Source organism: Delphinus delphis, chromosome 1 (assembly GCF_949987515.2).
Source record: "Delphinus delphis chromosome 1, mDelDel1.2, whole genome shotgun sequence".
Classification (NCBI taxonomy): domain Eukaryota; kingdom Metazoa; phylum Chordata; class Mammalia; order Artiodactyla; family Delphinidae; genus Delphinus; species Delphinus delphis.
The window spans coordinates 106,805,928-106,945,269 of NC_082683.1; the positions used below are offsets into that span (position 1 = coordinate 106,805,928).

Below are 139,342 nucleotides of genomic sequence, written 5' to 3' on the forward strand. Positions count from 1 at the left end.
AGGATACCCATCTCCCTTTGCAGGCTGACTGGGGATAAAGAGGGGAAATCTGTCAACATAACCATGGCCTCAGTCCTTGCCCCAGAAACAAGTGTGCTGCATAAATGTTGATCAAACTATAGCCTATATGAATTGTACTAAGGGCCACCATGGATCCTCCTGCCACAAAATAACTCACCAGCTTGGCACAGAATGGCTGTCCCAGCCTAATAGGCCAGGTAACTATAACAATAGTTACCATTTATTAAGTACTTACTATATGTTCACTTTACTTGAATCATCTCATTTAGTCCTCACAACCCTAATAAGTTTAAAGTCAAGAAAGTCAAGACATTGAGAAGTTAAATCTGTTCAAGGTCAAGCAGGATTTAAGTGGTAGAGCTTAGATTTAAACCCAAGTCTGTCTTCATTCTTAACCACTGCTCTACACAGCTTTTTATCTGAGCCTCAGGGTAGTTATGACTTGCCCAAAGCCACTTAGCTCATAAATGGCAGGCCTGGGATTTCAGTATAGGCCTATGTGTTCACCAAACCTACACATTTTACACTCTACGCTCATTGAAGTAGGTGAGGATTGCAGGAGGCTAGAGCACATCTCCAGTGGGAGAGTCACAGAAAACATTTCAATACTTCATAACCTTGCCTTCCAGGGACTCAATTGTATAAGGTCTCAAGGTAAACTGAGACTCCACCTCTCACCCTTTGTGAGCACTCTATATCCCAGGGAACTCAAAGAGAGCCAGAAGTCATTTGACACTGAACTTTATTTGTTCTGACCATCTGATACACTGTCTACCCTGCTAGGAAACAGAGACAATGCTGTCTGCAAAAGGCCAGAGACATGCCAAAATAAACACTGTGACCAGATCTCAAGAACAGCCCTGGAGGACAGAGTCTGGGGCGGCTAGTCAACTGCCCAATCGGGTCCCCTCTCTTCTCAGCTCTGAATGGGTGCTGATTCTTCAAATGGCTGTCAGAGCTGCCCTCTGGAGACCAGTAACTAACTTTGGTGTCCAAAGTCTTGATTACAGAGAACTGTATGTTACCCAGTTGTCAATGAGAATCCACTTCTCTTTACTGGCCATGACCAAAAAATGGGAGTCAGGTGGTGGGGTGGTCCAGAGATAGAAACTAACTTGAGAATTTCCAGTAAACGTCAAGCAAGGGCTGTCCAACTGATTGTACCAGAGAAGCCCTACAAGGTATGACTGGAGATGCCCCAGAAACATTTCCTAGGAGATATTTGTGCTATATAAACAGTGCCAAGTAAGTAAGGGCTTGCTTCCCAGAGACCTCTTGCAACCTACTTCAGCTTCTTCCTTAATTCAGACCCCATGGGGCTGCTGCTTCCCAAATCTAGTAAGGTGAAAGCGTTTCCCACCATCAACTCCCTTCTCTCTAGTTTCTATAAGGAGGCTCCAAGGAGGGCTCATGAGTGTGCGAGGCCTGAGAGAGGAGAAGACTGCCTAGGGTATCCAGTCTTCTCTGTTATTCCAGCTCTAGCCACGTGGGGGCCCCTGGCTCCAGAGAATCGGGCACCCAGCTCTGGCTTTGCTCCCAGGGAAGGCTGGAGAGTTGGGAAACCCTTGCCCAGAAGGCCTGGGGCAGCTCCCTTTCACCAGCACCTGAGGGCGGGCGAGTGCACCACGAAAGTCTCAGGTTTCAGGGGGATGGCAGTTGCCTGTCTAAAGGCTTCTCTGTTCCTTGGAATTGTACAGAATGTCTCTTGTGGCTTTTTCTCCTCCCTCCTTTTTTCCTGTTGACTCTCCCCATCCGGCCCTCTGAATCACCAGACTCCACAGGAAAGCAGCAGATGTTGACTTTACTTCGTTCAAGCCAACGTCAGCTCTCTCCTGTGGAGTGGGGAGAAGGCAGGAAGGTGAGAGGTGGGAAATGGAGGAAGATAACCCTCGTCCTTTCCAAATTGTGAGGGAGGATGTAGAGGGAAACTGAAAGAAGTCAGGGACCTAGGCAAAAAATTCTTAATTCCTGGGGATGGGGAAAAAAGAACCCTACACTAAGGTCCCAGTGTTGGCTCTGGAACCAGGATGGTAAGGAGGGAAGCGCAGGGTGGGAGTGTTTAGTGCCAGCCCTTCTCGTCTGAGGTAAGGCCTCATCCCTTGCCAGCAGCATCCTCATGACTCAAAGGTCAAGTCAGGCTGCAGGTCTGGGGAGATAGTCCAGAGGCTTCTTCCTGTCCCATCTGAGCCCCCAAACCTCTGCTGTTATGCAAGTCTTTTGGAGAAGCTGCCAGGGAGGACTTTCTAGGGCTTTATTCTACATTCATTGCTCCAATTTCTCTTCTCTTTTTTCTTCCTCAGGGATTTTCTTACGGGCAAAGAAGCCAAGCTGTAGGGAAAGAGATAAGAGTCTTCACCAAATGCCCTGCCTGGGGACCCGGCCAAGAGCCCTCAGATGTATCTGAAGTCTTCAATTTTGTTCTGCTTCCAAAACTGAGATTCAAATTTATTTTATTTGGCTTAGTTTAGTTCAACCAACATTTGTGGAGGACAGTGAAGGAGATCTGGGCATGACACCCACAGCCTGCTTAGCTGCCCAGCACAAATCCGGTTCTCCCGGCTCTAATCAAGGATTCCTTAATTCACGAGCACCATGCCCCGTACTCCCCACGACAGCAGTGCTTACCTTCCAAAGGCAGAAGACAAGGAGAGCCAGCAGAAGCAGCCCTCCCAGGACACTGCCAATGAGGATCCACAGGGAGATGAGGACAGGGCGGGACTGAATTACCTCCAGGAGGCTCTGCATAGGAAGGAGAGTTGTTTTTTGTTTGCACCGTTTTGCCCAGCTAGCCTCACCCAACATTGTAGCAAAGCCAGCCGCAAAATAGAAGACTAAAAGGAAAGAGACTGAGGTAGGAATGGAGGCAGTGGGACCCCACCATTCTGATTTATCACTTCTGACTCCCTGACTGCTGCCTAATGAAGACACCTCTGTTCTGAAAAATCTCACAGGTGCCCTTAGGCCACTGCCACCCTTACTAGTTCCACAGTTCTCAGACTCAGTCTCCAGCCCCACCTCACTCCAACGGGAGGCTTCAGTCAGCTGTAGGACACTGCCCTCCTCAGTTCCCAGCTCGAAGGTGCTGACCACTGTCAGAGACTTGAATTTGGCCTGCGAATGGAAAGACATTTAAAGTGAGCCATCATCTGAACTGGGAGATTGGGATTGATTAATATATGTATAAAAAGGATAACTAATAAGAATCTGCAGTATAAAAAAATAAATAAAATTCAAAAAAAATAAAAAAAAAAATAAAGTGAGCCATCATCAGGTGATAAGGCTCTCAGAACCCTAATGGCAAAGATGAGGCTGAGGGGCACAACTTCCAGGATGTTCAAAACCAGAGGAAAAGGTTGGAGACTGATGGGGAAAGAAAAGAAGGGTAACAGATGGAAAGCCTATGGCCCTTCATATACTCTGTTTGCTCTACCTGAAATGCATTCAACTCCTCTTTCTTTGGCTAACTCCTACCCTTCCTTTAGATGTCATCCCCTCTGGGAAGTAGGAAAGTGTTCCCTCCTAACCCCCATTACCCTGGATCAGGTTATAATATTCTGTTTACTTCTCTGTCTTTCACCTCTGAACTATAAGATCCTTGAGGTCAAGGGTTGTGTGTTAGTAATTTATGTGTCCTTAGTTTCTCAATAAATCTTTGTTAAAAGAATAAATAAATGAATGAAAAAAGGATACCAAAGAGAGATAAAGAGAGAACCAGACTTAGGGAAGGATGGCCTGTCAGACTTAACTTCCCTGAAAGATGCCTACATCCCAGGGATCTTGTGTAATTCAAAGTATACAGAACACGGGAAAGCACAATATAAACCCCTAGTACTAAACAGCTGTTATAATTAAGAGGTCATTTCCCTGCTCAGGAACTCACATGACTCCTGACTGCCTATCATATTAGGTTCTATTTCATCTTCCTGGCTTTAAAGATCTTTGATAATCTAGATCTCTTTCACTATACAATATCACTTCCCACTACCCTCCATGCTTAACCCTGCATGTAATATCAACTATTTACTCATTCATTTAATAAAAATGTATTAAATCACTACAATGAGTTAGGCATGGTGCTAAATGTTGGGGATATTCTCCTCAGTGTCTACCTAATAGAGGGCTTTTTATATAGCAGGCATTTGATGGGTTGATTGAATTTAGGTATCCTATAAATGTTGGTTGGGGCTTCCCTGGTGGCGCAGTGGTTGAGAGTCCACCTGCCGATGCAGGGGACACGGGTTCGTGCCCCAGTCCGGGAAGATCCCACATGCCGCGGAGCGGCTGGGCCCGTGAGCCATGGCCGCTGAGCCTGCGCGTCCGGAGCCTGCGCGTCCGGAGCCTGTGCTCCGCAACGGGAGAGGCCACGACAGTGAGAGGCCCGCATAATGTCGGTTGATTATTGATATAACAATAAGATATGATAAAATGGAGGAAAATACAAGAATAGTAACTAGCTTCTAGTGAGTTCATCTCATTTTTCACTTAGTCTTTACAACAACCCTATGAAGTAGGTCTTTTCGTCCTCATTTTAGAGATGAGGAGAAAGAAACTTAGAAAAATTAAATAACTTTGTGAGTAGGAGGCAAAGCTCGAACTTGAACACGAGTCTGTCTACCGGAAAAGGCTATGCTAAAGTCCCAGATAGGAGCAGCAGGGGAAAGCAGTGGAAAAGGAAAAGTTTACCCTTCGGAAAAATTCATTGTGAACCAGCCTCAGTAGTCCAACAGAGACCTCAGTCCCCTTTGCCAGTCGCCCAAGGTGGCACCTCATGACCTGACACCGGGAATTGTTCCCATTCTACCAGAAGAGAGAGACACATCAGGACACTGGGGTGGAAATATCCCTCACTCCCCACTCTACTCTCCAGCCCAAGGCTCCAAACTCTACTGCTCCCCCCTGCATTCCCACTCCGTACACCTCCTTTGCCCTCTTGTGACTCATACCAGCCAGCTTGTGTGCTGGAGCTCCTCTGGATGCACAGGGGGCTCTGGGGGCTCAGTCAGGTTCTGCACTGTGCAGCTTGCCTAGAGGAAGATCCAACTTGAGGGACCCTCTTGATGGTGAGAGGCCGGCCACTCCAGGCTGAGCAGGAGCACACCACCCACACTCTTGTAGTTCTTCCCTGGGTGATCCCTTTCTTTCTTCTCAACGAAGCGACGTATGTGAAAGAAAGGCGCCCCCAGGGAGGGAGGAGCCCTAAGAGCAGTGACCCAGGACGCTGGGAGCTGGGTGAGTCCACCAAATCAAGAGGACAGGGTTCCACACGCCCCTAGCCCAGACTCACATTGTTAGTGATGACTTGAGACAGTGACAGGAAGTAATGGCCCCCATGGGCCACGGCTGGAAGGAGGGCTGAGACGATGAGGCCACTGACCACATAGCAGCCAAGGTTCTGAACCTAAGAGAAGGATTGGAAATGGGAAGAGGTGAGAGGCAGAGAAAGACTCTTCCTCATCCGTTCCCCTTTACCCTCAATACCACTGAAATCTAAGAGAGACTCCTCCCATACTTTGCCCAGGAACTCCTCCCCCTCCCTCTGCTTATGCCCAGGTCCCTCCAGCTTCTCACCCTAAGAGTGGTTTTGAATTCAGGGCCGGGGCCCACTGGGAGGGTCCCATATGGGTGAACCTCATAGCGGTGCAGAGTGGACTCACTGCGTGGACACCAAGTCAGGAAGCACATGGTCACAGCCATGACACAGACACAGGGGCACATGATCAGCACACAGACATGGATTCAGGGAAGGTAGGGCCAGCACATGGATAAAGAGATAGGGGTACATAGAGAAGATAGAAATGAGACATGACATAGACTTGGTACAAACTTTATGGCCACACCCCATATCCCATCACACCAGCTCCAACCCCCAGGGCCCAGCAAAGCCCTACAACTAGGATGCATAAGTACTACACCTAAGAAAGAAAGATGCTTAAGAGAAGCTTCAGCATGAGTGGGACTGAGGGCAAAAAGATAGAGCAGCCCTAAGGGTTTGGTGTTTGGGAACACTGAAGCACATGGAGGGAGAGGGGGGAAACATAAAGAGTATGAGTCTGGGGTCAGAATGGGGTCTCAGTGGGGAGCTGAGCCATACCTAGAGAATAGGAGGTGAGGCTCATACTGGATGTAGGCTGAGGTCTGGGCTGTGTTATCATGAAGCGTGCCATTTCTCTCCAGGCTACTGCTGTAGGGTCAGGGGGAGAGGCTCGCATCCCAGCCCTGTCTCAGACACCCCTCTCTAGAGTAAAGGAGTCACGCTGTTTCCACCCCTGCTCCCACCCGCACACCACCACCACCAAGACCCAACAGGAGAGGCCTGGGAGGAAATGCCCATCGTTCTCACCTGGTGGCAGTCAGCCTCACAAGGACCTGGCTCAGGAGGAAGGAGCAGCTAAACTCAAACTCTAGCAGAAAGGTCACCTGGGAGAGAGGGACACGGTAGATTTCTCCTCATGGGACAATACAGAGGAACAGGAGCCCTTGTGTGCCTCCTTTCCTAAACTCCCAGGCCCTGCAGATTCCAGCCCCTGATCCTGGGCCCCAACTCACCTTGGCTCCAGCCTGGAAGACAGGATGCCCCACGCTGCAGAGGCGGGCATGAGGGGAAGGGGCTGCACACTCCACCTTCACTGGGCCGTCCCCCTGAGAGCAGAGGAAGCGGGGTGGAGGCTAAGGTGGGGCTGCAACTGCCCTCCTGCCTGCAGCCTCTAAACACTGCAAGCCTTTCCCTAGAGCCCCTCACAGACAATACCCCAATTGTCCTCCTCCCAAATTCCCTCCCCCAAGGGCACCTGAGGAGTAAAACTGGATAGGTGAAGGTTTCTGGAGAAGCTGAGACTCAGGCTAGTGTTGTAGGCATTTTCCTTCCTGTTCTTCAGAGTTGCTGACACCAGCACTTTGCGCCGACCACCTCGAACCACGAATGGGTCCTTCCTAGGAGTCGTGGATAAAAGAGAGACCAGAGTTGAAGGAGCGCCAGAAGCCTCACTTCTGTCTTCCTGGGCAAGAAACAACCCTCCATCTCCCTTCAAGTCCCTTCTGATCTGTCTCGGGTCACCCCCATTTGGCCAGTTCATGTCCATCCCACCTGGAGCCTCTGATGTTCATATTAGCTCGAAGTACCAGATCTGTGACACATTCATTGTCAGGGCCACAGTCCTTCGAGAAGGGGACCTAGAGGAGAGAGAAGGGGCTGAGGGCTGAGAGGAAGGCGTGGGAGAAAGGAATGGGATTGAGGGAAAAGTGAAAAGAGTGGGTGCCCAAGTTGGATTTCACTGTGATCTCATGTCTCCTCCCTCCCCTTTCTCTTGAATTCACTGAGAAGGGCAGTGTTGGCACCCAGGGCAGGGCAGGGCTTGGCACTTCTGACCAGCTTTCGTATGGAGGTAGGTGAGCCCTCATCCAGCACAGGCCCTGGTTTTGTGGTGTTGTCCAAAGCAAAGGTCACAGTCAAGGCCACTGGCCGGAGGTAATCTGATGTATCCTAAGAGAAACCAGAGTCAAGGATCATGGGGAGCCAGGATTAGGGATACGACCCAGGAATCCTAGCAGAATGTGATAATTATGGCGATATTTACGGAGCACTTTCTGTGTGCCGGGCACTGTCCTAAGGTTTTATCAATACTATTACATTTAATTCTAAGACAGCTAACTCCTATTTTGTAGTTGTTATTATTATCCCCGCTTTTCAGGCAAGGAAACTAAGGTTTGCAGGTTATATGAGTTGCCAGAATTCACAGGTGGTAAACAGCAGAGCAGGATTCAAACCCAGATCAGCCTGACTCCACAGTCTGATCTTTCTCACTTTGCTGACTCTGGCTTTCTTGCCGATCCAGCAGAAAGTCCTCCCTCTGATCCAGCCTTCTTCTCACTCCCAGGCCCTGATGCAAAGCAGTTCCTGCCCCCTCCTCACCAGCACATGGAAGTGCAGCGGCTCACAAGTGATAGTCCCCACACTGAGCCGGAGCCGCCGAGGGGACAGCCTCTGGCCAGAGCCGTCAAACGCTGCACGGGCTCCAGCTGTCCACTCATCCAGCGATGCTGTGAACCGCACATCTGAATGGGGCAGGCAAGAGTGCAGGTGGAGAGGGGTCCCAAGATCATGGCAGGCAAGGGGTTGAGAGCTGCCTAGCATGCACTCTAGTCACTCACGGAATTGGCGATCCCAGCGACCGGGAGTGCGGGAGGTCACTTGGAAGCAAAGGGCTGCGGATAGGCAGGCTGCCTCCTGGCTGCGTCGCTTGCAGTCCCTCTGAACCACACTGATGGCTGGCGGGGTCACATCCAGTGAAGGGGCCAGGTGGACAATGGGCCGGGAGCTGGGAACAGGGTGGGAAAGAAAGTCTAGCAGAGGGAAGAAAGCCCTTTGAGAAAGGCAGTCCCCAGTGTTTGCCTCCCTGAGGTCAAAGGAAAGAATAAGGAGCTAGGGGACACATGTGTCCGCCTCCCCTGAACCTTCTGACAGAAGTAAGATAATAGTTAACATTTTTTAAAAATTAATTTATTTTTATTTTTGGCTGCCTGGGTCTTCACTGCTGCGTGTGGCCTTTCTCTCTAGCTGCGGCGAGCAGGGACTACTCTTGGCCTTGGTGCATGGGCTTCTCATTGCGGTGGCCTCTCCCATTGCGGAGCACGGGTTCTAGGTGTGTGGGTTTCAGTAGTTGTGGTACGCGGGCTCAGTAGTTGTGGTGCATGGGCTTAGTTGCTCCGCGGCATGTGGGATCCTCCTGTACCAGGGATCGAACCCTTGTCCCCTGCATTGGCAGGCGGATTCTTAACCACTGCACCACCAGGCAAGTCCCAATAGCTAACATTTAATCAGCACTTGCCATGTGCTAGGCACTGTGTTTAGATCTTTTCACAGATTATAGCGTTTAATCCTCACAACAAACCTCTAAGGCAGGTACGATTATTATTCCCATTTTATAAACTAGGAAACAGAGGCACAGAGTAAGTTGATCAAGAAAGCCAAATGCAGCTTTGTGATTCCAAAGCCCTTGCTTTTAACAGCTATGCCATGCTGTCTACTGCTACCTGAGCTGGGGCCACTCACCTGAGCAGGATGGCTGCCCCTTGGGCACCCACAGCAACATCTACCAGGTCATCTCCATCCAGATCTAACCGGCCATCCACACTTCGGCCAAAGTAGCTGAGGGCCTGTGGCATGGAGACAGCAGCAATCCGCTGAGAGGGAGAGAGGAGACACTGAGCAGAGACCCACACAACTGGTTGCCCAGGCCTCCCACCTGGCTTTTTCTAATTCTCCCCTCAGGCATGAGGAGGAATGAGAGGAACTTGCCTGTGTTCAGGAGTCTCTAGTACAGCAACATGTTTCCTACCCCACCGCCTCACCTTTTTGACTACTGATAAAAAAGGCACTTGTTCAGTTTGGGTCTCAAGCCCAGGGGAGCAATGATAACCAAAGGGTGCACCTCCTTTCCCTTTCCTCCCACCATGCCCCTGCCTCGTCGGGGCACTCCTGACCTGGGCAGGACAGGGCTTGACTCCACTCTGGGTCCCGTGATAGAGGTACAGTGCTCCACGGTGCCCATCCTCCAGGGGCGCTCCCATAGCCACATCAGCAAAACCATCTTGGTTCAGATCAGGAAGGGCAGCCATGGCAAAGCCAAACCGAGCATCCTGTGGGGGTTCTGGCTGAAGTGTTCCCTGGAGTGTCAGCAAGGACTGCTGGTGGAGGTGAGGAGAAGGCAGAAGATGCTGATTTGACAGTCCCAACCTCTCAGCCAGCCCTCAAATGTGTGTGCCTTCCCTCACTCCCTTTGCCCCCCACAGACAAGTTCTAGGGTACCCCAGCAAGTCTCACCTGGCCCACCAGATACACATAAACACGTCCTGTCTCCTTGTTCTGGGGCCCCAGGAACATGGGGGCAGCCACAAGCAAGACGTCAGTTGTTCCATCCCCATCCGTATCCAATGGGCAGAGCTCACTGCCAAAGTACGAGCCAATCTGGAGAGCGGTGGGTAGTGGTGACCCCAGAGGAAAGGGAAGGCAAGATTATGGACAAGTGGGGAGCACCTGCCAATCTGGTCCTCACATCCCTGACAGACTCTGCCAACCAGAATTCAACACAGACTTTTAAGGCCCCTCTCTTGTCCCTTCACTCTCTTCCCCCACAGCCTGAAGGTCCCTCAGGAGCCAAGGGTCTCACCCTCCCTTGGATGCCCTACCTGCTCCCCCTGGAGGCTCTGGGCGACCCTCACAGCCCCATCTTTCTTAAGCTGGAAGGCGATGACCTTTCCTCGATGTCTAAACCGAGGAGCTCCTGAGAGAAAGAGGCGGCGTCCACCCCGCAAAAGCATGGAGGAAACTGAGTAACCTAGAAGTGGACAAGGAATCGGAGGTGAAAGGGAAAGAAGATGGGGTCAGAGTAGGAGGTTTCCCTAAAGGCACAGAAGGGGGTCCCAAAGGAAGGTAGCAGGAGATCAGTGAGAAACTGCATGAGTTAAGAGTGAGTACCTTATACCCTCCATCCCACCCCCCACTGAGGAAGCATTTTTTTTTTCCCCCTCCACCATCTAATCCTTTGCAGCTCTCTGCTACTCACCCAGGTAGGCTGCATGGTTCTGCAATGCAGGGGGGAACTCATCTTCCAGGGCCGTCCGTGGCGGGAAGAGGCGGCGACCTTCTTCAAGCCATAACACTGAGCCCCCCCAGTCATAAGCCCCTACCATCCCGAAGAGAATCCCATCCTGTAGGGCAGAACCAGATGGGGTCGCTGAAAAGACAGTGGGGAATAAGAAGAAAAAGCTCTCCAGGAGTGAGAGGGTCACTGAGGGCATGCTGGGGTCAGTTGGTGGGGTATGGGAAGGTCAGCATGGATATTGGTTAAAGGAGGAATCCGGAAGACCCTGGGGTTGAAGCTGTCTGAGTTAGAGGCTGGAAGGAGTCAGATGTTGAGAGGGGTCAGAGTCTGTCCAACCTTTAGCCGATGAGTAGAGAAACCAATCTGAGACATTTCCAGCCCAAAGGAGCTTTCATTTTCTCCGTGGGACCCTTGAGTGTGAGAAAACATCATGAGGCAATATAAGGGAAGACAGTTTCCCCTTTGACCTTCTGAACTTATTCCAGAAGCCCACCTATACCCCAGAACTCCCCCTACCCTGTCCTCTGTTTCTCCAGGGTAATCATTACCCTCAAGGCCAAAAATCCGGTCCCCTAATGCATCCACAATGTCAGTCAGTGCTGCTTCATCTGTGACATTGAAGAAGAATCTCTCGTCTGGATCACTGGCAATAGCTCTGATTTCCCGCAGGAAAGCGCTGGGGTCTCGCTGCCGCCGGAGGTAGTGACCAAGGACCTGGGGTCAGGAGATAAAGGTGGGGTCTGCTAGCTGTGTGCTGTGAGACGGTAGAGCTGTACAGGACACAGCCAACTAAAGAGAAGAAAGGGAATACGGCTGATGTCTGGGAAGGGGTCAACATCTGTTTTCTTAAGTTCCCAGTCCTCAGTGTCACCCTCCCCAATCCCTTCTATCCTTCCAGATCCAGAGCTGTTCTCACTGCAATCCCATAGCGTGTCACTCTGCCAGCTTCGCAGGCCTTTAGTGCTGCAGGAAGTTCCTCTCCATCATGTGACTCTCCATCAGTGACAACCACCAGTAGCCTGGCAGCCTCTGGTCGGCCCCCATGGGACTGACTGAATCCTTCTGTGCTGAGAAGAGAGAGAAAGGAGTGAGGTGTGATCAGATGTGTGCAGATAGATACACATACACACAGTACTTAACACTGTCAGCAGTTCACTGAGGCCAGGCCTCTTGCCTTTTAGCCCATCTCCCCAACTGTCTAGCGTAGAGACTGGCATACAGTAAGAGCTCAAATGTCTGAATGTCATAGAACATATAGAGCAGCATATCATCAATGCAAGTAAGTATAAAATCCATTCACTCATAGATTCATTCAGCAAATGTTGTATTTAGGAGGACAAATATTAAGGGAACGTAGAATAAAGGAGAATGGTCAGGTCAGAGGAGTCTTCCCAGAGATGAGTTTTGTCACGTTTGGAAAATGGGCTAGGACATGAGTGGTGGAAAACCCGAGGGCCAAGAGCAAAGTGGGAGTGGAGGTATATAGACAGAGAGAATTCTGTCTGCAGAGATAAATAAAGCAGAAACATGGAGAGACACAGACAATTTGTAGAAATGCAATGAGTGCGATGACAGCCAATTTAGCCTTCCCCCACCGACATTAGTGTGCAAAAAAAAATAAGCTGGCAAGACATCTTGGGATGTACACACTGCACTCCAAAGCCTGCCCTAACCCTTCTGGCTTCCCACACCCCCCTTCCCAGTGCCTCACCAGGCCATCATTATTGCTTGAGCAGTCTTTGTTTCTCGTCCCTCCCGCCGGCTCAGGTTCCTTGCTGCTCTCACCACTTCTTCTTTGGTTCGGAAATCTCCCAGGGACCACTCATGTACAGAGCTCTCCCCATACTGTACCAGTCCCACCTGAGAATAAAGTGTGCACTCTAATGGAGTGTGGGGGTGGAGAAGGTATGCGAGGGAGGGGAGACGAGCACCTGGATACTACTGAAAATGCTACCTACATTTATCTCCTCTCTCCCTGTCTCTCCCCCTCCAAGCCCATCCATGTCGCCTTCTCTTACCTGTATCTGCTCCGGGTCAATAAATAATCTCCCTACTAGTCTTCGCAGGAAGGTCTGAACTTCAGACCAGGGGTAGATGCTGTTGGAGCCGTCCAACACAATGACGACATCCATGTATGTGGGACAGCCTAGGAGGAGGGGTATAGTGATGGGGAACAGAGGGGTAAAGGACATTGGGCATGGGGACAACAAGGGAAGAGGTCACAGGAGGGCACATTTAATTCAAACATTTATTAGGCACTTTTACATATAAGGAAGATAGTGTGCCAGGTCCTGGGTAAATATAAAAATGAATAAAAGAGAAGATGGGCATATATACAATTGACTAAAAAAACAAAGAAGAAGGAATCAAGCGCTAGTAGAAACATAGCACCACTCTATGATGTGAGAGAAAAAAGGAGGGTCAGTCCTGATGGTGGAGAATCAAAGGAGGCAGTGACTGAGAAGATACTGAAGACTGGAGATGTTTGAGGAGAGGAGACAAAACAGGAAGGTATTTGGGTGGAGAACACTTTAAACAAAAAGAGATGGAGGTATAAAAATAGATGACACATAGGAGAATGGTGAGGTGAAGGCTATAGCCAAGGTGCAGGGTATGAAGGGATATAGTGAGAGCTGAGTTTTTGAAGTTGATTAAATCAGTTCATGGAGTCTTGACGACCTGGTAAAGAGTCTGAATTCTCATCTGTTAGGAAACATGGAGCTTTTGTGGACATGTTAGGTAGCAGTGAGGATAAGCCATGCAGTTCCCCTGTCAAGCATCATACCCTGTGGCCCCATCTTTTTCCCACCCTGCACCCCGTTCTAGGGACTGAGTCGTCAGGCCCTTCTCCTGGCTCACGTTGTACAGTGGGTGCCAGGCTTCCCTGGGGCCGGAACGAAGCATCTACACGGGCACATATCCCAGAACTGAAGACAGATGAGCCACAAGCACGAGACCAGAGAGGGGCACAAGCCTGGGGATGGGTAGAGGAAACAGTTACTCCCAGGCTTGGGAGGGCACCCTCAGAACATGCTCTTTGTCAAAAGAGGCATTGAGACCACTCCCCAAGACCCCCCTCCTTGCTTTCTAGGGTTTTTAACTCCTTGACCCCTCCACATAGACCAGTTTCCCTTATCATACCACCCTTTTCTCTACCACAAACCGTCAGAGACCCCGCCACCACCCTTTCCTTAGCTTACCATGAATCCCCCATCACCAACTGTCTCCAGTAGAGACATCCCCAGGTGCATATTCACAGCAGGATGAGATGAATTTCTCAGTGGATAGTCACCTGGTTGGAGTGGAGTGGAAGAGCATGAGATCATGGGGTCACAGATGGGGTGACTGAGTTCAGGATGATTTTGGAAGAGGATGAGAAGAGGTCCGGATCAAGTCAGGAAGAGGAGTACGTGGGATATGGAGGTAAAGAAGTAAGGTGTGATATCACTCATATGTGCAGTCTAATTTTTTTTAATGTTATCTATGAACTTATTTACAAAACAGAAACAGACTCACAGATTTTGAAAACAAACTTATGGCTACCAAAGGGGAAACATGGAGGGGGGAGGGATAAATTAGGAGCCTGGGATTAACATACACACACTACTATATATAAAATAGATAATCAACAAGGACCTACTGTATAGCACAGGGAACTCTACTCAGTATTCTATAATAACCTATATGGGAAAAGAATCTGAAAAAGAATGAATATATGTATAACTGAATCACTTTGCTGTACACCTGAAACTAACACAACATTGTAAATCAACTATGCTCCAAAAAACTTAAAAACAAAAAAAAAGTAAGGTGTAAGGGGTCAAAGCTACTAGTGTATCAAGGTTAGGGGTTAGGAGTGGAAGAGTGAGGAGTCTTCTTACCCAAGTGGCCCTTGGCACATGGGGCATTGTGGGAGCCCCCTACAGGGCAGCGATAAACATCCCCCCTTCGGTCACCTGAAGGCCCATCCCAGGGCGCACCCACCAACATCCTGGGAGGAGGAAATGAATACAAGCATAGCGTAAATATGACACTTGAGATAGGCCAGAGGGAAAGGGCACGGTGACGGCAAGTCTAGAGCCCCAGCCATTTCCAAAGAACCAGATTAGTTTATATTTCCATCTACCTTGCCTCCCCCTTAACAGCTCTATCACAGTCCCAATCCCACGGCCCCCTGGTTTCCTCCTCACCATCGGCGTCCACCCCCAACATGTTGTAAGACACTGTATCCAAATTCAGCCTCCGGTGGCCCTGGAAATAGGCGTGGGTGATGCACGTCCAGGTTAAAGGGGGAGCAGAGACCTGGGGGGCCAGGATCATAAGGTTAGCAGGAATCAGCCAGAGAACCTAATGAATGCCCAGAGGTACAACCAGAGAGAAACCGTGGAGGGAACTTTTTGATCTCAGCCTATCTCCCTTCTTTTTACTCATAAGCTGCCCTGGACTCTGTGAATGTCATATACTCCAAGCAAGGATGATCTTCTTCCTGTGTTTGGGTCCAGATGTCTAACCTGTGGCCCTCTGCCATGCTGTTGCACAGATGTATTTCCATTCCTATCCCCCAAATTTCATTTACAGACATGTCTGGAAGGGTCAAGTTCCCCTTTTCTACATCATTCCTCCTACACATCCTCCTCTCCAAGCTGTGAGGGTCAAAAGAGGGAGAAGGCCTTTCTGCAGCCCCAGAACAACTATTCCTTACAAATTCTCCCCAAACCCAGGACCATAGGGAAAACAAGAGGAGGTTAGTGAACACTGCATGTCTGGGTCTCTTCTTCTCTCCCTGTCTCTTCTTGACTCCCAGTATCATTGTTACACTCTCACTCTCCTTCTCCAATGTCTAGGTCTCTGGCTGATTCCAGCCCTGGAAACCTCAGTGGTAATTAACTGGGTGGAGCCACTCGCCTACATCCATGGTTTGCCATACATCCTTTCCAAGGGTGCCATCACTCCCAAAGTTTCTCACGATCCACTTCCTTTGTAATTCATCCCCCTTCCCAACTGCCCCCTGCCTACTTGCATTTCTTCCTTAACTCTCAGCCCACTCTAAAGACCCCCTCAATCATGTTCTTGCTGACTCTTCCCTCCCAACCCCAATCTGTTTAAAATCAGAGCTGGTATTTTAGGAAACGAAGATTACAGGGCACTGATGAGGAAAAATTCCAGGCCTCTTGTCCCTCCCATGGTTCTTTCCCTGTGACTTGCTCCTTCAAGTAACCCCCACTCAGGCCACCCCACCACCACTTTCACCAATGGCTATAGCTCTGTCTCAAACCAAGCTCATTTTCAGAAAAGTGTTTTGTATGTGAGCCTTTTTGCATCCAGGAAACTGGCAAGGCTGTATGACCAGGAACTGTAGCACATTGGTTAGATAAACCCAGAGTTCTGACCACACAGTTAGTCAGTTATGTCTCAGGAACCCAGAGACCACCAAGGGCAGGGAGAAGTAGGGAGGGGGATAATAGTAATCAGACTAGCCATGTGGAAGTTCACATCATGTTTCTTTTTGGTCGCCTCACTCTTCCAGGGCTTAGGACAAAGTTTTATTTAATTGGACACAAATATTACACAAGGCACTGGAGAGCTTCAGCCCTTGCCAGGCAGTCATATGTGTGGGCAAAAGAATGCAAACCCATGCGCATGTGTACGCGCACACCACACACACACACAAATACACACACACACACACACACACACACACACACACACACGAAACATAGAATCAGTTAACCTCTTAACCTAACTCCCAAAGAATTTTAACCATAAAGATCCCAATGCTAAACAATCCATATATCTTTCGTTCCCACCAGAAACCAAGAAGTTAACCTCCCTCACCTGTCAGGAACATCAGGGGCAAGAACAGGTGGGGGATGAGGGGGAACTCCATGTCTGGATGTTCTCTGTCTGCGTGAGAAGTCCTCTGTGCCTCTGTCCCTCTCCTTCTCTGTTTTCTGTACTTTCCCTCCTATCCTGCCCCCTCCCACTGGCAGCTAAAAATAAAGTTGGAAGGAATGGGAGGAGTAATGGTGGGGAAGTGTGGGGAGCCCCAGACCAAGGAAAGGAGGAATGAGCGATTTTAGTGTATTTCTCTGCCTTGGTGCTGCCCCCTGGAGGCATCATTTCAGTATCCAAAGAGAACACAATTCTTGACTTTCTGTCCTTTCTTTCTCTTCCTCTTTTTTCTACCCTTTGTTGTTGCCTAGCAATAATGCTTTCCTCAGGTTTGGAACAGAAGGTAGGAGTGGGAGACAGATTCTTTTTACCTCCTAACCTTATTTATCTCAACCTGGAATATGGAAAATGAAAGAGCTGATAACAGTGATATCATTTCCCCACCTACTCAGAGTCCCAACATGTGAAGACACAGCCCACCCACAAACCAAGACTTACCATCTCCATTCCACTTAGTTCTGTTTGTGACTCTTAGCCTATGCTGCCTTATGGCATTATAGTTTTTGGAGGAACTATAAACCATGAACTGGTATGGGGTATGCTTTGTGGAACCAGTATTATTACTTTAACATTAGACTCCCATCTCCTCAACTAAGCTATAAACTTCTGAAGTTGGGACCATGGAGCCTCTTAGCTTTCTGTATCTCTACCACTTCGTATTATGCCCTACATACTGTAGATGCTCAATAAAAGTCTGTGGATAATGATGCCAGTGGCTAATCCTATGGAAAACCCAAACCACAGTGACAGAAACAGGGGCCTCAGATGACCAGAACACATGGGACCAGACCAAACATCAATGAGCAAATTGATCTTTAATTTGCTAACCTGGAAGGCTTTGCTATCCATCATGGGCTTGGGCCTCAGCTATTTACACAGAATCACTATACAGTATTTACAACAAGATGCTAAACATAGCATCATTCTGGATAGGCAAAGAAGGGGTATGGAAAGGCTAGAACAAGGCCCTGAAATCAAAGTGTAAGCAGAAACCTGCAGGTGTGAGTGGAGGGAAAGGTAAGGGCAAATCATGAGAAAGCTTGGTGAGGTAGACATGAGAGAGGAAAAGGAAGCATGAAACTACTTCTGGTGCATGTGGGAAGAGTCCACTGGGACATCAAGCCTTCAAAATTAAATCTGGAGTCTGAAGGGGAAAATAACAGCCACAAGTCACCTTTGTGAGGAAAAAGAAGAAGGCAGTTAGAACCTTATAGACCATACCTTCTACCTCCCATACCAAAAAGTAATCCTGCTGATTAAGTTCCTATGACAGGGGACTGAGAAGGTACAAAAGAGATACAGAGACAGAACCTTAAATAGACTTAAGAGACAGTAAAAAGAGTCAAGAGAGACACAGACAATGCAATGAAGGAGGAAAAGAACAAAAGTTCCAGCAGATCTGAACAAGTGACTCATCCAAGTGACTTCACAAGTCACCTCTCTTCACCTCATCTTCCCCAAAGCTCCTCCCTCTTACTCCCAAATCTCTGCATTTTAGCTTTAACCAAGGAGTGGAGTTAGAATGAGGCCAGTACACGGGGACAATCTAAAATTCCATCTCACCAATTCAGATCCCCTCCTTATCCTGTACCAGAATATCAGGGCTTGAGTCGGAGCCAAGGGCAGATTAGGGTGAGAATAGACAGGATGGAGGACACGAGGCCACAAAGTCCCACAATTCCAGGACCACAGCGCCACAGGCCTAGTTTGTCCAGTGGAATGAAGAGATCACAGGCATTTCTGACCACATCCAGCAGGAGAGGGGGATGACCTCGAAGGACCCGAGCCAGGAGCAAGACTCGGAGCCGAAGCTTCAGAGCCACCTGAGGCAGACCTCCTCCTGGAGCCCCTGGACCCCCAGGTCCCCCAGTTTCAATTCCTCCTGGGACTCCTCCTCCAGAACCCTTCAGTCGTCGACTACAAGCTGAAGACTCTTGTTCCATCAGTAGGCGAATCTCATAAGCATCACGACTCAAGTTCATGATGAGGGAAAACAGATAGTACCTGGGATACACAGGGGAGAAAGGTCAGTACAGATACATATACCCACTTAGCATATCCAACAGAATATTTAAACTTCTTTCCCCCATAGTGCAAAAGGATTACATATTAGAATACCAGAAGTGAATGTTATTACCCACTATTAGAAATGTCCTTCCACCTTTCTGTAACTAATGAGTTTATGTGTACCTTAAGATTCTGGCTTACAATAATGAGCATCACAAAATATTCCAAGATCAACCTCATATTTCACTTTTCCACTTGGCAACCCATTAGCATACACACATTCAATTTGAGCTACAATTATGCAAAATTTTTTAAAAGAACACCTTCAGGACTTCCCTGGTGATGCAGTGGTTGAGAATCCGCCTGCCAGTGCAGGGGACACAGGTTCGATCCCTGATCCGGGAAGATCCCACATGCGCGGAGTAACTAAGCCCGTGTGCCACAACTACTGAGCCTGTGCTCTAGAGCCCTCGAGCCACAACTACTGAGCCCACATGCCACAACTACTGAAGCCCGCGCGCCTAGAGCCCATGTTCTGCAACAAGAGAAGCCACAGCAATGAGAAGCCCGCGAACCGCAATGAAGAGTAGCCCCCACTCGCCCCAACCAGAGAAAATCCCGTGCACAGCAATGAAGACCCAATGCAGCCAGAAACAGTAAATAAATAAAATAAAATAAATAAATTTATGAAAAAAACACCTTCAGTTGTTTCAAAGACTCAAACACATAGACCATTTAAATCCAATACTTTTGTTAAAAGAAAACAAACAAAAAAACGACGCCAAGCTTGCCAAATGTGTTAGATTATAAATTCCTTAAGAACAGTCTACGTTTTTTGATTTTTAATCCATTCTGACAACAGTGGTCTGTATTCAATATAACTGTCCTACCTCTAATATATATTCTGAATCCATATCTATCTATTGTACTCCACCACCACAGTCTAAGCTACCATCATATCTTGCTTGAACTACTACTTTAGTCTTTTAACTGGTTTCTCCACTGCCACTCTTGTCCCCCACCCCCAAGAATCTAGTTTCATATAGTAGCTGGCATAAACGTAAATCACATTATACCCTTTCTTAAAACTCTCCATGGTTTCCTTCCTATCACATTTAGAATAAAATACCTTAGAAAGGCTTACAGAACTCAACATTTGACCCTGCCTCTCTAATTCCATCTTGTACCATTCTTTCCTTCAATCACTATGCTCCAGCCACACTGGTTTCTTTCTATATTTTGATCCCATTAAGCTTGTTCCTGCTTTAGGACCTTTATACTACCTCGTCCCTCAACCTGGAATAATCTCTCTCCAAAATCTTCAAATGGCTGGCTCTTCCTTGCACTTTAGGTCAGAGCTTACATGTCACCTCTTCAAAGAAGACTTCTCTGACCCTCGATTCTAAAGTAGCAAACCATTTACTGTCTATCACATGACCCTATTTTAATTTCCTGCACAGCACTTACCACGCTCTGATGTTTTTCTTATTTATTGTTTCTTTGTCCCCTCCCATGACAATGTAAGCTCCATAGGAGCAGGGATGTTGTTTGTCTTTACCACTGTATCCCTTTGTCTAGACCAGTGCCTAGCACATAGTAAGAGCCGAATAAATATTTACTGAATAAAAGTATAAACATGGCATATAAACTCTTCTAGGGAGTTGCTTTTCCATACCACTCCAGCCATGCCTCTGCCCCCACCCTTCATACACCATAAGTCTTGTTATAACTGTAATCACTGAGAAAGATGAAAAGAAAAGAGAGACATAAGTGGAGACGGAAAGATGCTAATATAATATAAAATAACAAAGCAAATCATAGGGAAACAAATAATATGTATATAGAGATCACTTTATTCCCAAATCATATTCCTTTCCACCTTCATTACAGCCTGCTCCTTAGTCCAAGCCAACATCATTTCTTGGCCATATTAGGACATCTTCTCTTTAGCATTACTGCAATCCATTTTCCGCACTACAGCAAGAGGGATCTTCTTTAAATGCAATTTGAATCATGTCACACCCCTACTTAGAACCCATTGTACTTAGGATAAAATTTAAACAAAACTAAATGAAAAAAATCCTACCATTACCTAGAAGTCCTTGCATGAATGATCTGGCCCATGTCTACCTGTCCAGTTTGAACTTATGCCCTTACTCAATACCGTCCACCACATTGGCTTTCTTTCTACTGCTCTAATTCCATGAAGTTTTTCTTGGTTCAAGGCCTTAGAATGAGCTATTTTCTGTTTGGAATGGTCTTCTCTGCTACTGTTTGCTTTGTATAACTTCTACTCAGACATCAGGTCTGAAATAAAATTTAATTTTCTCTAAGAGTTCTTCTCTGACCTTTCAATCTAAATTAGCTCCCCCTGTTATGTATCTCATAACACCCTGTACTTCCCACAAATATTTGGTTTGGTGATTATTTGTTTTAATATCTGACTCCCCTACTAGACTAGAAGCTTCATGAGAGCAGGAACCATAGCTCTTTGGCTCTTTGCTTTATTCCCTGGCTCATAGTAAGCAGCTACTAAGTATTTTTAGAATGAATGAATGAACGAGTAAGCAGTGAGGGGCATAAACCTGTGGTATAGACAAAAGCGGAATTAAAGCAATGTAATGAATATCTAGTCTTGTCCAATCTTAGTCATTCATCATGAAAGAGCATCTGTCTTCCATCTGCCCCCATTCATTATTCTCTGATGGTTTAAGATCTAAATGAAGGTTAGAAGCCAAGTGATTAGGATGTGTATATTATGGGAAGGCCCTAAAAGATCATTCTCTCATGAAAGGCAAGCTATGCAGTATGGAGAATATGATAGGTCTTGTAGGATAAAAGGATATCAAACCTGAATGAACGCTGGGCCCACTTCTCCTGATCCACACGGGGAGCAAGTCCAGACTTTCCAGCCCACAGGACATTGTCACAGGCGAAGTACAAGGCTCTATTGAGGTGACTAACAGTGATGCAGAATCTCAGGACAACATCTGATAGGTGCACAGCTCGTTTGGCTGACTCAAGGGCATCTGCTGAGTTACCGAGGCGTAGAACTTGTGGGGATTAGCAAAGAAAAGGAAAGATTTGAAAGTAGAGAGGCAAACAGAGAGCAAGACACAGAAAAAGAGAGAAAGCAAGAGAGTGAAAGTCGAGCAAGTAATAGAAACAATAATGAACAATTTTTTAAAAAAAGAGTAGAAATGGTTCAATTTTTTTTACGTCCAATTTTTATTAATTTGTGTCCCAGTTTAGTTTTCTCAAATTTGCCTCATTCTTTCCAATCCTTCATTACTCTTACACCTGCTCTCTCACCTCAATCGGGAGGCTTGCAGAGGATACGGGTAGAGGCAAATGAGGGAGTATGGGCAGAGAAGGTCAAAAACAAGAAGGAGGGACTAAGGAAGAATAGCTGGGGATGGAGGAAGTGTTGACGTAATAAAAGGAAAGGCACAATTACTTACGCTTTCTCCCTAGGCTCAGATGACCCTCCAGTTGTCGAATCTGTTTCTGTAACTCAGAACTGGCCCCATGTTTCTGCAGTGCATGGCCAAGAAGGGAGCAAGCATACTGGGCGGCCCTGGAGGAGAGAGAGGAGAGGTAAGGTAAGGTGGAGACCTCCCTCCTCTCCCCCTCAAAAATGTACTTCAAAAGGCAAGTATGGACTCCCCCTTCCCCTGTTTGAGACCACTCCCTTTCCTCCTCTTCATGGCCATATCTCACTGTTTCTCCTCCAGGCCAGGGGAAGAGACAGGCGTAAGAATAAAAAGGAGCCTAGAAGGGGTTGGGAAGCACTACTTCGAATTGAGGAAATAAGAGATCTGATAATGTAAGGCCTGAAGAGGACAATGAAGGCGGCAGGGGGTCCATCACAAGCACATCAGTGTGAGCATGTGATATGTGAGGGAGTGGGGGAGAGTTGGAGGACAGGTTATTCTTCAAAATAGGTGAACTAAGAGATTTTCCAGGCCCTTGAGATGAATCGAGACTAGAAGGCAAGGCGGAGGCAGAGGAGCTAGCGGGTGACAGTAGGGTGAGGGGACACGGGAACTTCGCAGTGCCTCCTCCGCTCTGGGAAGAGTCCAGGTCGCTATCTGCCACCGGGCGAACGCTCCTCATTCCACCATCGCCCAGTGAGGAAAGTGCTGGTCTTATGTGAACACGTAACCCTGAGCGGCCTCCCCGCCGGCCTACTCGTGCCTCAGTTTCCCCATCTTTCCCGCGAGCAGAAACGAACCATGGCCTCACGGCCGGCTCAAATCAGCCCCTCTCGGTCCGTCCGGGCCCCCGTAGCCCGATCTGAACCTTTATGACCCCCGTAGTGTGAACTGACCTCGCCTCAAGAAGGTCTTCCTCTGCCCGCCCTCCCCCCATTCCTATTCGGGCCGCACCTACACAGCCGCTCCCGGGCCTGGCTCTGAGCGCTGAAGCGGACCCAGGCGTCCATGACAGCGGCAGCCCCGACTCCACAGCTTCGCTCCCGCCCCACTTCCCGCCCCTAGTCACGCCTCCTGGACGACCCAACGGTTCCGCGCGAGGGACAAACATCATCAGAAAATAAAGGGAGTGGAGCCGGCCCCTGAAGAGGAACTTCAGAACAAGAAGCCCTTGTCTCTGGGCCTATACCTGCGTGTTTTTTGTGCGTGTCTCCGTCGCCTTGTCCTCTAATCAGATGATCTCTGTTTCCTAAGCACACCTCCAGAGGCACATTCTTCTTTAAATATTCTGGACCAAGGGCGGGGCTTGCAGGAGTCCGGGCGTAGCGAGACTGCGCCGCAGTGCTCCCGCCAGGGCCGCTAGGATAGGGTTGCCCCCAACCCTGGGGTGTTTCCAGCAGAACACCCCCAACACACACACACTCACTCGCACGCTCCGACCGAATCCAGGGCTCTAGGGGCTAAAGAAGTCTATGGAAGTAGAAGCCAGCACCAGATCCCTGTTCCCTGCAGGACCCTGACAGTTGGACAGGTGACCTCCAGAATACAGACGGAGAGTCTCCAGAGACAGAGGCTTTAGTGGACGAAATTCGCAAAATACCCAACTCATATCCTTAAAAGGAGAGAGAAGAAACAGTGGACGCAGCTAACCTCTTCAAACCCACACTTCATCCCCCTACCCCTTTCCCTTCCAGGTCACCATGTCGGCAGGCAACGGCACCCCTTGGGGGTCAGCAGCGGGATCAGGAGTAGAGGTGGAGGGCGCAGAGCTGCTCACCTTCTCAGCTGCCGCCAAGGTCCGAGTGGGAGTGAGTGTTGCGCTGTTTGTTTCTTCGGCTGGAGGAACCTGGCGGTGCTGTTGTCAGTGACACGGCCGCAACCCAGCCAGCTCCGCCCCTCTCCGGTAAGACGACTCTTTGCCCATTTAGCAGCTGTCGACTTACTGGTCATTTTTGTGGTTATGACCATAGATATAGTTATGCCACCAGGAATATCACTGTCCAATGGCTGGCCGGGGACATCGCATGTCGGACACTCATGTTCCTGAACTAATGGCCATGTATGCCGCAGCTTTCCTGCCTGTGGTCATTGGGCTCGACCGCCAGGCAGCCGTACTCCACCCGCTTGAACCCCGCTCAACTGGAAGGAAACTTCTGGGAGCAGCCTGGGTACTCGTTTTCCCGCTTGCCTGGAAGGTGAGTGACTTGTCGGAACTCAGGGCTAGACTGGACAAGAATTTGGGTACACAACAGAAGCCTTCGGATTCAAGGGGTGTGCTTGGCCGTGGTCACCGTTAATCCTCAGCGTGGGGCCTCTGCTATCTCTCTTGCAAGTTAAGATCATTGCATGTTAATTTGTACTTCTGTTAAGAGCCTTTGTTTTTACTACACTTCGCTTCCACCTCTTTGCCTCCTCCGAGTTCCACCTTCTTCAGATTATTGCGGAAAAACCCTAGGGCATGGTGGAAACATATACGGGAAGACATTAAGAAGACAGTGAAATCAGGGGCTTTGGGTAAAACTTTGTGGTACATTCATTCATCAATTCAGAAACTATTGTGCATCCCCCAGGTGCGTTCAAATGCTCTATCAAGGATAGAGCAACAAAGTCCTGCCTTCAAGAAATTTATAGACTAGTGCAGAGTCAAATTAGTACGCAATTACAATACAGCGTGCAGTTAAGCATTATGCTAAAGGTAAGCATAAGGAGCTAAAGAACTGTCCAAGACCCACTCTTGGACAGTCAGGGAAAGATTCCTGACTTCCCAGAGATGTTACAATTTGATTCTTGAAAGATAGGTGTTAAGACAAATTACAGCAGGAGGAATGCTGGAGAAGGTGGAGGGTGGATGATCTCAAAGAAGCTGCAGCTAAAGTTGAGGACTAGAAAATGGTGAGTAATGAGCCTGGAGGGGAAGGAAGAACCAGATCACAAATATTAAGCTTGTACTTTATCCTGAGGGCAGTGGAGAGACACTAAAGTAAAAGGTGGAGAATGACATAATCAAATTTGTATTTTTTACTCTAGCTTTATTGTGGGTGTCAAAACTGGAACAAAAGGGAGCATCTGAACTTGAGTACCAAGTAATCAAATCTCAATATTGAAAATGAACTAGAAATCTAGAAAAAAAAAGCTAAATATGAAGCAATTTCTTCAAAAAAACCAAAACCACTACCACCATCTGAAAGCAGCATCTCTGAGTCTAGGGTTAGGATTGTCAGGGAGAGGGCTAAAATTTCAGTCTCTGGAATAATGCATTACAGAGTCAGATTTAAGATTTGATCCTTAAATCCTCAAATATTAGAAATATAACTAACAACAGTTAGTCTGACTGCAGTTCTAAGACAAACAAAAAATATTGCTTCCAACAATATGTTGCAAACAGGACCTCTGCTACCCAAAGTTTTAAAAAGCAGCATGTTTCCTCAGTGCAAAAGGAATTAGTTGGGTTTATATGAAGCAAATTTTAGATGTGGACTGGGAATTAGAATTAGGATTGCTTTTGTTGTTCGTTTGTATTACTTTGCTCTGTTTTTCCTGAGTCTAGGCTCTACCACTAACTAGCTGGATGACTTTGGATAAATCACTTGAAACATATAGGCCACAAGATTATGGAATAGGAGATGCATTTCATCCTTTCTTAGAGCCTGACAATCCAACGACAACAATGCAATGTCTATTTGCTTCAATAGCAAACTGACGGTAACGTGATTCAGGTGCAAAAGGTGTTATTTTGGGCTCTAAATTAGCGACCTCTTGTATAAATTCTGCATTGCCCATATGTTGCATTTAAAATATTAGTGTCAATAAAAAATTGTTAGTATGGTAAAGGGAATATTGGTGTAGTTAGAAATTATTTTTGTAGACTCAAGTTTTCAAGTATCAGAGGTAAAGACTTCCACAGTAGGTAAATTGCACATAAAATAGGGAAAGGAGAGTCAGAGGTAGGGCTATGGACCAAAACATAAGTCCAGGAGACTTGCCTATTTTTTAAATTAATTTGGTTGTGCCAGGTCTTAGTAGCGGCAGGCGGGCCCCTTAGTTGTGGCATTCGAACTCTTAATTGTGGCATGCATGTGGGATCTAGTTGCCTGACCAGGGATCGAACCCTGCCCCCTGCACTGGGAGCGTGGAGTCTTCTACGACACCAGGGAAGTCCTGCCTATTTTTAAACCTCTTCTCACAACCTGTCAAGTATTTCTAGGCATGGTGCAAAATCGCGCCCCCACCCCCCAAGAAAACGGCCAGAAACATATGGACTCAAGATAGGAGAAGAGGAAAGACCACTTCCCAACTAGCTCAGAATAGCCTGATCATAACTCCAAGCAGTTCATAAAATTGTATGTTTGTGGCTCATACTATTCACCTTTCCTGAAAGTCCCTCATGCCTGCTGAAATCACTTTCCAAATGCCTTCCTTGTATCTAGAAATTTGATACCTACTAAGCTTGCCTTTTATCAAACTAGTAGTGACTCAATCTACCTTACCTGAAACTCAGGTACTAACCCTGAAGCTCTCAACTGAAAAATACTCATTACTGATTCAAACCAAAAACCCAGCAGTTTACCAAAAAGGAGAAGGGGCAGCCAACAACATTTGGAAAATGTTACATTTTATTATTTAACGTTGTTTCACCATTATAGTTGTACACATGACTATTACTACAGGTCACTTTACACAGTGACTGCAAAATGGCCTGAAATTTTAGCAGCACCCATTTTACACAAGATTTCTTTTTTTCCACCGAATCACAGACACATCAGGAATAAGTTCAGCTTAAAATGTTGGTGAGGAAAAAAAAAAAATGTTGGTGAGGTGGTAGAGATATCCTTTGATAAAATGCAATGTTAGAACAGTACTTGAGAAGACAGGGTTCTTTAAGTCCCAGATTTAACAAACAGCCTAAGAGGAAGACAGGGATTTTCAAGATACATTCCTAACCTTTTAAATATGGCACCATACTCAGCACTGCAGGAAATTAAGAACAAATTGGAATTATGCACTGTATTAGCTCCCAAGTTTTCTCAACAATCTCATTAAAAAAAAAAAAAAAAAAAAAAAAAAAAAAAGGGCTTCCCTGGTGGCGCAGTGGTTGAGAGTCCACCTGCTGATGCAGGGGACACAGGTTCGTGCCCCGGTCCGGGAGGATCCCACATGCCGCAGAGCGGCTGGGCCCGTGAGCCATGGCCGCTGGGCCTGTGCGTCCGGAGCCTGTGCTCCGCAACGGGAGAGGCCACAGCAGTGAGAGGCCCGCGTACCGAAAAAAAAAAAAAAAAAGAATTGGGAAGAGATACTGTTGAACTGGTGGGTAGGTTGGCATGGGAGGGGAAAGGGAGACCAGTTCTAATAGTCCTTGACTCCACTCCAGCTGTTCCTGTTCCACACCGTCCGCTGAGCTGGTCCAGTCCCCTTCACTCAGTGTCACCAAAAGCAGCTTCAAGGCTTGATGGCAAGAGACCACCTCTTCACCTTCTGCTGCCTCTTCCTGCTGCCACTGACTGCCATGACCGTCTGCTATAGCCGCACTGTCTTCAGTGTGTCCAGTCCCCAGACAAGGAAGGGGAACCATGGTGAGACCCCAACCCCCAGGCCCTAACCCATACCCTAAAACTATTGCCTCTAGCCTCATAAATTTGATAGCTATCTATCAAACCAAAAGTGAGTTGCTAACCATATCTCTAGCAGCTGATGCTGCACATAACTTTATTGAATGCCTTCAATTCTAACCAGCCACTAGCCATCATTCTATGAAGTGGAGTTAGCTGGGCAAGAATTAAGGAGAAGGGTGATCAGTATTCCTTTGCTCTTGGACACCAACAAGACTTAAAATAGACTTTGTAGCTTCATGTAACACAACAGCACCTCAATCGAAACCTTTTTTGCAGCACGTCTGTCATAATCTCTGGTGGGAGGGGAGCGTATAGTCCCAGGTTGGGAAGGGGAAGAGGGCTTGTACCATTCTCTTCCTTATAAGGGGAGAGCTCCATCTCACTATTTCTGCCCATCCATCAACTCAGAAGCTGAGTGGTTCTGAATTTGAGTGTATTTTCTAAGTTCCCAGCCCCTGCCGGTGAATTTGCCCTCTGCCGCTCCTTAGACAATCGCCCTCATGTTCATCTTCAGGGTCTGCGACTGGCCCTGCTTGTCTTGCAGACCTTCGTCCTCTGCTAGACATCTTATAACCTGCTGGGTCTTTGGTACTGGTTCTATCCCACCATGCTAACTGAAATGCCTCCCAGCCTCAGCCACATCCTTTTCCTGTTTGGCCTCCTCAGTGCTCCTCTGGATCCTCTCCTCTATGGGGCCTTCACCCTTGGCTGCCGAAGAGGGCACCAAGAACTTAGTATAGACTCCTCCAGGGAAGGAGGTTCTGGGAGAACGCCCCAACAGGAGATTCAGACCCTTAGACAGATGAAAGTACAAACAAAGGTGGCAGCAAGAAAGGCAGGAGAAACAAAAGAGACATTCCTATGACATCCATTTGCTCAGGAGAGCATATTTAAGAACAGAATAATTATTCTCTAGTATCATGAGAACATCTCACTTGTACCCCTGGCTCCCTTAGCTTCCAAAAGAAAGAAAGAAATACTGAGCAGTGTTTCTACTTTGACCCTAGGTGAGACTTGAGACTATATTTAATGTAGAAACTCACACAGAATTCAGTCCCTGGAAGAAGTATCTTCACAGTGACCCAGAGTGTCTTACTGTAAATAGTGCTTCAGAGCTTGCAATGTTAGAACAGGAAAGTAATTTTAGAAAACAAAAATTGGACATTTATTCATAACTCAAAAGAAACACTAAGCAGGTAGGGTAAGAGATTAAGTATAGATGCAGTGAGTTACACCCCAGCCCTATTTCTCCAAGGCTGCATAGTCAAACGGAATCTCTGGAGAGGACACCTGGACAACAGAGGATGGGTCAGCGACGCCTCCGGTCTGGACTCCTGCTGCGTCTGCGGCCACCTCTAGGGAGAAGGAAAAGGGGCAGGGTCCATCAGAGGGACATATGCCATGTCCTTATTCTGTTTTGCTCATATTTCCTCCACTAAGATAGTGTTTCCCCTCTCCACTTTACCTCCTCTTGCCCTTGGGTGGACCCCGAACAAAACACCAGTCTACGCTGATCGGCTGTCCCATCAAATCCTGGCCATTGAGTCCTTCCATAGCAGCTTGGGCCTCCTTGTATGTTTCATACTCAACTAGAGTATACCCCTGGAACAAGTGAAAAGACAGATTATCAAAACTCTCCTATTCCACCAAGCTTTTTTCTACTCAAACAGAAAAATCCATAAACTCTAAACAACAAATGTACATTACATATCCCTACTATATATACAACTTGTCTGTCTGTTTCTGCCTGTCTCTTTGCTGTGTCTAACAAAATCAATTCCCAAAGTCATTTTATTTCAACTTTACTCTTGGCCAACCACAGCAAACATGGGAGAACTACCAATGCTGTCTAAGGTTTATGGGTGAAGAGAAGCAATGGAGTATCACTCAGAATACCTTTAGATATCCTGTACGTCTGTCCAGGTTGAGGTGGATGTTTTTTATTTCTCCATACTCTGCAAATTTATCATGGATGTCTTCTTCCGTGGCTTCCTCATGGACTCCAGTAACAAAGAGAATCCATCCTTCAACAGCTGTTCGGGAAAGGAGGGAGGTTGTTTGAGCACATGAAAGAAAAACTTCAAGCAAAATCACAGAAGTAGAGTGTGCAGACTCCACAGAGATTGGTTAAGCTACCTCTGACCCCATTCCTACTGGGTTTTATTTCATTGGCCCCTAATTCTCTACAGACAGACAGGTTCCATTTACTTACAGCGCTGTGGTCCGGGTTCATCGCCATCCTGCTCCACGCTGTCATAATCCTCACGCATCCGCGCTCGAGACCCCTCTTCTATTAGAAAGACACAGGAGATCACCGGAAATCCCCCTCCTCCCACTGTTCACCATGTGTCTTTATGGGGACTCCAAAGCTCGTTGCTCTCGCCATTCTAGACCCCATTCCACCCACAAACACTCACCGGAGCCAAAGCCACGGCCCTTCCGTTTCTTCGCTTTTTCTTTCAGTTTGTGGATGCTCTCTGCAGCCCCAGAAGTGAAAGAATAAGTGAGAAAGATAACAGTTATTTACAACAATAGTCTCCTTCCAAGACATTATCAGAAACCAGACCCCACCACCTCCAGGTTCAGTCCCTTCCCGGCCCGCCCCCATTCCTCCCATCGGGGGCGGAGTCTCCAACCAACCGAAACCCACCTCCCCGGCTCCCATCCTCCCTGCTGGGGGGAAAGATTATATTTTCCTAATACGTCCTTCTCTCGCACCTTCCCCGCTTCCCGCAGCCGCCTCCACTGTCCTCACCGTCCCCATCCTCATCCATGGCGAAATCCTCGCCCCCGGCCTCATGAAGATCCAGTACGTCCGCCATCTTGCCTAGGCTCTAACTCTGGTCCGTGGCGCTCAAGCACTTGGCTCCTCGGGAAACTGTCGCGGATGGGAAAGGTCTCCAGTCAAGTTGACCAATTAAAAACTAACTCTAAGTCCTGCCCTCGGCGCGGTAATAATACGCAGTGGAGGCGGGCCTACTTGGGGAAGATGCCGGAAGTGCTCCTGTAGCCATCTTGAGCGGGTCGCGAGCAGAAGGGGGCAACCCCGTGTGGGACACGCTGGGGGTGTGGGCGGAGTTAGTGACTTACTCTTACCTAGAGCAGACAACGAGAAACAGTACTGACAGTGGAGCCCAGCCTAATTTTATTAGAGGGTTGCTTTTCGTCTCTTTTCATTGCATACCAGGAAATGGAAGTTGAAGAAAGTTTTTTCTCTAAAAACTTGCAGGCCTATACTGTTCCCGAGGAGCAGTCGGATCTGTGATGGAAGCATTAAAAAAAAAAATTGTTCGGTCAGCAATGCTGCCTCAAAATGCTGCTTCTGGAACGTACTGCAGCATGGCCTTTCTCTCTCAGAAAATCAGCAGACCTGGGTGTCCGTGTTGATTGATGAGACAGATATCAACTTTTCTTTTTTTAAAAAATAATCTCTCTGGTAATTCCCTGGTGGTCCAGTGGTTAGGACTCCCGCTTTCACTGCAGGCGGGGTTCAATCCCTGGTCAGAGAACTAAGATCCTGCAAGCTGCCTGGCGCGGCCAAAAAAATAAAACTAAAAATCCTCAAACTCTGCCTACCACCTCTGGGAATTAAAATATCATGGATTTAAACAAAATAGGGGCTTTAGCTTCTTTGAGGATAGTACAGATATTTCACGTTTAAAAACCCAGGAGTTGAGGCAAGGAAAATATTGCCCCCACATTCTGGAATCCGACGTAGGCCTTACACAAACAATAGTGGACTGCATATTCACTCATTTATTAATTTTTAAATCAAACAGTTATGAATGCCTATATGTGTGTCTAATATTAGAAGAGGTGCTAGCAAGACAAGGGGAAATACTTGCATTATCAACAATCACTTTATAATAACATTATGAAAGTGATCGTTGCCATCACAACGCACTAAGGCAATAAAAAGAAAGTTTCTAATAGGATGGGAAGTAAGAGTGCATTTAAGGGAGGGCTTCCATTTAAACTTGGCCTTTAAGTCTGGGTACTTTTCCAGGCAAAGGAGTTGTATTGAGACTAAGATACACTAATCCATTCTCTGCAATATGTAGTGTGATCTTTTAAAAAATCAGTTGATCACATCTCTACTAAAAACCCTTACTTGACTTATTTTTGCACTTAGAATAAAGTTCAGACTCACACAGCCTGCTCTGCCTATGTCTCCAAACTCTTCCACCACCATTCTTCCCTTTCACCCATTAAGCTCTCCCTATACTTTCCCTCAACTATGTTCTACTCTTTCCCATCTCTGGACTTTTTGTAACTCTCTGTCCCTGATGTTCTTGCTCCAGCTTTTCACATGGCTAGTTCAACCCCGTCCTGTAGGTCTCCCTGAGATACTACTGTCACCCAGAGGGGTCTTCTCTACTCTATCTTTCATTCTTATTTCCTTCACAGAACTTAAATCCAAATCTTTAATTACCTTGTTTACTTTCTAACTTGTTTATCGTCTGTTTTTCCCCTTAGAATGTAATCCTTATGGCAGAGATTCTTATGTACAACTATATCCTCAAAGTTTAGACCAGTGCCTGGTTCATAGTAGACACTTGGTAAATATTATTGAATGAATATCAGAATGGCAAGAAATTCCGTATGCCTGATGCTGTGTAATCAGGAAATAAAGCTGGAAATATAGTTTAGGGCCAAACTGTATGTCATGCTAAGGATTTGGAACTTATCCTATAGGCAAGAAATTTTTCTAATTCAATATTTTAGTATTCATAATTTTTAACATTTGCAAATAGCCCCCATACTATTTTCAATTTGTGTTTTTTCCTTAAATAGACTGGCGTTTTAAACAAATTTACACTAAATTTAAATATCACTGCCATAAATGGAAAACATATTTTTCTATTACAAATTCAGCTAAAAGCATAACTAGTAAAAATGAAAAATGTTTGGCCATGTACCACCTAAAATCTTCTCAGATAATACCAAGGGTTCACATATAAAATTTGGGAAGTGCCGCTAAAGGTACAGATAGCTAAGTGATGGTTTAAGCAAGGGAGTGGTACAGTCATAAGTATTTTAGAAAGAAATCTGATAGTAGTGTGGAGGATGTTAAGAACGAAGTTAGAGACTAATTAGGAAGCTACTGCAGTGGTCCAGCCCCGAGATGATAAAGGACTGAACTAAGACAGTAGATATGGACAAAACAGATTGGGAAGTTTGTACCGAAAGTAAACTCAACAGTGAGTGACTGATTAGGTGATAATAGGGAGGCATTGAGGATGGATCTGAGGTTCTAGCTTAGGTAGCTGGGCAGATAATAATTTCTATAGCAGATCTGGGGAGTCAGAGGAGCACGTATGGAGAAATGGTTTATTTTAGATATGTAAGTTCAAAGAGCTTGTGTCATTCAGGTGGTAATGTCCAATATGTGGAAATATAGATGTAAAAGCTCAACAGTTTGGGGAGCTTCCCTGGTGGCGCAGTGGTTGAGAGTCCACCTGCCAATGCAGGCGACACGGGTTCGTGCCCCGGTCCGGGAAGATCCCACGTGCTGCGGAGCGGCTGGGCCTGTGACCATGGCCGCTGAGCCTGCACGTCCGGAGCCTGTGCTCCGCAACGGGAGAGGCCACGACAGTGAGAGGCCCGCGTACCGCAAATGAAAAATAACAGTTTGGGGTGAGAGGAATAGTTTTGAGCATTGTATGATAGCGGGTGCGACTGCCAGCGGAATGGGTAGAGCTTCAGGAGAAAGGGCCAAGAACAAAACTCAGGCTCCTCAAATGTCTGGAGAAGCAGAGGCAGATGCCTTCCCCCAGCAGTACAACCTTATTTCTACCACCAAAAAAATACTAAGAAAAGTTCTTTTTTCATATATATGTAAAAGAAAGGGTCATTTTAGAGCTCCTCTGATACATAGGTCTCAAGAAAGAATCAATCTGGCTCACTAGACAAAAATCTATTTTTAATTGTATAAAATTATACATATAAAATACATAGAAAGTACTAAAAGGTAAGTAAAACTTTAACACCAAAAGTAGACAGATCAGGGAACAATTTTTCTCAAGTTCTTTGGGATCTTACTGGTTGGTATTTGAGAAAAATAATCCAGGAGGTGCAAAGACAAGTTCTTCCCATAACTCAACACCCCTTAACACTTCCCAGAGAAAAGAGCAAAGGAGAAATGAGGGTTTATGATATCTGGATTATAAATATCAATAAAAATTGAATAGACACACCTATTGTTTAATGTAGGAGCCTCTGCTCCAACCCTACATGTGCTTCATGGAATACAGAGATGGAGCTTGGAGAATTCAAGGAAATCCCTTTCAAGCACTAATGCAATTGTTGCTAGATTCCTTGCTTCTGATCCCATATGTACTGGTCACTAAGATGATTTCAAAAGCAAGAAAGCTGACTTTCACCTTTCCCCTATCTGATCCAAAAGAGCAAACTGTAGCCTGTTTCCTAACGCATTTCTAAAAGCAAAGTGTATAATTGTTAAATGGAAAATGTAATTGCAGGAACATTAATTTCCCAAACTCAGTTTAGGAAGTGCACTGAGCTATAATATAGTATAAAGGTGATTACAGAAACAAGGAGAAAATATATCTTAGAGAGACCTACAAAAAATTCTCCCAAAGGGAAATGCTTTAGCTGTACTCCAGATCATTTCTCTCCTATTTTACCCAGGAAAGAGGTGGGGGAAGAGAATAGTATTAAAAACACAGGTAGCTGATCATTGATTCTCTTTCCCCTCCTGCAGTCTCTCATGGTTCCAATTAGGAAGTGCCATAATGCCAAAGTCTCATCTAATTTTTCTGATCAACTCATGCTCTAATAATCAATGTGGAGGAAGAGGAAAGAAAAGAGGGAAAACAAATGTGAATCTAAGGTATATACATCTAAGGTCGTAAACAGCAGCCACTTCGTGGGAGTAGGAGGAACATAGCCCTCACCAAATTGGACAGATAATGCTTCCAAAGAGAAAAACGATGGGAGGAGAAAAAGGAGGGAAATATGCTTTATCTTCTACCAATCTTTGCAGGCAGGAAGATCTATAGCCAGGGCTTAACTAAGCTAGGTGAGCAGGGGAGGAGGAGTAAAAAAAGAATACTGAAAGGTAAGCAACTTCAGCCCTGACCCCTTCAGTAGAGTATACTGGAAATCTGGACAATGGTATGGTATGGTATGCATGCCCCAGAAGCAACGTAGGTGATAAACCCCTACAGCTTGTGTTTATACTCCCTCTCTTGTTTCTGGGCAGTTTCTCAGCAATTATTTTAAAAATAAGAGACCAGATCTCCACTTCCTTCCAAATAATAAAGTAAGGAAGCCTCCAAAATGAAGTACCATTTGCAGGCAGAGGAGGAGTAAGGTAGTGGTGTGGAGGCGGGGGGTGTAGGTTAGGAAATATCTAGTTACTGGAGGAACAACTTGGTACCAAGTAGCCCCAGCTCAAGAGAAACCAAAGCCGAAGTCTTCATTTTCATGTCCTGTTGGGTCCAAGAGAAAGCAGGAATGAGGGTGAGGGTGAGGCACACAGTCCTTATTCAAGCTCCCTGTTATTTTAAAAGAAGGAGACATGAACAATTAGTCAATCACTCTGTGCTATTGAAATGACTACACAGAGTTACTGGAGTGTAAGAGCTAACAAAGCTCCAAAGACAGCCTGCTCTTCTTGTAAATTGGTGTGGAGATGTTTTAAAAGCAACTACATCCAAAAACTACAAGTAAGAAGAGGGATTGCTCAGCAAATAGGAATCCAGGTGTAGAATTTATACATATATATATATATATATATATATGTATTTTAAAGTATAAAACTGAGAAAGTATGTACAGAAATCACACTAAGTCTTAGAAAGGACATATAAAAAACGGGCCTGGAGAGGATGGGGAGTATGTGGGTAGATGCCTAGCAACTGGAAGAATGCATGTTGCCCAACTGCCCAGCAGCCAGCATGAGAATATCTTTCTTCTCCTTGTGGAAGCGCAGCTCCTTGCCTGCCAGCCGGGCTTCATCCAGCTCCCTCTCAGTAGAGGCCAGCTCTCTAGACAGCGCTCCTGGCACACTCTGCTCCCGGCTCACCCAGTCCAATGCCATTTGGTGGCGAATATCATCGTCTAGGGCCCGGTGTGAATAATGAGCCAACACTTCCTGGAGGGGGAGAGGAATGTCAAAGTCACGGACAAAGTAAAGGTTCATACCACATTGACCCAACTGGGACTAGGAACTCTCAGCCTTTGAGTCGTAACTGAAGTCAGCACTGGAGTCCTTTGAGGAGATTCTTATGGGGAATTTCCTGGTGGGAGAAGCAAGGCAGGTAAAAGAATCACAGTTAAGATTTTAAAAGGAAAGACTATGGGAATGAAGTCTTTAAGTAAGGCTTTCAAGATTCACAACCTGGTAGGCTTGCTTATTCTAACACAACATCCACCTCCAAATAGTCCTTCTGGGACTTCCCTGGTGGCACAGTGGTTAAGACTGTGTGCTCTCAATGCAGGGGGCCCGGGTTCGATCCCTGGTCAGGGAACTAGATCCCAAGTGCATGCTGCAACTAAGAGTTCGCATGCCACAACTAGGAGTTCACATGCCACAACTAAGGAGCCCATGTGCCGCAACTAAGACCCGGTGCAACCAAAATAAATAAATAAATATTAAAAAAAAAATAGTCCTTCTGCCAGACTCCCCTCACCCATAGGAGCTCTTACCTGCCGAGAGCACTGTCTTTCTCTCATGGCCTTAAGGCTGCCATTCCAGTGCAGCAGTTGAAAAACTGTCATTAGCTCCTGGAGGAAGAAAATATGAAGTGCCAGGACAGTGGCATATATATCGGGGGGTTGCATCAGAATTAAATGGGGAAACTTTCACAAAATGTAGTTGTGGCAGCATCTCTTATACCAACTCTGATACGTCTTTGGGGGAAGGAAGATATTTATATTTTGAAAAATATCCTAATAACCTTTTCTGCCTTCCTTTCCAATTGAGTGTTAGTAGGAGGTGCGCGCACGTGTGTATGTGTGTGTGTGTGTGTATACAGGCTGACCCACGTTATTAGAGCCAGGGAAGTAGATAGAATAGTATAGTACCTGGAACTCCAACATTGACTTGCCCTTGTTGGATTCCAACATGAATCGGAAGGCACCAATCCCTGTATTTGGGTTGTCAGCTTCTTCCCTGTTGCCCTGGTAACAGAGAAAAGGAAAAGACAAATAGATTTTCAATCAGGATTATCACCTCAAAGAGCACTGTCCAAGAGGGATATAATGTAAGCCACATGTTTAATGTAGTTGCCACATTACAGTAAAAAATATACAATAAATATTAATTTTAATAGCATATTTTATTTAACCTAATAAACTCAAAATATTGTTTCAACTACAATCATTATAAAAATTATTAATGAAACATCTTTTTCTTGTACTAAGTTTTCAAAATCTGGTATCTCTTTCATCTTACAGCACATCTCAATTCATACTAGCCACATCTCAAATGCTCAATAGCTATATGTGGCTAGTGGCTATTCTGCTGGTCAGCACAGTCCTAGAGGCCTCCAAAGTCACCACACATTTTAACTTAGGTGACAGAGAAAAGTCAACCTGGTTTTCCCTATTTTACAAAAGGGGGAACACTGAAACATAGAGAAGAGTCCTGATTTAGCTAAAATAACAGAGTGAGTTCAGCATACAGGATTGGACTAGCCTAGAGGACAACTGACAAATGCATTTTAAAGGGCAACAATAAAAGTCATAAGCACAGCAAATTCTGGGTAGCAGTTTGGCCTCCTGGACATTTGCTTCATGTGTCTTCTACTGGCGACATGACCCCGCAGGGGTAGAACTAAGATACATTGTCCTACCTGCAAGCCTAGTGTGTACAAAAAAACAATACAGTATAGAAGTTAAGAGCGTGGACTAGAGCTCCTACTAGTCTTGCGGCCTTGGTGAAGTTATTTAACCTCTCTGTTCCTCAGCTACCTTAACTGTAAAATGAGAACAATCATAGATCTACCTTACAGGATTGTTTTAAGAATTAAAGAGTTTTTAAATTTAAACTTAAAAAGAGATAAATGCAGTCTAACAATTCCAATCATACAATTTGGGTGCATTATTGTATTGGACCTGGTGTCCAGTTACACAATCCAAATCCATTCAGGTACTGGCTCTGGTTTGTGCTATTTGGTGGTGGTTTCATATTATTGGAGATAATTCCAGATCCTAGGTCTTGCAGGGACTCCCAAAATAAGGGCATCTCCTGGTTTACTAGTGACCCTTTTGTCAACCTGATCTAGAAGAATAAGGCCAGGAGACTACTGGGAACACAGGGATCCAACTTTCTCCTCCTGCTTCCTGAGAGGTTTCCTGATCTTTCTAGCCAGTTCCACACACACCCCCACCTCCCAAGATAAGAACTTTATTCTGCTCTCTTTGAGCAAGGGGACTGGATAGGGGTCAGGAGCCAATCAAGTTATATCCAAATTCAGTTTATTGTGGGATGCTTTATCATGAGGTTGTACTGTACATGTATCACACCTAAAATAATGCCAGGCACTTAGTAAGTATACCATAAGTGCTAGTTTATTATTATTATTTGCTTTCACTGTGCTAGAATTAACAAGAAGTCAGAACTACTCAAAATCAACCCACTTTGTTTTGTGGCTCATGAGAAACAATCATGCCACATGTAGTTAATCTTTGTGGTGAAGCAAAGATCACAAAATTTGTATTTAGAAGTGAAAATCTAGAGGCAGGAAGGAAAATGGTGGTAATTTTCACCATGAGGATTTAGGGCTTTAAAGCAAGCAACAGTTTTCATTTTTATCTTTAATAGTACAATGCGATACCTTATTCAGTACCTCCAAACTTTTCCATGATATGGCCCAAAGAAAATAATGACCCTATCTGTACAGCCAACTGGGATATACAGAGAAGACTGCTGGCAGAGCAGCTGCCAGCAGAGGCTGTGGGGCAGAGGAGTCCATCTGCCCTAGGCCTTGTTCAATTCCCCTGAGAGTTGAGGGGATCAATATCATGGCACATCTGTAACCTATTTGGAGTACACCAGCGTGGAATGACCCACCATTGGCAAGTTCCACCACATATGACACTTCTACACCTAACAAGGTGATATATGAGCTTCATTTATTCAATAAACATTTAATCACAGAATACTTGATTAATGGTAGGAACATTAGAATATAATTGGAAAGGAATTAGAGTTAATTTTAATTTAACCTACTTATTTTACAAATGAGGAAACTCAGACCCACAGAGGCTAGGTGATTTGTCAAAAGACATAATATAGTATCAGATTCAGGACTTTGAAGGACAAAAGCTAAAAGCAAAGAATGTGGACATCACTCTTTGCCCATGGCTAAGACCAAATGAAAATTGTTATTCTGGAGTATGGGAATTCCATTGGGATATTAATGAGAAATCCATTAAGTTCTCAATTTGGGGGGTTAATCAAAAAAGAATACTGGCATGAGAAGAATAATAGTTTACATTTCTTAAACACTTTGTAGCAGACACTGCTGGTGACCTATCCAATATCTATTTCCTTCTTCCTTACTAAAGAACCTTAATCTTATTCTAGTGCCTATACATCTCCCAATTGCCTCAGAGAAGAGTGATTTTATCCTAACTCCAGTGGGTAAATCCTAATCCCTTTTGCCTGTGACTGGTTTTAAGGTGGGAATTCTGGGCATTGGGTGGTAGAGGGGAGTTCTGCTGGAGAGCTTCTGGGAAAAGATTCCTTACTACTAAAGAGACACGAGAAAAGATGGCCTCTTTCTGTCTCTGAGTTTAGTTTTGTCTGTATTTAACAACTGGAACTCTGTAGCTGTCTTGTACCCTGAGGGGAGTCAGCCCAAGGGCAAAGCCAATATCTAGAGGATGGCTGAGTTGAGAGATGGAAAGAATTTGGGCCAGTAGATGATGACATTCTCTTTTTTTCCCCAGGTTAAATGTCTGCTTTATTCAGATCCAGTGACCAGAGGCCCAGGCAGCCAATTTTGCGGGAGATTTTGCACCTGAGTGTCTCCCTGCCAGACCCTCCCAAGAGTGTGCTCCTACAGATGGGACATCAGAACTCGTCCTTTATGTCACAATGGGACTGGTCTTCAGGCTTGAAGTCCAGGTTGGGGCTGCCATCCTAGATGATGACATTCTTGATCCATCGAATTATCTAGCCCTGAAATCTGCCCTACTTCTAGACTTCTTATCATGTTAGATAATACATTTCCTTCCTTTATTTATTAAGTCAACTTGAAGTGAGATTTTCTATTACTTGCATCTAAAGGCACCTAAACAGATAACATGTACTAAGTGCTGGAACATATTCTCTTTTATCCAATAATCCTATGTGATAGGTATAATTGTTATCCTATTCTACAGATGAGGAAACCAAGACAGATTAAATATCTTGTTCAAAGTCACATAACAAGTAGAACCATAATTTCAAAACGATGAATTCAGAGCCCATGCTCATAACCACTGCTTTCTATAATCCAATCTAATGTTTCATTTTATAATACACTAGGTGACTTAAGAGTGAAAAATGTGCTTTCTTAATTTTAACTGATTTGATTAATATAAAAATGTTTTTATTCCTTGCAGATACTGCTGACTGGGGCAAAAAGTAATAGGAGAAAAACAGACGGGTCCTAGGCTACAGAGGGATTATGATTCAGAGTGTTCAATACTAAACTACAAAACAGATAACTGAAGGAGTTAGTATATGTAATTACATCATAAATGCAAAGAAAACATAAACAGAAAATTGATCTGACTTTATCTCCCTATCAATGATCTTGTGCAGAGGGAGGAAGAAGGCAGTGCTAATTTCTAAGATGTACCTCTAAGCTAGAAAAGTCTGTAAGTTGACTTGGGTTCTAGTCTTGGCTCTACCATTTACAAGCTATATTATTTTAGGCAAAACTTCACTTCTGTGTTTTTAGTTTCCTCATCTTTAAAATAGGGGTAATAATAGTACTCATACCTCATAGGATTGTTGTGAAGATCAAATGAGATAAAATACATATAAATCCCCTCAAAGAGTCCCTGGCACAAAATAAATACTCAGTTAGGATTAGCTATGGTTATCATCATTATCATTATCATTTAAAGAACAGATGTTCTTTTTAAAGGGAGTAAATAAATTACACTCCCCATTCCTAGACAGGTAAAAAGACAAGACCTTGTATTATAAAGTGTTCTTCATTAATATGATGAAGTAATGGAGGCAGGAAACAAAGTGACAATAAAAACAATCATAAAAAAAAGAACAGTGAAGGAAGAAGGGACTAAGGTCTTAAACCAAAATTGGGAAAAGTGAAATTCAAGCTCAATTTTTATTTTGTAATACCTCTAAACTTCCATAAATCTTGAAGTAAAGGTTTCTAGATACCAAAGAGACAAAATAACAAAAACAAAAACACACATAGAATTAGAGACTGAGACATGTGGAGCATATAATACAAAAGACTGACAGAAAATAAACAGAAAGAACAGAAATGCAGACAGGAAAGAAAACCAAGAATTCATGCTCTGTTTCCCGGGAATATACAAGATTTCCCAATCAGCCAATTCTCCCATCCCCCACTCTCCTCCCTTCCAACTCCAAGTAACTTACATTGAAAGATGCCAGGGCCTCAGAGACACTCTTCTCAATGAACTCATCAGTGATTCTTCGGGAAGGATGTTCATTAAACACAGAGTTCATTAGCGCAATCTTTGCAGCACTCCGCCGGGCTTCAGCTTTTGTGGGGCAAAACTAGGCAGGGAGACAGAGAAAATATGTGCGCATGTGTATCTGAGAGAGGAAGGAAAAGTGGGAGGGAAACACTTGGGATAGAAGACACTTGGATACTCTTTGGCGAAATCAGTTTGTTCAACACACCCTCCAAAGTTTTTATTGTAAAATGGTTGGGGCATTTGGAAACATAAATTTGATTCAACATCCTGAAGTCATTAAGGAACTGGAGACAGCTGTAGCTCATACCAAATTGAATGCAGGATGAAGAAGACTGCTGAGGTCAGCATATAATCACTGGATATGAAAAATACCCCTGTTTAAACTGTCAAGAGAATTAATTACCCAAAAGCCAGATTCTGGCCAGTCTATTAGAAATCTGTATCTTGTTCTCTTATTCTGCAGACAGGCAAGAATTTTTTCATCCCTCTAGATAACCTAAGATTAGAACAAAGCTATGTCTAAGCTGCTTCTGCAGAGGAGCCCTCTAGTCTCTATCAGAAGCACCCATTTGGGATTCTTGGACTTTTCTTTTAGCTATGTGCAGGCAGTTTCCCCAATAATGTAGTGGGCTACGGAGCTATCCCTGAACAGAGTCTAAGGTCTGAGGAAGGATTTTATAGTCTTCCCCCACCCGCTCCCAGTAGAAGCAAAGAGAAGAGAGGTGGCTAGGGAAAGGAAAGCTGACCCGAGGAAAACAAGAAAAAATTTTAAATTAATTCATGTTTTTACATTGTTTCCAACATATGTAGTATCATAGAACAAGCCTGATTTTCAAAAGTCTTAAATCACTCAACTTCAGATCCCTAGCCACCTTTATAATTCATCTTCACTGGCTGCCTCAAAGGCCTCTGTGCCCTCTGTCACTTGTGATTAGGATGAGAGAAAAGGAAGAAAGTGATGTTATAGTTTTAAAAAGTAGGCCAGGTTATGTTTGCTACTTAACCATCCTTAATATCAGTAATTCCCAGTTTCCTTTAGCTGACAGGTCTCTCTGAAACAACATATGGAGTTTTGTGCATTAATCCTGTCTTCTTGCTTATTCAGTTTCTCTGTTTCCACTTCTCTCACTATTTATTAGCCTGCTACTCTTTCTACTATATAGTGCTCTTTCTGAAAAGTCATCTATGAAGAAAACCACCAGGAGAAATTTCACCTGCCAAAGTGGATATAAAAGATATAAGCTAAAAGGGGCCAAGATAGATAATTCTACTCTTTCAGGAAGTAACAGAAATCAAATTACTCTGATGGTCCAGTTTGGGGCATCCCCATAAAATTATTAAATCTTTAATCAACAGTATGGTGAGGTGGGAAAAGGAAGGAAAGGTCTTATTTTCTAGTAGCAAAAGATAAACATTAGTCATCTTGGGCATATGTTTATTTCTCCGAAATGGCTGGGGTTATGAGAGAAAAATTTAGTCACCTGATTTGAAATGAAGCTTCCTTAGGTCTGTTTCCGTTTGAGGCAGGAACTGAGCTACAATGGCACTCATTCATGCAACAGATTTATTAAGAGTCTGTTCTCTGCTGGGCACTGAGTTTGATGGTAGAGATTTAAAACTGAACAAGAAAGAAGACAGACACTACCTCTGCCTCCGTGGAGCATAGTCCACTAGGAGAGAGAAACAGTCAATTATGATATGTTTTGATAAATGATATGATAGGGGAAGTTCAAGGCACTATGGAAGCACAGAGCAGAGGGTATAACTTTGTCTAAGGGTTATACAAACCATACAGAAAACAGAACAAAAGTGTCTAGTCTCTTCTCTAAATTCCTACTCAGGCTCTAAGTTGACATTTCAGGAGGCTACCTTCCTATCTGCAATGTGAAAAATCCATCTTTGATGATAATATTCACACTAGTCAAATTTCTCGTTACCCTGTAATAGCATCAGCGCTTTTCATCATCATATACTACAGGACTTTCATATAACTGTAGAATGTTAGTACCAGAAATACTGGTTAGAAATAATCTAATCTATCTCCTTCATATTATAGATGGGGAAACTGAGGCCCAGATTAACTACTCGACTTGCCCTGTTAGCAGTCAGGGGAACAAGAATTTGGATCTCCTAATGCTTAGATGAGTACTATTTCCACCATATATAGTCCCTCTCCTTTGATCTCTTAGAGTCCTCAAACATTGCTTTCCTTAGTGATAGTGATAAGAAAAAGTACCGGGGGCAATGAGTATTATTCTACGTCCTGAAAAAGAGATAGCAGGAAGTTGGAAAGCCAGATTAGAACGTGAGTTAGATGCTAGTAGTCTGCTTTTCTTTCAGCCTTCAAAAACCCAAACCCACTTTGAATTTGAGTATGGTTAAAAGAAAAGCATGCTACTGAGGTTTTTTCTGCTCAAATGAGCCTCAGATGCTTATCAGAATGATTTGCCCAGAATTGGTCCAAGTCCTCAAATATGTGACTTTGGATAGAGATTTAATGGCCAAAGTGATAGAGAAAGACATTAGTAGCACCTAAGCGTTTATCTTTGCTACTGCTGCCTCAGAACTCTTACCTGGAAACTCCCAAAGCAACTTCCCCCAGGCAGGGTGACATAGCAGACATAGGGAGGGCTGTTGGAGGGAACCATCTCATAAACCACGAGAGCCCCATTCTTCAAGTCAGCCCCACGGGACTGTTTCATCTGCCAGAATTCCTGAAGTGCCTCCACCACATTCACTGCAAAAAGAGAAGTAGTTAAGTTCAGCAGTAAGAACGCTTCCAAGCAGTGCTCTGCCTCAATACAGTATCTGTAACCTGTACTTACATTAAGAATCTAGCCCCCTTAGCTCCCTACCTATTATCATTTAAAAGCATTTTAATTAATAAGCCTATGCTGTGATTAAGTCCATTTGCATAGGAAGACCAGAGTATGCCTGCCCTCCTCCGCTACTTCCCTAGTTCACATTTGATTAGTCCTAGACACCAAAGGAGAATAGCATAAATATTGGAGGCCAGAGTTTCCAAGGTCAGCATACCATTATCTCTGACTGATGAAGTAGATTATTCCACAATTGGTCAGCTGGCCTAGAAGAGTAATAACCACCATGATCATAAGTGCTAACATTTACTGAACACTTACTGTATGTCACATTTTCTCCAAGTGCTTTACCTATTTAATCACAACAATCTTATGAGGCAGGTACTTTTATTTTCCCCATTTTACAGATGAGGGAAATGAGACATAGGGAGGTTAAATAACTTGCCCAAGGATATAACAGCTAGAAAGCAGAAGAGCAAGAACTCAAACCCAGGCAGTCTTGGTTCCAGAGTCAATGTTCCAGAGTCAATTATATAATACTGTCACTCAAGGAAATATGGCCCTATTAGCCATTTTCAAGGCTGTGCTTCTGGTGAGCAAACCCATGAATAGATTTCCTTTTCCATTCTGGAATACTATGTGTATACTATATATATATGAGAGAGAGAGACAGAGAGACAGAGAGAGAGAGAGAAAGGGAGAGAAGAGAGAGAGAAAGAAAGAAAGAAAGAAAGAAAGAAAGAAAGAAAGAAAGAAAGAAAGAAAGAAAGAAAGAAAGAAAGGAAGGAAGGAAGGAAGGAAGGAAGGAAGGAAGGAAGGAAGGAAGGAAGGAAGGAAAAGAAAGAAAGAAAGGAAGGAAAGAAGGAAGGAAGGAAGGAAGAAAGGAAGAAAGGAAGGAAGGAAGAAAGAAAGAAAAAGAAAGAGAGAAAAAAAGAAAGAAAGAAAGAAAGGAAGGAAGGAGGGAAGGGAAGAAGGGAATGAATTCTGAGGCTTTCCCTAGGCATAAATGATCTTTGGAAGGACTGTATATTGGGAAACACTCCTCCACAGGTCTCCTGCACTACTTTCCATCTTGCTAGGTATGCCAAGATTTCAAGGCCCTGACTGCTCCTTACTTGGGCCCTTTCTCAGGATTTAATTTGCAGCAAGAAACCTTGAGGGATGAAGTAATATCTCCCTCTGGGACAAAGAACAAGCTTGCTTACTGTTTGCTATAAAATGGCAGGTTCCCCAAGCTCAGTGTTCCTCTCCTGTAATGCAACCCATGGCCTGTAAGCATCCACCTGAGCCCTTCACATCAGACTTGGGAGACAAGGGAAACCAATGCAAGCAAACAGGATGCTCATGCTACTTGCTGTTCTATGAGTAATAAAGTCCTTTGTCTCTGACCCAGAAGTCTCTTGACTTCTGCCAGCATCCATGAAACAGTAACCGGCTATGTTATTAGTTGTATATAGGGTAAAATCAAACTCCAGACTTGACACTGTATTCCAGAAATTCCAGAACAGTTCCCTTCATCCCTCAATACTTGGATTCAATTATTCCACAAATATGTATTGAGTACCTACTCTGTGCTAGACTGTGTGCTGGGTGCTAGGCTGTTACAATAGTGAGCAAAACCATACACATACACCATAAAATTTTTACAAATGAAAAATTGCAACAGTGATAAATGCTATAAAGGAGTGGTAAATGTAGGAGCATCTGACTAATTAAGAAGGTCAAAGAAAGCTACCCTGACAAGGTAATATTTAAGCTCAGATATAAGTATGAATTCCCTCGGCAAAAAGGTGAGAGAATAGTGCTCTGAGCAGAAGGAATAGCATGTACAATGGCTCTGCAGCAGCAGGAAATATGGTGAATAAAGGGACTAGTGTGGCCAGAAAAGAGAGAGTGAGGGGTAGTATAAATGCAAGGTGAGGTTGCACACACACACACACAAAAAAGCAGGGACCAGATCAGGTCAGACCTGGTGGGTCATGTTAGAATATTGGCTTTATCCTAGGAGCAATGGAAATCTCTTGAAGAGTTTTAAATGGAAGGAGGGATAAAATCAGTTTGTTTTTGGAAAGGATCTTTTTTTTTTAATTTTATTTATTTATTTATGGCTGTGTTGGGTCCTCGTTCCTGTGCGAGGGCTTTCTCCAGTTGCAGCAAGCAGGGGCCGCTCTACACGCGCGGGTCTCTCACTATGGCAGCCTCTCTTGTTACGGAGCACAGGCTCCAGACGCGCAGGCTCAGTAATTGTGGCTCACGGGCCTAGTTGCTCCGTGGCATGGGGGATCTTCCCAGACCAGGGCTCAAACCCGTGTCCCCTGCATTGGCAGGCAGATTCTCAACCACTGCGCCACCAGGGAAGGCCTAGAAAGGATCTCTTTTGACTCTAAGGTTCCAAACATTTCAAATGGCTTTAACTAAAGCCTCGTAATAAAAATTCATCACACACATTCTCCAATATCTTCCAACATGACCACTCTCTACTCTTAGTTACAACAAGGACTCGTTAATTCTATTATATTACATTAGTTAAGATCTGACAAGGAGAAGACACCAAGATGGGACAGACAGGCAAGAGATTTACTGGGGAGGAAGCAGGAGAAGGGAGAGCCTTCAGACCATGTTCTAGGTCTGACACCTGTGGAAGGAGAAAGGGAAGGCAGGAAGTTTGGATATGTGAGTCTCAGACTGCAGCACCGTTCCAAGAAAGGCTTGGCCAGGCCAGTAGGAAGTCCTCAAGCCAAAGGAATCCCACATCTCACTAGGATGTGCCTGAGTTTGTACCCCTGCTGTGCTCAGTCATTGACTGGGAGCAGCCTGCAGGATGTGTGGCCTCAGTGCAAATGTGGTGATGAACTCAGAGGGAACAGCAGTTTAAGGCTGTCAGTCAATTATGCTCCCAGCAGCTGGAGATATTAAACACGTTTTCATGGCTGCCACACACACATTAAACAAAAATTTGAGCACTTAATAGGTGCATAGCTCTATTCTAGGCATTAGAGATGCAAAGATGAATAACATACATTCCCTGCCAGGAAGGTGTTCAAAAGCTAGTGGCCAATAATAACTTATCTTACCTGCTCTGCAACTGAAGCCAGCACTCCATGTACCAGCCAGGGTTTGAAAAGCAGCATAAGCTCTTTACTAATACTCTACATTTAACTGACTTTTTAAAATATTCATTCTTCCATTAAAAGACAGCATGAAAAGAAAACTCTCTTTTTCCCACCCTTGGTTTTAGCAGAGGCTCTTCAGAGGTCACTGCTGCCCAGAAAGCTTAGCCACTCTTGTTCTTTTCATTGAGCTCTTTTCAGGCCCAGTTCCCTCTTTGAGACAATTTAGCACAATGTGCTGGGTGACAGCTCTCCTGACATGCAAACAACAGGGAGAATATTGAAATAAAGAGGAAGGGGAGGAGACTGCTATAATGGGGAAGGTCCTATTAAAAAGCATATGTCCATTCCATGGCCAGTTAAATCCCTTTTGGCACAGAGTACAGGACTATTTTTTAATGATTACTCAAAGCCAAATGAAACAGGGAGTCTTATTTCAGAAATGTGAGCATGAAATGAGAAACTGGGCAAAGTGATCAGGAAAAAAGCAATGAATTGTGATCTACGTTTGAAAATGCTCATAAGACTCATTCACTTCTAGAGCTGAAAGGGACTTTAGAGATTATCTAGTCCAAGTCAGGCTAAGAAATGACTTGGTTGAGGTCACATAGCTGTGGCAGAAGTGGGGCATGAAAGTAGAAATTCTGATGCCCATGTTTTTTCCAATTTGGGAATCTTAACCCAGGGCCCAAGGTCCAGTCCATGGCTGAACTTCGTGGGGGTTCACAAGTCCCCTAACACTCTAAGTAAAATTAAGCATGTGTGTGTGTCTGTGTGTGTGTGTGCGTATGAGTATTTGTGTGTGGGGGGGTGTAGGGAGGGTGCTCATAGTTTTGATCAGATTTTCAGTGAGGAATCATGGATATAATGGTTTACGTAAGGATGGTTAAAGGGACAGTGAGGTAGGAGGGTAGCAATTACTGAGACATACATATCTGACAGCTACAATTAATTTTTGGAAGTCACTGATGGATGCTGGGCTGAAAGGGACACGAAAGACCAAGATAGTGAGGAATATTTAAGTGCTTGTACCATAATGTTGAACAACAACAAGAAAGATAATACTTTTGTTTTTTCCTTAGGAGATAAAATATTAGATGAATGTCTAAGAGGCAAGACAGACAGATTGTATACCCACCAGAGTAAAAACATTAAAACAACACATGGGGACTTCCCTCGTGGTCTAGTGGTTAAGACTCCATGCTCCCAAGGCAGGGGGCCTGGGTTTGATCCCTGGTCAGGGAAGTAGATCCTACATGCTGCAACTAAAAGCCTGCATGCTGCAATGAAGATCCCACTTGCTGCAACTAAGACCCAGCACAGCTAAATAAATAAACATTTTTTTAAAAATTAAAAAAAACACCACATGAAACTATAATAAAAATTCTATAAAAATAAATACAATCTTGTAGTGGGGCAGCATGGATAAATAGATAATAAACAGATAATGGAATTGAGAGGTGAGTGAGAAGGTTCTCTCTGATCATACAGGATGATGAGAATAGTCTGGCCTGGCTTAATTCACATTATTATGAAGATAGGGAAGCTGGTTAACAATACTTCATCTGACATTTCCTGTTTCAATTTGTAGAAGGTATCCCTGAATAGCCCACAGTGCATAGTCTCTGGAAGGGATGGAAGGGAAGGATTGAAAAGTGATGTGACTTTGGGAGAGGACTATGGTAAGCTGAATAATGCCCCCTGCCAAGATGTCCATGTCCTAATCCTTGGAACCTGTAAATGTTACCTTATGTGGCAATGATTTTGCAGACGTGATTAAGTTAGGGATCTGAGATGGGGAAATTATCATGGATTTTTGGTGGGCCCTAAATGTAATCACAGGTGTCCTTAGGGAAGGAGACTTGATGAAACACAGAAGAGGAGAAGGCAGCATGAACATGGAGGCAGAAATTGGAATGATGCAGTCACAAGCCAAGGAATGCTGGCAGCCCCCAGAAGCTGGAAGAAGCAAGGAAGCAGATTCTCCCCTAGAGCCTCTGGAGGGAGCACAGACCTGCTGTGACACCTTGACTTTGGCCCGGTGATACTGATTTTGAACTTCTGGACTCCAGAACTGTGAGAGAATAAATTTCTGTTGTTTTAAGCCAACTTCGTGATAATTTGTTACAGCAGCCACAGGAAAGTAATACAGGGTCTAATCCAACATTCCAAAAATTAGAAACATTCAGATCAATCATTTTAACTACATACTCACAACAAAGAAGCTGTCTGTGATTCTGAGGGAAAGGAAAAACTGTAAACAGAAAATACCACACAAGATTCATTTGTTCAGTCTAGTGGAGTAGCTGGGCAGAATTTCCAATCATGTAACCATATTGTGATATAAAGGGACAGCAATAATTTTAAAATAGATAGGTTTGAAGAGGGCAACACAGAAGTTACAGAGCAAGGAAAGTGACTTGGTCATTCAGGCAATCGTGCCAGCTTAGAGACTACCAGCTGTCAGCCGTTAGAAGAAGGGGTCTATATGCCACGCGGAAAAAGGGGCAAAGGAAACGGTAATGCTAACAATACCTATCAAATGCACAGTTATCAAAGCATATCCACATGCGTAATAATAGCAGCCACTCATTGAGTACTATGTGCTGTGTGCTTTACATTCATTATCTCATTTAATCCATGCAGAACTATTAAGATAGGTATTATAATAGCTATTGCACAAATGGCGAACAAGCTAAGGAACAAGCCACAGTGGCAGAACCAGGATTTAGAACCAAGGTTTGTTTGCCTCCAAAACCAACCCTCTTTCTGTTGTACTATCCTGTTTTATTGCACCATTAATCCTCACAGAGGCTCTATAAAGTGGACTGTGAGCTCCATGAAGATAGGGACTGAGTACCTGTCTTGTTCACCACTGGTGATTAATAAATATTCGTTAAATGAATGAATGGAACAGATGAGGCCTAGAGAGATAAAGTAATTTATCCAAGATCACACAGCCATTATTTGACAGGCCCAGGTTCTCTGATTCCAAATCCCATAGACTGATTAAGATCCTGTAGCATACTGAGCTAGGTGTGTATCTTGGGCAGGGACTGCAGGGAGAGATATAGGACAAACAAGTGAAATGACAGAAGAATTAAAAAAAATAAATGCTGAGATCCTACATGAGTCAGGTCTAAAGACTGTGCCTGGCAAAGGTAAATTTAGAGCAGTCAGGAAGAAGATGATGAAAGATCTGAATTGAAGATGATGCAGTAAAGCATTGCTGGATTGAGGACTGGTCTAGGCAATGACTAAAGTAAATTATATTCAGGGGAATAGAGCCAGCCCCCAAATACCATGCCATCAGTCACAAAGGTATGTGGACATATGCCAATGGCAGCTTTACCTATTAATTGAAGCAGAATAAGTGATTCCATGTGGTGAAGGACTTCTGAGCCAAATCAGCAGAGATTCCGCTTGCCTGAAGCTAAACTATCTGCCAAACTTTCCCAAAGTACTGGCTGGACACCCAGACTGGAAATGAGAAACTCAAGAATAATGAGAAGGACTGTGGTGGGAGGTAGGGAGGTTGGAGGGGAGAATTGCGGGAGAGTCTGAATCCTGACTGATTGCTCTTGGTCAGTACAATCCCCTTGTTCCCTCATCCTTTCTAAGGAAATGAAAAAGGTTTTACAGGATGCTCAGTTTAGACAAGAGCCTCTCCAGGTAACCCAGAGAAGAAAACTGTCACTCCTCTACAATTTTAATAAACACTATAAGTTTCTAAGAAGGTGGCTTCAGATTTAGGGCGCCCACTCCTGGCTACTCCTATGCCCAGAGGCAAAGACCTTCCCTTGGTCCCGACTTAAAAGAGACCTGAAGCAACAGGACAATAGCTAATGGCAATTCCATTACATTGCTCTATTAAGTCTAGGAATTAAACTAGAAAAACAATTATATTCCCTCATGATGAATTTCAGGATCATGTGCATTTGCATTCCCAGCACCTAGCAGAGTGACTGCCCCCGTGGTAGGAGTTCAAAATGCTGAAGAACAAAGGGAAACTGATGGGAAATGTATCATTGCGCATATAAAGCAAAATGGATCTAAAAATCTGTTTTCATAGGCACCATTGGTTTTACACTGTTAGGATTTAACAATGAGAGAAAATGATGTGTTCTTCCCAAAGAAATATGAACCAATAAATTTGAGAGAATATTTGTCATTTTTTAAAGTACCCATTATGTGTCAGGTGCAATATCTCATTTAGTCCACATCATAATTCTTGAGGAAACTGAAGCTCAGCGAGGTTAAGTTGCTTCCACAGAGACACAGCTGGCAAGTGACAGAGATTTAATCTGGGATTTAATCCAGACTAGTCTTACTCCAAAGTCTGTGTGTGTGCTCTTTTCACTGCACTTTCTCAGGGAGGAAAAAAAAAAAAAGTCATTACTATCTACAGAGAAAGCCCCACAACCTTTCTCTGTATTAATGTTAAACTAGAAAATTAAAGATAGTCACTTCCAGGTCAGGCAGGACCTAGCCAAGCAGAGAGAAGTGATGTCTCAGAAATTCCAGACCTGAATGCTGTATCCCACACCGCTCACTATATATTTCTTGTTACACTATAAATCTGGAACTCAAACTCAGGAAATTCTGCACTGGTTAAACAAAAACAACAAAGAAAATTCTCACATCCCCCTTTTCAGAAACCCTGGAAATTAGACATCTTTAAGATGAAGATTTCTAATGGAAATAGGGTTTCTGCCTGGCTCATTTCCACTGAATTTAACATTGAGAGAGCCAAGGCCTGGGATTTATCCTCAGTTCCTGGGCAAGGGCCAGGAAAACAGAGCCAGCCAGACAGAGAGGCTGGAGTCGTGAGGCTCCATACTTAAAAAGACACCAAAGAGGTATTAAGTCACAGGAAGCTGGTGTGGGCTCAATGGTATGGGTCCAGATTTAAAGGCACAATTATAGCGAACTTGTGAAAGCACTGCCTAATTCCCCAGCAAATCTGAAGTTGCACTGGAAATCTCAGAGTGACATAAGTAAGAAAAGAATTTAAAAGTCAAGGTTAAGGAGATGGAGTAAATTAGCAGGGAGCCCAGGAATTGCTGAGATCACAGAAGAAAGATTGAGAGGATATGGATGAGAAATGTCTTGGATCTGAGATAAAGGATAGGATCCCACACAACGGGGACTAAAGGCAGAGAGATGTTAAGGCATTAAGCTACAGGAGGGATTCCATTTCTAAAGGAGAAAAGGTTGGATAGAAAAGAGGGTTATACCTGTAAAAAGGGGTCCCTGGAGAACATAGTAGTAACTCAATAAAGGGGAGGGGTGGGAGGCTTAAACGTGTGTATGAATGTGTGCGTCTGTGCGTGTGCGAGTCTGTGTGTGTGTGTGTGTGTGTGTGTGTGTGTGTGTGTGTGTGTAGCCCAGAAGGAAACTCCCCAAAAGGAAATGCATGTGAAGGCTCTGCGCCAGGAAAAGCGATCCAAAGGACTGTGGGAGCAAAGCTCCCTTACAGAGAGGGTGTCCCACAGGAGGCCAGACCCCGCAGACTCACCTCGGCCATAGCCCTGCGTGTGTTTGGCGAAGCTCCTCACCACGGCCTCCACGGCCTCCCGCAGCACTGCGGGGCTGCCGGCGGCGCCGGGGGGCAGCGGCAGCCCGGCGGCCCCAGACAGGAGCAGAGGCGGCGGGGGCGGTGCGGGGGGCGGCGGGGCCGGCGGGGGGCCCGCCTGGGGTGTGGCGGTGGCTGCAGCGGCCCCAGTCACTCCGGGCCGAAGCGCTCGCAGAGTGCCCCTCCCGCTGGTGCCCACTCCAGGCTGCAGCCGCTGCGCTCGCAACGTCTCCATCCCGGCCGCCAGTGGAGTAGCGGTCCAGAGCCTGCCAGCCTGGCGAGCTAACGGTCCCAGCCTCCCCCGCCAGCGAGCGCCCAGGGACTGAAGGAGGTGCCGGAGCCCAGCCGTCAGTCAAGCGGGGGCGGGGGTGAGCCAGGTCGTATGCCAATCACCAGAGAGGGGGCGGGAGCTGGCCGGCTGCCGCTCCGCCATAGGCAAATTACTGAGGAGGGCGGAGGTTCTGAGCAACCAATTACAAAGAGAAAAAGCGACATCCTCTGTACTGAAGAGGCTTAGCTTGGGCGCGTCTTTGGGAGTCCTGTGGGGAGTACTAGAAAGCGGGCCAGACCCCAGGGCCGAGGCTAGAGGCAAAAAAAAAAAAAAGGCCTGGATGCATGGCTGGGGAGAACTGTAGACAGAGTGAGAGGATTCTTAGAGAGCCTTTGTCCGACCACTTCATTTTACAGATGTAGATGAGGAAACTGGCTCAGAGAAGTGACGTGACTTGTCCAAGATCACATGCAATTGGTGGTGGAGCTAAAGCAAGGAAAGATACTGGCATTTAATGAGCATATACTTACTGTTTGTCAGACACTATACAATGTACTTTAGTGCACTGTCATTAATAGTCACAATCACTAACTAGACTTTATTATTTTACGGATAAAGAAACTGACAGAGAGGCTAGATAAATTGTCCAAAATTAAATAGCCAGAAGATGGCAAAGGAGGGTTCAGACATAGATCTTCTGATCCCCAATATTTTAATCTTTTCGTTATACCACATCGTTGGGGCATTTTCTGATTTCACCTATTCTAGGTTGAGGGAGGGAGTAAGGAAGAGTAGAATGGGTTGCTCCCATACCTCTCATTAGAGCAAGGGAGAGTTAGATTATAGGAAGAAAACCAGCAAGCTGAAAGGTCCAGGGGGACAGATTAAGACAGGTACCTTCGTTCACAGGTACCTGTCAGGCTGGGTTCCTCCAATTACTCTTACATGCACACGCGCGCGCGCGCACACACACACACACACACACGCACCCTGTTTGTCAGTTGACTATCATACCATTTTTACCTAGGCGAGATTATACGATTCCTCTCTCACTCTCTCTCTCCACCCTACAGTGGCTCAGAACTCAAGGATGCGGAAACAGAAAACAGAAGCAAGAAGTAGAAGAAAATGAAATGCACCTGGTGAGATAAAAGTTAGGCCCCCAAGGAAAAACTGTGAGTGGTCAAGACATAGGAAGCTTGAAAGAGGGACAGTTAATCTATTGGGATATATCTGCTGATGGTGGAGGGAGGGATTCTTTGTAGGAATCTTAAGTTAAAGAATTTGAGGATGGACATAGGGGAGACTGAGGGAAATGAAAACCTATCAGATGGCATAAAACCTTCAGGACATGGGACACTTGCCTTTTCTTCTACAACCACAGTTGGTCTCCTGGAAAGAAGGTGGCTGGAACCTCGAAGTATCCCCTAGATGGTTATAGCTATAGTTAGCATCACCCTCCCTCCCTATTCCTCATTCCCCACACCCTCCACCCCCAGCAGAAGTGACCAAACAGAGACTTCTGAACACATTTATTTGATATGTCGAGTGGAGAGAGGAGTGATTTAGGGTTACTCCCCACTTCTACCTGTGGGGGTGTTCATAAGCTCAGACAGACAGAACAGCAGCTTAGAGCCCATGACCCACCTCCTGGAAAAATGAGACAACCTGTTGTATTGGTTGGGGGAACAGGATGGGAAGAAAAAGCAGGAAGCTGAGAAGTAAAGCTGAGAGCAGGAAGGGCAGCAGCAGAACTGAGGCTGGGGATTGCTGCAGCAAATTCCCAAGGAGAGTGAAGAAGATATCCTGAAAAGTGGTTAGGGCTGGAAGCAGGGTGTGAACAAGGAGCCAAGCCTGGAGAGAGAAGCAAGACCTGCAGAATGGGGGTGGGATATTCACGAAGAGGGTAGAGTGTCCAAAATCATGAGTGGGCTGTGTTGCAGGGCATACATGGAAAGCAAGGGGTTACTATTGCAGGAGGTCAAAGAGATTGGATATTACTCATAAGTAGGGGCTCCCTAACGCTTCTGAACAAATGCAAGTGAGCTTGGGACCCTTTTGGGGCCCTAGCACAAATGGTTCGGTGTGTGAGTAATTCCCATATGCATGTGAAGTGGCCAGGGCATGAGTGCATGTGTCTATATGACCAATAAATAAGAGTACTTACCCTTCCCTGCAAGTGCAAGTACTGTGCTTGTAGACACATGTTTACCCATGTGTGCGTGCGCCGAGCCCATGAGCACATGCAACAGACCCCTATGTCCGAGGTGTGTGTGTGAGCTGGTTCTTCCACCCTTCCCAAGGTCTTGATCCCCACCCTCCTTGGTTCCTCTCACTCCTCTCAGCGCCCAGGCTCCCCTGGCCCGCCTAGACTCTGGAAGCCCCCTAGCAGGCGGATCTGCTCAGTCTGCATGGAGTGGCGCCTCACCAACTTGCGCTTGGTCCTGGGAGAGCCTGGCGCCCCCGCCTGGGGAGGGGCGGGCAGCGAAGGCGCCCGACCTCCGGGTTGGGGACGAATGTCAGGGATGGGAGGGTGGGGGCTGACATTGAGCGGGGGCAGGAAACCAGGCCGTGTTTGCGCGATGTGGTCCAGAAGCAACGTCCCCGAGCCCCTCCGCTCCAGCAACCCTGGACTCCGCCTCCGCCCGCTCAACGGAGACACAGCCCCAGGCAGACTCTCCTGGGACTGGCGCGGGGAGGGAACAGAGCCGGCTGGAGGGAGGGTCAGCGGGGAGGCGCTGTATCTGCGGCGCTCCAGGGACGGGCGGCTGCACTCCGGCGAGTCGGGGCAAAGATTTCCGGGGATATCGAGCTCCACCGGCTCCATGCGGCTCAGTTTCTGCCTCAGCCCTGAAGGGGGGCCAGGCTCCTGAGCTTCTGGCGCTGTGTTTCGGCGCGAGAGAGGACCCCCACCCGTCACTTTCTCCGCCCACGGGGGCGGGTCCTCTGGGCCTTCAGTGCTATGACGTCTGGAAAGACGCGGTCGACCTGTCAGGGTCAGGCCGTTGAATTCGGTGGTCAGGCGCTCAATCCCCGGCCTCACTTCGGCAGGAGGGACCGGTTGAGGAGGGGCCACTAGGCCCCAAGGCTCGGAGTTGAGCCTTTTGAGTGGTTTTGGAGGATGACGGGGTGGTTTGGGGAGTGGCTCAGAAGGGGAGGGGTCATCGGGGGGCTTAGGAAGAGGGAATTCAAATACGTCCCGCTTCTCCTCTTCTTCCTGGGTGCGAGGGGATAACAATCCCTGTCCTCCTACTCCTGCAGTCTGCAGTTGGATTTCCGACGGCGACGTGCAGACCCCCGGGCTAAGAGGAGCGGGAGCGGGGTCCTCCACCCCCGGGGACGGTGGGGAATTGAGATACTGCCGGGTCTTCTTGGTGCCCGAGGGCGAGGTGTCGGTGGTGATGATGATGACCTCCGTGCCCTTGGCCTTACAGGCGTCCAGCAGCGTGGCAAGGGTCTCGCGATCCCCGCGGTCCAGGGCGTGGACAAGCGCCGAGGCGCCAGCGTGATCTCGGACTGAAGGGTCTGCGCCATGGGCAAGGAGCAGGGAGGCCACCGCTGCGCCCCCGCCGCCGGCGCAAGCGTGCATAAGCGCCGTGCGCCCTAGGCGATCTGCGATGTTGGGGTCCGCGCCTTGCTCCAGAAGGTAGCGTACCATGCGCGCCTTGTTCTGGGGGTCGTCGTAGCGGGCCCGACAGGCCGCCATTAGCGCAGTCTCCCCTTGGGCATCACCCTCATTCACGTAGGCGCCCCCCTCCAGAAGCAAACGGGCCAAGCGTAGCTTACCCTGACCCACGGCCCGAAGAAGAGCGTGGCCCTCGGTGTGCAGCATAGCTGCCGCTGGGGCGAAAGCACCGATGGAGCCGGGACTGGGACCTGCCGAGGATGGCTAGGGGAGTGGGGGTGGTGGCTGGCAGAGGCCCGAAGGCTCAGTGGCGAAGCCAATCCCTGCAAAAAAGAGAAAGATCTTATTTATTGATTCAGGCAGGGAAACTGAGGCACTGGTGGAAGGATCGGCGTGGGGCGGGGGAGATCTCCCCGGCACTGCACACAGTCCTTCTTCTAACTCCTGCCTTGAGCCGCCCCCATCCCCCCAGCGCATGCCTGAGGAGGTGGGAAGGGTGCACCCGCACTGAAGGACGAGCGCCAGTGCAAATGCGTACGTGCACGCGCAGGGATACCGCACCGCCACCCTCACCCCACGGCTTATCAGACCTTTCCAGCATCCCCCTTTTCTTATCCGTACTTGGAATCCCCCTTCCTAGGATGCTGAACGCCACCCCCCGACACACATGCACCCATACATTCACACACAGTCCCATTCCTAACCTCTTTTAGGTTGCCACAGCCCCACAAACTGAATGGGGGGAGGGAGGCAGCTTGCGTTTGGGACCTAAAACGGGTAGGGGGAGAATTGCGGGTTTCTTTTGCCCCTGCTACATTCTCCATCACTCCTTGCTCTTTCCCCTTCCCAGGCTGTGCACCCAAATAGATACCTGTAAGTCCGCAGAATCTCCTCCGGGCCAGGACTGAGGCCAGGGCCACGGGGCAGCTGGGGTGGCGGAGCCGGGTTCCTGGGGGCCCACATGGCGTGGGGGTGGGCACCCGGATTCCCTGGGTGTCAGTATCTGCGCCCGGGCACAGAATCCTGGTCCCTCCTCCCGGTGCGCCCCGGGCACAGCGCCGGCTCGGGAGGAGAGAAGCTGGGGGGGGGGGGGGGGCGGAGCTCTGCCTCTATTTATAGCCTAGTCTCTGAGGGTGGGGGCGTCGGGCACCAAACCGTTACCCCACTCATGCACACATAAACCCTCAAAAGCTAGAGGCTCCAATCCTGATTTCCCTTGCTTAGCCGACCTCCCCTCAGTCACAACAAACCTAAGTGTTCCTTAGGAGACTCCTCCGCGACCCAGACTGGGACCATCCTAGTTCTTCGCTGAGCTTCAGCAGATCCCCATTCTCCGAGCTTGGTGTGTTGATGCGCGCCTGTGCGCCAGATCTGACCTGCCACACACAGCACATGGCACACTGTGCAGAGGGGTGGAGAGAGGCGATGGCGATCCACAGCCGGGGTCCTTACTGTGCAGAGCGAGGCAAGAGTTGTGGCTGCCTTCTCGTAGTTTAAATGTCAGGGGGAGCTGGAGTCACACAGCGATACATCTTCATTCCACCTCCCCCCAAACGGAACATGTACCACAAATAAACTTGGACCTCAGCTCCCTTGTACAGACCTCTTAGATAAGTATGAAGAGGTTGGCTATCTGGGATCATTTTTAGATACAGCAAGGGGCATTCCCAGTTGTCTCCTCTCCATATTCTTGGAGGGGTGGGAAGGAGAGAGATAGAAAAGGGGCAGAGAAGAGTGAACCTTGTAACACATCCTCTCTCATTGCATCTCTTTACTCTCAGTCTTGCTTAGAATCATTATTTTTCCATCTCACTTAAAGGTCTCTGTTTGAATCGCTCCTTAAAGTCTTCTTCTCCCTGTCTGTAGCAGTCGGTTTCTCTCGCTGTCTGTCTCTGCCTCTCCTCACCATCTGCCCTGTCTCCATGGTTACCATAGCTTCCATCTGCATATTTTAGGAATGAGTTTGTGTCCAGCTGGAAGGCATCAGGGGGAGTGGGAGGGGGAGTGAGGAAAAAATCCTAAGGATTTGGAAAACTCACCTGAGGTAATTCAGAGGCTGGAGGCCCCCAGACACAAGATACAATGTTCCTGGAGAAGGGGGAGAGAGAAATATTTGCAGGGAAGCCACCCATTTTTACTAGCTGCCATTTATTGGAAACCAACCATGTGCCAAGTACTTTACATACATTATCTCCAATCCTCACAACAACACTATAAAGTAGGAATTATTTTCTTGTTATAGATGAAGAAACTGAGACTTAGTAAAGTGAAGTAAGTTCTCCAAAGCCTCACAGCTCTGTTTCTGTCCTATTCCAAAGACTTTGTGCTTGCCACTCCACCTACAGCCTTCCCAGTCCAGAGGCTTCACTCCCAGGGCCATTTTCCCTGACGTCTGGGTTATTGTTCTTAACTAACTCCTAGATTCTATCTCTACTCTGAACTCTTTCCCTCTGGTTTTTTTTTTTGCGAAGTGGGACTCCTCCTCCCGTGCCCCCTTTTACCAAGGGCTAGGAGGAACTGGAAGGCAGTGGGAAATGCAGGAAACACTGGATTCCTTCCCTGTCTCCTCAACTCTGGTTATCTGATTCCTAATCCTTCCTTTCCCAAACCCTCTTTCCATCTTCTCACAGACATGGCAGCAATCCACAGGAAAATATTTTTCTAGAAAAGAAATATTCATTGGTGGTGCTGGAGGGAGGCAGTGCAGGATTGAAGGGAAGGTTGAAGTAAAGAAGGAGAGGCCCAGTGTGAAGACAGAGTCACAAAAAGAACGACGCCTAAGAAGCAGGTTTCACAGAGGTTTATTTCTCTGTGTAAGCTCCCTCAACAGAGTCCCTCGGTGAGATGTGAGAGTCAGGTTCCCTCTGTGAACTGTCGCTAGCCAAGGGGATCCTCCATCTGAGATGAGGTGTGAAATGACTGACCCTTGGTTGATTCTGCAACTCCATCTCTCTCCTCACCCGGCTTCTCTAGCCTGAGTTCCGGCGAACTCTCTCCCTCCCTCCACTCCTCAGCTTCAAGTGGGCGGACCTCCCTCCTCGGCTTCTCCAAGATTGGCCGGGAGAACTCACCAATGGGGAGCTCTGGGAGGCGGACCTAGAACGCCAACAGCTTGAGGAAGACCAGCAAATTTCAAGTTGGCTGCGGCGTGTTTTCCGCGTGGGGGAGGGGCAGCAGGTAAGGCCCCGACTTGGTGGCTCTGACCTGGTTCCGTTCCACACCTTCCGAACTAGTTCACCAAGGCCAAGCTGCTAGATAGACAACGCTTTCCGGCAGCCTGTTGGATCAGCCCGCTTCTAGTTCCCTACCCTTTTCCTCTGGGCTCCCATTGCTCTGTTGATTTTATGCCAGAGAACCGTAGTTTTCTTTCGCGCAAAGGGGAGTTATATTAAAGGAGAAAGTGAAAGACTCACTCTGGTACCTCTGACTCTTTGCTATGGGGTCAGCTTCCCCTAAATCTATTACTGTTAAGAGCCTGACAAACTCCTGTTATCTATCAAGACTCTGATGAAATGTTACCTTTACCTGTAGCTTTCCTGGTTCACCTTTTTTTGCAGAATTAATTGTTCCCCAGTCTGAGGATAGCATTGTAGGCATACCTCTGTTGGAGCACTTAGTGCTCAATCCCTCTTTAATGTTTCTATTCTTTTTAGAATATAAGGTTTTGTAGGGCAGGTTCTAATATTTAATACACAGTGCCCAATAAAGGTTAATTGGATGGAATTAATTGGGGAGGAAGAATTTAAACTCCTGATGTAATTAGGGAAAAATTAATAAAAGATAAAACAAAATACAATACAGTATATAATTATGACCTCTTAAATTAGTGTTTCATAATATAATTGCTCCCACAGTCTAGAGAAGGGAGAAAGCCAAGAGGACTGGGATGGTGAGGGGAGGCTTTAGGAATCACAAAGTCTTAAGTTTGGAACAGACCTTAGAAATCATGTATTCATTCATTCATTCATTTTTAAGCAAATATTTATTGAGCATCTACTATATGCCAGACATAATGCTAGACAATGGGGATCATAGTGAATCCTCTACTTTAGATATGCATTCTTCCTTTGATAAACCATATTTAGTAAATGGTTATCCAGCTTCAGTTTAGACTTCTTAGTAAAAGAACTTCCTATCTCACTTTGTTCTTCAATCAGTATCTAACAAATAAAACAAATACGTGGCTCAACAAAATGCAATCCACATTTCCACTGTAAAAGAGGAAGAGCTGTCCTAGTGGTAACATTCTTAAAGATAAAGAAAATCATCCCTTTTGTTTTCTGATTATAGAAGTAATATACATTTATCCTAGAAAACTTGGAAATACATAAAGGTATAAAATATCTATTATTTCATGACCGTGATATAGTGTTATTATTTTAATATGTACCCTTTCAAGTTATTTTCTGCTTGTATACATATGTATACATCTGTGTGTTTGTGTATATATTACACACATAGGGCCATACAACAAATACAACTTTATATCATGCTTCCCCCACTTTACATTATATTGTGAACATTTTCTGCCTTTAAATATTATTTGAAATAATTATTATGTCTACATAATGGTCTAAGATGGATGTTTGATTTTTTTTTAACCATTCATTTTTTTGTTGGACCATTTAGGTTATTTCAGAATTTGTGCTACCATGGATAGCTCTTTGATAAACATGCTTTTACTTATATCTCTGACTATATATCTGATGATTTCTTTAGGATAAGTGTTTAAAGTGGGATTACTGGGTTGAGGATATAAACTTTTAAAAGGCTGTAGATTCAAGGGGTCAAATTGCTCCCCCAAAAGACTGTGTTTATAGTCCTTCCAGTAAGGTATGAGAGTGTCCATCTCAAAAAAACCCATGGCAGCCTGATTATTTTTTAAATCTTTGTCAATTTGATAGGTAAAGAATGGTTTTATTGGCTATTCTTTTCTTAATTGCCTATTTGCACATTTATTCTATTCATGTTCTTTGCACATTTATTCTACTGGGGTGATTTTTTTTCGTTTGGATTTCCATGAGTTCTAATATGAGTGTTAACTCCTTGTCTTATTTATTACAATTATAGCAAACTGTAAACATTAGAGTGCTCCAGGCCTCAGTCCCTGGATCTCTTCTTTTCTCTCTTCACATCCACTCCTTTAGGAATCTCACCCAGTCTCATGGCTTGAAACATTTGTATACTGAGAACACCACTAGAATGTAAGCTCCATTTAAACTCCATGGGTGCAGGAGTTTTTTGTCCATTTTGCTCACTGATACATCCCTAGCACTTAGAACAGTGCCTGGCACTTAATAAGAACTCAGTAAGTATTCATTGAATGAATTTAGATGGTTTTTAAATTATTATTATTCCCATTTTACAGATAAGGAAATGGGTTTACAGTTATTAAATAAATTGCTGAAGGTTGTATAGCTAGAAAATGACTGAACTGGGATTCAAATCCATGTTCTTAACCACTACATGTACTGCCCTTCTTAAATTTGATGTAATTGTTTTTCTGTATGTTCTGTTGAAACCTGCTTCATAGTAACTTCTACCACATCACACAGTTATGCTTAATTGGGAATGAGTATAATGTACATGAGATGTTGTGGTTTGCAGGGGAAGGAGAGTACAGGGGTAAACACTAGGGAGGGTTGATGTTTATGGAGGAGCAGTCTGGGACCAGGTTATGGGAAACCTTAAACATCTTCAAGAATTTAGACTCAATCACAATCTTAAATAGAAGAGACTCATTGGAGATTCCTGAGCTGAGTGGGGTACAGATAGTTTACAGTTTCCCAACCAGTTTAGTGCCTTAATTAACTAAAGTTTTGTCTTCTTTTTACCCCACATCCTTGAGGGTCACTTGGTTAGTATGTGGAAATGGAGTTAGATTTGTCTAACCTGAAAGTTCATGGCCTTTTCTTAACTCCTCACTGCTTTGCAGTCAAAACAGCTCCTGTGTCCACTGCTAGAACTGTATCTATCAGGTGGAAAGACATCTAAGCTGTCTAGTTAGAGTGTCTTTTCCCTTGAAAGGGCTTGAAGACATGGTGGCAAATTCTTACTACTTCTCTAGTGTCCATAAGACATCCTCTCTCCTCTAATGTGTTCTTTAAGTCAGATCACAGTTTAATCTATTAACTAACAGCCATCTTTTCCTGACATTTTTCTTGGCACTTGGACTTGAAACTTTCCAAATTCCTCAGGCACACATTTTCCCACCTCTCCTTCCTGCTGCATATTATTAATCTCATCTACTATGCTGTTTTACTATATTTTTAATTTTTTAATGAATATTTTTTCTTATTACAAAAGCAGCCCCTATTCAGTACAGGAAAAAAAAAAACCCATAAAATACACATCATCAAAAAACCCCCAAAACCCATCACCTCCAATTAACCAATGTTGATTTTTGTTGTATATCCTTCAAGAACAACTTTTTAATTCATATATCTGGGTGGGTGTATGTGTTTGACAAAACAGATTACCTTGTACATATTTTAAAATCTTTTTTTCCCCCTAACTAATCTTTAGTGGAGTGCATTTTGTTGAGCCATGTATTTCTTGTTTTATTTGTTGAATATTGATTGAAGAACAAATATCCCAAAATGGAATGACCTGCAAAGTGAGAGAGGGAGTTCTCTTATTAAAAAGTTTAAATTGAAGGTGGATAACAATTTACTAAATATGGTTTATCAAAGGAGGGATGCAGGTCTAAAGTAGAGGATTCAATATGATCCCCATTGTCTAGCATTATGTCTGGCATATAGTAGATGCTCAATAAATATTTGTTGAAAGAATGAATGAATGAATACATGATATCTAAGGTCTGTTCCAAACTTGAGACCTTGTGATTCCTAAAGCCTCCCCTCACCATCCCAGTCCTCTTAGCTTTCCGTGGGAGGAATTATATTATGCATCACTAATTTAAGAGATCATAATTCTATACTATATTGTCTCTTGTTGCTCCATAGCTAACATATTGTTAGTATGTGCCCTTAATATGATGTGATGAAAATGGCTCTTCATCTCTGTGATCTTCCTCCCTGAAACACACAACCCCAGTCTAATCAAGAGAAAAACATCAGAAAAATTCAAACAGAGGAACATCCTATAATACACCTAACCAGTACTCCTTAAAACTGTCAGGGTAATGAAAGACAAGGAATGTCTGAGAAACTGTGAATTTTGAATTGCTACTCAAGTTTCTTGCTTTTTTTTATTAAGAAAATTTATTTCTTAAAACAGTTTTAGATTTACAGAAAAACTGAGCAGATAGTACCGAAAGTTTCCATATGCCCTGGCACCAGTTTCCCCTATTATTAATGTCATATATTAATATGGTATACTTGTTACAATTAATGAACAAATATTGATACATTATAATTATTCAAGGTCCATACTTGATTTGGAGTTCCTTAGTTTTACCTAATGCTCTTTTTCTGTTCCAGGATCCCATCCAGGATACCACATTATATTTAGTTATCATGGCCCTGTTATGTATGGAATATGTCTATACATACATATACTTACATGCACAAACATATATGTATATGTATGTATACATACATAACTGAAATTGAGAGGATCCATATGCAAATACTAATAATGATTATTACTACATCATGGTCATGAAATAATAGGTATTTTTATATATACCTTTATGTTTTTCCAAATTTTCTAGAATAAATATATACTACTTCTATAATGAGAAAACAAAAGGAATGGTTTTCTTTGTTTTTATGAAGGTCACCGCTAGGACAGCTCTCTCTCTTTTACAATGGAAGTGTGACCTTTCCTTGTTTTTGATGACCTTGACAGTTTTGAAGAGTACTGGTCAGATATATTATAGGATGCTCCTCTGTTGGAATTTGTTGGCTTTTTTCTCCTGATTAGACTGGGATTATCAGTTTTGGGGAAGAGGATATCACATCATATTAAGGGTACATACTAACAATATGATTTAATTTTGTTCATGTTGAAACCTTGGTCATCTGACTGAAGTAATGCTTGTCCAGTTTCTACACTGTAAAGTTACTCCCCCCACCTTTCCAAAATTGTTTTGGACAAAATTCCCTATACACAGGCCATACTTAAGGAGTGGGGAATTACACTCTCCCTTTTTAGGGTGGAATCTACATAATTTATTTGGAATTCTGCATGAGAAATTTGTTTTTTCTCTACCACGTATTAATTTGTTCAAACGTTTATTTATATCAGTATGGTCTCTTGGATATTTATTTTATACTTTGGTGTTATAATCCAATACTACTTTATTGCTCAAATTGTTCAGGCTTTGGCCATTGGGAGCTCTTTCAGTCGACTCTTATGCCCCTTTGACACAGCCCCATCAATGTGTGTGTTGTGTTTTTGAGCACTTTCTTCCTTTCTGGCACTACAAGATGCTTCAGTCTCATCTTGTATATTTCCTGCCCCAGTCCTAGAATCAGCCATTTCTCCAAGAAGCCCTGGTTCCTTTTATTGGAAAATGGTATTAGGAGCCAAGATCTGGGTGCTAGGTATCTTCCCTGCTACTGGGATTTCATTTCCTTCAAGTTTCATTTTCATTTGATGACTTTCTTTATCCCCCATGCTATCTGACTGCCTTCTCAAAAATAATGACAAGAGGCAAAGTTCAGTTACGGTAGCAGGAGGAACTTTCAGTTCATCACAGTGGAATGGGCTGCCTTGGAGAGGAAAATGGACACCCTCTCTTTAGGAAAATGCCACCAGAAGCTGAATGACCAACAACTTACAGAGGGTAGTACTGTACTGGGAGGGCGTTTGGGCTAGAAGACTCCATGGGTCCTTCCATTCTAAGATTCTGTGTTTCCAGGTGGTGTTTAAAAAGATCAACTTGATTGTAATGGCTCTTATCACATACATCCCCACCCCCAATCAAAGGACAGTGAGACTGATGACTCATTCCTGTTCCCTCCCAGTGTCTGGCACACTACCTTTTTCATGGTAGATGCTTAATAAATGTTTTGTTGAAATGTATTGCATTAGATTGAGTTTAGGCCTGGTTGGGTTTGGAAAGTGAGGGAGAGAAAGAATTCAAAGATCATATGTAGATATGCAGATGGTGATAAACATCAAATTAACTTAGGGGCGTAGGAAAGTTTTATCCAAGGGTCTAGTCACTTTCCTCATTGCGCTACAGTCACACCATATTGCAATTATCTGTCCTGTTGGAACCGTGTCTCATCCATATTTTATATTTTTAGAAATACCTTGCTTGGCACTATGCCTTCTCAAAATTTGTTGAATTAAACTGGCTTTCCAGGTCTCTGGGAGAAAAGATTGAGTGTCTTGTACCTCCCTGGCTTCCTGTCTGTTCTACTGTACTTTTTCTCTGTGTTTTTGTCTTTATCAGGTTTTTCCTATTGGATGTCTGAATCCCCAGGCCCCCTCCATCATGGCCAGCCGGGGTGGGGGCCGGGGTCGTGGCCGTGGCCAGTTGACCTTCAGCATGGAGGCTGTGGGCATTGGAAAGGGGGATGCTTTGCCCCCACCCACCCTGCAGCCTTCTCCACTCTTCCCTGTGAGTGTCTGCCCTCCTTTCCCAAGACTCCCATATGCCCCTGGCTGACTGTGTATGATCCTGGATTCCTCCTGAGCCATCATAAAATCATCCTCATCTTGCCCCTCCCTGTCTGTATACTCCCACCTTATATGGGATGTTTTCCAGACAAGGAAGTGTCTACCCTCACTTTTTACATTCTCAGCTCCCCAGCTTTCAAAATGCTGTGTTGTTCCACCCATTTGCCTTGGTCCTCTGCTCAGTGGGAGCATTGGATTGAATTGTGGGGAGAGGAGAGGCCCTCCCAGATTTGTACTCCAGCATGTTCTCCCTGAATTGACCATTGCCTCTGCCTCCTTAGCCCTTGGAGTTCCGCCCAGTGCCTCTGCCCTCAGGAGAGGAAGGGGAGTATGTCCTGGCACTGAAGCAGGAGCTTCGAGGGGCCATGAGGCAGCTCCCCTACTTCATCCGGCCTGCTGTCCCCAAGAGAGGTCAGTTGGAATGCTAGTATCATGTTCTGAGTGCCTTCCATGAGTAGTGCCCTATACTTAGCACCGCTGGGGCCCAGAGAGGCCAGAAGAGGCACAGAAAGCTCACTGCCTAACTGGGGAGATCACAGTAGTTACCCCTGCATTTGAAATGCATTATGGTATCCGTGGTTTGTTTTGAGTCTCACACTAGTCTTGGACAGTAGGAGGTTAAGTATTAAGATGCCCATTTTACAGATAGAAATGAGGAGATGTATTAAAATTTTTAACAATCTGGATATTGCAGGTACCAACCAATCAGAAGAACTTGAGAAGGGGTCTCTGAGAAGCCCTGTAATTAAAATATTACCCCTTTGGTTTGTGGATCATGAGAGGTCAGGGAGCCAGGAGGGACTGGAGTACAGGATGTACTTAGGAGGTCTGGGATAGTGGATATTTACCAACTGGTGTGGAAGTACAGTATTTCAATGTATTGACAACCAGTGCTTTCCTCCTAAGCCCTAGAAGCTAAAGTTCAGAGAGATGAAACAATTGCCTAAGTTAGTCTCATTAACGAGGAGTAAAGGGAACACTGAAACCCTCGTTTCTTGCTCTAGTATACTTTCCACTGTACCACACTACCAGTCAATATAGCCATGCCTTTGCATTAAGGGAGATAACAAAAACATTGTAATTTGAGGTGGCAAAAGGACAGGTTAGAAGAGTGTTGAAGGTCCTCATGGAAGCTGACCCCCTGGGCTCTGGGTCTGGGGTGAGGAAAAAGGCAATGTCTGAGTTTTGAGAGGGCTGGACCTCAGGAAGAACCCTGTTCTAGGGCTCTGAAAGGATAAAACTTTGACCCTTGACCTCTGATCCCTCAGATGTGGAGCGTTACTCAGACAAATATCAGATGTCAGGGCCGATTGACAACGCCATAGATTGGAACCCTGGTAGGTGATGGGCCCTTTCATTGACCTCCCTTCTTTCAAATGCTTGAGATGCCTCAAGCCACAAGCCACCACCCTATCCACCCTCCTCCGTCTCCACCTTCACCCTATTCAGGAGCCTTAGATGTGCTCCAAAACACTCTCAGACTCTACCTAAAAACCTATTAAATGGCCCCCACTCCTCTGGAGGCATCCAAGCCACAGTTTTGTTCCAAGCAGCTTTGACCCAGCCCCTTCCTTCCTCACCCTTAACCCTGATCCTTACCTGTCCTTTCAAAGAGTCATCATTCATAGGACACCCCAGGGCAGAGTCTTGCTGACTTTTTCATTCCCGCTATTCCTAGATTGGCGACGTCTACCCCGGGAGCTAAAGATCCGAGTACGGAAGCTACAGAAGGAGCGTGAGTGTATCTGGAAAAAGGAGGGAAAGGAGAGGTTTCCTTCATCAGCTGTAGGGCCAAGGCTGCTGGTGGTCTTGCCTGCCCTCCCAATTCCTACCTACCCAGTCTACCCAGTATTGTTGCTGGGTGCCATGGCGGCCACATGAGGGCAGCAGAGTGACATGGTCTATGCAAGAGGGTGGGGTAGAAAGCCATCTAGGAAGTTTGCTCTGATGGTTCACCTTTTGATCCTCTCACCAGGGACCACCATTCTACTCCCCAAGAGGCCCCCTAAGACCACAGAAGATAAGGAGGAGACAATACAGAAACTAGAGGTAAGGAAGAAATGCGCATAGAGACCACCTGGGCCCCAGATTCATTCCTCCCCTTTGGCCCATGTGTGCCTCAATTTTTCCCTTCTGTGAGCTGAGTTTCTCTTCCTATTCATCCTCACATAAGACCCTGGAGAAGAAGGAAGAAGAAGTGACTTCAGAGGAAGATGAGGAGAAAGAAGAAGAAGAAGAGAAGGAAGAGGAAGAAGAAGAGGAGTATGATGAAGAAGAGCATGAAGAGGTGAAGGGGACCTCCTTTCATTCCCCCTTTCTTCCACTCATAAGCTCTGGGGATCTCAACTTCAGAAGGCTGGAGGGCCAAAGGAGATAGTGCCCCCAAAGGATAGCGCCCTCCACTTTACCTGTCCCTAGGCTCTTCTCAAGAGTGAACTACAGCTTGAATGCCGAGTGAACTATAGGCCTGGAATGCTGCGATTGGGAGGGAAGGGGACTGGTACACAGGGATGAAGGAGAATGCTGAAAGCATGCCGACATACCTTTCTTCCTTCCTTTCTTTCTTTCTATTTCAGGAAACTGATTACATCATGTCATATTTTGACAATGGAGAGGACTTTGGGGGTGACAGTGATGACAATATGGATGAGGCTATATACTGAAGAAGGACTCTAAACAATACCCTGGACGTTCATCTCTTTCTTGATTTAGGACACAGAGAGTAGCTGTCCCCTATTATTAGGTTTTGTGAACAAGCAAATCATTTGCTCAGAATCCAGATAACCTGTTTGGTCCCTGGGGATAGGAATAGAGAGTGACCACAGATAGCTCTCCTTTCTACCCTTCCCCTCCCTCTCTCCTGTGGTATTGTATCACCTCTGATATCTTGGGGAAAGGACAAAGGACCAATGTCTTAATTGTATGAAAGTGAGAAAGGAGGGTCGAAAGAAGGACTGGAATCATTAGAGCTGAGACAGCTGTGCACATGCCCCTACCCATTTATAGTTCTTTGTGGAGATAATTGGGGGTGCAAGCAGTTAGGAGGAATAAGGCCAGTTTTATATTTTTAAATAAAATGTTTTTATCTGTCTCTCTGTCCAGGGTGAAGCCTAGTGGGAGAGGGCTGGAGGAATGAAGGGGATGCCTAGTAAGCCATTCTTCTTTCCTCACCTGTTAAGAGTCCAGTGTGACACGCTGGGGGTTACAGCCTTCCTGTCCTTTGCCCCTTCCCTCCTACCCCCATGGTGGGACACCTAATCCCCATCTAGCTCTGCCAAGGCACATTCAGGAGCTCATCTGCAGGGCTGCGCAGAGAGAGTTGTATACAGCCCACGCCCTGAAGACCAGCTGGCTTCTGGGCTTCTGGTCCTCAGGCAGTGGGGACGACATGATTCACGTGTGTTCACATGTGTTCACAGGGACACAGGCCCTCACTTTCCCACGCTTGACCTTGATCTTGTCCTTGTTTACAAGGAATGATTACAACTATTTTTGTGGGGAGAGTCAAGAAAGCCAGGTGTGGGGAGGGAGTAGGGAGGAAGTGCCGATTCTTCTTCAGCACGCTCGCCCTCTTCCAGGCCCTGGAGACCCCACTTTGAAAGGTGTGTCTGTGAAGCAGGAGCCCCCTAAATATCCTATTCTCCACTTCCGGAAGCTGCCGTGTGGCTGAGTTGCAGTTTCCCTTCTGTGGAATTTAGTTCTTCCTTTGTGGAATTTAGTTAGCCTTTCTCTCACTCCCTTCTTGTGGGGAGGGGGAGGGGGCAGGCAGTGTTGCTTTACAGGAAGTAAGGAGGGTGCAGAGGAAGGGGGTGACTTAGGGACACTCAGCTCTGAGATGTGCATTCTCACCCACACAGTTCTCCCTTGGGTGAGGTCACTTCCCTGGGCTCTGATTGGCTTCCGAGGAAGCCCTAGATGTACTGATTGGTTCCAGCCACTTGACATGCAACAGTCACGGGCAAGCTGCATGTCCAGAATAGGGACTGGATAAGGAGGCAGGAACAGATAGCTGGGATGCTGTCATAGCAACCTTACTAAACATTTGAAAGCCATGAAGATGGGATGTAGGAGAATCTTCAAGAAATTCCCCAGCCATATTCAGGTAGGCAGACTGAATTCCCTATGGCATCAAGTGATAGAGACTGGCAGTCTAATGTTAGATATTTCTGACCCAATTGTAAAGAATGAATAGGGGCTGTGACTCCATTGAGGGAAAGCACCTTAAAAGCCTGGTTTGGGTGTGGTAGTAGATGTTAAGGTAGGAGCCAAGAGAACAGAGAAGGAAACAGGAATAGAAATAGAACATTCCAGAGTTATTGAGCAATTTGGATGATTGATGTGTTCCCTTTTCTAGTTCTCTGAGGTATTGTGTGAGTGGAGTAGGGGGAGGGGCCAGGGGACCTGTCACTGGGGTTTCCCATAGTCACACTGTAGCCTGTGATTGTAGCTAGGGAGAAATGAGCAGAAAACAAAAATAAAAGACCCTGGAAAATCTCCTTTACCTTTCTCCTCTGCATATACACACATACCAGACCTAATCTGGTTAACTATGTTTGTGTCTATGTTGGGGGCACAGTTGACCTCCTAAATCCCACCTAATGCCAGCATGTGTACTCAAAAGAGTGGGAACAAAGAAGATTCTAGACAAGAGACAGTAGAGGAGAACTGAACACACCCCTGCCCCCACCTGTATACACACACATCCTTTTCCCATGAAACAGGGGAAGGATAAAGGTTAGAGTGGCCTCTTGGGATCAGTTGTACTTCCTCAAAGACAAAGTGTCAGAGAGACCAGACCATTCTTGGACTCTTTCCTATCTGGCCTCCTGCCCTTCCTGGCAGGTGACCTTGCTGAACAAAGCCAGAGACAGGGGACCCAGCAGCTTCCCCAGATTCCGGAACAGTTCCAGGAATGAGCTAGACTGTTTCCATTGACCTTTCCCCTACTTTCCATAGGTTCTATTGGGCAGGCTGAGGCAGGAGCCTAAGACTCAGTAAATAGAGTCAGGGCTGCTAGTCCTCCGGAGGACCACCTGAAAGGGTAGAGGTCCAAGCACTACTTGTAAACATTTAGAGAGGCCCCACGTGGTTCTTGCTCAGCCCTGTACTGCGTGCCTGCTTATGTTGAATAGATTGCTCCCATGCCCACAGCCTAGGCTGCTCTGGCCCCAGGCAGGGTAGGTTCTCAGTCAAGAATCCTATCCTTCCATACCCCATGTTCCATCCCTAGCCTACTGGTCCCCTCCCACCTCGGGCAGGAAGCTTGAGATTGGGGTCTGCAAATTTAAGCTCAGGGACTCAAGTGATTTGAGGGAGGGCTGAATGAGAGACCTGGTTATAGCATGCAGTTTAGAAGATTGGGAGTAGAGACCAAAGAAAATTGGAGGGTCAAGTATTGGGTGGACAGGACACCCATGGTTGGTGAGGTAAAGACATGTATTTTCCTCCGTTCATTTTTATTGCTGTTTGAACTGTGAAAGGAACGAAGGGTGGCTTGTAGGCCTAGGCTAGTTTAAGAACTAAGCCAAAGGGAAAAGCTGCCATCTCAACTGGGCAAAGCACTGGTTTATGGTCCTAGTTTCACCACTCCATAGCTTTGTACCCTTGGGAAAGTCATGTAGTCTCCAAGCGTCAAATTCCTCATGTATGAAAGAGAATTTGAGTTAGATGTCCACTAGGAAATCCTTCAAGCTGACGTTGATCCACCTGCAAGAATCCAGATGGTTCTGAGAACAAAGGTCAGGATGTGTCCAGCTTTTGCTGAATTCATTCCGTCTGCTGGATTTCCCCACCTTATTCTCAGTTGGGCAGGCTAAACATACCTCAGGCAACTAGCCAGTCCTTTCCAGGAACCTGCTTCAGCCCAAGTAGCAGAAGGATCAGCAAGTCCATTAACTAGCAAGGAAGGAGACACCCCTGCAGCAGAGTTCAAGGTCACGATCAGCAAGCCAGGACTCAAATCAAGCAGGCCACCAAGGAATTTCTGACTAAGGAAGGGGCCTGTGGGGCAGGTCCTCCCTATCTCCCCTCATGTAGCATGTCTGGCCAGAGGACAGAGAAGAGAAATGAGCTAGACAGGAATAGTTCAGTTAGCTAATCTGGCCAGACCAGTGGTGACCCTTTCTCCACTGACCTTTCCCCTACTGAGACTCACTTTTTCCCCAAGGTCATTTGGGACCAGAAAGTGGGAAATAACAAGTTCTAGTTTCCTAGTATCGCCTCAGAAAGTTATTTGCCTTATTCCCAACAGGACTTAATTTGCCATTGTACTCCGGAGGGAAGGGAGGTTCCCCCTGCAACTCTAATGGGAGTCAGTGGAAAGACAGTGATCCAACCCTAATTGCAGGACCTGAGAGGCTAAGTGCGATCACCCTGGGCACCCAAAATTTGGGGGGAAGGAAGCCAGGGATTCCTCAGACCCAGTCCTGACCAATGCAGGGAGGGGCTATGCCCCGGTGACCTCTGACTCTGGGACTGTTCTTCATTCTCAAACCTCTCCTCCTCCTGGAATTCTCAGCTGTGGGCTGAGGTTCCCAAGACTTGGACCCCCGCCTCTCCTTGAATCTTCTCCATTCTCTAATTCCATTTCCCTTGGTATAAAATAGACAAGGAGAAATATCCAAATCTTGTGTCTTATGTTCTCTGTTACACTCAGGGCAGCCTTAATAGTGCTAGAATAGGAAGGAGGTTAGACCTGTCTTTGCCTTACCCGAAAGGATTGGGGGGACAAACTAACCTGAGTCATGGACACAGATCTGGGATATTTCCTATCTTGGAGAGAATAGATGAAATCCCATGTGGACAGGGAAAGAAGCCCTGGTACTCATCCTCCTTATGCTCTGCTATGGCCAGAGAAATAGCCATTCTAGAGGGGAAATTCCCTCAACTAAGGAGGTCAAGGTAACTCTTTTACCTCATTTTTCGTGGGCAGGGATGGTAAGAGGATGTGAAACAAAGATGGGGTCAGTGAAAGGAAGGCCAAATGCTGACCGGTCCTTTTCTCAGCCCTCTGCTTCCTGTCTCCAAGCCTCTCTCTTGGCCCTTGGACAGTCTTTCTTGTCTGACCATACTTGGATGCTCTTGGCCCCTCACCTCTCCCTTACTTGGCTCCTGTTTTGAGACTTGCTTTCCATCCCGAGCCACCATTCTAACACCTGTCCAGAGCTATCAGGGATGTTTATAAACTTCTCAGGAGCTGGACTGGGCCAGGTCAGGAGGGGTGGCTGAGAGCCAGAAAGAGAGCTTGTCACTCAGACTCTCTTATTGTCTTTCAGATTCCTTTCCTTTTCTGACTCTCTAACCACATCTTTCTTTCCATGTCTCTCTTTGCCTCATGTCTTTAGCATTATGCTACTTAAATTAGGTTATCAATGGGTGATGTGGTGAGGAATATTTGGAGCCGCAGACTACACACCTTCCAGAATGTCAATTTTACTTTTAAGAGTTGCTGGGGGAAGATAAATTATTCTTATACTAAAATTACACAAATATATTATGCAGTGTGAATCAAAATTTGCACTTTTTAAACATAAAACGGGTACTTCAAAGACATTTCTGGCTTGTGACAGGCTACTTTGGACTGTTCCAGAAGCCCGGGGGAAAATTCAGTTTGCCTAATCTTAGGGGTCCTTCAGAGGAAATATTTGAGAAGAAGCTCTACTTAGAGCAGAGATGACAACCTAAGGCAAAAACCTTAACACCAGACAAGAGCCAAGGGTATAAAGGAGTGAAGCAGGTGAGTGTAATGCAATAGGGAGTGGTGAGAACTGGCAGATATAAGTCTGCCTGACCCTTTTAGCTCTAGCAGGTTGATGCCATGAAGGAATGTGGGCTCAGTGTTACCAAATGTGGTTGCTTTTTAAGGGAAGCCAGAACAATAGATTTTAGTGAGATCTGTTTGTTTTTTTTTTTTTGCGGTATGTGGGCCTCTCACTGTTGTGGCCTCTCCCATTGCGGAGCACAGGCTCCGGACGCGCAGGCTCAGCGGCCATGGCTCACGGGCCCAGCCACTCCGCGGCATGTGGGATCTTCCCGGACCGGGGCACGAACCCGTGTCCCCTGCATCGGCAGGCGGACTCTCAACCACTGCGCCACCAGGGAAGCCCGAGATCTGGTTTTTTAATGTTTACAACCAATTCAAATATTTAGGAAGAAGCTATACAAGTTTCTAAATGCCTGCAAGCTGATTCCACCTATGGGCCCTCGGTTTGCTGCCTCTGACCTCTATCAACATTTCTTCCACTTCCCAAAGGTGTATGTGGTCCAAATCTGGGCTTCCAAGGTCTCAAATTCTGTTCCCAAGAGCTGGGGGCAGTGAGCTTCATGAGGTTACAGGGGAGAATGGAGCTCTCCGGCAGGACAGCTTGGGGAGATAGAACTGAAGAGAAGCCCTTTGGGTACCAATGGCAGGTGACACCTTTCTCCAGCGGGAGAGAAGGAGCCATTGGTCCCTGCCCAACCACCTTTTCCCTGATCTTCAGGGATATGGAGCTAAAAACATCTTGGGGTCTGGAACAGAAACCAAAGATTCCTCAGAGTTGGAAGATGAGACAAGCATGAAAGCCCACGCATAGAAAGAAATGGGAGAACAGGAGATGAAGGAAGGAAGCTGTGAGCCTGGATAGATGAAGGAGGAAGTCAGAATTTAGACAGGTAAACTGGAGAGGGAGGGGTCTTTAGCCACAGAACCATATAAGGGAAACACAGTTCTCACGCTCCTGAACCCCGCCTCCCCTCCCAGCAACTGAAATCCTTCCCCTGTCCATCTGTCCATGAGGTTAAAAATATCTTAGCTGGGTACCCAGCCAGACATTTCCAAGAACCTGTTTACCGACCATCTGATTGACTTGGAGAGGTGGTCAGCAGCTCCATCACCCAACAGGGAATGAGAATGGACCTTGCTTGACATTCCAGGACTCAAGGCCCATGGGTGTCACAATTCTGTCCCCATGTTCTGCCTTTCCTCTTCCTTCTTCCATCACTCCATGGCCTGGAGATGACCAATCAGTTGGTAGTCAGAAAAATCCCAGTCTTCAGTCTGTCCATCCTTTTCGTTACAGGCTCCATAGAAAGTACAGCAGGGTCACACCAAGGGAGAGGTCAGGACAAGACAGGAATAGCCTAAATAGGCTAAATTGGGCCTCATCAGTGGGGCCTCCACTGGCTTTTGTGCTACTCAGTCTAGCCCACCTCAGGGAAATAAATTAAATGAGATGCAATACCTTCAAATAAGGAGTCTGAGAGTTCTTTGTAGTGTCACAAACAGCACTCTCTGTTTCTCAGTTTATCACTCCAAATGGTGGGAAGCTTTCCCCTGGAGTTGTATACTGAAAAGTTAAGAAAGCTCAATTAATTAATTCCCAGAAGGTGATAGAGTTACTCCAGAGGCCTGTGAAGCACGCTGGGAGTATGAGAGAGAAAACTCTAGTGGTCCCAGAGCTATAGCATGGGGGTGTGCAGAGGGCCTGTCCTGGCCTGGGGGTGGGAGTCCCAATAGTGGGCCACCTCTCCCACCACAAAATTAACTACAGGTTGAGTCAGCCTCTGTACAGTGACCTCTTCTCAGACTGTTTTGCTCCCCCAACACAGGAAGGGAATCAAGAGAAGCAAAGAGAGAGTGGTGTTACTTATGATAGGTCAGAGAGGAGGAACAAATTTGAGGACATGCCTGGGAGTGAGCTAATCAAGGCAGTGGTGGTGAATATGCCTCCTCTTTTATTTTAGATAACAAGCAAAATAACTTCGCCATTGTTCTAACTCTTCATATATATATATATATATATATATGTACACTTTTTTTAGGAGAAATAAAGCTGTATTAGTTTGCTAGGGTTGCCAGAACAAAATGCCACAGACTGGGAGGCTTAATTAATTTTCTCACAGTTCTGGAGGCTTTGAGTCCAAGATCAAGGTGTCCACAGGTTTAGTTTCTTCTAAGGCCTCCCTCCCTTGCTTGCAGATGGCCACATTCTTTTGTTTTTTCATTTAATTAAAAAAATTTATTTTATTTTAGGCTGTGTTGGGTCTCCGTTGCTGCACGCAGGCTTCTCATTGCAGTGGCTTCTCTTATTGCGGAGGAAGGGCTCTAGGTGCATGGGCTTCGGTAGTTGTGGCTCACGGGCTCTAGAGCGCAGTAGTTGTGGCGCACGGGCTTAGTTGCTCCGCGGCATGTGGGATGTTCCCAGACCAGGGCTTGAACCCGTGTCCCCTGCATTGGCAGACAGATTCTTAACCACTGCACCACCAGGGAAGCCCCTGTCCACATTCTTGCTGTGTCCTCACATGGACTTTCCTCTACGAGCTGAGTGTGCATGTCTGTGTCCTAATCTTCTCTTCTTATAGGGGCATCAGCACATTGGATTAGGGCCCAGCCATATGACCTCATTTTAACTTCATCACCTCTCTTAAGGCCCTATTTCCAAATACAGTCACATTCTGAAGTACTAGGGTCTGGACTTCAACATATGAATTTATGCGGTTTCAGTTCAGACCATAAGAGCAGCGTCTCCCTGTTGGTTGAAGCAGAAGTCTCTTCTCAGAGGAGAGAGGAGTCTTCCCACATGGCCTAGAACTTGACCCAGCCAAGTCATGACCATGACTCTGATTCCCTGTTGTTTTACCACATGCCTCAGTGACTGAGAGTGTAGGTCAGGGAGTGAAAAAGAAATTACGTCCTTAGTACATTTTCACTAAATATTTCAGCCTTTGTGAGGCCACGTATTCACAAAAGAAGTAAAGAAGTTATGTTTTTGTCACCAAGTGGTTGGCCTTGGAAGGCACCCAACTCACTGAGGAACCACATAAGTGCCTCCAATATGCTGAGGCAAGCCATGAACAGAGGAGCTGAAGACAGTGAGAAATCAGATGTCACATCCTAGTTGGGAAGCAGGTGCATCACCAGGTTAGTTCAATCAAATCCGTGTTATAGGTGCTGGGGTTGAGGAGGGCGTCAGTCCTGGAACACATTATCAGAGAAATTTATATTTTCATATGGCCTCAAGTTACTGGCATCCTCCAGTACTCCCTTTAGCATTTCTTGAAGGGTAGGTGTTATAGTACTGATCTCCTTAGCTTTTGTGTGAGAATGTCTTTCATTTTTCCTCATTCCCAGGTTTCACATGTGGATGACCAGGGTTCACACTTAAAGAACTTTACTATTTTCTTACAGCTACATTGGACCACCAGGAAAATAACTTGCCTGGATATTATTTCTTGCTTTTAATGGTCACGATTTTTGCCAGAAGATGAGACAATGGATGTCCTCCAGCATCACATCTATGTACATATTTCTCTGCAATGTGTCCAGCAGGTCCCACTCTTTGTGGGTGAGTTCTACAAACACGTCTTCAAAGGTCACTGACCTCTAAAGCATCATGGATATTCTGGTTCAGTCAGCATCATTCTTTCCAGTGCCTCCCATGACTTGCTGTATTCTGTTGGTCAGAAGCCAGTCAGTAGCCACTCAGTAGTTGCACAAAGAGTGGAGTTTCCTCACTGGATGTGGATCACAGTCTGTGGCTGGGAACATCCAGAAGTGGGGTTCAGTGTTCTCCCCAAGAACTGGGAAAAGTGGCTGCATTCTGGAAATAACTGAAAGTGATGAAAATCCAGCCTCAATCATCACTGAGAAGGTGGGGATAGACCGCGTGGGGCGGCCGGAAATGAAGGCACGGTGACGGGAGGAGGGTGCATGACCCCTTTTCACAGGTTGGGGCGCGGGCGGGGAGCGTCTTCTTCCCGCAGCCCCGCCAGCCGCCACGCGGGCCCCGAAGCCGCCACATGTGCTCCCGCCACCGCCATGGCGCCTCCCTTCCCCACATATATTTTTAAAATCCTCACTTCTAAGGTTGTTACTATTACTCTTTCCCATTTTACAGATAAACTGTAGCACAGAGAACATTAAACAAGTTGCAAGGTCATACAGCTAGTTAAGTGGTGGAAGTAGGATTTGAATTTAGATAGTTTGGCTCCAGTTGGTGTTGTGCTTAATTACCACACTATACTATTTCTCCTTAATGGTGTAGGGAGACTAATCCCTGAACTTCTTCTAGGCTATAGACTCACCTATTGGGCCAGGAGCTGCAGCCCTGGTTCTGCAGTCATCTCTGAGAGGGAGTTTTTCAGCTTTGGAAATGGAAGTGAACGTAGAGTCAGAACAGAGAATGGGGCAAAAGTTTCTTTCTTTCCACTCCAGAACTATTGAGGTCAGGATGCTTGGGACAGGGGCCGTCAGAGGGTCAGTAAAACATTCTCCTTATCCATCTTATGCATTCCATCACCTAGGGATAGTCCGAGGAAAAAATACTAGGAAGGGGTCTGTATACTACTGAAAGAACTGGGCAAAAGTAACTCTTTTACCCCACTTCATAACCTTCAGCTCTTAGGTGATTGTTTTTTGTTGACCAGGTGTTTGGTCAGATCTTCTCTCCATACTTTTCCCTCCCGATGCCTCAACCCAAGTTATATCCTTGTTTTTCCAGTCTGTTCAGAGTTATCAAGGTAGCCAAGGATCCTGGTTGTGGAAGTATCTGTTGTTTCCTTGTTAATTTTACTTTCTCTAGCTCTTTTCTCTCTTTAGTTTTCTTTCTGTCTTCTCTCAGATCTTCCTATACCAGATTGGGCCTAATGAATAAATGATACTAAGAACTGGATCTCCTCAAATGGCTGTACATGTAGGTTATAGCTCTTTAAAAATTAAAAGTCATATGAGAAGAGCAAAGGAAAGGAAGACCCAAGGTATCCACCCACTTAAGTGGAGAAACAGCTGGGCTGGGACCTAAGGAAGAGTACTTAAGCAAGCCTATGTGCAGATGTCCTGGGGTGGGGTAGAAGTTGTGTATCGAAGGCAAAAGGAAGTCCAGTGGAGACTTTTGTGCTCTAAGGGAGGGATGCGTTTCCTCTGGATGAACAGCTATAGCTGCTTCCTTCCTTCCTCCCTCAGATTTTGCTGTGCTGTTCAATATGATAGTCACTAGTCACAGGGAGCTAACTAAATTTAAAATAAACAGAAATAAAAATTCAGTTCATCAGGAAGAGTAGCCACATTTCAGAGCTCACTAGTCACATGTGGATAGTGGCTACCGTATTAGGGCAAATATAGAACGTTTCCATCATTACAGAAAGTTCTGTTGGCCAGTGCTGGATTTGAGTTATTAGGGTATCAGGAGGAGGTGCATATGTTCTGGCCCTTCAAGGATCAAATCTCTATCAGACCTTGGGTGTAAGTTATCTACCCTCTCCATCCCCTTCTCATATCACGTACCAGTAGCCAGGCTGTATACACAAACAACCAGGCTTTTGTGCTCCATGGTCTCTCCATCTCTTTGTCCTGCCCTCTGGCCTGCTCTTGTCCTTGGTCTATCCCTCCAGTCCCTGCAAAACAAGCTCCAGAAAAACTTTTCCATCAACTTTGACTTAGTTTTCTGGTCACAGAGTTGAAAAAGGGCGGAGGCACTAAATTCTTGAACAGGTAAGAAAAGGAGGCAGAGGTGAGAGTAAAGGTCACAGTCACCATGGCAGCAGAGCTAGAGACTGACACCTTGGTAAAAAAAAAAAACGACAACGGCCAGTAGAGAGCAAAAGAGCTGCTGAGAATGAAAGATAGATGCAGACAAAGATTGAAGTGGAAAAGAATCTTTTCAATCCTACTTTCTGTTCAATTTACATTGATTTTATGAACTTCCAGGAGCCTGAGGTCTGGAATTACTATGTGGAGGTCCATAGAAAAGCCAACCCCCAAATAAGGGCTAGGGCTAGGACTAGATTTGTCTGCAGATTTAAATGAACCAGAAATCAGAACGTACTCTAACCTCTGCCATCTCAGGGTTTCTCATCACTAGTCACTCCTAGTCACTCCTTTCGGAATAATAAAAATCATTTCAATTAGAGGTGGAATTGCGCCATCAATCTGTTATTACTCTACAAGGAAGTAACAGAAACTGCTGAAGCATATCATAAGGAATGAGGGTTGGTTTGAATATTCAGCAAACATTTACTACGTTATGATCGTGTACTTGGATACGAACTGTAATGGGAGCTGCAGAGATAAAAAAAAAACGGTAGCTGCATTCAAATAACTTGATGGTCAGGGGCTTCCCTGGTGGCGCAGTGGTTGAGAGTCTGCCTGCCGGTGCACAGGACACGGGTTCGTGCCCCGGTCCGGGAAGATCCCACATGCCGCGGAGCGGCTGGGCCCGTGAGTCATGGCCGCTGAGCCTGCGCGTCCAGAGCCTGTGCTCCGCAACGGGAGAGGCCACAACAGTGGGAGGCCCGCGTACCAAAAAAGAAAAAAATAAAAAAAAATAACTTGATGGGCATAACTAAATCCTTATGTCCTGTATTATGTCTTCCTGCATAAAAACCAGCCTTATACTGGGAAGAAACTATGATGAAACCAAATTTTGAAAAAGACCCATAACCTTTTCCTTCCAAATCCCCTCACAAACTTCATTTCCCTGTATTTCAAGAGCTCATTAAACAAAACAAAAATCAAAGCTTCATGCACTCCAAAGTTGAAGGAATTTAGTAACGATTAACTATAGATGTAGAAAACTAGCTTGGACCACCAGAAGATCCCACTACAGTTCTTTAGTGAATTCGACAAAAGACAATGTAGCTCAAATTCCTTCCCTCTTCACCCCACCAACCCGCATTCTGACTATATTCATTATGGTCAATAGGAAATGGTTTCTCTACAAGGTTTCCAACAATGTGAATTGTGAAGTAGGGGGAAAGCTCCTTTGGGCACATTTTCTTTCTAATAACGTCTTCAACACCATCTCAGAGACAAGAAAACAAACTTTTTTTGCCATTTAAAAAAACTTTATTTTTTACAAAGAATACCCCCACCTGGGGTGAAAAAATATATCTGGTTAAGTACAAAATATAGTTTTTGTCATACAAAAAGATATACAATTAAAAAACAACAAAAGAATGAAACCACCTTCAGCCCACATACTTTCTCAGGAAAGGGAAGATAGAGCTCAGTGCTCTGACACAGGACAGTGAACAAAGTGCTAAGGCTGAGGGAGACTGAGCAAGTGCTAGAGGCTGCAGTGAGAGAGGGGCTGTCAACATCCCTGTCTCCTAACACTGGGCAGGAAGGGAGCCCGCACAGCTTTTGTGAAGACCTGCCCTCTAGTTTCTCATGGCAACATCTGTATGCTCTAATCACAGTGTTGGGGCATTTTGATTTAGAGTTCCTCCTTGGGTTTGGAGAAGTCACAGTGGGCAAGGCTGATAGCAGCAACCCTTCTCATATAATTAGAGTGTCAGAATTGCAGAATTCTGTACACTGGGACAAAGTCTCAAAAGCAGTAACACTTTTTTTTGTCATTGTGCTTACCCCTAGAGACATAGTAGACCAGTTTTAGCTTACACTTGAGAAAGGAAAAAAATCCCAAATTTGACACAAACTAAAGTGCTAAGAACATCACCTCAGAATCAATTCCAAGGAGTCACATGAAAAGAAAAACATTCTCCCACGTGAAAATGTTTGCCAACAGGAGAACACAGTGCAATAGGCTCTAAAAATGGCTTTTAAGACCTTTGGTGGGGTACAGTTACTACCGCTTTATACCTGATTAAAGTACTTTCTGAACAAAGACAACCTTTGAGCTTCTTCCCTTTAATCCACATGGGAAGCTCACTCCAAAGTCCAAACCAAATCAGCTCTGGAGGGATTTTTTTTTTCTATAAGTGTACAAACGATTTTAAGAACATCCTTTTCCCAAAGTTTTGGCCGTGATTTTTTTCCTTTTCATTTTCCTGGTTTGCTAAATTGGCTCTCCTCTACATGGCAGAGGTTCAAGGTCTATTGTTATACCAATCTATAATCCCCTCCATAAAACACTGGGAAGACCATGCCAGGAGACCATTTCTACCCCTTATTCAAAACTACTGAAAATGCCTCAATTTTCAAAGAGATTTAAGAAAATAGGATTGGCCTGAATTTTTCTAGTATGTTTTTAAACCCATCCAGCAAAATACCCTGTATCACATCTCACTGGCTGAGGACGAGTGTGCACCCATTAAAGCCCAGGAGATTGCATGCTGATCACCTCCTACACTGGAGAGTCAGAGGCTGGGGTGGACCGGTACCCCACTGTAGAGACTGCTGAGTCTCTAAAAAAGTACGAGTCCAGGAGGAGAGATGAAAAGAAACAAGTAGGTACAGCTGCTTCTTTTCTTCCACATGCTCACTGCACATTGTTGTTGAGGATGCAGGGATCCACCTGGGAGGAAGAAAGAAAACATTTTAGTTTGGGTGAGAACTAAAAGAACAACCCAGTTTAGCAATCCCTCCAAATCAACTTCCTATAGTAGGCTTAGGGCAAATGTAGTGGTAAAATGACAATTCTCACCTCAGTGTAAGTAGGTGGTGGCATGAACTTGAACTCAGGAGCATACATAAAAATAGGGCTGTCTTGAGAACCATCTGTGTCATCCAGCAGAGGAGTAGTGGGGCTCTCCAATCGGTGATCTTCAGGAATAATATCCATATAGCAAGGAGGAGCTAGAGAGAGAAAGTATGGGGATAAGAAGCCTGGCCAAGGAATGCTTGACCATCACCAATTTAACAAACCCAAGCAGGCCAGAGAGGAAGAACAGACATTAGGTCTAGCTCACCTTCTGGGGTATCGGGGATGTTTAGATCTACCCAACTCATCTCAGAACTGGTTCGGCTGGCCATGCTGGATGTCCGGCTACTGAGGCCTGACCTGCTGCCAATTACCAGGGGCAGGTCAAGAATGACTTTCTTGGAGCCAGGGACGCTAACGTAGATCTAGAAAAGGAGACGGTGGTTTGTTAGACTGGAGATCTGGAGAAAACACCACTATTGTTCTGACAGATGAACAATTTCTCTCTCCAGCCCCACTCACTCACCAGTAAGGAGTATTCAACTCGAAGGATGTTGCAGCCCAAGATAGAAGGCCTGATCTTCTGCACCCGAAGGCTCTTGCCACGCCATGATGCGCAAGTTCCTGAGATAATATGATTGCCTCTGACCGATGACAACTTCTGCGTCAGCATCTTGGTTTGGCCATTGGCAAGGTAAGTGTGGCGGGCAACAATGGCAGCTTTGGGGACCACAATGCGGGAACTCGTATTCTCAAAGTCAGCATGGATGTTAATCTCATCACCTAGCAACAAGAAAGATGAAAACTGATGCTTAATACAGTTGATGACTTTTCATCTGTCCCTGTCTCCTGCCCTCACCCCCAAACCCACAGTTCCTGTTTTAATAGTCTCCCATTTTAAGCACTAGATCCTTACCTTCACAGAATCCTCTTCTGTCTATTTGGGCAGAGACGGACACCCGCCCATCAGGAATAAACATGCAGGAAACTTTCTTCTCCTTTTTAGCAGACACAGGTGCCTATGTAGAATGGAGGAAAAAAACGTTTTGAGAATTCCTAGAGATCCTTTCTCTGCTTCTCTTTCCTTTCCACCGCTAATTTAAAATAGGCAGCTTTCCCTCCCACCCTGATGACTTAGGACTTGATTCCCTGAAGGGCTTCACTCTAATGCCCTAGACACTTGACTTCTTATCCCTGAAACCCAGAAGAGTAGAATCTTAAAATGAACCTCACCAGTAAATCAGGGGTATTGACATCCACTAGATCCATCACTTCAAAGTTTTTCTTTGTCTCCTGAGTTGGGTGGCTGGGACGATCAAGAAAAGCCTTCACCCAGTAGTCTACACACCCATATTTTCCTTTGAAAGATGTTCCCAGAGGCCTTTATCAAGAAAAAAGAAACAATTAATTTAAAAATGCTCTCCAAGAAGAGTAAGTGATCAAAGGAGGGGAAGATAAGTCCACAGATGCATTTAGCTGATACATACCCCTGAGGAAGCTCAAAGCCAAACTTGTATTCATATTTGTTTCCAGGTCTCATGATCACCATCTCATTCTCACCTGAAGGCAGAGAAAAGCGAGTAGCCATTAGGTTTCCTGTTACACTTAAAATGCATCTGTGCGATATGGAATTCTTGGGCAGCATACAAGAGAATTGTAGAACCCCCATTTTCATCCCTTATGTTCTTAAACGAGAGATTCTGATGCATTTCGTTGGGCCAAAAGTTGCAAAGCCCTGCAGTGCCCAAAGGCTCAACCAGGACAGTTAAGCTACTATCATCTCAAACAGGAAGCAAACAGAATAAACAAGTTATGCACACAGAAAATCTTTCAATAGCTAAGGCAACATCCCTCAGCATCACCTACAGAACACAGCACCCAGCACCATAAGAAATGGCACACATCACCCTTTTTTGGGTGGGGGGTGTGAAGAGTTTGCAAATTAAAACTAAAAAAGATAAGGAAGCCACACAAAATGCAAACCACACAACCTGAGCAACTTAGAATCTACACTGTAGGCTCCACTTATTCGTATCAATTCTCTTCTCGAATCAGCTTTCACCTTCCAGCAATAAGCTGGGTCACTCACCTGTTGGCTGGTCGTCCAGGAGAAGCGTGTCTTCGTAGCGCAGGTAGTTCAATGTCTGTTTGCACTGTTGGGATCCCTGCATCCACAGGACCTTGGCCATTCCGCAAGCCAGGATCCTGACAGCTTTGACTCCAGTGACTTCACACACCTCCACTATCACCCGGCCAGCCACCTTCTCCCCACTGCCGTACACCTTTTCGGGGTCGTTAAAGACCACCTCGAGAGACTTGATCTTCTTGAACATCACCATAATTGGGCTGGGTTGGCTTAGGAGTTAAAAACGAGGGAGGAAAAACAGAACCCCAAATCAAAGGACCCTTAGCAGTAAGTTAAAATTATTTCACTCTTCAATCCTCTACTAAATTTTCGATAAGATGTCCACAGAAATTGTAAGCTGCGGCTTAGGCCAAGGGATTTCAAGAGAAAAATTAAACCCTTTCTTTTCTTTCTTTCCTCCAACAGCTGGAAGAGAGCCCCGGATCTCCGCGGAAAGGCTAAAAGTACACCACCTGAAGAGACGAAAGGAGAGTTACAACTAACAGCCGGAAACTGCTCTATATAGTAGCCCGGCAGGCAGGGCCACGCGAGCGCTGGCCTGGAGGCTCGTGCTGCCCTCGTGCACAGCCCTCCCATTGGCTGCCCGTTCCTTGTTTACCAGGAGCCCGACCAATCAGTGAGGTCGCAGCAGCGCGTGGACACAGTGTGCTCCTGGCGGGGAAAATAGTTGTTGTGCATCGCTGCAGGGCGAGGAGGAGGGGGCGGAGGGGCTGTGGGGTGGAGGGGCTGTGGGGTGGCTTCCCTTGGGCCCAAAAGAAGGAATGCTTCGCTTCCCGTAAAATTTATCCGAGGCCAGAGTCCTTCGAAGGATACTTTTGGGGTGCCAGCGATGTTTTGAGGTAAAAGGAAAATGTGCTTATGAGGGAATTTCGTGCCTAGCCTCAGCCAATGCAGTTAATTTAGAGGCAACTGTTTATTTCCGACTCACAAATCGCAAGTCGTGTGAAAAACAATCCCAGAGTTCCAGAATAATTTAGGATCGGGGCGGAGGACAGGGAGTGCCGCTGTTACTGTTCAGGAACATCCCCTTTGTCCTTCTGTTGCCCCGCACCTCTTAAAAGCCAACAAACAACACCCCACCCCACCCCCTAAAAAACCTGCTGTGTGGGAAGGAAAAGAGAGCTTGTCACAAAATTTTAACCTCTCTTCAGCGCTCACAGGAAAGCGAGTGTGTGGGACTGATCCGCCTTCTCCCTCCCTTTCTAGCCCCCGGGCGCGGGGCTGTGTGCCTCAGCCCGTGCGCCCTCCACTCTGTTCTTGGGACCGGAAACAGTGCGGGCGTGTCCACATCCTCTTGCTTATCCCCTCACCTCTTCAGTCCCTAACTGCAAAGTTGGGGAACACTTTATGTTGCGCCAGTTACCTCATTACCTCTTCAGTAAAGTGTGTTTTTTAGGCTCTAATTATCTCTCACTCCCCGCTTCTCCAGGAAAGGAAAAAAAAAAAAAGGGTGCTTCACTCTTTTCACTACCCCCTCCCCGCTGTTACTTTAACTCTTTCTTGTCTTCGTCCGCTCTCCAACTTACGAAATCAAAGGTACATCCCTAAATCTGCTGCCTGTGTTCCTCACTCACAGCCTTCAAATTAGTTAAAAGCAAGAAAGTTCTCTTGTTTGTAACCAAAGTGTCCGAGGAAAGATGGCCGTATTCCTGTTTGAAAGAAGCATTCCCCTGTCTTTGAAAAGTTTTTCGTTTTTTGTTGTGTTTTGTTTTTTTCTCTAAGCTGTTTAGAAATTGTTGAGAAAGGGAAGAGAAAACAGAAGGATCACTAGCACACTATATATTCATGCTAAAAGAAGCCTTGACTCTTCATCCTGTGTTGTCATTTGTCTCTCTGTCAGATGGGCTTTTCCTTAGCTGGCCATGAGATGCCTTAGGAACCGACTCCTGAGAAATTTTTCATAAATGCAATAAGAAAAACTTGTGTGCAGAGATACAGGGATTCTTCTCCCTTGGCTTTGATTCCTGATTCCCTCCCATTTGTTGGGGAATCAGGAGATGACGTCATTTCTTGTGCTGGAAAGAGAAAGACAATGTTCCCAAGATTGAGATGGGGAAGTAAATAAGAAGCATTAGAATATCCAGAAATCCTACCCTCTCAGCAAAAAGATGGCTATTCATTGCTGTGAAATATCCTTTTTCCTTCCTCACACACCCTAACTGGGTTGACACTCTAAGGCTAACAAGTTACAGCTCAACCCCACCATCAAGCAAGCTCAAAAATCAGGCATCAAGACTTCTGGAAAACACACACACACGCACAGCACCAACCCCCAGGAACAAAAAGGGGAACATGTTGATCCTTAGGGTGTGTGGGTTTGAGGCAGCACCCTGTTCAAGAAAGTTAAGCAATAAGGCCTGAGTTATTTTCAGTCAGTCAACAGTATTGATTGAGTTATCTGGAGCAGGGAAGGTGGGACTCTCATTAAAGTAATTTTAAAATTTTGAATTGTAGCTTCTGAGAGAATTTTTAGCTTGATAGATATGAAAGTACATAAATACGAAATATCAAAATGTTTACAAAGAAATACATGAATCAATATTGTTAAACAGTGTGTGATGTGTAACTACCTAAATTTTGAGGGACTGAGAGGAGAGGTGAGTGTAATAGACCAGGGTGGTGTTGATTTGGGACATCTTAGAGAAAAGGGAATGCTGATACTTATTTGGGCACATCTGTGAACTTCTGACTTTAAAAAAACCCCATAATACCATTCCCTTTTGCTCTAAGTTCCTCTCTTGGGCTCCAGTTTCTTCTTTCCCTTTCAAAACTTGGTACAGACCACTTGTTTGCGCTGTGCTACGACTGGGTTCCCTTAAATGCCAAAAACCTATTTCACTTTGGCAGCAGCTGCTGCCTACCAGGCCTGTAGCCAAAGCATGTTCTGAAATGGAGTCCCCCCTGGCAGAGTTGTTTACAACCTTTCACCTTATAACCTGGTATTCTGAGGAAAATGTGCCTTCTGATTCTTCTTTCTCAGTTCCTGTGCCAAAGAAGAAAAAAATCTTGTAAACTGCTGTCCTGAAAACAGAGTACAAACATTTGTGGGGTGCAAGAGAGAAAAGGGGCAGGTCCAGTAAGGAACAGCAAAGGAGGGCTAAGTCCAGTTTTGCAAATTAGATCATCTTTACCTGTTCCTTCCCCACCCTCTTCAATCCCAGCGCCAATAGGAAACCAAGTGGTGATTGTTGTTTGCTTTACAGGAGGTGGTTGAGTAAAGCCAAATCGTTCATGAAGAGAAGTGCCCTCAGTGCTCAACTGCCAGTCAGAGACAAGGAGCTGGTTGCATTTCTCTTTTCTTTAACCTCTGGTGTGATAAACATTTAGGACTCTAAAGACTCAAGTTTCCTAATAACCCCTTCTTTTTTCCTTTTAATTGCTACTGTCATCTCCACTCTGTAAAATTCCCTTTTACTCTTATCTTTTCCGTTCTCCTCTAGGGAATATTATTTTAGAGGCAAATAAAGGGAGTGTGGCATTTGAGGCTGCCCAACTTTGCGTATGCCTCCAAGTCATAGATAACTGAGAACTTAGAGTTCAAAGTGACTTTTTGGCTATTTATTGAGCACCTATAATGGACCAGTTCCTTTACATAATTAGCTCAATAGTATTTTATTTATAGGTTCATCTGTCATCTTGTTCCAGAAAGGATTTAAGGGTAGATTATTTCATTTAATTCTCACAATAACCCTGTGACTCAGGGTTGATGAAGTCAGGCTCAGATGGTTAAGTAATTTGCCTGCAGTCACAGATTTTGTAAATAGAGCAAGATGTTGAACCCAGATCTGTCTATAGGCACCCTTTCTAATGTGTTGTCCTGCCTCTCAGTGCTTTAACACATGGTATCCTGTTTGATCTTCACTGTAAAGGATTCAAGCAAGACTCATAAAATGTTAGAGTTAAAGGGGACTCTAGCAGTCTTTTTTTAAAAAGACTATTCCCTTATTTTAGTTAAGTGACTTGCCCTAGGACATACAGCTAGTAACTGGTGGAGCCACTCTCCAAACCCAGGGTTCTTAATACTTAATCTAGAGTCTTATCTCTAGTTTGCTTTGTAAGGGTTCTTGTTTTTCAGTTTAGCTTTAATTATCAAAAAATACTTCATCTGAACAGATTGGTGGTTGCCGGGGGTTGGGCGGTGGGTGAAATGGGTGAAGGGAGTCAAAAGGTATAAACTTCTAGTCATAAATAAGTCATGGGGATGTAATGTACAGCATGGCAACCGTAGTTAATAATGCTGTATTGCATATGTGCAAGTTGCTAAGAGGGTACATCTTAAAAGTTCTCATCACGAGAAAAAAAATTCTGTAACTATATATGGTGACAGATGTTAACTAGACTAATTGTAGTGATCATTTTGCAACATATTCAAATATCCAATCATTATGTTGTACACTTGAAACTAACATAATGTTGTATGGCAATTATACCTCAATTAAAAAAAAATCCTCATCTGGAAGCCACATTTTGTGTTTATTGGGGTCTATTTTTCTACTATGTTGAGGAAGGAATGGAGATGTAGAAGTTGTCCAACTTCAGGGAAAGATGGGGAGAGGAGGTAAATTAATTTGTTCAGAACTACTGCAGACATATTTCTTAAAGTTGCCTTATTATATAAAAAAAATTGTTTCCCCCTCTCATGCTATCACCCATATATTTTCTTTCCTTTACTGTCAAATTTCTTAAGAGAGTAACTTATACCAGCTTTCTCTGTTGGCTAAACTTGTCCCTTTGTAGTCTCGCTTCTGCTAACACTGAAATGCTTTTCTTAAAGTTTTCCAGAGGAAACCAGAGTAGTTTCTTAGGCCTTATTTCCCTTGACTCCTATATAATTTGAAAACTGTCATCTTTTAAAATTTAAACGTTCATCTTGACTTTTGGATTTTATCCTTTTTCTCCCTTGTTAGCAATTCCTTTTTTCTCTACCCCCACCCCCCTCCCCGAAAGCTTTTCTCCTTGGCCCTCTCCTTTTCTGTCTTCAAGCTTTGCTGTTCAGTTTGCCCATCTGTACATCACTCAAGGAAACCTCTAGCCCGTTTTGAGATTTCCAGTTGGCATCTCAAATTCAGCTTGTCTAGTATGGAGCTCATAATCTTCCCTCGTGCTCAACCTCAGTTCTTACCCTTGTTTCTTTTAATGGGACCATTATCTATTCCCCTGGTTATCAAGGCATAAAGTCCTGAAATTGTCTTCAATTCCTTCTTCTCTGACATTCCCCACGTTCAATCAACTGCCCAATTCTGAAGAGGCCATCTTTCCAGTGTTTCTAGAATTTCTTATTTCTTACTCCAATGCATTCACTCTGGTTCATGTCCTTGTTACTTTTGCCTAGATTATTTTAATAGCTTTTAGCTGATCTTTCTGCTATAATCTATAGACCATGACTAGTTTAATCTAACACAATTGAGTTCCTATCTGTTCCTGTGATGCTCCAAAACCCACCACTTACTGAATCAAATTCAAATGCTTCAACCTGGTATTTAAAGCCTTCACAAATTGACCTAAACAAAACTTTCCAGTCTCATTTCTCTCTACTTCCTCAGAAATGTACCCTACACATCAGCCAAACCTGAGTACTCAGTATTCCTCTAATATATCGTTCTCCGCATTTGTTTATGCTTTTCTCTCTGCCTGGAATGCCTGACTTTCCTCCCCATCTCTACTTTTTGAAATCCTACCCACTCTTCAGTAGACAGCCAAATGACTTTTCCTGTATGAAACCTTTCCTGATTCCCAAATCCCCTCATCTCTCACCTTGTAACCAGATAGGATTTCATTCTCTTTGAATACTCCATTCCACATTGTTTATATTTCTCATATGGAACTTACATGTAAAGTTTCTTTTCTCTCCTAGGTAATGAATTCCTAGAGAGCAGGATCTGTGTCTTTTTAATTTTTTTATTCTTCATAGCATCTAGCAGAGTACATTTCATAGAGAAAATATGTTATTAAGTATAAACTGCATTGGTAGACTGGGATATGTCTCTGGAGTAGAATATGTTACTAATTCAGAACCTAGTATAGTTTCTCATCAACAATAAGAAACCTCAATCTCAGTTCCTTCTGCTATACTTGAACATAACCAGTCCCTCCTCAAGGCCTGTGGCCCAATTATGTATAGAGCAAGGGTGGTGAGGGTGGTGAAGTGGTGAGGGGTGATGGTTTATTTCTCTATGAGGGAAATTTGGACTGTGTTGATGTTTATAAACATGAGAGAGATGGGACATTTTGTGCTTAAACCAACTTCCCCTTTTCTGAGAAATTCTTTCTTACACAATTCAGTAATCCAGTTGGCTCAGCCCTGCCACCCAGTGGATAAATTAAAGTACTATTGAGATCCTTAGTCCATACAGAAGCTTTTCTGAGACCTGAAACTTGACCCAGACCACTCCCCTGAGTGACGCAGATGATTCTTTGATCCTGAGAAAGGAGCAGAGGAGGGAATATGATGTTCGTGACTGAGAGGAAGAAATTACATATGAAAACAGTTTTCTATCCATTTAAGAGTACTTTCTATGTTAATAGCATTTTACAAATGTACATAGAGCTAAATATACATGTGCATTATAAAGCAATTGCACAAGCATTAGATTGTCACTAGATAGGCAGGCAGATATTTTGTAGAAAGGAATATTGCAATGTAGAGAGCTCAAGTGACTTTAACTTCATGCAATTAGGACAAAATTCATCTAATTTATGGCTCAAAAATCTTTCCACTAGAGCATCTCTTATCCTTTAAAAAAAGAAAGTCATCTCCTTTGTAACGATTTCTCTGATTTCTACAAGCAGATTTAATTGTCACTTTCTTTGTATTCCTAACAGCATATTGGACATACTTATATATATTATGAATATTGATCATTTATCTGTTTATTTGTCTGTTCCTTCCCACTAAACTGAGTTTCCCAAAGATAGGAACCATGTTGTCTTATGGCCTGGCATAGTTTCGGTGCTTCAAAAATTCTAGATAAGGGTAAAAGTCACTCCGTAGAGGATTATTTTAGCCTGATCAGCTAATATGTAGCATATTTAGCCCATCCCATTGCTCATCCTTCTGGTTTTGGCTTCTTCTCCAGCACTGATGGTATTCTCCCCAGGCTTGGTCGTGGTAGATGCAGGACAGTGATCTCCATAAAGAGAAAATTAAACCGTGGCAGAACATTTTCTGTTCCAGGTGCTACAGTTTCAGCAAAGGACCTTTCGATTCTTCACTGGGGTGAGGCAGGGTTGGAGGGCAGGATGAAGAGACTGATTAATATTTTTAAAAAATCCAGCTTAACTAGTTCCTCATAGGTAGAAGTAGAAATGCTGTGTCAAAGACCAATTACACAAAACCTTTGATATTAAAAATATTGAACCAGTAGCAAAGAATGATTCCATAATAGCCCTGCAGTGGAGGCAGAATCCAGTTATCTTTCCTGATTTCTCTTTCACTTTCTCAAAGCCCACCCTCCATTCACACACAAATTTTACCTCAGAAAACATATGTAACTTATTTCTTCTTATTAACTATTAGGAGGATGATGAATAATTTGGTGTGGGAGTAGGCAGAAAAATTGAGGAAGGCCTATTATTTTCTAATGTTCTATCTTCCTTCCTTTCCTTAGTGCTGGTGCAGTTTCTTGGCACTGATTTTGAGAACGTGTAATTACTGGACCATGGAAATTATCTGTTTCCTTGAGAAGAAATGTGGGAAGGAACTTGCCATGAAGTATACAAGGTGGAGTGAAGTGGGTAAGAAGGGGGTTGGGTAGACCTGAGAAATGGTTGAGGTATCCACAAGTATAAGAAGCTAAGGGGAAATGCTCAGGACTGGCCAAGGTGGAAATGCCCTCTCTTTTTAAAATCAAAATAATGTAACATAATGTAGTTAAAAATCACATAATATTTGATGCTTATGCAAAAACCCAGCAGTCCTCAGTTCACTCCACTGAGATAGTCTCTTTCAATTATTTCAGCTTTTTCATCTGGTATTTACTTCATATTTCTAAATTATATGTTTCTTCTTTTGTTTCTTAATTTAGAAATATTAGACATATCTGCTCTTTTTTTGTTATAGTATTTGAAATTTTAAGCATCTTACATCACATTGTATCCCTACCTTCCTGTTCCTCCTACCTCATCCTCCTTATAGAGTTATATAACGGTTTGGGCCAAATCAGTAGTCATTGTTTACATTATCATCACTGTGTAAATAGCATCAATTGTGGAGCTAAGTAGTGTATTTTGATTGTTTTGTGTCCTGAACAACCCTTTGTTTGTTATGAAGTTATAATTATTTAAGCAATTTATTTAGTTTATTATGCACCTATCCTCAGTTTATGTCTGAAATGCCAATTCTGTCAAATACTTATTAATATTTTCTCTCAAATGGTCAACAGATCAGATAATCTAAGAAATTAATTTTCTTTTTCCTGAAGGTTTGCTCCATCCCCACTGGGTAATTCTTTTTAGTCATCAGTACTATCTGCTGACTGTGAAATGAAGTGGAAAGACAAAACTGAGGCACAGGGTTGATGTTTTTAAACCAGAAAATGTCCTTTCTGTGATCTCTGACCTGGAGAAAGACAATCTGGAGGAAGGAATATGGTCCTTGTGATAGGAGTAGAAGAGAGAGTGTACAATATTTAAATATTCTCTTTCCTTTCCCCATCATCCTCCTCTTTTCTGTGTTTTCCCAGAAGAAGGAAATTCTGTTCTAATCTTCCTTTTTATACTGTGGTCATTCTAAGCCTTTGACTGATCCACCAAAGGAAGAGGGAAATGCAGGCTACCTATTTTTTTAAATTACATATTTAATGGGTATACTGGATGTTTGATGAACTGCACATATTTGAAGTGTATATTTTCATGGCTTTTGAAATGAAATCACTGCCACAATCAAGATAATGAACATGTTACTCCAAAAAATTTCTTCATGTGTCTTTGTAAACCATCCCTCCCTCCCTCCCCCTGACCATCGCCAGGCAACCATTGATCTTTTTCCTGTCACTATATATTAGTTTACACTTTCTATAATTTTATATAAATGGAAGTATACAGTATGTAGTCTTTTTTGTGGTTGTTTGGCTTCTTTCACTTCCATTCTTATTTTGAAATTCATATTGTGTGTATCAGTAGTTTATTTCATTTTATTGCTGAGTGATATTGTATGCAAGTCATTGTGCAGACACATGTTATCATTTCTCTTCTTTCAATACTTAGAAGTGGAATGTTTAGATTGTAAGGTAAGTATATGCTTTAAAAGAAACTGCCAAACCATTTTACAAAGTAGTTGTACTATTTTACATTCCCACCAGTAGCATGTGAGAGCTTCACAATTTGTCAACACTTGATGTGGTCAATCTTTTAAATTTTAGCCATTCTGATGGGTGTGTAGTGTTTTCTTATTGTTTTTTTAAAATTTGATTTGCATTTCCATAATGAGTAATGATGTTGAGCATCTTTTCATGTGCTTATTTTGAGCTACCCATTTTTAAATACTCCATTGGTAATAGGGTTAACCTAAGTTTGGGCAAAGGAAGCAGTGTTGCATGACAGGTGCCATAAGAGAATCTCACTCACCAATTCGCTATGCAATTCTTCTTAACTTACTTGAAATTCCCACACCTGAGGGACAAAGTTACGTACTCTTTTGAGTTAAGAGAACCAATATAAGGAGCAGTTTCTAAAAAAGATGTTTTGAGTTAAAATGCCTAAGTTATCTGTAAGTGAAGACAGCAATGGATATGTTTCCTCCAATTTTCTTCCATTAAAACAGATTGTTTTCTAGATTAGCTAAAGGTCATATAGGGACTTCCCTGGCGGTCCAGTGGTTAAGACTCCTGCTTCCACTGCTGGGGGCGTGGGTGCCATCCCTGGTCAGGGAACTAAGACCCCACATGCCTCGTGGCGTGGCCAAAACAAAATAGAAAAAAATTATAGAGACTGTGCTTTGTGGGAATGGCAGAGTGGCTATGGTCCTTAGAGAAGGTGGAGAGACCGGAATAGAGGATGAAGAATTGCAAAAGAATTTTGAAATGGCAGCCCAGATAGGACCCCCTGTCTGGTAAGCAATGGCTGGTGTGTATGTGTATCCTGGGGGAGTTTGGTCAGGTGGGTGAGACTGAGAGAAGAGGGAGGAGACAGGGTGAATACACAATTATGTTAGGGAGGGCAGGCCCTAGATAATGGAGTGCCTAAAGGGGAGACTGAGACCAGAAGCAGGGGGACAACACTGAATGTTAATGTTCTCTCCTTCATAGTTTTGTTCAGAACAGAACTGTTACTTTCGAACATCCTGAACTAGAACAGCTTCTATTTTCAGTCTTTTCTTCTACAAACTAGATTCCTTCAATTTGGGGCCTTTCCCACCCTTTTCCAGCTCTCCCTTTTGGGTTTCATATGATAGAAGAAGAGAATAGTTTTTGTGGTGGCAGCCACTGCCTGCAGCTCCCCTTCCCTGCGAAGTTCCACAACCAAAATCTTTAATGACTGTTTCCTTGACAGCATAGTTTTGTGGTTTAGAGTTCGTTAGGTCTCTGGAGCCAAATTGCCTGGGTTCAGTCTCTAGTTCTACCATTTATTAGCTGTATTACTGTGGGCAAGTTGCTTAATCTTCCTGTACCTCAGTTTCCTTGTATAAAAATAGAGATAAGAATATTACCTTCCTTAGAGAGTTGTGAGGATTAAATGAATTAATAATTTTAAAGTGTTTAGGGAACCACTGGTGGTCCAGTGGTTAAGACTTGGCGCTTTCACTGCCACGGGCCCAGGTCCAATCCCTGGTTGGGGAACTAAGCCATGCCGCATGGCCGAAAAAAAACCAGAAAAGTGTTTAGAACATTACCTGGCAAGTTTTAAGCTCTCAATAAATGTTAGCTGTTAATTGAATTTAAACTCTTTGGCCCCACTTTCAAGGCACTTCATAATCTCTCCTCTGTCCATCTACCCTTCTATCCCATTACTTCTTGTCTACTTCATTTGAGTTTTGCTGATTTCCTCACTGAATCATGAATCTATGTATAAATCCAGATGGTGTCCATTGCCCAGAAGGTTCTTAATTCAAATCCTACCCGATCTTCAAAGATCACTTCAAATCCCATCTCCTCTACTACCTCTTATTATATCTTGAGTTCTCATCAACCATCTTCCCATTTGGATTCATAGTACCATAGAATTTAGTGAATAATTACACTCTCATCACTCCTTCACGTGAATCAGTTTTGTCTCCCTAATAGCCTGTAAACTTCCTGAGGGCAGAAACAATATCTGATACTTCTGAGCCCTCTTTCAGTGGAGTGAACACATTGTCTTTATGCCATCTTAAGCGTCTGTAAAGAGATTCAACATAGGCAATAAATGTGAAGAATTCATAACTTTAATAACAGATTAGTTAGGGGTGGGGATGATAGCTTCTTTCCTATCTGTGCTATTCTCCAAAGACAGAGATTCCCTTCACCAAAAATCCAGACAACCCCCACTTCATCTCTGAACCAAGAAAGCAGAACACATCTTACCCACATATTCTTATCGAATAGACTCTTCTCCTTATCATTTCCTCCTCTTTCCACCTTCCAAGAGAAAATATCATTAGATTTTGAGTTTCTGATGGGTAATGATCACCTCTTTCTCTTTCAGTTCTTCTCTATTAAAAGTCTGAACGCTTAAGTTTTCCACTGATGGTCAGGACCCCATAACCTCTAAGCTTGTAGGGGTGATCTCAGGAGTAGATGGACTGGAACAATTTGCTTACTATAAACAAGACTGGGAAAATTAGTGAAGAGCCCCTACTGAGGTCTGGAATGCAGAAACCTTGCACAGAATCCTCCCTCTGTGATCATTTCAACCCTGGACTGCAGCCTCTCTCACTCTGGATAAATGTCATTGTTTCACGTGTCTCTTAGTCCCCACTATTTCCTTCAGTGATTCTTTACGTTCTTCCTTGCCAATCTCTATCCACAAATCACTTCTAAACCAGTCATGAGATTGCTGGCCTAGTTATTGAATGCAAAGCCACAGAACAAAGACCCCAGAGAGGAGTGGGGCTAGGAGGGTTGCTGAGGAAAGAGGAACCCCAGCATCCGAGGGGAAGAGGTGCAGTTTTTCCAAGTCCGGCAGGAAGGCTCGGGCGTCCTCCAGAGCTGCCTGCGCTGCCACAGTAAAGTTGGGGTCACCAGAGATTAAAACATCAAAGACACAGGAATGGAAGTAAGCGTCTTCAACTGGCAGCCCTTCCTTGCACAGCTGTCTGGCAGTATCAATGGTTATAGCTCCCCGACGACTGCGCTCTGAGCGTGAGAGTCGCTGACTTGGAGGGCATCCCCCAATGCAGAGCTGCAAGTCCTGCTCAGCTGAGAAGGCCCTGGCCACATCCTCTGCTACTTTGATGGAGAAGGAGAGCTGCCCAGCTGTCTGCCGAATGATTATAGTTGTGCCAATGTAGGCAGCTCGGATCTCCACATGGCTCCCAGGGTTAGCAGTTCGAATGGATAAACTTGAGCCCCCAGGTCGGTCACCTCCATTGATAGAACCATCTTCAAAGGCTGCGGGAAGATTGTCCACCTCAGCCTGGTAGACCTTCTGATCAATGCATTCCTGCATGTTCTTAAATATAATGGTGAGCTGTGAGGGCAAGAGGGAAAACAGTTTATTTTGGGCTCAGTGCATCCTACCCGCTTCCACCAGTCAGGCCTCATTACATAGTCAGGGATCTCATCCCAGCAGAGATGAAAGGCTTATCATGGTTCTCACTCCTTGATCCCTTCTTTATGTTCCAATATTGCTTTATCCCTGCTCAACCCCTCTCTTTCTTATTTGGTCTCAACCTCGGAAACTCCCACAGGAGAAGGAAAAGTTTCCTTTCTGTAACTCCTCAACCCAGGGCTCCTCAACTTTCCTCTTTCCAAATTTCTCTTCAGTGTTTTCTGCATTGGCATGAAATTCCCACTGAGAGAAAGTGATTTACAGGAGCGAGTGTTTGGTAGGAGGGAGTGATTCAAGATGTGAGAGAGGTTGAGGAGGAAAGGGAATAGGGAGCATTGCTGAGAAATAGTGGGAACGGCATGGGAGTGGTACCCTGAGGTGACCCTGGGAGGATCTGGAGGAGCAATTGAGTCCCTGACCTTCCGGGTGGTGGTGGCGTTGGCCCCCGATGCCACGGGGGAGCTGGTGGCCTGGACAAAAAGGAAGTCATTATCCAGCAAGGGCCAAGCTCCTTGGACACGGCACGTGTGAAAGTGGTGATGGAAGCTGCGAACGTGAGGGTCCCCGAAGGAGGCGCAATGCAAGAAGCCTGGGGGCTGACCGTTCAGCCGGAAAAACCGGCCTTCATAGTCACACGGGTCCGGGGCTGGGGGACCAGAGGAGCGCACCGGGCCTGCGCCTGGAAGGGCTGGGCCCCGGGGTGGGGGAGGGGCCGTGGGGCCCTGGCGGGAGCAGTTGTGCTGGATCATCAGGTCTTCGATGCCGTGCACAGCAGAATGGAAGGCGAGGTCCCCGCGGCAGGTGCGGGCCGTGCGCCGAGTGCAGAGCGCGTAGGAGCGGAGGGCTCGGCAGAGGCCGCTGGAGCCCACCCCTCCACCCCGGCCTCCTCCTCGAAGGGCTCCTGGTGAACCCCCACCTCTAAGGCTCAGAGTGGAAGATACATACTCAGCATTGCAGCGGAGGATCTTGCACTGAGAATGAGCTGAGGACGGAAGGGAGAGAGGATTGTGAGATGGTCCCCAGATCCCCGCTCAACCATAACTCTCCCAAACCTCATCAGGGGATTCCAGCCGGTCCTAAAACCCAACTGAGAGCCTTCCACAGTCCCCAGTGCGCAGCCGCGAGCCCCCAGCCCCCCAGCTTTCTAGTCTTGTCCTCTTTCAATCTTGCTAAACATGTGTAAGCCCTGCTAGATCTATTCTTCCTGTGGATCAAGGGCTTTCCCAGTGCCCTTCCCCAAGTTGAATGGAGAATAAAATATACCTATCTGAGAGTGGGGCGAGTGACTGGAATTCCTCAGCACCCATCTCTTCTCACTCACCCAAGCTCACATGCCCACCCCTACATAGCAGCCTACCCCCTAGATTCCCCAAACCCTTATCTAACCCTTCCTTACCATGTCCACAGAGGAGCAGCAGGAGAGTGAGAATGCTTAGAGTTGGGGGACTGCCATGGGGGCACCAGGGACTAGGGGACTGGCCTGGATCCCCCATACCTATCCAGCCAGGTCCCCCCAGGTTCCGGTTCTTTCCAGCTGGTGACCCTCCTACCTAGTGAATTTTGACCGGACGTCCTGTAAGGGACTGAAAAAAGAGATTTGGCTGGGCATGGGGAAAGAGAAGAGTTGAAGATTGTTCAGAATCGTGTGAAGAGGATCTCGGGAGATCAGGAAAAAGATGAGCAGACTGGAGTTTGGGGAGAATGGGGCTCCCTGATCTAAAAGCGAGGCTGTTAAGCCTCTGTGCCCTGCTCTTGTGGCCACTTTCAGGTCCCTTATGCAATACCCCTAGGTGGGGGTGGAAGAAAGGTTGAGTGAACTCAGGGGGGCAGAGTCCACTGTATTGCCCCATTCTGAGCTACCAAACAGCAGAAATGTCAAAAAAGGAGGAATCATCTGGATAGATCAGATCTCAATCATACTAGTGGGCTCCCCAACAGAATTAGGATCTGAAAATGCTTCAGAAACATACCTCTTATTTGCCCTTCCCTATCAGGAGGGGACACCCTCCAGAGGTCATTCATTTATTTTCCTCCTTTGTGTCAGAATTTTCAGCGAGAAGGGGTAAGGGTGGTATAACCATCCCTGTTCTCTGGAACGTCAGTATTCAAATGAAAAGGGAACCAGTCTCTTTCATCTACTCTAGAGAGCAAAAATTATAATCCCTCTCTCTCAGGGGATAATGGAATGCAAGCCAAGCATGCAAATAAATATTTGTTTGTAAGTCAACATTTCTTCTTGTATTTTTCCAAACCTCACTGAAGAACCACTCTTTCCATTAACCTTACCTTGCAAGTTTAGAAGTTCTCAATCTTTTGATGAGAACAGAGCTTGGAGAGGGGCTAACTCCCTTTTGCCAAACTACCCTCTCCTGGGATAAGGATAAGATTGAGGGAGAGTCATGCAGGAGGAAGAACAGGATGATGGGACTAGAGTTGTGGGGAGAAATCATTTACAATGAGGAGTAACCCCCAGCCTTGGAAGCCCAATGTGAAGGGCACTGCTAAGTAGGAGCAGGGTAGAAGGGTATCAGTGGCTAATCATCTCAGGCTAAATTTGGCCTTGGTGAGAAAACCACAGAATAGGAAATGTGGGACACATATTAAAGGAGACTTCATCAGAAGTCTTGAGGTAACAAGATAAGAAGAGAGCTGACTCTCAGAGGAGAGACGGAGGTTTAAATTTCTAATGGCCAGAGGCCAGAAAGAAATAAGACAGAAGGAGAAATGGAGATTGGGGCACCTTGGTATGGGAGAGATCCTAGCTTTTGGACCAGAGACATCCAAGTAGAGTTTGTAATTTTATGAAATTCTAACTTCAATTCTAACTCCAAAAGCTTATTAGAGGAATCGCAGTTTCATTTTGACTTACTGTTTCCAGAGGTCAAACATTAGTCTGATATCCAATTCTCCAGCCATGACTGTCTACTGTCAGTCAGCTCCAGCCAGGGGATCCCCCGTCTCTTTCTCCATGTCTCCCCTAGGTCCCCAGACCGGCTGCAATCTCACTGAGGTCAGGGAACCAGAGAAGATCTGGTGTGGGGGGAAGGGGGAGTATATGGCTGGCTGGAGTACTGGACAGCTGAGCAGGGGAGGGAGGTGGCTACTGAGTTGACTGTTTTAAAAATAGCTAAGTCCAAGATTCCAGGAGCATTGGTGGGGGTAGGGTGTTGGAGTTGGGGGAGTGGGGAGGGTAGGATTAGAAACAATATGGAGTATAGGGTACCAAGTGCGGGTGGGAGGACAGAAATATGACAAGCAAGTCGGATATCCAGTTCGAGCTTATATGTTTCTAGTCACTGCCTACTGCAGGTAGCCCTTCAGCATTGTCAATAATGAGCTCCTGGCCTTTAAAAATTAGAGTGGACAACTGTATGCATTTCATTCACCACCCTCATCCCTGCTGTACTGAATATTGCGTTTAGTTTCTACAGAACATATCTAGGAGGTAGCTGACTTTAAATAAGGTGCATAGCAGAGGTAGTTCGCAGCCCCTCCCCCATTTTTGTAGAGATTTCAGGACTAAAAAAGCCAGCTGTCTAAAGAAGAAATCTGAGCTCTGAGTTGTTTAGGATGAGGGTTTGTTTCAGTCTACCAGCTCAGATCCTTGCAGCTGTCTATCCCCCTACCTCCTCCATTCTCACTCCCTAGTTTATGTAGCAATTCCTCTTCCCAGGTATACACACAAACATATAAGCTCCTGAGTTTCTGGGGAGGAAGCTAGCAAAGGCAAAGAGAAGAAGAAGGAATGGGGACAGAATTTTTTGAAGGTTAGTAATCCACAGGGAAGAAGAACTTGGAGAGATAAACTGAGAGAAAAAGAGATTCAGAAAGATACTTTTGTGAAGTAGCATAATCTAGTGACCTTTTAAGATATTGCAACCAAGGAATTTAGCCATGTCGTATTTTTACAGCCATAGGCACCAGGGATCATCATCTCTTAGTACTTGCCAAGTGAAATTAACAGAAGGACTGATTCCAAATACTGTCATTAAAGCATCTTAAGTTACTCTACATTTAATTCAGAATTTAGAAGTCCACAGAGTACTCTTCTCTTTTTTATACATATAGATATGAAAAATTTTCTCTCCACCACATGAAGCCATATCACAAGGGCTTTTATTATAAAAATGTAAAATGACCCCAACCAAACTATCCAAATGATTTTAAAACACAATAATTTGACTATGACATCCCAAGTGGGATATACTCTAAGGACAAAAAGAAGTGCAAAAACATTTTAGGTAGTCATATTGTTGGTGGTAGTGTCGGTATTGTTATTTTGAAAGTATTGTGGGTGTATTGTGGGATAAAACAAATGAGTAATAATGTTAGTGTCTTTGTGAACCACGATTTTTGATGTAGAATAAAGAGAGACAGATTTATGATGGATGAAGTTAAGTAAAAACTCTATATTCTGAATTTAAATTGGAAGTATAACTCATAGTTATACTCTTATACATGGTATATACTCATAGTTATACAGAGCTCATGGTGTATTTTATCCTAAAACATATTCTAACTTTATCCTGAAAAGGCCTAGAAACAATAACCCAGTAGCAATGAACACCCCTGGTGTCCAATCTGAGCTATCTCAATACCATTTCACACTAAAAGGAACTCCTTGGAGAAATGGCTAATTTCAGGTATGGGGCAGGAATTGTCCAAGATAAGCAAGGAAGTTTTCAAAAACGGTTAGAATTCTATCAAAAGGACTCAGAAGCAACTAGAACAGTCCACTGGCCAAAGATGGGACAATTTGAGTGTCAAAATGGATACTATACGCAGTGGATCTAAACATACCAGGTTTGTTTAAATCTATGCGTTTACAGTGATTCTTAAACATACAAACTCATTGGTCATTGTTGGAGAATGCTAGGGGAACAACTAATTCATTATGTTGAAACTGGAAAGCAGTAAGCATTTATCCTATTTTTTCTGTGGGAACACAAGATGAGGGGAAATTTTCTCTTTATAGAAGTTTTCTAGCAAATGAATGAAGAAGGGATGGCATTTTACAATATCAGCATTTTGTAACTCCTAATGAATTAATGTATCTAGTCAATGATCAATGATAGCTGTTATCCATCACAAAAGGAGAGACAAGCATGTCCTTCTGATCATAGGTGGAGTACACAATTCCACCTATGAAGTAGTCCTGCAAAAAAAAAAACAACCCCTTTGGTCTGAATCTGATCAACCGGTAGTTAGCTTACTACTTATTTAGAAGGAATACAGGAGACATAAAATGATACCTCAGAGGTGCAAATCCAGACTATGGGCATACTCTTCAGAACAAATGACCAGGGTTCTTCAACAAATAAATTGGGAAAAAAAAAAAAAAAGACGAAGATGGAGAGGAAACCTATAGCCTAAAAGAGAATTAAGAGACATCAAGCAGTTGCAGAGTATGGACTTTATTGTATTCTAATTCAAGAAAAAATATTATGAGATATTTGGAGAAACTTGAATGTTGATGAACACTTACTGGATACTTAATGATTTATAAGGAATTATTATTAAAGTTGTTGATGTGATACATTTTTTTAAAAGTGCTTATCTTTTAGCGATACATCTTGAAATAGTTGCAGGTGAAAAGATAGGATAGCTGGGGTTTGCTTCCAAATAATCCAAGATGGGGGAGAAGTGGGTGGGGGTAAAATAAGATTGAAACATGAAGTGATCATTGTTAAAACTGGGCGATGGGTACACAGGGATTTGTTATACTAGTCTCTTTCTTTTTGTAAATGTTTGAAATTTTCCATAATAAAATTTTAAAGTCAGAAGTCATCTGTGGGCCCTGTGAGATTATTGGAGAATTTTTACCAACATCCTTGTCAAAGCCCATTGACCAAAGACCACTGGGAACAAACCTGAAGTCAAAAAATTGGGTTTCTTGGGCTTCCCTGGTGGCGCAGTGGTTGAGAGTCCCCCTACCGATGCAGGGGATATGGGTTCGTGCCCCGGTCCGGGAAGATCCCACATGATGCGGAGAGGCTAGGCCCGTGAGCCATGGCCGCTGAGCTTTCGCGTCCGGAGCCTGTGCTCCACAACGGGAGAGGCCACAACAGTGAGAGGCCCGCGTAATGCAAAAAAAAAAAGAAAAAAAAATTGGGTTTCTTGCTGCAGCAAGGAAGAGAATGCTGCAGTGGGACTATGGGATCAGTTCAGTAAGGGGAAGTTAGGAGGAGCCTCTTGTAGAGACTGGGCTGCTGTTGGATGATTCTTAACTAGAGTTTAGAATAGTAAGGGCCAATTCTGGACTGAATATTGTCAAGAAGCAGGGGTATTTCAATGGCTGGGTATCTAAATTTTTATCTAGGAGATGGAAGGATTAAAGAGGGATTGGAGCTAAAATTGGTTAAAACAACAACAAACAGTAGCAAATATGCATGTTAAGAGGGGATGTTTGCACATTTTTGTAATTGCAGAGTGGTCTTGTCTCTGTTTTATTCCAAAGTTGCAATGTGGGTCCGATAAGCTGAGAGATAATAATTGCCAACCTTGACTTCTGTACTCAGCTAAAATATTATTCCAGAATCAAAAATAAGTAAAACATTTCAAACAAATTGAAACCTGAAGGAATTTACCACTAATATATCCTTGTCAAAAGAACTGTTAAAAAAAAAAAAAGAACTGTTAAAAAGATTTACTACAGAAAGGATGATTTGAGCAAAGAAGATGGATTAGATGGGAGAAGAACTGGTAAACCAAGAAATGTGTGGCTAAATCTAAATAAATAATTACTGCATTTAAAAAACAACTGCTTCTGAAAGTAGGCATAGAGGGAAATTTCCAACATAATAAAGGCCATATATGACAAGCCCACAGCCAACATCATCCTCAATGGTGAAAAACTGAAAGCATTTCCACTAAGATCAGGAATAAGACAAGGTTGCCCACTCTCCACTCTTATTCAACATAGTTTTGGAAGTTTTAGCCACAGCAATCAGAGAAGAAAAGGAAATAAAAGGAATCCAAATCGGAAAAGAAGAAGTAAAGCTGTCACTGTTTGCAGATGACATGATACTATACATAGAGAATCCTAAAGATGCTACCAGAAAACTACTAGAGCTAATCAATGAATTTGGTAAAGTAGCAGGATACAAAATTAATGCACAGAAATCTCTGGCATTCCTATATACTAATGATGAAAAATCTGAAAGTGAAATCAAGAAAACACTCCCATTTACCATTGCAACAAAAAGAATAAAATATCTAGGAATAAACCTACCTAAGGAGACAAAAGACCTGTATGCAGAAAATTATAAGACACTGATGAAAGAAATTAAAGATGATACAAATAGATGGAGAGATATACCATGTTCGTGGATTGGAAGAATCAACATTGTGAAAATGACTCTACTACCCAAAACAATCTATAGATTCAATGCAATCCCTATGAAACTACCACTGGCATTTTTCACAGAACTAGAACAAAAAATTTCACAATTTGTATGGAAACACAAAAGACCCCGAATAGCCAAAGCAATCTTGAGAACGAAAAACGGAGCTGGAGGAATCAGGCTCCCTGACTTCAGACTATACTACAAAGCTACAGTAATCAAGACAGTATGGTACTGGCACAAAAACAGAAATATAGATCAATGGAACAGGATAGAAAGCCCAGAGATAAACCCACACACATATGGACACCTTATCTTTGATAAAGGTCGCAGGAATGTACAGTGGAGAAAGGACAGCCTCTTCAATAAGTGGTGCTGGGAAAACTGGACAGGTACATGTAAAAGTATGAGATTAGATCACTCCCTAACACCATACACAAAAATAAGCTCAAAATGGATTAAAGACCTAAATGTAAGGCCAGAAACTATCAAACTCTTAGAGGAAAACATAGGCAGAACACTCTATGACATAAATCACAGCAAGATCCTTTCTGAGCCACCTCCTAGAGAAATGGAAATAAAAACAAAAATAAACAAATGGGACCTAATGAAACTTCAAAGCTTTTGCACAGCAAAGGAAACCATAAACAAGACCAAAAGACAACCCTCAGAATGGGAGAAAATATTTGCAAATGAAGCAACTGACAAAGGATTAATCTCCAAAATTTACAAGCAGCTCATGCAGCTCAAAAACAAAAAAACAACCCAATCCAAAAATGGGCAGAAGACCTAAATAGACATTTCTCCAAAGAAGATATACAGACTGCCAACAAACACATGAAAGAATGCTCAACATCATTAATCATTAGAGAAATGCAAATCAAAACTACAATGAGATATCATCTCACACCAGTCAGAATGGCCATCCTCAAAAAATCTAGAAACAATAAATGCTGGAGAGGGTGTGGAGAAAAGGGAACACTCTTGCACTGCTGGTAGGAATGTGAATTGGTTCAGCCACTATGGAGAACAGTATGGAGGTTCTCCATACTGTTAGAATAGAACTACCATATGACCCAGCAATCCCACTACTGGGCATATACCCTGAGAAAACGAAAATTCAAAAAGAGTCATGTACCAAAATGTTCATTGCAGCTCTATTTACAATAGCCTGGAGATGGAAACAACCTAGGTGCCCATCATTGGATGAATGGATAGAGAAGATGTGGCACATATATACAATGGAATATTACTCAGCCATAAAAAGAAACGAAATTGAGCTATTTGTAATGAGGTGGATAGACCTAGAGTCTGTCATACAGAGTGAAGTAAGTCAGAAAGAAAAAGACAAATACCGTATGCTAACACATATATATGGAATTTAAGAAAAAAAAATGTCATGAAGAGCCTAGGGGTAAGACAGGAATAAAGACATAGACCTACTGGAGAACGGACTTGAGGATATGGGGAGGGGGAAGGGTGAGCTGTGACAGGGTGGGAGAGAGGCATGGACATATATACACTAGCAAACGTAAGGTAGATAGCTGGTGGGAAGCAGCCACATGGCACAGGGATATCAACTCGGTGCTTTGTGACCACCTGGAGGGATGGGATAGGGAGGGTAGGAGGGAGGGAGATGCAAGAGGGAGGAGATATGGGAACATGTGTATGTGTATAGCTGATTCACTTTGTTATGGAGCAGAAACTGACACACCATTGTAAAGCAATTATACCCCAATAAAGATGTTAAAATAAATAAATAAAATTACATCAGAAAAAAACAAAAACAAAAAACAACTGCTTCTGGCAGTAAAAAAACACAATAGTAACACATAAAGCAGGAGAGGAATTGTAATTAAAGCTGTCATATTTTTTGTCAAGATTTATTGGATTTATGCTTTAATTAATTATTTTAATTAATGAATATGTAAGTATGTATTGTAAGGGTAGGTACCAAAATAATAGGAAAAAATAGTGTGTTATTTCTGAACCAAGAGGAGAAAAAGGGGAATTAAAATAACAAAATAAGACTAAAACTTGATTAATTCAAAAGAAGATAAGAAAGAGGAGGAAAAAAAGTATAAATCAAAACACCATAATAATATCATAAGCCAAATTTTAAAATCAGGTAATTCTCACTGATCTGTAGAAAATGGTTTTGGAAGTGGGGAAAGAGTGGAAGCAGGGTCAGCCATTCAGAACTATGATTGTGGCCAAGGAAACAATGAGAAGTGGTCAGTCTTAGGATATATTTTGCAGGTAAAACTATAGGACTTGCTGATGCTCAGATATTGTTCTTGAGACTAATTTTTACTACTTTTGACAATGTCTATTTTTAAAGGTAGATCATTTCTCTCATGATTCTGTTCCTTATAAAGCTTTAAACTAGTCTATTTTCTCTAAATCCATGGCTTTTGATAGGAAAAGTTTCCCTTCTCTCCTAGAAGATGGTCACTAACTCATTGTTGCCCCAGGATGATTTGGAGCATGGTTCAGGTCCTTTAGATCTTTCCCATTCCATTTACAGACCTTTCTCCTTTACCCCTTTGGATTCATTTATATTGTAGTTGTAAGTTACTACATGTTCATTCAGTGTTAGGAAGCTGTAAAGAAGCTGCAACAGGAAAAGTAGTGGAATGAACTGGATAACAGCTACTAATTTGTGTACTCTTTGTGCTAGGATAAAAAACATCCCAGCTGTGGCTGAGGGTAGTGCTACCTTTGAAAGTATAGACAAGGTTAAATGATAGGAGAAACACAGCAGAGAGTATTATGTTGGTTTTACAATAGGGGAGTAGTCTTAGAAATGGGTAGGGAGAATTGTCATGTGACACAGTAAAGCAGACCAACCTGGACAAGGGTAACCATAATAATAAAAGTAGTTTAAATAATAGCATTGCTGAATATCTGCTGGTGCCATATGCTATGCTGAGTGATCTGCATGATAATATTTCTAATCCTTACAACAACCCTGAAAGGTAGATTTTATTCCCATTTTACAGATATGGAAGCTGAAGTTCAAAGGACCATCTTGCCCAAGGTTTACCTAATTCAAGCCCAGATTTACCTGACTCAGGTGCCAATACTCTTTGCATTATAATGTCTTTTATAGGTTCAAAGGTGGCTGAGTTTAAAGGATGAAAAGGAAAACAGAAAAGATACAGATTTAGACAGGGATGTGAGAGACAGTATTGGCAGAACAGAAAGAACAATCCCTAGATCTTCAAATTAGAATGCTGGCTCGGAGAATGGGCCTATCATTAGTAAATAATAAGGATAGAGACAGGCTGGCATCCAGCTTTTATATACCTAAGGAGTTCAACAAAATTTGTGTTTTGACTCATTTAAACTATGTTACAACCCTTAACTTATAGCAGTATGCTAAAAAAAAAAAAGAAGATAATCATTTGATAGCCTCTTTATTTTGTGTCAAATGAAAAAACAAAACAAAAAAACAAACAAGGAAACAAGATACTTTTTTTGTGTGTTTTTTTTTTTTTTTTGTGGTATATGGGCCTCTCACTGCTGCGGTCTCTCCCGCTGCACAGGCTCCGGACACGCAGGCCCAGCCGCCCCACCACATGCCGGATGCGGGATTCTCCTGGACCGGGGCACGAACCCGCGCCCCCCGTATCGGCAGGCAGACTCCCAACCACTGTGCCACCAGTGAAGCCCACAAGATACTTTTTCAAATTCATTTCAGATAAAGCCAGTGATGGTTATGGTGTTCAGTTGTTATGGGTATAAGGGCCTACTTGATAAATTCACCTTGTAGTAAAAGTTTGCGGGCCTTCCCTGGAGGCGCGGTGGTTGAGAATCTGCCTGTCAGTGCGAGAGGACATGAGTTTGATCCCTGGTGCGAGAGGGTCCCACGTGCCACGGAGCAGCTGGGCCGGTGTGCCACAACTACTGAGCCCGCGTGCTGCAACAACTGAAGCCCGCGGCCCTAGATCCGATGCTCCACAACAAAAGAAGCCACCGCAATGAGAAGCCCACACAGCGCAACGAAGAGTAGCCCCCACTCGCAGCAACTAGAGAAAGCCCGCCTGCAGCAACGAAGACCCAACGCAGCCAAAACAAAACAAAACAAAAGTTTGCCTCTTTTGGCAGCTTGATGTGTTTCCTTTTAAGAAGTGATGGGAATTATATAACTCATTTTCTTTTTCTTTTTTACTGTTCATAAATCCAGAGGTAAATATAATGCTCAATTATAGTATTTATATTAGCTCAGGTTTTTGCTCTATAGTTTGTCTTTTCTAAAGCTTTTGAATCTTCTATTTTTATGTTAGCTGTTTGCTGTATTTGGTTACAAATGAGGTGTTTACTTTAAACACCTCACTTCAAATCTCTTTTGGGAAAAATGTTCCCAAAACGTAAAAGTAAATCAAATATTTTTGGAAGTGTGAGTTTAAATTTAAATTAAATAAAAAAGCATTCATTTTTTCATAGCTTGGAATTTTGCCATTTTACTCATTTGGAGCTGTTATATAAAGACGTATTCTTTGTGCCACCTTTACCCACACATTTGATGTTTTTATCAATTCCTGCAAAGGTGAAGAAAGCGGTGCTTACATTTCCCTGTATGAAGGTGAGAGTTCCAAAAATAAATTGTTTCTAAAATCTAAGACTGCCAACACAGTAAAAGATAAGTTTCCTCTTGTTGAACTGATTAGGAGGTTGGCCGTGTGAGATTACTTGGGACTGAGAGTTTATAAATTAATGGTTCTGAACTTTTTGGGTTACAAACTCCTTTTGAAAACCTAATGAGAGATATGGGCCCTGTCCTCAGAAGAATGCTCAAGTACGAGCACTTGACATTGCAGCCACAATTTCTTGGGGATATATATGCCTCTTACTAGAAGGCTAGAATAGATAAGACATGACTCCTCTTTACTGTGATAGCACAGATTCCTAGTCACCACCTAGGCAGGGAGCCTTTATTGTGGATAGCAGTAAGAGCAAGGTAGACACTTGCTAAATCAAACTTGAGTAAGTCAGTCAACACATAGCTCAAAGCAATAATAGAATCATAGGCAAACAGATTCTGCTCTTCCTGCTCCAAGAGTATTTTGCATTCTCTTTGAAGCAATTCTATTATGGTCATCAAGTAGTTCTAAAAAATACCCAAGTTGCTGAAGAATATCCCCTACAGTATATGCCCTCATAGATGTTGTTTTGTTTATTTGGGTTTATATTAATTTCTATCTTGAGGTCTTATAGAGGGGGAACTCTCTATTAACTATTTGGGTAGAAAATTCTGTCATGTTGCCATAAAATGTTTTTATGTTTCATGTTTCTTTTGTGGTGTGTGCAAAGTCCTGACCACTAGCACACTATTAAAAAGACATTATTTATTTTTTATGGAGCCAACCACCAGAGGCTCCTGGACTCTATGGAAGCCGCAGATCTTCTAACATGTGAAAAAAGGATTATCCTTTTAAATGTGAAGGTGAATGTGAGTAACTGAGAAAAGGTAGAGTAGGCAGTGAAAGTAATGAAAAAAGAGAGATTAGGGTTCAAAACATATTGAGGTGTGTCTTAGGGACCTTGAGTGTAAAGCTGCCTTCAGTGTTTCTCAGTGGGGCCTTATTGACATTATGGGAGGGACAATTTTGTGTGTGTGTGGAGCTGTCCTGCCCAGTGCAGTATATTTAGCATTCTTGTCTCCCGTCCCCTGTCAAATGCCATCTGCATCCCCAGTCAATGTAAATTTTTAATGCCCCTACATATTTCCAAAGGCCTCCCAGGAGGTGGTACCACTCTGGTTGAGGAATACTACTAGATATTCTTAATCCTAGGTGGTCTCACACTACCATGACCTAAACTGGCTTAGCAGAAGTCTTTTCACTGTATGGACTATCCTTGCTTTAGCAAGATACAGGACATTTCCATCACAAGGATCCCCCATGTAGCCACACTCACTTCCCTCCAATCTCCATCTCCACATTAACATCTAGCAACAACTAATCCATTCTCCATTTCTAAAATTTTGTTATTTTAAGAATGTTATATAAACAGGTTACAGTATGTAACGTTTGGGGATTAGCTTTTTTTACTCAGCATAATTCTCTGCGGATTCATCCAAGTTGTGTGTATATCAGTAGTTTGTTCCTTTTTATTGTTGAGTAGTATTCCATGCTATAGATGTACCACAGTTTCTTTAACCATTCACCTGCTGAAGGACATCTGCCTTGTTTCCAGTTTTGGGCTTTCATTAATAAATTTGCTATAAACATTTGTGCATAGGTTTTTTTGGTAACATCTTTATTGGAGTATAATTGCTTTACACTGGTTTGTGCATGGGTTTTTATGTGAACATTAGTTTTTATTTCTCTGGGATAAATGCCCAGGAGTACAAATTCTGGTTCCTGTGAAAATTGCATATTTAGGGTTTTTTTTAATAAACTGTTTTTTTAAAAAATAAACTGTTTTCCAGAGTGCTTGTACCATTCTACATTCCCACAAGCAATGTATGAGTGATCGTTTCCCTGCATTATTCTCACCAGCATTTGAGGTTATCATTATTTCTAATTTTAGCCATTCTGATAGGTATGTATGATATCTAATTGTGGTTTTAATTTGTATTTCTCCAGTGGCTAATGATGCTGAACATCTTTTCATGTGCTTATTGCTGTCTGTATATCCTCTTGGGGAAATGTTCCTTCTTGACTTTTGACCGTTTCCTCACTGGACTGTTTTTTATACTGTTGAGTTAGAGAGTTCTTATATATTCTAGACAATAGTCCTTTGTTGGGTATGTGGTTTACACATATTTTCTCCCAGCTAGCATCTTGTTTTTCATTCTCATAATAGGGTCTTTGGCAGAGCAAACATTTAATTTTGATGAAGTCTACTTTATTGATTTTTCCTTTTACGGATTGCTTTTGGTGTCAAAACTTTGTCTAGCCTTAGACCATGAAGAGTTTCTCCTATGTTTTTTCTAAATGTTTTATACTTCACATTTAAGCTCTTGATCCACTTTGGAGTTAGTTTTTGTATAAGGTATGAGACTTAGGTTGAGGGTTTTGTTTATTTGTTTGCTTTTTGTTAGCTTATGGATGTCCAATTTCTTCAGCAATATATATTGAAAAAGCGATTTTTTCCTCCACGGAATTGCTTTTTCACCTTTGTAAAAAACAACGAGTTGGCATACTTGTATGGGTCAACTGCTGGGCTCTCTATTCTGTTTCATTGATCTGTATATTTATTTTTCTGCCAGTACCATACCATCTTTACTACTGTAGTCTTTTAATAAATCTTGAAAATGGATAAGCTGATTCCTCCCACTTAATTCTTTTTCAAAACGTGTTTTAGCTATTCTAGTTGCTTTGCCTTTCCATACAAGTTTTAGAATAATTTTGTCTATATCTACAAAAAAATCTTGCTAGGATTTCCCCTTTACTAAGTTTTAAATTGTGGTAAAATACATAAAACATAAAGTTCACAATTTTAACCATTTTACAGTGTACAATTCAGTGGCATTTAGCACCTTTGAAACGTTGTGCAACCATCCCACTATCTAGTTCCGGAATGTTTTCATCACCCCAAAAGGAAGCCCTGTTCCCACTGTGAAGTCAGTCCCCAACCTCTGGCAATGACTGATCTGCTTTCTGTCTCTATGGCTTGGCCATTCTGTACATTTCATATAAACAGAGTCATACGATATGTTACCTTTTGTGTCTGGCTTATTTCATTTAGCATAATGTTTTCGAGGTTCATCCAACTTGTAGCACGTCAGTACTTCTTTGTTATGTCCAAATAATATGCCATTGTATGTATATACCACAGTTTGTTTATCCATTCATTCATCCATGGACATTTGGGTTGTTTATAACTTTGGGCTATTATGAATATCATGCTGCTATGTGTATGCACGTACAAGTATTTGTATGAGTACCTGCTTTTAGTTCTTTGGGGTCTACCTAGAGTGAAATTACTGGACTGTATTCTATGTTTAACATATTGAGGAGTCTCCAAACTGTGTTCCACAGCAGCTGCAACGTTTTGCATTCCTGCCACCCGTGTATTAGGGTTTCAATTTCACCTCATCCTCACCACACTTGTTATTTTCCATTTTTAAAAATTACAGCCATTCTGGAAAGTGTGAAGTGGTATCTTACTGTGGTATTGATTTGCATTTCCCTAATGACTAATGGCATTGAGCATCTTTCCATGTGCTTGCTGACCATTTAGATATCTTCTTTGGAGAAATTCTATTCAAATCTCTTGCTCACTTTTTAATTGAGTTGTTTGTCTTTTTTGTTGTTGAGTGGTAGCCCCTTCATTCTTAAAGAATATTTTTGCTGGATATAGGAATCTGGGTTGACAGTCTTCTTTCAGTCCTTGAAAAATTTGTGCCACTTCTCTGGCCTCCATGGTCTCTGTTGAGAAATGTGCTGTCATTCAAATTGTTTATCCATGGTATGTAAGGTGTCATTTTTCACGGATTTCAAGATTTTTTTCTTTGTTTTTAGTTTTCTGCAATTTGACTATGATGTGTCTTGGCATGAATTTTTTTGGGTTTATCTTCTTTGGGGTTTGCTCAGCTTCTTGAATCTGTAGGTTTATCATCTGCTAAATTTGGGGAGTTTTACTCATTATTTCTTTTAGTATGTTTTTCAGTCCTGTTCTTTTTCTCTTCTCCTTCTGGGAATCTGATGACACAAATGTTAGATCTTTTTTTATAATCCCACAAGTCCGTGTGACTCTGTTCTTTTTTTTTTCATTCTATTTTCTCTGTCGTTCAGATTGAGTAATTTCCATTGTTTTATCTTTCAAGTCACTGATTCTTTCCTCTGTCCCCTCCACTCTGCTGTTGAGCCCATCCATTGAGGGGTTTTGTTGTTATTGTATTTTTTAGTTATAAAATTTCCATTCAGTTCTTCTATTTCTTTGCTGAAACTTTTCTTTGCTGGGACTTTCTATTTTTTTGTTTGTTTCAAGTATCTTCATAGTTGCTTGTTGAAACATTTTTATGATGACTGTTTTAAAATCTTTGTCAGATAATTCTACCGCGTTGATCATCTAGGTATTGTCTGTTTTCATTCAGTTCAAGATCTTTCTCATTCTTGATATGATGAGTGCTTTTTTATTAAAGCCTGGACATTTGGGACTCTGGATCATATTTAAACCTTCTGTTTCAGTTGGCTTCTTCTGATACTAATCAAGTAGAGGAAGTGGGGGTAAGGTACCTTGTTACAGCCAGGTAGGTGTAGGAATCTAGGTTCCCCACTTAGTCTCCATTAACACCTGAGAAGAGGGGCTCCTCATTACTGATGGGCAGGGGTAGGAGTTCCACCTCCCCATATGGCCTCCACTGATACTGGGAAATAGGAGTAACCTTGCTATCACCAGGTGTTGGTGAAAGTACGATTCTCTACCATGTTTCCTCTGATACCAATCCAGCAGTGAAGAGGAGGACCACTTCTTTACTGGCCTGCTGAGAGGAAGTCTAGGTACCCCATATACCTAGACTTTACTAGGTATGGGTAGAGGTGAGCCACAATTCTTTCTGTGGCATTTGGCTGGAAGTAGAGCAGTTATTATCTAAAAGTTTTCTATTTTGCTAGGCTACCTCTTCCCTGGTCCTTTGGCTAGAGAGAGCAGGTTTTGTTGTTGTTAATACTATTGATACTTCCTAGTTTCTCATGATACCAAAAATTACCGGCAGGTGGCAGAATAGCTGATGAAAATGGACTGTTCACCAAAACATAAGAAGGCTGATTTCCTTTGTGACATAGGGAAATAAAATCTATGACCTTGCACCCACCCTGGATACAATCCCAAGATTTTGTTCTGAGGGTTAGATACTCTTTATCAGCCTTTGAGTACAGGTAGCTGCCCAGTGGGAATAGAGCTGGAGTAAAAGGAATGGGCTTTGTTAGGCTCCTTGGTGACATATGACACCAGGATTACTTGGGTTTTGTGAAAATAAATGTCTAGCATTTAGTTACTCTTCTCCCTAGGAAGGTGGAGATTGGATGACTGGAGAATTAATACTTTCTTTAAACAACATTGATACTTTGAAAGCGCAACAAAACCCCCAGAAACACCCCATATCCTATCACTCATTTTTTCTATCAGGCCCTGCTGATATGTACACATATATGATTCAATTTTTTAATTCTCGTTTTCACTTATTGTCAAAGGTGTTTTCTGATGTTAGTGCATGGGGGTGGCTTTTTAAAATTTATATTTGAACTCATGTGCAAAGAATTAATCACACTGCAGTCATCTGACCAAAAAAGGTCTGAGGGGAGGCTTTTGATTGTTTGTTTCATTTTTGGTTTTCTCAAATTTTTATTTTGAAAAATTTCAAACCTACAGAGAAGTTAAAAGAATAAAATATTGAACATTCAATTACCCTTCACCTAGATTCATTGTTAACATTTTGCCATATTTGCTTTCTTTTCTGTCTCATATAAAGCTAATTTGCAGACATTGATGGGTATGGCTTTCAAGGTTCCTTTAGTCTAGGTATGCACCCCAGTTTTCTTTTCTTTCTCCTCACTCCCTCTCTTCCTTCTTCATATTTGAAAATTTTGAAGCTCCAAAACTCTTTCTCTTAGTTTCCCACCAGCGAGTTGTGCTCAGATCCTGCTGACCACCAAGCACCCGTAGGCTGAGTCACTTTCACTTGTCTGTAATATTCGTTTTGGCCAACAGAGTTTGGCTTAAATTCACACGAGATGGAAAAAAAAAAAAAAAAAAAAAAAAAAAAAAGCTGCTATAGGACCAGGATCTCCTAGAGTTGCTTACACGACAACCTTTATATTCCTTAAGGAAAAGTTCCTAGTCAATTTGGCAAAGCCCAGTTGGAGACCTCTACTTTTCTGCTGATCCCAATTCAGGAAATCACTGCAACTACAGGAAGCTGAGAGTTTCCTATTTGTCCTTCTATCTTTTCTCCAGACATTTGTCTCTGGTCTTGGGAACTGCGATCGTGTGTACACGATCCTCCCTCAGCTCTGGGAGCCATGCAGAGGAGTTCTCTCAAGGGTTTTCTACTCCAAAAAAGAAATACGAGGAAAAGGTAGCTTTGACGTGGGGAAGGCCCAGTAGTCAAGAATCTCAAAATCTAGGTGGTTGAAACAATATGTGTCACAAAAAGGGTGGAGACACACGTTGAATTAGCCTCATACATTCTCTGTCGCAAAACTTTTCCACATTCCCTGGTGGTCTAGTGGTTAGGATTCGGCGCTCTCACCGCCGCGGCCCGGGTTCGATTCCCGGTCAGGGAAAGAGTGTTCTTTTCTACCTACACAATACTTTGTGTTCGTTTTTCTTCCTACAAAATACTTTTAATGACAGTTCCTATAGAACACTTTTAATGATTAATTTTGTTTCTTCTACACAGTTGCCACATGGGTGACCTTAGCTGAAATACAGGAAATGCAGGAAAACATAAAGAAAAAATCGTTTACCATTCTACCAACCACCGGTAGCTATTATCCAGTTTTTGAAACAGAAAATGGAATAATGCTGTACATACTATTTAATTATCAGCTTTTTTTTAAACATCTTTATTAGAGTATAATTGCCTTACAATGGTGTGTTAGTTTCTGCTTTATAACAAAGTGAATCAGTTATACATATACATATGTCCCCATATCTCTTCCCTCTTGCGTCTCCCTCCCTCCCACCCTCCCTATCCCACCCCTCTAGGTGGTCACAAAGCACCGAGCTGATCTCCTTGTGCTATGCGGCTGCTTCCCACTAGCTACCTATTTTACGTTTTTACCAGCTATTTTTAAAGTTAATATATTTCTAACACTTTCCAGTAGAAATAAATACACTTCAGCAACATGATATTTTCTTTCAATTTAATTATTTAATTTTTGTAAAGGTAATATATTTACATGGTTTAGGATTCAAATATCCAAAAAGGCATAACTGATAAACCTACTTTTCACCTCGGCCATCTAGTTTTCTTCTAATAAGGCAGCCAGTAGTAAGTTTCATAACTATATTGTAATATAAGTATGTTGTAAATATAAAATATAAATAGATTGTAAATACAAGCATACATACGTATATATTTCAGTACGTTCCCCTCCCTCGCACAAATGATAGCAATCTATACACACTTTTCTGAACTTTGCCTTTTTCACTTAATTTTAGAAATAGTTGCAGATTACACATGAAGAGCTTCCTCTTTCTTTTCTATGGCACATAGTATTCCATTATATTGATATTCCATAATTAATCAAACCAGCTTCCTATTGATGACACTTCGGTTATTCTAATCCTTTGCGGCCATAAAAATAATCTTCTACATATGTTATTTTGTACGTGTGTAGAATAAATGTCCAAGAATTAAAATGTTGGTTCAAAAGACATGTGCATTTGTGGATGGGTAGTGCCAATATGCCCTCCTTAGAGGTCCTGCCAATTTATACTCCCACCAGCAATGTACAATATAAAAAAAAAAATGTGGGTTTTCATCAAAATGGATTTCATCAATCGTATTTCTGGACTTTTAGGTTTTTCCCCCCTAAAATTTTGGTTTTACAAATAACACTTTGATGAACATCTGTGTGAATACATCTTTGTATATCCTTAGGGATTGCTTTAGGATAAATTCATAGAAGTGGAATTACCACTTCATATCATATATTAGATGGGTTAAATAATTAAATGTAAGAATTGAAACAATAAAAAAAATCGGTGGATAATTATCTTATTGAGCTGGAGAAGACTTTTTCAAGGTAAAAGCAAACACAGAAATCATAAAGGATAAAACTGATAGGTTAGACTACATAAAAACAGAAAACTGCCCATCTGAAAATCCTATAAATAATAATATAAGACAAATGCCAAACTAATATGTAAGTAATATACATATAACATAAATTACCCAATAGCAAAAATCGACAAAGCGTATGATTTAGTAAGTCCCAAACTAATACAAATAATTAGTAAGTTTATGAAAAATGATCAACCTCAATAGTAATACAATAAATGAAAGTTAAAATGAGACTCCAAATTTTTATGTTGCACTTTCATAAAGATAAAAAGAATGGTATCCAGTTACCTGAGGTAATTTGGTAATACTCATTGAAAAGTGAAAGTTGGTGATATCGCTCCACACAGCAATTTGGCAATATGTATTCAAAGCTTTAAAATGTGGGTTATCTTTTCAATGGCAACTTTACCTTTATGCATTCGTGCTGAGGAAGTACTCTCAAATGCGTAACGATATGTGTACAGAGATAACACTCGCATTAAGGCCTTAACTCGTCCACTTGATTTCAGAGGCTCCCTTCAAAAGACAATAAACTAGAATTGATGATTTTCCTTCCCTAAACCTCTGAAACGACTAGAAAAACTACCACAACATTATCAATATAATCATAGGTAAAATCCTAGAGGTCTTTTTTTCCTCTTCGTCCTTTGGCTTTGTGTTGAATAGTTCTCTTAGCACGAATCCCTAAATATGAAAGACTTTGGTTGGAGCAAACCATGACGAACTAGTAATAAGGATACAAACAAAAAGATCTCTCGTGTGCGTTGGTGGTATAGTGGTGAGCATAGCTGCCTTCCAAGCAGTTGACCCGGGTTCGATTCCCGGCCAACGCACTACTGACATCTTCTTTTCTCCGGAAGCTCGAGTAGAGCAAATAGGGGGATAAAGAAAAACCTTTGACCACCCATCCGTCCTCAAACTCTGAACCTTCTGGGAGACTCTACCGTGAGCGAACCTCCAGACTTCATGCAGCTACCAAGGCAAGCCCATTTGCTGTGTTTGGCCTCTTGCTTCGCACCAGTTCACGATAATTCTCCTTTTGGGGGTCTTTAGGGAATGTCAGAAATGGAGGGTGATCGGATATGTTTTTCTGAATACTCGGAGGCGACTTAGATTTACTAAAGAGTCAGAATAAGGAAGTCAGCCCAAGACTCCGAAGTTACTGAGAGAGCGCGCCAAGGAGCAGTGAGGGAAGCAAGAAAAATAATAAAGGGGGACCTCACGCCGTTTAGCATCTCACCAGCTTCGCTTCTCTGCCGGTTCCAACATTCGCAGGGTACAAGGTGGAGATGTAAATAGGAAAATCCTCGGATTGCCTAGTGGGGGCGGCTTGATTATTTGGAGGGGAAAGAGAGAAGTGGCTTGAGGAGGGCGACTGGGGACGCGGTCCCCGAGCTGCAGGCGGCGCTCTCAGACCTCGTCGGGACTGGGTGCGCCGCCGTCCAGCGGAGGCGGTGATGATGGCGCGGGCACGGCGGGATTCTGAGACCCAGATTCGGGTGTCAGGGCTTCGAAGTTATGGGTGGAAACGTTTGGGATTTTAACCTAGGCGAATCACGCGAACTAAGCAAAGAAAGCTGCAGCACCACTTAGACAATCCTGTTTGTAAAGACATTAAATCCAACCGCAGTGCGCCGCCTTGGAGGTGGCGCGCCGTGATCGTATAGTGGTTAGTACTCTGCGTTGTGGCCGCAGCAACCTCGGTTCGAATCCGAGCCACGGCAAAGGATTGTAGTTCACCTTGGTGGCCTCCCTTTTTGGAACCCTTTAAAGGTTAAAAAAAGCTTGTAATCCGTCTTTGCTCAAGGCTGCATCGCAGAAGTGCAGTCTACGAATTAGATAAATAACTGTCTCCACTCAGCTCCATTTGCGGCTCTCCCACCTAAGCGAATCTAACCAGCCCTGGCAAAGCTGCTTCAGGGCGGTGTGGAGCGCCTCGGAGCAGCAAGCAAGGCCTACCTTCACCTGAGCAGAGGATAGAGCCCTTCGCTGGTGACTCCGGAACTCAGCGCCTCTTCCAGAGGTTGGAGAAATGAACGTTTTGGAGAGTGCAGTGAAATCTCCCGCAAGCGCCCACGCCTGAGACTCTAAATCCCATCCGACTTTAAATCTCAATCCAGAAGAGGAGGCGAAAAAGCGCGAGGGAATGGGGATGAGAGGCGCAAACTGCCGCGAGAAGTAGGGGGGGCGCGGGGACTTGTGCTCCCGGGACCTTGGTGCTGCAGCCTCGTCCTTCCTTCTACAAAATTTTAGTATTTAAAAACAAAATCGTGCCCCCAAATGAATAGTCAATTGGACCTAACTTCCGACTGACGCGTCCTTCAGCCTCACCCCCACCCCATCCCCTGGTGGTCACGGTTTAGGGGGGGGAAACGGTTTCGGACTGAGAAGAAGGAAGAACGAGGCTGCAGCACCAAGGTCCCGGGGGCACAAGTCCCCGCGCCCCCCCCTACTTCTCGCGGCAGTTTGCGCCTCTCATCCCCATTCCCTCGCGCTTTTTCGCCTCCTCTTCTGGATTCCGGGTCCTAGAAACCGGGTTCTCCAAAAGAATTTGCTGTCCAAAAGGTCTCAAGACCTGTCTAAAAGGAATTTGAAGAAATGTCGAGGTTTCAGGACTACTGATTCCCGCGCCCTCTGCAAGCTCTTCTAGCCCCGTGCAGTCCCATCACTCTAGAAGCCTGGAGTTTCTCGGTGACAAAAGCTAGTGCTGCGTTTAAAATCCTGGAGCCAGAGAACTCTTTCAAACTAAGCTGTGTGTATCTTTGACCGTGCAAGCTGCCCCTCAAAAGAAATTATATTTCTGTAAGAAGGCTCGCAAAGCAGCGCCCGGCTAGCTCAGTCGGTAGAGCATGAGACTCTTAATCTCAGGGTCGTGGGTTCGAGCCCCACGTTGGGCGGTACTTGTTTTTCCCCGCCTACCTCTGTTTTATTGAATCTTCTCTTGTTAGCTATCAACTGAACCAGCAGCTTCTAAATAACCATTGTGGTCACTGTTGTTTTAAACTTCGGTAGATTGTTCCAGAAACCGCCTCTACTCGCCCCAAATCTAGCAAAGAAGAGGAATCCGAGCTACCGATTCCAGCATCTCAGGTTGAGATCAGGGGTCACAGATCTACAGCCGCCCGAACCCAGGCTCCTCCGAGGAGGCTCTTCCTCCTCCCCGCGGGGCTCTCCCTTCGTCCTGCCTCGACTCTGCTCCACTGAGAAGACATCTTAGGACATGACCAAAAGGAAACACTTTCGTTCTCTTCTTGTCTGCGGGAAATTTTGGATGAAGTGTTGAAGGGCCTTCTTAAGTAGTTAAAATGTTCTCCATTAGGTGCTAAGGAGCGTGCCTTTGCTTTTTAGGTTTTGAAACGTTCATCAGCCTCAAAGGGCTGTAAAATACAACTAGTTTAGGAAGATCTCGAAACGAAAAAGAGGAGAGGCCGCTGGAAATGGAGCTGAGGAGGAGGGACGCGGAAGAGCAAAGAAAGGGGGAAGTACGATAGGAAGGGGAGGGAGGAGCAAGGACGACGGCCCGGAGCTGGCAAGTGGAGAGATTGCAGCGGTCTCGTCAGATGGATGTAAGCGGACTCTCTGGAGCGCTGCGCCCAAGCGTTTCGAGTTAGCTATCGATCGACCGGAGAACTCTGTTCTACCCCGAAGGCCTGAAGTTGTTTGTCTGATATTTGTTCCTGCTAAATCTCTCATTCAGTGTTGGGATGAGTGGTGTGAGTAAAGTGGGTTTTCAAAGTGAGTGGAAGCAGAGTTTGTCCCCAGTCATCAGGCTTCTCCACCACAACGCGGACACTCGCTTTTAACTCCTCATACAGGTCTTTCCCACATCTCCCTAAGGATCATTTACCAGTCATACTTTTTTTTGTTTAAGTTTGTAAATGTGCTTTAATCTCCTTTATATATCCCGCCAACCATCTCCAAAATCATCAAAACACTAGCCGATTATTCTCAAGGTGTTGTGCCGGGACAAACATCACCAGCATCATCTGGAAACTTTTGAGAAACGCAAATTCTCGAGCCCTACCTCAGACCTACAGATTCAGAAACTCTGGAGGTGGGCCCAACAATCTGAGACTTAAGCTCTCCAGGTGATTCGGATAAATGCTCGAGTTCAGGAACCACTGCATTAGGGCAACTTCCTTTCCTATCAACCAAGATGTACCATGTTCTTGGGTAGGAGACTCAACGTCATAAAGATAACACCTCTCTTTAACTTGGTGTCTGAATTTAACATAGTTTTCATTAAAATATCAAAAATATTTTTCTTTTTTATTCAAACTGGACACTATAATTCTAAAGTTTAAATGGAAAAATAAGCAGTAATACTCAGGAAATTCTTTTTTTAAAAGAACAATAAGGAAGGATTAACCCTATGAAATATTAAAATGCCATAAATTATAATGGTTAAAGCAGTAAAATATCGTGTATGGGTAAACAACAATTAATGGGACAGCACAGAGTCCAGAAATGGACCAAAATACATGAAGAAATGTAATACATTAGAAAGAGGGACTCAAATCAATAATTCTAATGACCAATTTTTTAATAACTAGGTAGCTGTCAACAGAAGGGCTGTGACAAAATAATGGGAAAAAATAATGGTCAATGAATATCATACCCTTTACATAAGGGTAAATTCCAAATTGATCAAAGATTTAAATAATAATGAAAAGGAACATAAAAGTTCTTGTAGAAGCATGAAACAATTATTTTATTATCTTGGGGTGTGTGTGTGTGTGTGTGTGTGTGTGTGTGGAAAAGCCTGTTCTAACTATGACACAAACTCAGAAGTCCTGAGAGAAAATATTGATGAGTTTGACTATATAAACCAAATGGAATCTGCATAAGCAAAGTCCAAAGACAAATGACAATTTGGGGAAGTATTTGCAACTCACATTGTGTTAAAAATCCTCCATTTTGAGTTAATGCTTTGGCATATCAACATCCTTCTCACAGCCCTAATTGTGAATGCACACTCAAAAACAGCTGAAACACCCTGATAAGCAACCCAACCCCTGGACTCTAACTTTCCCCTCCTCCATCCTCTTCTCCCGGCCCCGCCCCCCTTCCTCCTCCTCTTTCCTTCCTCTCTTTCCCCAACTCGGTTTGCTTTCCTTAGACCCCACTCAGGACCCCAGTGAAGGCTTTGGCCCACAGGTCCTGGCTCTCACTGCTCCCCAGCTGTTCACTTGAACACACTGCCAGTTGGACTCCTGTGTGGCCCTGCGCACGCCCGCGGTGACCCCCTCTGGGACCTGTGAGTATAATAAACTTCTCTTCTGGTTCTCTTCCCTTCCTGTGGAGGCACCAAATTTACCATACCATGCTAGACATCTACATTCTTAGAACATACATCATGTACAAAAGGCTAATTTCCCTAATATTTACAGAACTATAAGCCAATAAGAAGTAAACCAATAACCCAATAAAAAGTAGCAAACATATAAAGAATAGAAAATATAAAAGGCTATTGCTCATATGAAAAGATACTTAACATTCAACATTACTATTAATGAAAGTAGTGCAATTTAAAACTAAGTTGAGATAATATTTTCAACTATAATATGGTAAATTTTTTAAAGTTTAATATGTTGGAGAGTTAATAAATATTGTTAAAGAGAGGGTAAATTGGTTTAAGTTCTACAGGGTGTTTTGAACAATACCTATCAAAAATTTAAACTTTTTTTTAACTTCAGTAATCCACATTTAGAAGTTTATCCTACAATATTCCTATACTTATGTGAAATTAAGTGTATACAAAGTTATTCACGGAGCACTTTTTATTACGCAAAAGATTGTAAACTCTCTAAATGTCCATCAGTTTTGGGGGTGACTAAATAAATGACAGTACAACCATACAATGAAATATAGTTCAGCTAGCTGTAAAAAAGAATAAGAAAGCTCTTGAGGGGAGATTTACAGAAATTGCTTATAATTCAGTAATAAATACATGGAAAACTAAGCAAATGGAAAAGTAACATAATTGTTACTGCCAAGGGAAGATTATATTAAAAAAGTGATCATGTTAAATTATGTGGCTTCTCTGTTAATAGTTTATATATTAAAAATAATAAGCATTGATCTCATCAAAATTAAGATATAAGTATATTGATGTATTAGGGTTCCCCAGAAAAACAGAACCAATAGAAGATACACATGTATGTATATAGAGATTTAGTTTAAGGAATGGACTCATGTTGTTGTGGAGGTTGGTAAATCTAAAATCTTCAGGGTAGGCCAAGAGGCTGGATAGCCAGGGAAGAACAGATATTGTAACTCTAATCTGAAAGCAGAGTCTGGAGGCAGAACTCTCCCTTCCTCTGGGGACCTCAGTCTTTTTCTCTTAAGGCCTTCAATGGATTGGATGAGGCCTACTCACATTATGGAGGGTAATCTGCTTTACTCGGAGTCCACTGATTTAAATGCTAATCTCATCTAAAAAATACCTTCCCAGAAACATCTAGACTGATGTTTGACCAAATATCTGGGTACCATGGCCTAGCCAGGTTGACACATAAAATTAGCCATCACAATTGGGAAGATGGAGGAGTGGGAAAAGTGTGTGTGTGTGTGTGTGTGAAGTGGTAAGTGTAGGGGGAGTACGGAAAAGAGAGATAAAGTGCCTAAAACTAGAAAATCAAGATTTAACAATATATATATTTTTTCCGGTATGTGGGCCTCTCACTGTTGTGGCCTCTCCCATTGTGGACCACAGGCTCTGGACGTGCAGGTTCAGGGGCCATGGCTCACGGGCCCAGCCGCTCGGCGGCATGTGGGATCTTCCCGGACTGGGGCACGAACCCGTGTCCCCTGCATCGGCAGGCGGACTCTCAACCACTGCGCCACCAGGGAAGCCCAAGAATTAACAATATTTGTCTACAGAGACAGAGGTGAATAACAAATCACTGATTAAAAGAATTTAAAGAAGTTACTTCTAGGGAGTAGGAAATGGGAGAGAGTTTCAGGGGCCTGTTGGTTTTCATTACCGAGTTTATGAGTTTGACTCTCTAAACTATGTGCATATATAAGCTTGGTAAAAATAAATACTAAATAAAAAAGGCTTTTTCTATGTTGTAGTTTTTCAGGTATTTTACCAAACTGTTGTCTTTTGAATTTTGTAGGGGAATGGCTCAGCTGTGGCACCCAGGTGACCTTGTATGTATTTGCACAGGCCACACCAGCCAAGGCTTGAACTAAAACTATTCTGAATCTTACCACAAGGCAGAGCACCTTGTGATTGCCCCAAAGCAAGAGAGGATGGGAGGGTTGTGAAGAGTGCCAGGAGACAGCTTCCATTCCCCTCCCTGTCTACCCTGGGACAGTTTCTCATTGCCCTTCAGGTTCTAATCACATATGAGGCATTCTGCTCACCTCCTTATCCCTTCCTTGGGGACAGCTGCAGACTGCAAAACTACTTAGCTGCAGTCTAGAATTGGCTTCTCAATAACAGGTATCCCACAACTTGCATTGTAGTCACTGACCTCTTTTGTTTCAGTGTCATCCCTTTGGATGTGTGGGTTGAAGGCCCAGGAAGTCTATACCTTCAACTACTCTTCCTTTTGCTGTCTATGTAAGTAATAAACTTTCTGAATCTAAAAGTGACTTGTTATAGCTTTACAAGCTGAATCACTCAGGCCTTGGCTTTGCCAGATGTTGAGTGCTTGCCTGATTGATTTTTTGCTAAACAAATTCTTAAACGTTTTATGTAGCTAAATGTATTAAACTTTTTCCTTAGGGATTTTGAGTTTTGTCATGCTTAGAAAGCATTTTCCCTACAAGACTAAAAATTTTTTGAAAATTTTTTGGGGTATTTTTTGAAGGAAGAAAGGTGTAATTATTCTGCTTATGAGCTGAACAGAGATGCAATGAGCTCCCAGATAACTTTGTGGCACATTCCCCGAGGCTCTCTGAAACCCAGACCTGCTGAGGATTGAGAGGGTTTCCTGGGACCTCCCAACTCAGGAACCCTGGGCTCTAAGAGGGGGATGTAGCCACTAAACAGATGGTGCGACATCCCAGGCCTAGCAACAGTGGAGAGCAATTACTAGACCTGATTGGGCAAGGGGAGAGAGCTGTTCCTGGAACCTGGGAAAGTGATAGTTGTAGGTAAGGCTGTAACTGTAGTAGAGTGCCACTAAACAATAACTGTGGTCTTGGGGGGTGGCGGAGAACACAACTACTGCCAACCTGCAGGAAATAATTACCCTGACCTCATATTCCTCCTACACTCCCATTCCCAGTCAGTGAATCCCATTGGCTGTAACCAGCAAGAAGTCGGTGGGTAGAGGAGCCCTTTTGCACAGTTCAAAAAGATTAACTTTCTGGTGCATATAATAGGGTGGAAAATGTTGAGAATGTATCTGGAGGGACAAACGCAAAATACTCAGCAATTTTCATTCTTGTGATTAAAAAAAAAAAATCCCATATACTCCCTCTCCTCCACCCACACTGCTTCCCCTGTTATTAACATCTTGCATTGGTGTGGTACATTTGTTACAATTGATGAACCAATATTGATTCATTATTATTAACTAAAGTGCATAGTTTCCATTAGGGTTCATGCTTTGTGTTGCATAGTTCTATTCCTGAGATTTTAATTGTGAAAGCATCTCATTATGAGGTGAGTTTTAGTGTCAAATAGGTTTTTCAAAAAAGGTTTTGTATTTCCTGAATTCTTTCATTTATTTGACATCTGTTTGTTGTCTTTAGACCTGTATGGTATCTGGACTGGAGATATGTATGTATGTATTTGATTCCATCTTTTTTCCCTCTGATCATTATAAACCCTAGGTTAAATTTTCTTCCAATCATTGTTTGTCAGAACCTTATTTTCTTGTCAGAGCTTTCCAACTTCATTAAAGCAAAGTTCTATAACTGGTATATGTTTTTCATACCATAGCTAGAGTCTCTTTTCCACAAAAATGCTGGTAATGTGAATGGAATTTCAAAATGCAGGGGTTTTAGTTTCTTTCTTTTCGTTTTTGTTTGTTGGATTAATATCTGTGAATTTCTAGCTCAGATCAGACAAGCAGACAATGGAAGAAAGAAGCAAAAGAAAATCCTTCGGAACCTCTGGATCATGATGCTTTAAGTTCACAGAGGTTGTTACTTGCCCAAGCTCCCAGAGGAAAGGCTGTGAGTGTGGTTAATGGCCTGCCTTGTGGCTTCAGCCTCCTATAGTCAAGTCTGAGTTACAGCTGGGTTTGTCTGAGGTTTTTAATATATACTTATAAAGTAGGTGACTACTTTGTTATAAAAATAATAAAGTCATGCCGGTTGACTTTATTGAAAATAAAATTGTTTTATTTTATTAAAAATAAAATTGTTTATTAAAAACCACCAGGTTGGTATTATTTGGCCTTTGGGAACTGGGAGCTTGAGTAGTGGAGGTGAGAATTTTCTCAATGTATGTACCTTTCTATAATCCCTTGATTTTTCTATTCACACACACACACACACACACACACACACACAGTGCCTCCAGGAAGAAAGAAAAGAACTGCTGGACAAGTTCTCTCCCACCTTCATGTGACTGTTAAGTCTGTGCAATCCGGTCACCATAAAGGCATTTTAGACACTTGAGGAATGTCTCTCTGTGTTACCACCTATTCTGCACTGAATGTTGTTGTCCGTCCCAAATTCCTATGTTGAAGCCCTAACTCCCCAATGTAATGGTATTAGGAGGTGGAGCCTTTGGGAGGTAATTAGGTTTAAATGAGTTCATGAAGATGAAGCCCCCATGCTGGGATTAGTACTTATAAAAATAGAAGAGACACCAGAGTTTCCTTTCTCTGCCATGTGAGGATGCTGTGACAAGGTCTTCTGCAAGCTGGGGAGGAGGCCCTCAACAAGAACTGAATTCTGTCAGCACCTTGATCTTGGACTTTACAGCCTCCAGAACTGTGAGAGGTGGCGAATAGATAACCTAAAGTTGCAAGTAGCTAGCAAGGACTTCGATGAAGCAAAAGGTGACGTCCCTGGGTGGGCTTGAACCACCAACCTTTCGGTTAACAGCCGAACGCGCTAACCGATTGCGCTACAGAGACATGAGAGCGCATTCCCCATAACTCGTTTCCTGATTCAAGAAATTGCTTTTCAACCTCTGGCTGGGGACATCCTTAGATTCTCATATTCTGGAAGCCGAGGGTGCGCGCGGGAGACATTGAAGCCAAGAGTTGGTGTCATCGGGCACGTTTGGACATCGATAGAACGTTTGGGAGTCAGCTAGGGGACTCTGGCTGCCGAACGCCAGATCGATGGCCTTCCCACCTGCTCCCCGCCTCAACAGCCGCCCGGCTCCAGGTGACGACCGCAGCCTCCCGGGCTGAAGTCCATGTTACCCTTCTTAGCTTCGCTCGCCGTGAGTCCCCAGTTGACTCTGTGGGCGCGCGTGCGAAGGACACGAACCAGCTGTGCCCCCACTGCGCTGCCCACGTTCTGCGCCTCTCTCTAGAAGTGGACTCCGACCGGCAAGACCTCAGAACTGCTCGCGATGCAGCCCGCCCTCCAGGGCAGGGCCTCGCACCTAGTAGGCACTCAATAAATGCCCGGTGAAGGATGCATTCTGCCGCAGGGTCCTAGGCAACCAAGAATTCCAGTGTGTGCTGTAAGCTTTTAGGCCTACGAGTAACTCCGGAAACGGAAGGCTGGAAAGGTTTCTCAAAGCCGGAGGCGCTTTTATTCCCGCAGCTGACTGAGAACAAGGCAAAAGTCTTGACTTTGGACACGTGCGCCCCGGAACCGAGCTGAGTTCCCCACCCTGGACTGCGACTCAGCCTCGGTCTGGGGTCATCCGTCCTGAGGGGTTGAATAGGGAAAGCTGAAGAAGAGGAGAAGAAAGCGAGTGGGAGTGGAGGCAACCCAGTGACGGACGGGGAGAGAGCGAGCTAGTGCTCTGGCCACTGAAGGAAAAGGCGAAAAGAAAACGGAAAATGCCTATTTTCGTTAAATAACTTTGATTACTCTCCCCCTGCCTCCTCTTTGTCGGCCACCGCGCTGACCATGATTGTGTACTGTTGGATGCTCTCGAATCCGAATGACTGAGGTTCCTCTTTGAAATGCTTGGTTAAAGACCGCAACGCCGTGAGATGTCACCGGAGTCCAGACCTCGGAGCAGGTGGCGAGGCGCCCCCGGCCCCGCGCCGTAGGGGGCGCACAATCCCCTGCTCACCGCTGGAGGGTGAGACAGGACTCCGACTCCGCCCCAGCCCTCCGAGGCCGGGAGTCGGCTGCGCGCCTCCTCTCCCCCTTCCCCTGCGCCCTGTGCCTTGCGGAGGAATGCTGAAGAATGTTATCCAACCACTTGTACTGTCGGGTAGATGCACTGTCAGAAGCAACCGTAGAGAGATACTGATAAAAATTCTGAAGAACAGAACGTCTGACTAAGCATAATCTCATTCCTGGAGCAGACTGAGTAATGCTGACTGTTTACTAAAGGTAGGATGATGACAACTGTAGCTTTAATCCCACATAAATAGAGCTGGAAGTCCACAATAGCTTTGTAGTCATGTGCGGGCTACCTGCAAGCATGCACTCTGAGGTTTTTTTTTCTCAATAATAAACTTAGCTAATACTCAGTTGGTCAACATGCGTGCTCCTTTGAGTCTCGATTTCTTATTTCCCCAACAGCCCCACAGAAGAGGTGGAGGATGAGCAGGGCTGAAGCACCGAAAGTGCACTTGGCGCTGCCTGAATTCTCCCTTGTGACTGAAGACCTTGGAGAAAAGCATTCACGATTGTTGTGGAAAGTTAGAAAATTCCAGTAACAGGACTAAGGAGGTGGATCCGGTAAACCTCGGTGGGACCTCTTGGGATGAATTGGAAAAGACCCTTTTATCCTGGACGTCCTTTCCATTGAAGTCTGGGGTTCCATCTGAGCGGAAATGAGCACAGGGAGAGGCCGTTGTAAAAGTCCCAGAGGAGGGCGGAGTCGCTCCCTCAACCCGACTCCACCTCTGCGCAGCAGTTTCTACCCACTACCCCGGTTCCTCCTTGAAGTCGGAAGTAGGACGATCGTAGGCCTGGTCCGTGACTTACTGCCGATGAGCCCTGGGCCGGAGGAAATCCATTAAACTCTCTACAAACCTATTTCCTCATCAGCAACTCGCCGTGGTTGCCTTCAGTCTTGGCGCAGACATTTTCCATTTGGGCAACTGATACCAAGCTGGTAGGGAGAAGAGAAGCTCACAGCTTTTCGTCTTCCTGCTAGCTCAGTTTGTAGCGTGCACGACTTCTAATTTCAAAGGCCTGAGCATAGCCCAGCTTCCAGTGCGTTTTATTTGGTTTTCTTTGGATTAGTATCCGCAGTTGCAGGGCTGTACTGCTCCCCGCAGTGGCCACGAGAGGGCGCGTGGTCCTTCTCCTTGGAACTCCGTCCCAGGAACCACTACTTTGTCTCAGTTTGGTTAGTGTAGAATAGTGATGTCCAGTAGTTTTAATTCCTCTGAGACCGGCGGAACCCAAGATCTCTTATTTTTCACCACCTCAACTCTAGGGTCATCTTGGGTCGAGGCATGGGAGGTTGATTGTGTAAGCTCAGCCTTCCTGCTCATTCTATCAGACTGGGGAAGCCTCACAAAGAAAACTGTATTTGATTCAACATATTAAAATTCATTATTCTCACCCCAGGACCTAGAATAGTGGATATAAATAGGAGATGTTCGATAAATATCTTTTTTAATTAAAAAATTCATTATTCTGAGAAGGGTGTGCAGGTTTCAGCAGATCACCAGAGGAGTTCTTGGTAGAAGAAAGATTAAAAACCCAAACACATGGAGAGAGACATTGGTGGAACGAAGACCCAGGCCCCGGGTGCAGCCTAAACACAGGCAGGGTAGAAATGGGAAGGAAGACTCAGAGGGAAGAACGGCAGAACTGGGAGGAGGAAGAGGAAAGGGGAGGAAAGAGATGGATTCAAAGGAGAAATGTATTCACTGGTCCCCAGTTATATGACAGCTGGTCTCTCTGGGCTTCCCCAGGCAACCATTGTCTTTTAAGGTAGCCTCTCACCCTTCCACCCATATGATTCTGGGAATTCTAGCATTTCCTATGAGGTCTACCAAGCCTACATCAAGTCCCCTCTACCAGGACCAGTTCTGGCCCCTTACAGATAGTCTTTTACTAATCCTTTCTTTTGTGGTCCTAGGACAGCCTGTAGGGGAGGCAAACTTCACCTCAACCCTCTTAGGGTCTCCAGCTAGGCCTGAGAATTAGATTGACATAAGACAGATTAAGAGGAGGAAAGCATCCAGATTTTCACATGTACATGGGAGCTCCAATAGGAAAATGAAAACCCAAAGAAGTGGCTAGGCCTAAGTATTTATATACTAGGTTGAACAAAGAGAAGTGATTATGGAAAAGTAAAACACATTGGAAGACTAAAGGAAGATACAAGTTATTTAAACAAAGTCTGTTTGTGTGGATTTCTCTCGGCCTTGACTTCCTGTCTCTGGTGACAAGAATGATTGTACTTGCTGTTTTCCAAATGCCTTTAGCTCAAAATAATTCTTATGCCAAATTGGCATACTTTGGCGTGGCATATAGTCAAAGCATTGGAATATAGCCAAAGAACAGGATCCTCAGCGCAGATGTCCTTGTGGTGCTGGGGGGTCACCATGCTGAAAGTGAATCCAGCAAGCCTAGATTGGTATGGTTGTACTTGTTAATAAAGTAAAAACAAAACCCTTGGACCAGGTCATTTTAAATGTGGAAAACAGTGTTCAAATTATTTAGACATCAGTAATGCGTGAGATTAAAACTTAATTTTAAGGCACTGAAAAGAATCCAGGACTTCCACCTACAGCTATAGTATAGTAATGCCACCAGTTTAGTCTTCTTGCTGTAAACAACCATAAAAATGGACAAAATATGTGAAGCACCTGTTATAGACACTGGACAGAGGCAATGCAAGACTATGATTGCCTGAGAGAGGGTTGCGGAAATGACCTGATGGTGGTATATAGCAAGCTGGAATCCCAGGAGAGCATGGTGTTCACACCGAGCTAAAGTAGATATCAGAGGACAGCTGAAGCAACTGGAATCTGCAGAGAACCAGAAAGGAGAAGACAGTTTACAGGCTAGTTTTCAGAAATCCATACTGGGTCTCCTGCCAGTCATTTGCTGAGTGCTGGGCTGCTCACGTGTGGAGAGCTACTACCAAGGCTTACCGGACAACAGATGCTACAGGATGGAAAACAGAACAGAGATCTTAGAAGTCTCTGCTGGCAACATTGGAATTCAGGCTTTGTTAATGACTCTTTACCACCCTGAGCATCCAGTTGATACTCCAGAAAGGCTGCTTTAGGAGTAAAGACCACAACCTAGTGTGAGGCCTACTCTTGATCCTCCCTAAAAAAGGATAAAACCAAGACCTGACAAGATGAGCAGGGTTTGGACATTGAGTCACACCAAAGAGGGCTTTGGGAAACACCCTGGACTTTCCTCAGATCTACTGAGAAACCATTAATCCAGTCCTACACAAGTTCAAGGTCACTGGCCAGCAATCAAAGTGCGTAGTAGAACAAATGTTGATACTCTTTGGAGGAAGATATCAGAATCCAGAGTCTCTACATTGCATCATTCAAAGTGTCCAGTAAACTATAAAAAATACTAAACACGCAAAGAAACAGAAAAATGTGACCCGTTCAATACATATTCTTAAAAAGGAAAACAAAGCAGGTAAAAGAAACGAACTCCAAGATGTCTCAGGTGTTGGATTTAGCAGACTTTAAAGCAGGGTTGCATTTTATGTGTGGTTCAGCAACGTGGGTTCCACTCATCATGGCTAATCTAGCTACAATCACTAGTGGTGCCCAAACAGTCAACAGCAGAGAACAACTCCGCCCCTGATAATGACAGCAGTCCCTAAATCGTTGAATAAAGACAACTAGATGTTCACATTTATCTGGCTGAATTTTATTTGTTGATAGTAGCTAAGAAGACAGTTGTTATAGATATCACTGACAGTTGCAGAAAGGAGGTCCATAACAGGTATGAATATTTCCTTATTATATTACTAATAGTTTTATATGTATCAACCAATATTTTTCTCTTTTCCTCTTTCATCCCACTACCAGCTAACAAAATCTGTTGCTAGGAGTTAACTTTTAATTGCAGTATTTATTACAGCATATCTAAGGTAAAAAGAATGTGACTCTGCTGGAAGAACAAAAAACATTCAAACTTTACCCTCTTCTGTGGAAAGATTGGCATGTTTTCACTGTTTGAGGTAAGCATAATTTTGTTATTGGCTTTGTTTGAAAGTTAAGAATGGCTACCAAAGGAGGAAAAGGAAAAGATATATAAATATAGATGTCTCCATATATATGGATGTCAAGTGCAGAAGATGTATTGTGGAAGATTCGTGTCAATATTACTAGGCTAGAAAAAAATCTCCCAGAACTCCCTTCTCTGCATAGTTCTGGGTTAACTTCGACCATAGGACGACATCAGCTGAGACTTTGAAAACGGAAAAGGAAGTGGCTACCACATTCATTTGGACCCTGAAAAGGTTAGAGAAGTCACCAGCGCTTTTTACTACTTGCACATGCAATTTATCAGCTGATAACAGGCAGGCTTGCAACAACCTAGAGCTCCTCTCACATTTCTTCCTACTGCTCTGGATCCTTGACCCAGCAAGGTGTTTAGCTTCTGGCAAACAGCAGTAACAAAACACTCTTCTCGGCCAACAGCAGTAACACTCCAATTTTTAGACTTTGGACATTAGAAGTAGTAACAGACCGACGAGAACTCCAATTTTTCTTTTCTTGAGAACTTCATTTCTTCATTGAGTTTCCTGAAGCATCTGCTCAGGATCCTGCAAAAACTTTCTTGCATCTGATCTCACACAAGTCTGTGTGATAAAGAACAATAATTCCCAGACACAAACGTAAAACAACTGAAATTTTCTAAATTCTAAGGTATAATAAGGAAGCACAGTGAAACTGAAAAGAAAAACAAAGAACTCGGCATACATACAAGAACGAAAACGCTTTTCCAACTTCCGCGCCGCGAAACGTTGCATTACCAGGCATCTGTGCGCTTTATTGCCTTCCAGAAACAGAACACAGATTCGCAGAAAAACCGAATCTTTCCACTCACGGCTGTTAATAATATTTCAATGATCTGCAGCTATCTCTCCTCTACCTTGACAATCACTGACCTGGCTCGTTCAATTTTACCTAACAACAAACAATCTTCCTGCAGTAATGAAATGAAAAGGTATTTCTGGAAAATCAGTAATACCCCACACACGTACTTCAATTGTCATACCTGAAAACACACAGTTAACCTTTGGTGATTTTATCTGATAAAAAATCGCAATTACAGCGACAACTACTACCAAAGCCACTAAAACTAACACTGTTTTTAATATATAAAAATAAGCAGGGGAAAGCGCGAACGCAGTCCCCCACTACCACAAATTTTGCAGTCGAGTTTCCCACATTTGGGGAAATCGCAGGGGTCAGCAAACCCGAAGTGCAATGGATAAGCCTCACCCTGGGAAAACCACCTTCGTGATCATGGTATCTCCTCTGCCAGGTAAGTATGAGTTTATTATGTTCTGCCCTGACGCACCCTCAGGCGCCCTATACTGTACAGACACGGTCACTTTCCTCCCCGCAGCCCCGAGCCTTCCTGCCCCTTCCAGACAGCTGATCCATGCACTTGCAACCAACAGCCCTCGATTCGCTTCCACACTACGGGAGATCATGTCGTCTTTCACCACCAGATCACGAACCAGCAGACCCTGTGCTGAGATATCTACATACGACACGCCCCATCCGTCAAGCCAACGGGAATTACCGCTCTCCTCCAGCCCACGCCCCGCCCTACTCCGCGCCTCCCTCCTCCCACGCCGTCCAGACAAGCCTACCAGAGGGCGCGCGCCCTCTGGGGGAAGTGACGTCGACCGCTCGCTCTTTTCCTCCCACCCGCCCCACCCGCCCCCACCCGTTGGGGCCGTGCGCGGGTGGCTGGCTGCATAACCTCTGTCCTGCCGAGCACCTGTCTGGCGGCCTGCTGAAGCCTGAGCACCTTTTTGAACTGTAACGGCTTTCAATGCGCAGAATAGAGAACATTTAGGAGTCCAGGGGAAACCGGTTCCTTTCAAATCCAGTTGTCTTTGTGATGTACTATTGTGTGTACGTCTAGTAAAACGCATTAACCATTATGACTGGCGGTGAACTCTATTCCATCTTGAAAGTTCAATTTCGTTCATCGGAAATTTCATTCATTTTATTTCCATTTTCAGGTGTTGTTTTGATTCTATCTTCGAACAGATCTTAACATCTATCTACTACCCTCTGTCTTACTGAGACAGGCTGGGACCTGGGACCCTTTCCTGCAGTGTTTGCACCTGGACAAACTGGGGCAAAGATAGATGGGCCCCAGGCTGAGCAGTTGGAATCCGTCCCCTGTGGACAGATACTCCAAGGTAAAGCTAATAGCAGCAGCAAGGTGGAGCTGAGTCCTACTTGGATAGAATATCAAGAGACCACATATTTCTTATTCTTGAGGTCAAGGAGACCTCCCAAACTATACATGCTCAGAAAGGTTCCTCTGGGGTCAAAAGGGAGGGAGGGAGCCACCCCATAATAGGTGATGTCAACCTCCCCGTAGGCCTCTGGGCCAGAATCTATCTTGGCAAAAAGATGCACACGCATGTCGGGAAGGGCGCTAGGACAGGTTAGGTGTGAAAAAGAATCGAGATAATTGGCTAAAGGTAAACAAAGACCCAGAAGAAATGCCCTATATAAGTGATTTGAATCACCTCTCTGGTGCGCTTTTCCTCATTAGGGAGGATGGCCACACCCTTTATCTCCGGGTGTGTATCTCTGCCTTGCTTCCGTCTTAAACTGTTTCTCTGTGTGCCCTCCCACTTGTGCTGTGGCTCTAATAATAAACTTTGAGCCTGTTTTTACAGTTTTTGCCTCCTTGAAAAATTCATTTTTCAATACGGGCAAGAGCCAGGGCAACTTTGCTTCTAGCCCTAGCCCCTTGTGGACTGGTGGCTAGGATTCTTGCTTTTCACCCAGGCCAACCACGTTCAATTCCTGAGCAGGAAACAAAGATCTCAATTCAAGCCACCACTGGCTGCTATCTCCTCGAGATCAAAACGTTTCCTTCTTCAACAAAATACAAAGAAACTATATGAGACTAAAAATAACTGCGTGCATGTTCCATTGGGAAGAATTATGAACAACAAGATACAAAAAGACCAAAAACCTAACTGCCATCTCTGAAGAGCTGGTAGCAAAAATAGGGAACTGCACATGCCCCCTGCACACAACACCACCAAATGGATGGGCAAACCTAAGCCACAGCCCAGCCCAACCCCGGAACCCACCCCTATCCTGGCCCCATATAAGGAACCAGCTGGCCGCTGCCCCCGGCCCCCACCTCCAAGCAAGGGAACCTGTTATTTGTTTTCCTGCGTCAGGGATCGCAGTAAAGCCTTGCCTGAATTCCTTGTCTGGCCTGTTATCAATTTCTATTGATTAAGAAAGGCCAAGAACACTTGGTAAACAAATAAACTGAAAACAATCAAACAGCTAGTCCGGATAGGTAAATTTGGTGAAGATGACTAACTAATCAGGTAAACGCTTTTGGCTATGTGTGGAGGCTCCAACAATTCTTCAGAGTTTAGTGGTGACGTGAATGTGGCGGCTTTTCTTTGTGTACGACCTGCCAGTGTCCTCCCTTTGGCACCTCTGAGTTACTTAAGCCTAATTGAACTACTTTCCTCATCAGAATTTCTCAATTTCATATACCCTCCCCCTTCCTTGACTCATATTGATTCTTAACAGAGCAAGATTTGATCATGAACACTTGCTTCTCTCTTTGCCGCAGTATGAACAGTGGAATGTCAGCTTAGGGTCATGGTTGTGAGCAACATATAAGTAAGTAGTCAGATATCCGATACTGAAGGGAAGCCAGAAATCTGAGGACAGCAAAAATATCCCAGTAACTACTTTGAACTTACTTTTCCTCCTAGCCCAGGACAAAGCAGAAGAAAAAGTGTCAACATCACTTTAACAATAACCAAGTGGCATTAAATTTTTAAAAACTGAGGCATAATATGCATAAAGTACAAAGAGTGTACAGTTCCCAAACCATTACCAGTGTACAGCAACGTGAATAACTGATGAAGCAACCTGAATAACTAAGGTATGGAAAACGACCAGACCACAAAAGGCTTCCTCATGACTCTTCCCATGCAAGAGCTCAGAGGAATCACGCACATACCCCTCCCAACCTCTCTGCCTGTTACTTTCACATAAATTGGATCACAGGGCATGCACTGGGTTTGGGGGCCTGGAGGGGCATGGGTCTGACTTCTTTCACTCAACATTATGTTTATGAAATTTAACCCTATTTTTCACGTAGTTCTTTGCCTCTGTGTGTATTCCTTGTAAGAATATAACTCTCCATAGTTTTCTACTGTTGGACATTTCAGTTGTTTTCAGTTGAGGATATTCTGAAATCGTACGAACATTTTTTTGTGACTTTGGTTGAACATACACATTTTTCTAAGGCACCCCATTCCAGCAGAATAATGCCAGTGTTGACTTTAAAAATAATACTTTTGGGGGCTTCCCTGTTTGCGCATTGGTTAAGAATCCGCCTGCCAAGGCAGGGGACACGGGGTCGAGCCCTGGTCCGGGAAGATCCCACGTGTTGTGGTGCAACTAAGCTCGTGCACCCCAGCTACTGAGCCTACACTCTAGAGCCCGTGAGCCACAACTACTGAGCCCTCATTCCACGGCTACTGATTCCTGCGTGCCGACAGGCAAAAAGAGAAGCAACAAGAGAAGCAACAAGAGAAGCAACAAGAGAAGCCAGCACGATGAAAGGTAGGCGCCAGTCACTGCAACTAGAGAAAGCCCTTGCCCAGCAATGGAGACCCAACGCAGCTCAAAACAAATAAGCAAAATAAATGTAAAAATTTATAAATATATAAAAGTTGGGTTTTTTTTTCTTTTTTCTCCAGCAAAAACAGTTTATTCAGGAATAGCGGAAGAATTGCAATTCAGGACAAGCAAGCTATAGCAAAAGCCATAGGCAAGTCCCACAAACAAAGGACAGGAAGGAACCTTACTTACAGAGAAAGAGGAGGAAGCTGAGGGAGGTTGTTGTGAACCTAAGCCCATTGGAGAAAAGTGAAAGTTCAGGGTGATGATGGTTTCTCATTGCCAAGTTGCTGGTTTCCTGCAGGAGATGCAACGTACATGTTTTTCTGTTGGGGCCTGTAATCCATGATTCTTTCCTATTGATGCTTCTTCTGTCTGGGTCTGTAATTGACGACACTTCCTGTCTTTGAACTGGAGTGGTACCCCATGAGAGCTCCCACTTCTGGTCTCCCGACTTCATTTTAGTGACGTTTCCCTTTATTAGTTTTCAAACCTGTCACAAGGAATTTTGATTTTTCTAGTTTAATCTATTTTAACGCTTTAGGAGACTTACTGCATCAGTCTAGTATCATTACACCCTGTGGCCCTAGCAACTTTCAAGTGTTCAGTAGCTACATGTGGCTTGTCCCTATCATATTGGAGAGCACAGGTCAAAGGTGTAGCACAGCTAAAAGTGCGATTTCTGGGCCACAGCATATAACTGTGTATGGATGACCCTCAGCTGATGCTGCCAAATTTTTTTCCAACCTGTTGAACTTTTTTATACCCTTTCCAGAAATGAATATGAATTTCCAGTGCTCTCCATGCTGTCAACATTTGGTTTTGTTTGTCCTTTTTTGTTAAAAGTAAGCTTTATTGAGGTGTAATTTACATAGTAAAATCTGCCAACATTAGATTATCCTACAATGTTTTCAATGATATCATTTCTGTGCAAAGCTGGATTTTGGTGCTTGCTGTGATAAAAAGCAAGGGCCATGCAAAAATGAATGTGTAACGAGAAGCAAGGAGGCGATTGAGAAGGTTTCAGAGGCTGTGCAGTGCGCAGCATTAAGGTTATGATTCTGCCGTGTCAGAGCAGTGAAAACACAAGCCACGCTACTGAACTTTTGTCAAACGAACACATAAAAATAGCCACAGCACCAGCCGCAAACCTACAAAATATAGAAATATATGTGAACCCAGAAAACAACAGCATTCCCCAAGGAAAGCGCTGTTGTCAGCCAACCTATCAGGAAATCAGGGCAAACGGGAAGGACAAAGACAGAGAGAATTTGCAGGCAACCAAAGATGATTCGTTAATTAAATCAATTTAATGTTAGTCAAAGCATTAAAGTTAACTCTAGATCTTGAATTTGTAGTTTAAGCGGGCACATGTTGGAACATGAGAATGTTGGAATCATATATTCATATATATGGAATCACATATTAGATGACACCTAAAAATATTTACCAAAAATTGTAAGTGGAATAATTGAGTCGTCTGGTTTCTAGAATTACAAGTATTCATTCCTCTTTAAAGATATTAGTATATTTAATGTACTTGACTAGTATATTTAATATACTTCAACACATAAATTTAAATGTTTAGACGTTCAAAACTTATTGGATATGTTTGCTTATTTAACCGGTACAACCACTATAGGAAATTTAGGAAGTCCAACTTAACTCAGACGTTCAAGACAAAATAAAGGCAAGACTTACGTACCAGAACACTATACCACCATTATTTTCTACATTATATGATAACCTGAAAATATATATATAGTCGTTTTTAGACAAAAATTATTAAACCAATCTAAGTTTTCTGACTAACCTCGATAAAAACACACCACGTGATACAAACATTTTAAATGCCATTATATATTAAATGTATAAATTATTTA

At 44.0% G+C, this 139,342-nt stretch overlaps 8 protein-coding genes, 5 non-coding genes and 1 pseudogene across 23 annotated transcripts; 5 read left to right on the forward strand and 9 right to left on the reverse strand.

Moving 5' to 3' along the window:
* Positions 1–746: 746 nt before the first annotated feature.
* ITGA10 (integrin subunit alpha 10) lies at positions 747–17,237 on the reverse strand. Of its 2 annotated transcripts, XM_060028629.1 has the most exons (30): positions 16,458–17,237; positions 14,813–14,924; positions 14,504–14,613; positions 13,823–13,914; positions 13,482–13,596; positions 12,641–12,768; positions 12,334–12,482; positions 11,539–11,689; positions 11,171–11,336; positions 10,959–11,032; positions 10,584–10,728; positions 10,207–10,355; positions 9,842–9,985; positions 9,502–9,705; positions 9,071–9,201; positions 8,170–8,336; positions 7,931–8,073; positions 7,388–7,501; positions 7,106–7,191; positions 6,810–6,951; positions 6,568–6,660; positions 6,362–6,438; positions 6,113–6,202; positions 5,590–5,674; positions 5,306–5,419; positions 4,965–5,045; positions 4,705–4,818; positions 3,037–3,132; positions 2,647–2,760; positions 747–2,349 (listed from the first exon to the last, which is right to left on the reverse strand). In XM_060028629.1, exons 1-30 carry the CDS (start codon positions 16,507–16,509, stop codon positions 2,284–2,286), a joined length of 3,504 nt encoding a protein of 1,167 aa, XP_059884612.1. In that variant the 5' UTR covers positions 16,510–17,237; the 3' UTR covers positions 747–2,283. The 2 variants fall into 2 exon arrangements, 1 of the variants encoding a protein (XP_059884612.1); XR_009521714.1 differs by lacking the exons at positions 747–2,349; positions 2,647–2,760; positions 3,037–3,132; positions 5,590–5,674 and having other exon boundaries at positions 4,706–4,818.
* Positions 17,238–18,161: 924 nt separating this feature from the next.
* On the reverse strand, positions 18,162–23,129 carry PEX11B (peroxisomal biogenesis factor 11 beta). 2 transcript variants are annotated; one of them, XM_060028669.1, is made up of 4 exons: positions 22,912–23,129; positions 22,043–22,158; positions 21,433–21,634; positions 18,162–18,578 (listed from the first exon to the last, which is right to left on the reverse strand). In XM_060028669.1, exons 1-4 carry the CDS (start codon positions 23,127–23,129, stop codon positions 18,173–18,175), a joined length of 942 nt encoding a protein of 313 aa, XP_059884652.1. In that variant the 3' UTR covers positions 18,162–18,172. The 2 variants fall into 2 exon arrangements, with proteins under 2 accessions (XP_059884652.1, XP_059884643.1); XM_060028660.1 differs by having other exon boundaries at positions 22,970–23,047.
* A 213-nt stretch (positions 23,130–23,342) lies between these two features.
* Positions 23,343–27,849, forward strand: LOC132436154 (gonadotropin-releasing hormone II receptor-like; annotated as a pseudogene).
* Positions 27,850–28,765: 916 nt separating this feature from the next.
* Positions 28,766–30,510, reverse strand: RBM8A (RNA binding motif protein 8A). Of its 2 annotated transcripts, none has more exons than XM_060028706.1 (6): positions 30,380–30,510; positions 30,042–30,101; positions 29,837–29,911; positions 29,521–29,657; positions 29,090–29,226; positions 28,766–28,979 (listed from the first exon to the last, which is right to left on the reverse strand). In XM_060028706.1, exons 1-6 carry the CDS (start codon positions 30,444–30,446, stop codon positions 28,934–28,936), a joined length of 522 nt encoding a protein of 173 aa, XP_059884689.1. In that variant the 5' UTR covers positions 30,447–30,510; the 3' UTR covers positions 28,766–28,933. The 2 variants fall into 2 exon arrangements, with proteins under 2 accessions (XP_059884689.1, XP_059884678.1); XM_060028695.1 differs by having other exon boundaries at positions 29,837–29,914; positions 30,380–30,509.
* A 3,016-nt stretch (positions 30,511–33,526) lies between these two features.
* On the reverse strand, positions 33,527–53,089 carry LIX1L (limb and CNS expressed 1 like). The gene is made up of 6 exons (XM_060028683.1): positions 52,727–53,089; positions 43,853–44,016; positions 41,218–41,358; positions 36,675–36,770; positions 36,297–36,374; positions 33,527–35,742 (listed from the first exon to the last, which is right to left on the reverse strand). Exons 1-6 carry the CDS (start codon positions 53,016–53,018, stop codon positions 35,500–35,502), a joined length of 1,014 nt encoding a protein of 337 aa, XP_059884666.1. The 5' UTR covers positions 53,019–53,089; the 3' UTR covers positions 33,527–35,499.
* Positions 53,090–54,579: 1,490 nt separating this feature from the next.
* ANKRD34A (ankyrin repeat domain 34A) lies at positions 54,580–58,037 on the reverse strand. 3 transcript variants are annotated; one of them, XM_060028751.1, is made up of 2 exons: positions 57,930–58,037; positions 54,580–57,002 (listed from the first exon to the last, which is right to left on the reverse strand). In XM_060028751.1, exon 2 carries the CDS (start codon positions 56,884–56,886, stop codon positions 55,396–55,398), a length of 1,491 nt encoding a protein of 496 aa, XP_059884734.1. In that variant the 5' UTR covers positions 56,887–57,002; positions 57,930–58,037; the 3' UTR covers positions 54,580–55,395. The 3 variants fall into 3 exon arrangements, with proteins under 3 accessions (XP_059884734.1, XP_059884714.1, XP_059884724.1); XM_060028731.1 differs by lacking the exon at positions 57,930–58,037 and adding an exon at positions 57,551–57,710; XM_060028741.1 differs by lacking the exon at positions 57,930–58,037 and adding an exon at positions 57,384–57,401.
* Positions 56,667–69,364, forward strand: POLR3GL (RNA polymerase III subunit GL). Of its 2 annotated transcripts, XM_060028774.1 has the most exons (9): positions 56,667–56,700; positions 59,694–59,856; positions 66,047–66,214; positions 66,555–66,684; positions 67,542–67,610; positions 67,952–68,008; positions 68,249–68,322; positions 68,447–68,560; positions 68,850–69,364. In XM_060028774.1, exons 1-9 carry the CDS (start codon positions 56,672–56,674, stop codon positions 68,934–68,936), a joined length of 891 nt encoding a protein of 296 aa, XP_059884757.1. In that variant the 5' UTR covers positions 56,667–56,671; the 3' UTR covers positions 68,937–69,364. The 2 variants fall into 2 exon arrangements, with proteins under 2 accessions (XP_059884757.1, XP_059884764.1); XM_060028781.1 differs by lacking the exon at positions 66,047–66,214.
* An 11,707-nt stretch (positions 69,365–81,071) lies between these two features.
* Positions 81,072–85,249, reverse strand: TXNIP (thioredoxin interacting protein). Its single transcript, XM_060028763.1, has 8 exons — positions 84,721–85,249; positions 84,119–84,191; positions 83,865–84,012; positions 83,548–83,650; positions 83,158–83,414; positions 82,900–83,056; positions 82,635–82,786; positions 81,072–82,505 (listed from the first exon to the last, which is right to left on the reverse strand). Exons 1-8 carry the CDS (start codon positions 84,968–84,970, stop codon positions 82,470–82,472), a joined length of 1,176 nt encoding a protein of 391 aa, XP_059884746.1. The 5' UTR covers positions 84,971–85,249; the 3' UTR covers positions 81,072–82,469.
* Positions 85,250–96,125: 10,876 nt separating this feature from the next.
* Positions 96,126–100,542, reverse strand: HJV (hemojuvelin BMP co-receptor). 5 transcript variants are annotated; one of them, XM_060028791.1, is made up of 4 exons: positions 100,331–100,542; positions 98,858–99,044; positions 97,881–98,443; positions 96,126–97,380 (listed from the first exon to the last, which is right to left on the reverse strand). In XM_060028791.1, exons 2-4 carry the CDS (start codon positions 98,952–98,954, stop codon positions 96,757–96,759), a joined length of 1,284 nt encoding a protein of 427 aa, XP_059884774.1. In that variant the 5' UTR covers positions 98,955–99,044; positions 100,331–100,542; the 3' UTR covers positions 96,126–96,756. The 5 variants fall into 5 exon arrangements, with proteins under 5 accessions (XP_059884774.1, XP_059884784.1, XP_059884795.1 ...); XM_060028801.1 differs by lacking the exon at positions 98,858–99,044 and having other exon boundaries at positions 98,407–98,443; XM_060028812.1 differs by lacking the exon at positions 100,331–100,542 and having other exon boundaries at positions 98,407–98,443; positions 98,858–98,924.
* A 15,430-nt stretch (positions 100,543–115,972) lies between these two features.
* On the forward strand, positions 115,973–116,044 carry TRNAE-CUC (transfer RNA glutamic acid (anticodon CUC)). Its single transcript has one exon. It is a non-coding gene; the product is annotated as a tRNA-Glu (tRNA).
* Positions 116,045–118,310: 2,266 nt separating this feature from the next.
* On the forward strand, positions 118,311–118,382 carry TRNAG-UCC (transfer RNA glycine (anticodon UCC)). The gene has a single exon. It is a non-coding gene; the product is annotated as a tRNA-Gly (tRNA).
* A 1,991-nt stretch (positions 118,383–120,373) lies between these two features.
* Positions 120,374–120,446, forward strand: TRNAK-CUU (transfer RNA lysine (anticodon CUU)). Its single transcript has one exon. It is a non-coding gene; the product is annotated as a tRNA-Lys (tRNA).
* A 7,075-nt stretch (positions 120,447–127,521) lies between these two features.
* TRNAN-GUU (transfer RNA asparagine (anticodon GUU)) lies at positions 127,522–127,595 on the reverse strand. Its single transcript has one exon. It is a non-coding gene; the product is annotated as a tRNA-Asn (tRNA).
* Positions 127,596–133,932: 6,337 nt separating this feature from the next.
* On the reverse strand, positions 133,933–134,096 carry LOC132416142 (U1 spliceosomal RNA). The gene has a single exon (XR_009517475.1). It is a non-coding gene; the product is annotated as a U1 spliceosomal RNA (small nuclear RNA).
* Between the last annotated feature and the right edge of the window lie 5,246 nt (positions 134,097–139,342).

Coding starts and splice junctions, on each gene's coding strand:
- ITGA10 (XM_060028629.1), bottom strand. CDS start 16,509: ATGGAGTTCCCCCTCATCCCCCACCTGTTCTTGCCCCTGATGTTCCTG. Junction 9,202..9,501: donor TCAAGCCCTGTCCTGCCCAG/GTCAGGAGTGCC, acceptor TCTCCCTCTCAG/CGGATTGCTGCTGTCTCCAT. Junction 2,350..2,646: donor TTGTCTTCTGCCTTTGGAAG/GTAAGCACTGCT, acceptor CTTTCCCTACAG/CTTGGCTTCTTTGCCCGTAA.
- HJV (XM_060028791.1), bottom strand. CDS start 98,954: ATGGGGGATCCAGGCCAGTCCCCTAGTCCCTGGTGCCCCCATGGCAGT. Junction 98,444..98,857: donor GCTGCTCCTCTGTGGACATG/GTAAGGAAGGGT, acceptor TTCCGTCCTCAG/CTCATTCTCAGTGCAAGATC. Junction 97,381..97,880: donor ACGCCACCACCACCCGGAAG/GTCAGGGACTCA, acceptor TTGCCCTCACAG/CTCACCATTATATTTAAGAA.
- RBM8A (XM_060028695.1), bottom strand. CDS start 30,446: ATGGCGGACGTACTGGATCTTCATGAGGCCGGGGGCGAGGATTTCGCC. Junction 29,915..30,041: donor GGGCCGTGGCTTTGGCTCCG/GTGAGTGTTTGT, acceptor TCTTTCTAATAG/AAGAGGGGTCTCGAGCGCGG. Junction 29,227..29,520: donor GACGTACAGGATATCTAAAG/GTATTCTGAGTG, acceptor CACTTGTTCCAG/GGGTATACTCTAGTTGAGTA.
- LIX1L (XM_060028683.1), bottom strand. CDS start 53,018: ATGGAGACGTTGCGAGCGCAGCGGCTGCAGCCTGGAGTGGGCACCAGC. Junction 44,017..52,726: donor CACGCAGGGCTATGGCCGAG/GTGAGTCTGCGG, acceptor CTCTTTTTGCAG/TGAATGTGGTGGAGGCACTT. Junction 36,375..36,674: donor AGTCAATGTTGGAGTTCCAG/GTACTATACTAT, acceptor TTCTTCCTCCAG/GAGCTAATGACAGTTTTTCA.
- PEX11B (XM_060028669.1), bottom strand. CDS start 23,129: ATGATGTTTGTCCCTCGCGCGGAACCGTTGGGTCGTCCAGGAGGCGTG. Junction 22,159..22,911: donor GAAGACCTTCTTGAGGCGAG/GTCAGTTCACAC, acceptor TCTCTCCTCCAG/GGCCGCCCAGTATGCTTGCT. Junction 21,635..22,042: donor TCTGAGCCTAGGGAGAAAGC/GTAAGTAATTGT, acceptor AATCCCCACAAG/TTCTACGCCTCGGTAACTCA.
- ANKRD34A (XM_060028751.1), bottom strand. CDS start 56,886: ATGCTGCACACCGAGGGCCACGCTCTTCTTCGGGCCGTGGGTCAGGGT.
- TXNIP (XM_060028763.1), bottom strand. CDS start 84,970: ATGGTGATGTTCAAGAAGATCAAGTCTCTCGAGGTGGTCTTTAACGAC. Junction 83,651..83,864: donor TCAATACCCCTGATTTACTG/GTGAGGTTCATT, acceptor CATTCTACATAG/GCACCTGTGTCTGCTAAAAA. Junction 82,787..82,899: donor CATCCCCGATACCCCAGAAG/GTGAGCTAGACC, acceptor TTCTCTCTCTAG/CTCCTCCTTGCTATATGGAT.
- POLR3GL (XM_060028774.1), top strand. CDS start 56,672: ATGTTGGGGTCCGCGCCTTGCTCCAGAAG. Junction 56,701..59,693: donor TCCGCGCCTTGCTCCAGAAG/GTAGCGTACCAT, acceptor TCCACTCCTCAG/CTTCAAGTGGGCGGACCTCC. Junction 68,561..68,849: donor ATGAAGAAGAGCATGAAGAG/GTGAAGGGGACC, acceptor TTTCTATTTCAG/GAAACTGATTACATCATGTC.